Source organism: Cricetulus griseus, chromosome 10, assembly GCF_003668045.3.
Source record: "Cricetulus griseus strain 17A/GY chromosome 10, alternate assembly CriGri-PICRH-1.0, whole genome shotgun sequence".
In the NCBI taxonomy this organism is placed as follows: Eukaryota; Metazoa; Chordata; class Mammalia; order Rodentia; family Cricetidae; genus Cricetulus; species Cricetulus griseus.
This window is the reverse complement of record NC_048603.1, coordinates 19,231,827-19,376,005: the sequence shown is the minus strand read 5'-3', so window position 1 is coordinate 19,376,005 and position 144,179 is coordinate 19,231,827.

The window sequence follows — 144,179 nt, the reverse complement described above, 5'->3', positions numbered from 1 at the left end:
TGGATGGAGGTAGATGTGAAGAGTGGACTAAGTTGGGTGACCTGCTTGCCACCCAGGGCCATGGTGATTTCAGGGCCTAGGCTATTGCCAAGGGCCATGTCTGAGCCCATGGAGCTGCCACAGCCATGGTCTTTTTTGATGTACATGACTCCACTGAAGGCAGAGGATAGGGCTGCACAAATTTGGGTCCACCCCTGACTGGTTGTAACACTAGGGGAACTGGTTCTGCCCCTCACTTCCTGTGGCATTCCAGAAAACATGCCCTGCACCTGGCCTAAACAACATGAGCAACAAGACACTGCTGGCAGGGTTGTGGGCAAGCTGGTCCTGAAGGCGTGAGAGTGGAAGAACTTGTCCTGCCCACCTCATCTGCCATCTAGTTGCATCCCTCCCCCATGCCTTGCCCCTAGTCACCTGCAGCAGCCTGGAGAGCTGACCCAGCCTCTCAACAACTGCAGCACTGAGGAGAGCAGGCCTTGCACCTCACCTGGGCAGCACAATGGAGCTGAACCCATTGACAGGGGCACAGGTGAGCCATCCCAAGAAGGTGAGCATAGGAGATCTGACTCTGCCCCTCATCTGCCTTAAGGTGACATGAGCAAGGGGAAAATGCCCTCCTCCACGGCTCCTCACCACCTGTGGCAGGTGGGAGAGTTAGAACTAAGGTCATGAGAAACTGGTCACATGGCCCTGCCCCTGTCTGGCTGCAGTACTTGGAAGAGCAGACCCTGCACTGCCCCTGGGCAATACAATAGTGCTGACCCTGCTGGTGGAGGCATGGGTGAGCCTTCAATGGGGCTATGAGAGTGGGAGAGCTGGTCCTGCACCCCTTGTCTGCCATCTGATGCCAAGGGCATTTTGTGGCGCCTTACCAACTGCTGCAGGCAAGAGAGCTGGCCCTGCTCCTCACCAGGTGCAGCACTTGGGAGCATGGCACCTGTACTTTACCTGGGCAGCACAATACAGTTGGCCTTAGTGATTTAGGTGTGAGTGAGCTTTCCTGAGGGCATAAGGGCAGATGAACCAGCCCCACCCCTTGCTGCTTCCTTCATAGTGTGAGCTAGCCCCAGTGGTACTAGAGAGCTCACCCTGGTGGTGAGGGTAAGGGAGAGCCGGCAGGCTGACCAACCCAGCAAACACCCAGGCCCAGAAACAGGGCTATGAGTTAGCCAACCTCAATATCCACCCCACCTATGATCTGATGGAGCATGTGAAGGAGTCAGCCCTGAAGACACAAAGTTTCAAGATCTCAGTGACATAGTACAACAGATCCAAGAGGAATTCCAGTGAGGCCCACTGTCAATAGTGTAGCAGAAATCAGAGGTCTCAAACCAAACTGAAGACTCATTGCAAAGAACACTTGGAAGTTAAAATCTATGGAGGAAAGGGTACACTGTGTGACTCACTGTGTCCCACCACAGCTTCCACGATGAGATTTTTCTTTACTCTTTTCTTTTCTTTAATTTTAATTTCTTTTATCTTTAGGAGAAGGCTGTAAGGGAAGAGGGCAGATGAGAGGGGACGGGGAGATGAGTGGGATAGAGATGCATGAAGTGAAATCCACAAAGAATCAATTAAAGGTCACATTAGAGAGAAAAAAAAAAACAAGAAAAAAGTAATACTGCCATAGTTGAAAGAATGTAGTGTTTAGGTGAACACTTTACTCAGTTGGGGAACTTCAGGCCACTTAAGGAGGTAGATATAAGCCCCCAGGCTGATAAAAGACCAAATGCAAGTCTTTTTTCTTCTTCTTTTTTAAAATGATTAATTGATTTTTTTACTTTCCAATCCCAGTTCCCCCTCCCTCCTCTCCTCCAGCTCCCCTAACTCTCCCCCCTCCCATCTCCCATCAGCTACTCAAAGATGGTAAGGCCTCCCCTAGGAAGTCTACTAAGTCTGTCCCATCATCTCATTGAGCCAGGACCAAGGCACCTCTCCCCCCCCACACACACACCCGTGTCTAGGTGGTGCAAGGTAGCTCTCCATATAGAATGGGTTCCACTAAGTCAGTTTGTGCATTAGAGTTAGATCTTGGACGCACTGCCAGTGGCCTCATATATTGTCCCAGTCACACCATTGTCACCTATATTAAGGGAGTCTAGTTGGGTCGTTGCAGGTTCCCCATTTGTCAGACCTGAGTTAGTGATCTCTCACCAGCTCTGGTCAGCTGATTCTGTGGGGAGCCAGTTTTGTCTTGTTGACCGTGTTCTTTGCTTTACCGAAGCTCTTTATATTGTCGAGTATGTTCTTACTGTTGTTATTTTGTAAAAGTTTAAAAAATAGAAAAATAAAGCCGCGGGATTGGGCTAGCGTGATGGAACACGAACTGTAGAGTAAGTACATTAACCATAGCGTTTTATTACGGGGTGGGAGTGTGAGAGGGGACGAGAGAAAAATGGAAGAACAGAGCAGAGCAGAGAGTAAGAGAGACGAATTAGTGGTCTACCACTGGAAACAGAATGGAAGAATGTGGGCTCGGGCTTAAAAGGGGGAGTTTGCGCATGTGCAGAGTTCGCACGCAGCCCTGTAACGAGTGACGTAGCCATGCGTGGCCACGCAAGCCTAAGTATTTGCCTGAACCTTTCACTTACCTTGTTGTCTTAGCATCTCTTCCTCTAATTAGTATAGGTGGAGCTTGTGCTTCAGGGGTTGTCTCTTTCTCCAATTGTTATGGTTGGAGGCTGTGGCTCCCTTGACTGCTCCTTCAGGCACAAAGTAGAGCAGAGCTTCCAGTGTTCCCTCAGGTCTGAGGCGCGGCTATGTTGACTCTGCTCCGCTGCTCTGAGCAAGAAGCAAGAAGCTCCAGCCTCTTTCTGTGATGCTGCTTGGGGCCTGAAGTTTGAGCCTACCTCTGATGCTGCCTCCAGGCTCTGATGCAGCTCCCAGTTCTGAGGCTCCTGGTTCCCCGAAGCTGCTCAGGACCTGAAGCTCCAGCCCTCCTCTGGGCATGCTTCCTTCCAGGCTGGACTCGGGCCTTCTTCTGAAGCGGCTCGGGGTCCGAAGCTCGAATCTACCTCTGAAGCTGCTCCCGGGTCTCCAAATGTAAGTCTTAAAGCGCAAGAACTCCCTTAGAATCTTTATTATTAGGAGTCCAGAAAAATAATGAATAAAAATTAAATTCTTCCCATTGCTAACAAATTATAAATTGAGGGAACCACCTTTGGTCTACTTTGTAGAGTGAGAAGAATTGTCATTCACAAGGGCAATGCATAAAGACGTCACACAAAAGGTTCTTCAACCCAGGAAAAATACCACTCACGTGGAAGACAGAACTATCCAGACTTACGATGTTATACCTGCTGTCGTGACAATAGCATAAATGGCGATTCGTGTACCTACTTAAAAGAAAATGAAAATTTCAGGGGTGAGATCAATCATTTGAGAGAGAGCGTGTGAACATGTGCAAAACCATATGAATGGCATTATTGATCAAAATGCTAAGCTCTTGTGACTTTTTGTCCAGACATTCCACCTCTGAAAATTTATCTGAGAGAGCAAACTGATCATGAATGAGCATATGCATGACTATGCACGCACTTACTATTCACTGAAACAGTCTTTTGGTAACTTGAGTTGAGAAACTACATAAATGCCCATTGATAGGACATAATTTAATGAATTATATGACTTTCCGCAATCATAATACAGACAACATGTAGGGTTATCTCTAAAATGTAAAGTCTTCATAAAACAGGATATATGGCATGATATCATTATATAAGACTGAGAAAAAACAATGCTATGTTTGCAACTGTTTTATTCTCGCTGTGAGGATTCCAAAAGGACACCAAAGAAACTCAGTTAACTAGGATGACTTGTTGAGAGAAAGTTGTGGGAGGAGAGCAAGTCTTTTCTTTCTTTTAAATTTCTCAAAGCACCTGCTATTACTAATGTATGTGGAAATTGAGAAACTTGCAACCATATGCAAAGAATTACTGTACGTTTTTATATATAAAGCATAATTGGGATTGAAGCCCTGCACTCTGCCTTCTTTCTATGATTTTGACTAAAGTTAATCACTTATTAAACCATATTCTTAACTTCAAAGTTCAGAATTCAATTCATATCTGGTATTATAATTATTAATATTAAAATTGATATTAATATTAGATATCCCCAGTTCTGGTCCAGTTAGCTGCTTGAAGTGAAATAAATCTTCCTCACTACAGAAAACATTCCCATTGCATAAAATTTTAATTTTGAGCACACTTCCTCCTTTAGTATCATAGTGACTAAAAACAAATGGACATTTGAGGAGCACAGTGGCTGGAACCAAGACTCCCCAGAAGAGATAACAGTAGCAATGGGGAGCATTTCCTTCTCTGTTTCTGGAATGAGGAGCCAATAATATAGAGAATTTAAGGAATTTCCTCATAGATACAAGCAGTAGAGCCAGGACTAGGATATGCTCTCTTGCTCTTTGGCTCTTTGTAATTTACACAGCCATGACTTAAGGGACATTTCAGATATGCTAATTAAATCCCAAGATAAGTGTCCCATGTTTCTGCCTTTGTCTGGCTCTACTTGGAGCACTGAAAACAAGTCAGCCAGAATCAGAACTATGATAGCTGTTTGCTACACTGCTGCTCAAGCCAATTTATTGATTTTGCCATCCAAGACCGCAGTACTCAAACTTAACATGGATAGTATATTTATTGATCCTCTCATGAATCAGATACCACCCGTTGATCTATGTTTTGGCTGTAGGGAACATCACGAATTCGCCAAATGTTTGTTAGGTTCTTTGAATTGTGTCTATGATGCTGAAGTGGATTAGATAGAACCATGACAACATCTACATAGCATCTTCAAGACTGGAATAGAATGAGTGAGGTATTTTTCAGAAGTCATGGGAGGATGGAAAATGCAGTTGACCTTGGGGAAATGAAACCATAGCTAAAAAAGAAAATCAGCTCTACTAGGTTTGAAGAAGTACACAGAACACAATGGAGGATGGAAACAGAAGTCAGGGTCAGAAAATCTGGAAAGAGAACAGGAATAAAAAATAAGAGAGCCCAGTTATTCCTTCATCTTTCTTGATTTGATCACATGCTTGCCTACTGAACTCGATGCCCTTATTATGATTTTCACTGTTGCCTGCATCTAAATGTGTTTCTGTCCTAGACATGACTATTTCTAATTCACCCTTATTAGCTTAAACCTTCAGTTCTTGCAGTGAAGCTCACATAGGCCATAAGAAGAAAGACAGGAAGGAAAAATCCAAAGGAGTCATGTAAATTTAGTTCTCAGGGTTGAAAGTACTAGAAAGTATTACCACTGTGCATGGAAGAGTCCCACACTGAGTGCCAAGCTCCTGGTCCTTTAACAGCACTGTGAGTCAAGGTTTACAACACAATCAGGCTCAAAGCTGTAATACTAAGGCCAGTTTTCAAACCCAGTAGAGCTGTCTAGTCTGGAAGGACGGAACTTAGTGGATGTGACTATGTGACTACATATGACTCATGGATAGATTTACAGTTGGATGCCAAACTCACCATTAGCAGCAAAAGCTTAAGGGGAGGAAATGATCTTATATTAAGCTAAAGCTCCATATCCTTCCTTCTCCACTGGTAGCCTTATTCCAGGCTCTCCTATCTACCTAGCCATCATATCAGCTAGCTCTGACTTCCTCTTTTGTTGTTTCCAGTGTCTTCTACATGTGTCTTTTCCAGTACATCACCATACCCTCCTGATCTGGACTCATGTAGTACTTTTTATATCGAACACTGTTTCCATTAATCTCTCCAAGGTTCTAGAAACTGTAATGATTGACAGGCCAATTTCTGCTGACTGGTGACCAGGGAGATTATTCAGTGTTTCTCCTAACTTGCTTTATTTCCGATGTTGACAGAATTCACTTGGGGTGTTGATACATGCTCTTTTAAAAATCTTCCACAGACTTTCAGTAACCCAAAATACAGATTTTCACTATTTCTGAGCCTGTGCTTTCTTATAAATTGTATCATGCTTAGAAAGATCTTGAAGCTCATACCACACAGTAAGGACACAAAAGTCTGAGTCACCACTAACATTATGTCTTGTATCTCCATATCAATCATAAAGATTGTATTAGTTTCACTTTTAAAATCTTTATGATAGGGAAACAATAGATATGTGGAATTTGCTTTACAAAGTGGTACTTTGATGGTAGCTCAGTATGAAAATGCCATAGTGAACCCTATTTCTTCTATGCTAACTAAAATTAAAAACATAATTCTAATAAAATATACATTAATATGACACTTTATTTTTTTAATTCTATATTCTGTTAAGATAAAGGACATGCTACATGGGATATGAACAGGAGAGATACATTAACTAGTTTATTAAAAGTGGGGGGTAGCGTGGGGGAGAGAGCAAGAGAGAAGGGAGAGAAGGGGCAACAACGTGGGGGTGCTCACTTAAAAGGGGAAGCCTGCACATGTGTACTGAGTTCTCACGCAGCCCTGTAACGAGTGCATAGCGATGATGTGGCCTCGGCCTCACCACTGTGTGTGCCCTGCCAGTTCTCAGGAGGTGGGGTCAGCACGATGTTGAGTTCCAACATAGTCTACCTATTACTCCATGATCCTTAGCCTTACTCCTTCTGGTGATCTGTCTCCCTAACATTCATGCCAAGCATATAGGCTCTTCTGTAATTCTAACCACATTCCTCTCCAATTTTATACCTAGCCAATCCTTTAGTCCCTGCACAACCATCCACCTTGTATCACTCCTTGGAAACTGCCTGTGATTTTTTTGTTTTCTTTTTTTCTATTTTGCTTGTAAGTTTTAGTTGTGGATTAAGGTACATTAGACATTGTTTTACTACTAGGAAACCACCCTTGATGAAGATTCACTGAGGCTGGACTGAGTGCTCACCTCCAGTGTTCTCTGAAACATTTTCACTCGTTAGCTTTTTTATAACGTATTAGTACTCTTAACTCCAAGACCAGGCCCTTGTGCTGACTTTGAGGGTATTCACAGGGTTGATACCAGTACTAGGTAATCATCACCCCTGGCGTACATCTATGGAGGAAATGCAGAGACTAAGACAGGATGCCCAGGAACCAGACTCTCCAGAGTCTGGGCAGAAGAGTAGGTGCTAAGGATTTGAATGCACAGGCTCCTGTGGTGCTCCAGATGCAGATGGATCCTGCAAGACTCCTCTGGCTTCCATGTCACAGCAGACACAGAATTCTCATCACCAGTACAGAGTCGAAGATTCAGAGGTCCCTTGAGGGAGCTTTTCTGAGATCACACAGCTCTAAGGTGGCTGAGCTGAGACTCAAGCCTAAACATATCTCGTGTCTTTGTTACAGTAAATTTGCTATGCCCCTACAACTCTGGAACATTGATTTTTGTCCTCTTTTCTTTGAATATCCTGGCCTCCTGGCCTCCAAGGCTGTCTCTCCTGATTATATTTTTTTTAAACCTAATTCACATTGTCTTTCAGATACAAGACCCCTGGAGTCCCAAAGCCCAGGAAATCTGGGTAAATCCCCAAATCTCAGGAAACCTGGATGGACTCCTTTGACTTGTTCTATACTTACGATTTATCTAATGGCTGATGTAACTCAGGAGGTACATGTGTGATAGATGGAGAGGTAGATTCAGGTATTTAAGTGTGACTAGAAATGTCCTCTTACTTCTATTACATGTCTTCACAAGACCTATTTTTTTTTTTAAATCAGCTCCCTCTTTCAGAATCAGACAGAGCATTCCTGAAACTTAAATGACACCTTAATTGTGATGGGCAATTTAGCTACACTTAGAAGTGACATCACCTGCGTGCTCAGCCGTGGCTTGGAGGAAAGTGCCGTTTATCAAAATGGCTTCCAAACAGCTCTGTTTTGTGTAAGCACCATCTAAGGTGCTCATCAGAGCCCTGCCTGAGTGCATTGCAGGATGTTTTTGAGAGTGGCTGCCAGGAAAAGTGTTTGCTTTGCTTTCATTTGAAGCCTGGAAATAATTTTTTCCCAGTGGTGAATGGAGGCCCTTATATGCTGTGATCCTTCGGGGGTTGAGACTTTTTAATCTCAGCCTCAAGAATGCTTTGGAAGCCAACGATTAATTTCCTGATTGCTGCAGGGTAACTTAGGATTCTTTTTCCTCCCATTTTAATTTTAGCTTTAAAACCAGGGCACTGCAAGCCTTTGTAAACAAAGTAATCGATCAGTGGCTATCAGCAATTCTTGTGGGAGGGCAGAATAATTTGATGGATTCTGGACAATAGAAAAAAATACAGCAAGCAAGTTTAATAAATTAATGAACATTATTATGAGTGGAAATGGAAGTTCCCTCTGGTGCATTTGCAGGAGCATACTTTTTTTCACTCCCAGGCTATGGCAGGGCATGTACAGGTGGCAACATGTACTGGTTCTTCGGTTACAGCCTCCAGTTACCACTTGAGCCTTCCTGCACTGTAATTAGACTCTTTTCCTGGATTACAAGTGGCAGAGATTTAAAATGGATTCTTGTTATTTTTAATTTTTGCCAATTGCCTAAGTAGTAGAGCTGAAGAAGAATCCCACAACTTCTTCACTCCTCTGTGTGAGGAACCAGGACTCTGGATCTAAGTGAGGAGAAGTGATTGACACCAACTGACAGTTATTGATTGTGGAGTCCAGATACTTATGTTCAGGCTTTAGACCCCAAGGTCAATGCTCTGTCTCCTCCATCATTTCTTTGTATGCAGACTCTACTCACCTGTGACATGAACTCCATATATTTTCTTCTCTCTTTTCTATGTTCGTCTTTTAATTTGGGATCCCTTTTTTGGAGGTTTTTCAGTCAAAAATAATAGTAGCATTTATTTTTAAAATGAGCTGAGTTATTTGTACACTCACAAAGGAAGAAGTAAATAACTAGACTTCAGCCCATAGAATTATAGGGACAACTAACTCCTATTTTAATTCCATCAAGTACTGTATTTGTCCCAGTGGAACCAAAGACACCCTAAACCAACATGAAAGGTTTGTTGTTATTTGTCTATTGTTGACTATTTAAATTATTTCCAGGTTTCTTCAGCATTCTCATATTTTCTAAAGGCATGCCCGAGTGTGCTGATGTCCTAGTATTCTTTTGTTTATCTTCTATATTCTTCTCTAAATGTCTTCCTCCTATTCAGATACAAAGCTGTTTCTCACTCATCACTTATTTCTTCAATATCCCCTACTTACAGCATTTATTAAAATTCTGTCTAGTCTGTAAGGTGCATATTAGACAATGGTATTAGTAAAGATGTGATGCTCTCCATACCTTTAGTCTTGCTAAGTAATTTCTCAAGTTTGTTGGTGTCTGAATGACTTTGGAATCTGCCTAGTAAAGGTGACATGAACCAAAGGATGGAAAAAGGCCACATCACTCACTGAATCACTGATGGAAGGAGTGTTGCCCCTTCTCAGAACAACTACCTTGGGCATCATGTAAGAAATAGAATTATATTTTAGCAGCTTCAAAATTTTAGGGTCTGTCTTAATAAATGTAAAACAATAACCTGTAAGAGACTATTGGGTGTTTCTTTTATGTAAAAGAAGAATCTTCAACTGTGTTACCTGATATACATTTGGTCCATCACCCATTTTTTTGAATAAAGTTTAATTGAACTGTAGTTGCCACTCACTGATACCCAAACCTATGGTTGTTTGCATAGCACAGTAGCAGAGTTAGGAAGCTATGGCAAAAACTGTACAGGCCACACAGATCTGATGCCCCTTGCTATTTGCCCCGGTACAAAAAAAGACAAGTGAACTCCTGGTATGGAATGCTAGGTCTCTACAGATGGAAAATTTTATGACCAATTGTGGTGGGTTGAAATAGAATGACTTCCTTCGGTTTGTGTGATTGAATACTTGGTATCCAGTTGGTGGAAAGTGGTGCATCACATGCTTTAAAAAGTTTTAAAAAGACTCATGTCATATCTAGTGTCTTTCTCTCTCTGCCTCCTACTTTCAGATCAAGATGTGAGCACTCAGTTAATGTCTGCCTGCCTACTGCCATGTCATAGTAGACTCACTTCCTCTGAAACTATAAACACCCAGGAAACCCTTTCTTTTATATTGTTACTATAATTTTATAGTGAATTACCAACACAACAGTACCTAAGACAGAATTTGGTACCAGGATGTGTGGCTATTGCTATGGCAGGCCAGATTGTTCTGATTCTTGGAGGAATGTGGAAGAATTTGAGACTTTGAAGTAGGAAAGTGATTGAATAAGGCAGAGCTTAATGAGTTATCCTATCATGAGTTTTAAAGACAGTGGTGCTGAGAGCAATAGGGTCTTCGGAGACCCATCTCATGGGTCCATAACCAGCAGTGAGAGAACTCATGATATTTTGACAAAGAAAGTGGCTGCTTTTTGGCCTTGTCCTGAGACCCTGCCTGAAGTTAAACTGAAAAGTACTGGACTAATTCCCTTGATGAAAAGATTTCAAGACAGTTTAAAGTAGACTCTGTCATAGGTTGTTAGTAATCATTCCTATGCAAGTCTACAATGGAAAAGAACAGGTGGAACTAAACGAAACACAGGATCTACAGTTTGAGGGGAAAAGGAGCACCAGGCTATGTAACATTGTGACCAAGGCTTGAGCTGAAAGTGGTACAAAGATAAAAAGAAAGGGCTGACACAAAATGGAATAAAGTGAGGAATACCCTTAGGACAAACCCCACCCAGCTAAGCTTTTATCTTGTAAAAAAGGAACAGTTTGAGGACTTTTTATTTTCCTAAACAGCAGCAACAGAGGACAACTTCTGCAAATGTGATGCTTCTCTTGTTGGGTAGTGGGAGTGGGCAAGCAGGAAGGGGTGAGCTGGAGGGGCAGGCTCCACCACAAGCAGGCAGTTCAACTTGGCAATGTTGTCAATGGTTATGGCTTTAGTGTCACGAAGGTTGCACGAGCAAAGGGGTTGTAGAATCCTGCTCCTTGATAAGGAAAGGCAGGAGTGTGGCAGGGGAACCCTTGTACAGAGACCTTGTAAAGCCATTGCAGGAAACTGTGAATGTGAAACCTAGAGATGCCAGAGCCCTGAAACATCTGCCAGGGAGAGCTGCATGTAGGCATTGGAAACAGCCCAGGAGAAAGAAATATGTTGCAGTTGGTAAAGCCTTGGACGAGTGGGGCCATCTAAATCCTTTGACGTCATACATACAGGGCTAAGAATTTGCCCTGATGCGGGAGGTCCTTCTGTTCGCTGTGAATATGTGTTGCTTTGATTGTCTGATGAATGAAGCTGTTTCAGCCAATGGGAAGGCAAAATATAGCTAGGCAGGAATTCCAAACAAAGATGCACAGAGAAAGAAGGCAGGTCAGGGAGAAGCCATATATAGTCCACAAAGGAGTAACACATCAGAGCATAACCGATAAGCCACAGCCTCTTGGCGGTACACAGATGAATAGAAATCAGTTAATTTAATTGTGAGAGCTAGTCAGTATATGCCTGAGCCACTGGCTAAACAATTATATTTAATATATTAGCCTCTGAGTGATTATTTCATAAGTGGCCACAGGGACCCAGCGAGCAGAAAAGAAACCAGTTCAGGGGTACTGGGAAGAATGCATAAAAGCTTCCAACTACATTGCCCTGCTGGAATCCAGTCTTCCTTGAGTCCGGTATATCCATGTTATGCCCCCACTTCTCCCTTTTGTAATGGCAATGCATTATGTGTTACTGTATGTTGGAAGTATGCAATTTGCTTTCTCATTTTATAGAAGGTTATAATGAGGAGATTGCTTAGAGTGTCAGAGGAAACTTTGGAGTTCTAAACTTTTTAAGACTTCAAAAGACTATGGGGACTTTAGAAACCAGACACAATGTGTTTTTCGTTATGATATGGCTATGAAGCAAAGGGGGCAAGGCAGTGGGATGGGAGGGTTTGACTGAGAATGGTCTCCATAGGCTCTTATGTTTGAATACTTGTTTATCAGTTAGAACTGTTTGGGAAGGATTAGGGGTGTGGACTTGTTGGAGGATGTATGACACTGGGTATGGGCCTTGAGGTTTCAAAAGACTTGTGTCACTCTCCACCCGCTTGCAGATCAAAATGTGAGCTCTCAGTAGCTAGTGTTCCAGTGTCCCAATTGCATGTCTGCTGCCATGCTCTCTGCCCTCTCTGCCATGATGGTCATGGATTCTAACCCCTTGAAACCATAAAACCCAAATATCCTCTTTCTTTTATAATAAGTTGTATTGGTCATGGTATCTTTTTACAGAAGTAGAAAAACAAGAAAGGGGCAATATGAAGATAGCAATAGCATTCAGTTCATGCTCTTTTCTCTGTGCAAGTTAACACACAAATGATGGCTTCAATAAAGTATTTGTATGAGTTCTACTTATGTTGAAACAAAAGGTAGAAAAGCATATAATACCCAGCAAACATGCTCTAAAAATGTATTCTCTTCAACTGATCATTTTGACTAGAGTCTGCATAAGGTACACAGGTAGCTGGATGGATGGGGCGGGGAGCAGGGCAGAAGAGGTTGAAGAGAACGTTCTAGTATCACATTTATTTCCAAGATTGTCTCTGGAATGAATTGTTTCCAATCATGCTCTGGGTAAACAAACCCAGCTACTCATAATAAAACATTCTGATACTGTCTGGAATATGTTTGACAGTTCTGAGTGCATAGGTTGTTCTCATTACACCTGCATAGCTCAGCTCCCAAGAGGAGAGTTGATGTTTCCTGCAGAGCACTTAGTTCTCTTTGTGACAGCTCTTCTTGTATTTGTATACTTTTATTAATTTCTATGCAAATGGTAAAGTGTAAATGTGAGGACAAAGAGGTGCATTCCTATGAAAACAAGTGTCGTTGCTTCAAGAAGCCATGATGAAGGTGATGGTTTAAAAGATATGATAATCAGTAAAAAGAGATTATCAGATGAAAAAAAGATACACCCGGAAGGCTATATTCTTACTGCTTTGCAAGTAACTTTACACTTTTACTCTCTTTTCAAGAAGCTCATATAGGAAATCAGAGGCCATACATTATGAGCGTGATTTATGCAAAAAGGACTAGGGGGAACTATAATCAATCTGAGCTCTTCTCCAAACCCGAAGCCTTGCCTGCACATCTCTACCTCGGCAAATGAAGACACATTTAAAAAATTTTTAAGTTAATATAAAATGTTTAAAGTGTAGATGCATCATTTTTATGAACTTCTCTTTAACAGAATCTTTTGATTAATTAACCAACCGCTGCAGCCCTGTTTTTATCGACTACAAGGGCTTGCAATGAATTTCAAGATTCTTTGAAGCTGCTTTTCCCTTATGAGTTCTTCTCTTAGCAGGTGTTCTCTTTTCCATGTCCTGGACTCCCACCTGGGTTCGTATCTAATAGAATCACTTTAACCCCTTTGTGGATAGAATCTAAAGACAGGATGCTACCTTGTAGCTGTGTTTTCCCAATACACAGTCCAATGTCTAGGGCATCTTAATCTCCTCACTGCTGAGGGTCTAAGGGCTGCTCTTCATGCAACCCCTAATTTTGCTAGACGTAAGTGCAGCTTTCTCAGACCAAAGACTTCACTTATCCTCAGCTTTTATATTTCTCCTTGCAGTGGTTCAGGTGACCCCTTAAATGCCCCTCTCTTTGCAGCAAATGCCGATTTGACCAATTCTAGCCACCTACACTGTATCAAAGTGGTCTGAGACACTTTCCTGTCCCAACTGGATCATTTCAATAACGTCCTAACTGGTCCCTCTGCTTTCAGATTTGTCTTTTTATTGCCCCATTCACAGCATAACTATAAGAATCCTAGTTTTGAAATATAAGCTAGATAATAGCACCCCTTTTCTCAAAGTACTTCATAGCTCCCTAGCTTACTAAGAGCACAAGTTGTTCAATAAGTGTGTTTAAATGAATGAATGATAGCTACTATTACAACTGTAGCAGTGATTCCCATAGCAATAAGAATAATAGCCGCTGTTCTAACTGTAGTATAGTTCCTGTAATTGTCAGAGAAGGGGGCAATGAAGATTGTGGTAAAAGGAGATGAGTGGCTTGGGTTTGAAAGATCTGTGTGACAGTCCCATGTTCACTGGCTGATTGGCAGGTTGTTCTGTATTGTCCCTGCTCATGTCAAGCACTGTGCAGAACAAGGCAAGGGAAAGCTGGCAATGTGAGATCATGTCTAAAAGCATTTTATGTCACATGGAGATGTTTGGATCATTTTTAATGGGATGATAGGTGACAAGAGTCAGACCCTCACTCTGCGAAGGCATCTTAGCTATTAACAAAATCAGGACCTAGTAAGTGTTGAATAGATAAATGGATGATTGAATAAATGCATGCAAAAGTTATGTGGGCTTGTGCTAAGAAGAGCCTAGAGTTTATTTACCATATAAAAATTTTTGTCACTGAATCAACCACTGATGGATGAAAGAGTTTATTTTGGCTTAGGATTTCAGAGGGTGAGAATGCATTATGGAGGGGCACATGGCAGCAAGTGTCAGGCATGGTGGCAGGAGCAGGAAGTTGGAAGTGTACAGTCTCAGGAACAAGTAGAAAGCAGATAAAGTGAACTAGAAGCTAGATGAGGCTATGGATACTCAAAGCTGCACCCAAGTGATGTACTTACTCTCTCAAGGCATTACCATCTCCTCAAATAGTACCCCCTCTCTCGTGTGTGTGTGTGTGTGTGTGTGTGTGTGTGTGTGCGCGCGCGCACGCGCGCGCGCGCGCGCGCATGTGTGTATGTGCATGCAAACACTGTTGCATGTGGGGGGCATTCTCATTCACACCACCACCACCATGTTGCTAGCTTACTTTTGCCCACCTACCTTTACTAGATTTTAGCATGCCTCCCATTTTTTATAGATGGGGGAGTTGAACAGAAAAGACTGAAAACAGTCACAGCTTAGTTTCATTTCAAAGTATCAAATTTGGAATAAAGTCTGTCCAGTCTCCTGTTCCAATTTATGCGCTCTTGGAAAGGTAAGGTTCACTGTGTCTGTGTGGAATGGGATGTTATGACAATTGCATGGACTATTATAACATAAATAATTCCTAGCATTAACCATGTGGTAAATGATTAGTATTGTTATTCCTTTCTATGTTCATTAAAATAGTCTAGTAAGATAAAAGACGTAGGCATCCCTAGTTAGGGAGAGTTCTGTATCATTTAGTCATCTGGCTTCCTTTATTCTGTGGTTTTCCCAGGTCTCAAGTTTGATGACCCACACTGCAGATTTTGGACTTTTCAGACTTCATAATAGGGAAGATTATGGATAGCTCTGATCATTAAGGACTTCTTCCTTTGCTTCACAGGTTAAAGTCCCTGGGACTCTTCAAAGCCTACTTGTAACCAATTCTTAGTCTTTTCTCCCACCCACACAAAGTAACCTAAAGTCTCCCAAACTAATCTAATTAAAGGAGAAGGTCCTTTGAGACAGGCTTTTCACTAATGCAAGGAGTCAGTCTTACCCGGGATCATCCTTGTGGATTCCTGAGAATTTCTACCCTAATTGTCATCATAGAACCTGCCGCCAATAACTGATGGAAGCAGATGCAGTGACACACAGCCAAGCACTGGGCTGAGCTCCTGGAGTTCAGTTGAAGAGAGGAGGAGGGGGAGCCAAGATCATGATGGGGAAAACCACAGAGACAGCTGACCTGAGCTAGTGGGAGCTCACAGACTATTGACTGACAGCTGAGGAACCTGCATGCAACCCAACTGGACCCTCTGAATGTGGGTGACAGTTATGTGGCTTGATCTGTTGGTAGAGGGTGGCAGTAGCATCAGAACCTATCCCAGGTGTATGAACTGGCTTTTTTGAGCTCATTCCCTATGGTGCAATACCTTGCTCAGCCTTGATACTGGGGGAGGGGCTTATTCTGCCTCAACTTGGTATGCCAGACTGTTGACTTCCCAAGGAAGGCCTTACTTCCTCTGAGGAATGGATGGGGAGTGGGAAGGGGGGAAAGCCTGGGGGAAGAAGGGGTGGGAGAACTGGGGTTTGTATATAAAATGAAAAATAAATATTTTAAATAAAAAAATCTCCCAAACTATTTCCCCATTCTTGGTTTTGGAATATTCTCTTCCATCTCTTCACATAAACAAATCATCATTCATACTTTTGGATCCAACTTTGTTTTCTCCTTTCTTCTCAATGTCTTAAGACGACCCCTTTGTCTCTTCTTCCTGTGGCTTCCTATGTGGCACAGACACCTCTACTTCTTTAAGACTTCTTCCAGTTATGTTTATCCCATGAGTGACTATCTTTTCTACACTGTGGATTCCTAGAGATCGGGGGTTACTTTCACTGAGCACTTTGTCAGCTGAATATTGTGCTTAATCTCCAAAAGTGCTCACAGGCCCATGAATAACAGAAATAACAGAGGGGGTATCTTGCACAGTGTTCACGGGTCCATGATTAAAAGGGAGGGTATTACACATCTGTGAGGGTTAATTCCAGTTGTGGACTTAATGAGATCTAGAATTACTGGGAGATGGAGGCTTGTGTATGCACACAGGAGATTAGCTTTCTTACATTAACAGAGGTGGGAGGACCACAATGGGCAGAACCACTTGACGGGTTATTATCCTGGCTCATATGAAAAGGATAAAGGAAACTTATCAGCAGAATCCATTACATTGTGACCAGCTGCCTCAAGCCTTTGCTGTCTTGTCTTCCTCACTATGATGGTCTGTAACAGAGGACTGCTGGTCACAATAAACCCTATCTTCCTTATGTGGCTTTTGTCAGACTAGTTTATCACAGCAACAGAAAAAGAAGCTAAGACAGCATCTCAGTGACCACAGGTGATATGGCCCAGTGATTAGTCACCATCTCTATAAGGGCATTCATAGGCTTTCCACACAACCTGCAGATGGTATCTAGAGTTATATGTTCTGCACTCTGAAACTTGCCTCTTCGGTATTCTCTGTATCACAAAATATGGCACCTGATACGTACAACTACTGTGGTGAAAGTATTTCATGCTCTTTTATTCCTATGACCCTCACAATCTGCCTGCTTTCTGTAAAACCTTTGGCTGTGACACAAAATCTAAGTCATTTGAAGTCATAGTACATCTTCCCAGTGTTCTATGACTACCTCAACACAGGCTCTTTCGACTCTGACACGATGGTCAAACATGACAGTCTCAAGCATGATCTCTCAGTGTCAGTTGTTTTTTAGGCTCTTGAGCTGGCCTAATTACTTCAAATTTGAACCGACCAAGCCTATCTCTTTACCACCTTTTAAGGTTCCTTTTAAATTCCCTACTAATTTATTTTTAAAATTGTTAAACATTTGCTAACTAACAGGTTGTGGGAGATGGAGAGACTTAATTTCCAGTTTTATAACCACTGGTAAGCTCCCCTCCCCCCCAGTATCTGATGGTTGGTCCCAAACTCGAGGTAGCACAGATACCTCTAGTTAAACCCTGTAGGACTCTAAAAAAAAAAAAAAAACTAGTAATTATGGGAAATAGATTTGTAAGAAAGAAGAAAAACTGCAGGGGTGAGAGTAGGGAACACTAAACCAGAATTTATCAGATGTGTATGTGGAATTGTCAAGGGAAACATTTTTGAAGAAATGGGATTCAGAGTCTTTATGTTGTTTCAAGAGATGCCATGTGATCTGCCCTCTGAACTTCTCCACTCTTCCCATCTCCATTGCCCCTGTTCCCCCTTCTTCAGAAGTCTCCACCTGGAGTCAGGCAAGTTCTTCCTCAGGACCATCACCTGCTTGGGATGGTTTGCCATTAACATTCCACCTCTGCAGAGAAGACTTCTATGTTCTGCCCCTGTATTAGAAATTTCACCCTTCTTGTTGAGCTCTTTCAAAGAAACCATTAATGGCTTTTAATACCATTTGAAATGGATTACTTACTTGTTGGTTATTTACTAATTTCATCTTCCTAATCCTCATGATTCCTAGACTAGTAGTTTTATGAGAGTAGAGATTAAAAACAAAATAAACAAAACAAAACCTGTTCAGCGCCTAGAGGAAGCCAGGTACAGTGATTATTGGCAGGATGAACAAATTGAAGGGACAAACAATATTTCTTTGGTTTTAATGCTGTGGTTTGAGAGGCTATTTTTTCCTCTGTAAATGTATTCAACATATTCTTGGCAAGAGAACAGGGAGAGTGAGTCAGATGATAGATGGGAAAATGAGAAAATAAAACGGAGAAACTGCTGAGGTTCTGAATAGTGAACCTTAAGGGGAAACTTTCTTATTTTCAATATCTTTATTTCCCCGAACAGAAATAGAACATCTTCGTTTGGAAGGGAAATCCCAGGGGAACTTGAGAAACATGAAAGAGAATTGTTTTGCTGTTTTTGGATTTTTGTTTTGCCTTGCATGGCTTCAGTGTATGAAAAGGGTTTTCTGTGCATTTTTATGAGGTCAGTGTTTGCAATAAGATTATTCTCAGGGCTATAGGGAGAGAAGGAAACATTGGAGAGTGGTGTTGAGGAAAGAAAAAAAGCTCTTGGTTTTCACATCCACTCTACTTAGTGCTTTGTAACAAGAGTGATAGGGGTTGAAGGGAATAGAATGATTGATCAACTTGATCACCACTCTGTTACCTATACTCTCCAATGTACTTGCATTAATTCTTATGGAGTCTAGATATGTGACTACTACCATGTCACCATTCTGTAGATAAGGAGACTGAGACAGGCAAACATTATTCCTCCACCAGCTGCCTGCAGCTCTGCTATTGACTGCCACTGTGCACAGCCCTTCTATCTCTTCTCAGATTTTATAGTAGTTGATCTTGTTCCAGGTTCTCTTACCAGAGTAAACAGTCTTCATGCCATCCTCCTTGCTCTGTGATTCCCTATAGCCATGCAGGTTTGGGACACTCACCACAGATCATAGTTTTGGCCTCCTAGTTAGAGAAGGGAGAATTTTGAGGCACTAAAGGACAGATCTCAAACCAGGCTCATCTCTCTGTTTTCAAAGCTTATCATCAAACCCAAACGTTCTTTAATTACTCTTAAATACCTCCTAATAGTCTTTCCATATTTCTTATGGGTTTTGTCTATGATGCAAAGCAGTTGCCCATGGCAATGAGCTGCTGATGGTCTACTCGGAGGACTGAAGTTGGCTGTTCTTTCAGCAGAGCCCTTTACTGTTCATAGAAACATGATTCCATGTAACTTGAGACTGAGTTCAGTTTTGAAACTTCTAATTTAGTATTTTCATCTAATTGACGTGTTACCTGCATTATTTCTGTTTCCCTCGTCTCCAAGATGGAGCTAAATAATCACACTTGCTTAATAAGGTTTCTGTGACTTTCAGTGAGCTCGTGAACAACATTTAAAAAATACCTAGACTATAATAAACATCCAGTGAATGGCTAAAGTTATTAAAATCTTGTAAAATTCTGTGACTGACTTGCTGTATATATTATGATATAATAATAGATACTGTTGTTGAGACTTGGGGTGATTAAGTGTCTTGTTCAAGGTCTCAGGACCAAAATAGAAAAGTCCTGTGTTTGTCCCTATATCTGTTTGTCTCTGTCTCTATTGTCCTGAGTTGGAAACAGTTTTGGCCCTGAGAAAAACTTTGGTGATACCAAGAGATTTTTAATTTTCATAGTTTGATGTTACTTCTAGCATTCAGTGAGTAGAGATGCAAGATTTTTCACATCACATGTCTTACAAAGGCACAGGACAATCATCATTAATATTTTTTCTATCCAATGTCACTAATATCCAGGTTGAGAAATTATGCTTGGGATAATGATTAATTGGATTGATTAACCTGTGTGCTATAATTACAATATGCCAGCTAATTGGCCAATAAGAAAACACCTATGTGGAATACTTCAAATCCTGGCTACAAGAAAGCTGTGCATACCCAGATCAATGAACTTTGGTACCATAACAAGCAGTGAACCACTCAGACCAGCTAGGTGCAACACAATCATTTCTTGCAATAGAGACATTCCCTGTAGTATATTTGATTCATAACCCATAGGTTACTTATGGATGGTTGATATCACTTGACAATTTTTAAGTTTTTAATTCTCTTTAGATTTATTTATTTCATATATGTGAGCATTTTGACTGAATGTATGTACTTGCCCATGCAGGTTAGAAGAGGTCATTGAATCTCTAGGAACTGGAGTTACAGATGGTACTGAGTCAATATGTGGATTCTGAGAATCAAACATGGGGGCCCTTGATAAGAACAAGTTCTCTAACTGCTTAATCATCCCTCCAGTCCTACAATTTTTGTTTTCAAATGCTATAAACTCTGATTACAAGGACTGTTTGGGCTGACCTACTGCTTATCCTTGGCATCTGAGAAATTGTCTGGACCTTGGTATATCAGAAATAAAATAATGCTATAGATATGCTTGGATGAGGGAACAGATAGAATAAAGGACCCTGCCAACATTCAGAAACATCGAAACAGTCTATATCCCAGAGATATATGTGATACTTAAGTCACACTGAATAATATTGACTGTTTAAGAATAAGATACTTGAAATCTATCATTAATTCAGTCACTCATTGACATCCTTTAATATGCTAGGCAAGTGAGAATGCCCAGGTGGATATGAGCATGCCAGAATGGGCCCGACTGTGAGTTTTGGATTTGCCACTTTGGACCAAAATTATCTAACCACCTTGAAGCTCACATTTTAATATAAAGCTGTGAAAGCAGCTTTTATAGCGTGATTGCTCAGATGATTGTTTATCGGTATTGAAGGAGATCTGGTTCAGTGAGTGAAGCACTTGCTCCAAAACTGTGAGGACTCGAGTTTGAATCTTCCACACTCTCACAAATTCAGGTGGATGTGGTAGGCCACCAGCAGTCCCAGCATTTGGGAAGTGGAGACGATGATCTCTAGAGCTAGCTGGCTAGCTAGACAAGTCAAATTAAAGAGTTCCCGATTCAACAAGACACATTCAAGAGCACCTTCATGCACATCAGACACACACACACACACACACACACACACACACACACACACACACACACACACACACACACACACTTGTGCAAATGAAGAGATGATGATGGAGTGTGAGACAGTATCTAGATCCTGAAAACATTTGAAGGCTAGTGAGATGGTTCAGTGGGTGAAGGTGCTTTCTACTAAGCCGGACAGCGTGAGTTAAAGTGGGCCTCACATAGTGGAAAAATACTGACCCCCATTGTGTTTCCCAAGCCCTGTGAGGGACAGGACATCTCCCAGAGAGCACAGCAGTAGTGTGGCTTCTCCCTTCTGGATAGTCAGAGTTGGGGCTACTCAACCCCATAGAGACCAAGGCCATGTCATGATAAAGTCAGTTAAACTTCTTCCCCTGCCCCCCAAGAAAACTGGCTTCTCAGAAATCAAGTGACCAGCACTCTAATCTGACTAATAGGCTTGGAGGTTCCTATCCTTCAGCCACCCCCAGCACTTCCTCTTTTGGCTTATTTTCTCCCCTCCCCCTGCCCTACCATTTAAATAAACAATCTGTCATTCACATGTTGCTGCTGTACTCCTAGCCTCCCAAGACCCTGCTCCGCAGCTCCTGGGAACCCTGGGATAGATGGCTGACCCATATCCCACAGTTCTTTTCTGGCTCCTGCATGCTTGTCATGACATCTGTGTATCCACACATACACAAACTAGAAAGTCTAATAAAATGCATCTCCGTGTATTCATAGATGATAATTGGTTGAATGTATGTGTTTCTCCAAACTTATGTTGAAGCTTATTACCATATGAAACAGTGTTGTTAGTGGGTGGAGCCTTTAGGTAATGATTAGGTAAGACCTTGAGATGCTCTACTCTTGTGAATTGGTTTCATTCTTTATGAAAGAGTGGGGGTGGCCTGGAGATGCAGCTTAGTGGTACAATGCTTGTCCGGCATGTACCAGCATGATCAACATCATCATAAGAGAATTGCAGAGGAAGGGATGAGGGGGTGAAGCACTTGTTGTTTAAATCTCCCATCATCTCAGAAATATAAGTGCATGTGACAGCCAACCAATAGTCCCAGCAATTAGAAAGTAGATACAAATGATCTCTAGAGCAAGCTAGAGGGAGTAAGTTAGCACCCAGATGTAGAGAGATCTCTAAAAATAAACTAATGTCAATTACACAAGTTTTAAACAACATGATGAATTTTTTGTGAAAAACATACAAAGCAATTATATCACATTGCCCATGTAAAGATATATAAATAGAAAAGGTAAGAAAAACTTTAATTGAATTATTATTTAAATTGGTAGGACAGGGCCAGATGTATTTCCTTCCTTATTTCCTTCCTTCCTTCCTTCCTTCCTTCCTTCCTTCCTTCCTTCCTTCCTTCCTCTTTCTTTCTTTCTTTCCTTCTTTCTTTCTTTCCTTCTTTCTTTCCTTCTTTCTTTCTTTCCTTCTCTTTCCTTCCTTCTTTCCTTCCTTCCTTCTTTCTTTCTTTCTTTCTTTCTTTCTTTCTTTCTTTCTTTCTTTCTTTCTTTCTGTTTTTTCAAGACAACATTTCTTTGTGTATCCCTGGCCATCTTGGAACTTACTCTGTATACTGGGCTGGCATCAAACTCAGAGACCTGCCTGCCTCTGCCTCCAAAGTGCTGGGATTAAATGTGTGTGCCACCCAGCCTGGCCAGCTGTATTTTCAAGGTTTTATTTTTGTAAATAATTATGAAATGAAAAATAAATGCCACAGCACATTTTGTAACAGAGAAAACATTTTGTAAATGGGTCATTCCAGGTGGTAACTTTGAAACATGCTCTAATTTGAGTCCCATATTCTGTACAAGATGGAAGCATGTGTTCTCTTGCCTTGAATCTAGGAAACTTACATGACCTTCATGATGAACAGAATATGACAGAAGTGAATCTATGAAACTTTTAAGAGCCACATCAAGCAAGACTGTGCAACTAATGATGTTTTTCTGCAGTCACTCTTGAAACCATCATGAGACTATTGTGAAGTGAGACAGAGAGAGGCAGGAAGATAGAAGGAGGAGGAAAGAGAAGAAGAGGAGGAGGAAGGGGAGAGAAATAGAGGAGAGACAAATGGAGATTTATGACACAGTGAACCTCAGAAAACAGCTACTGTTGACAGAAATTGGATAAATTACAACTATTCCAGGACGCCGCTAAGATCCAATGCTTAGATGGGTTTTTGGTATCAAGAATGCCCAAGGATGGGAAAGAGATGGCAGACTTATAAGCTGTGTAATATGACAGGCAAGTCACTAAGACTGTCTGTCCCATGGTACCAGAGATCCCACTAGATAGTGTGTTTTGGGCAGTTAACCAAGTAGAAACATTTTATTCTTAGGAAAGGTATCATGGATCATCAGTCTATCTGGCTAAATTGAAGTGAGACTTCTTGGAAGTATATTATGCCATATTCTGTTAAAAATGACCATTGAACTATGTGTCCAGCAAGGTGACAATAAAATAGACACTTGAGAAGGCTAAAGACATCTTGAATAATGAATTCAATACATCATCATAGAAAATCCACAGTCATAATAGTTATGAGATGGGAAGTATCATTCTACAATCTGTGTTGACTGAAGATGCCTGGATGCAGAAAATCCACTGTCCTTTCTTAACTATTCAGGAAATCAAATATGATTGCAACCCCTATCTTGCTCTTCAATTTATCCTCCCAATAAAACATAGGAAATGTAGTCTGATAACATTCAGACATCCACTTTTTATAAATGATAAGACAGCTATTTTTATCAATGCTCAATGATTAGTTTCATAAGAAAATGGAATTGGATACACATCTCTTCTAAACAAACAAAGCATCAACAATAAAATAACAACAACAACAACAACAACAACAAAACAAAGTCAATAGAGGAAGCCAACATTATCTTCTTAAGTCTGTGATCTTCTTCATACAATCAAGTGCTTGGTAGCTTATCAGATATTAGTGCAACATGGTTTTCCACATCAGCAAAACAATCTTTCCTTTGAGCACTTGACATTTGGCTCTACTTTCTGACATTTGTATAATGCTACTGTGTGCTTTGATGTCATCTGCTATTGGGAATGTTTGTTTTTACTTATGTCTTTCAGGAAAGAAAATGTTATTTCTTGTTCAGACTGTCTGCTCCTGCCTGACAAGAGAGCAATTGCCTCTTTGTGATGACAGTGGGTCAAACCACCAATTACAGAACACACAGTGGTTCACAGAACTGCAGATGCTCAACATATACAGATTTGATTATTAATGGTAAATTTGATACATGACTGGTGATGCTTGAGTCTATGTTGGATTTTTGGTGGCCCACGTAGAGAAAGGTACATGTCTAATTGGAGTCATGTCTCCATCTTGCTGAAAAATTTTTGGAGTTAAGAGGGAAGAGTCTTGTCTTATAGAAACCCTTGAGGTATTAGGCTTTATGGTTATGAGCATATGGGCATGATGAGCCAAGACCTCCTGATAAGTCTGCTTTTTCATGTCATTGTTCATTCAGTGTCTTTGCATGAACTGTGCTTCAACCTCAACTGTCATTGTTAGTGTGACTTGATGGAGGATTTTGTACTTCTTTTGTAAAATATGAATTCGTGAATCAACAATAAGTGAATATGAAACTATGCCTGACATATGGAGTGATTATTACTAGCACTGTGATAGAGTCAAAGTGACAAACATGAACTGTTTAACTACACTTTATTGCTTCAAATCTTTAACACTTTTCCTGGATTTCTTAAGGTAGGGTGAAGTACCTGCATTATTTAACACTATCTGCCTCTTCATCTGCCTCTATTACCCCATTCTTTTTCACTATTTCTAGACATCTGACTCTTGTGTGCATTCATCAAAGCAGCCCTCTCCAGTCTTGGTGACATGGTTTGTTGCTACTTGTATCAGGAAGGCTCCTTCTCTGACACTTTCATGCCTAGTTCTTTCTTGGGCTAAGAATGAGTTCAAGGACCAGGTATGCTCTTAGGATTACCTTCCAAGGAGACCGTAACCCATCAGTTACTCCCTATCTTCCTGTCTTCTCATCTTCACAGAGCTTTTCAAAACCTGTAATATTTGTTATCAGTTCATTGATTGTCTCTGCCACTAGGATGTTAACAACACAAAAGTGTGGATTATTTTTGTTCCATTTTTTCTTTAACTGAAACATCATCTGTGGTACTTGAAAAGTATAAACTTTTGACAAAATTATACAGATATGGAAGGAAGGGCCATGATTTCTGGTCCTAAGGTACCCTTAATCAAAGCCCAAATCTACCACCTGTCCCTAATTGAACTGGAAAGTAAGGACTTACTGGAAGGTGGAGAGATGTCCTCTGAAATTTCATTTGGATATGCCCTGGCTGCTGAAATCATGAACACACAGCCGCTGTGTGTGCTACCTACACACATAGAAAAAAGATTATGGAGATAAGAGGGTGGATCAGCTAAGAGTTGGGTGAGGGATAAGAGAGAGCAGTAGGAGTGTGTATGAACAAATTATATTCTATGCGTGTGTCTAATTGTCAAAACTAATTTAAAAGAGCAATTTCTCCACAATCTGAAAGAGCCAAGTGAGAGATGAGTGTGATGAATAGTTAGGATGGTAGCTCACATGTTCTACCATTTAAAAACAAAGAAAACAGTCAAAGTCACCTTGCCAAAGGAAATGAACTAATGTATTGAGAAGCCTCATGACTGCCTTTTGAGTATGGTTTTATAGACTGCCCAATGGCTGAGTATGGGATGTGTTTGCCTTTTCATCTTAGCTGGCAATCGAATTCTTTTCCAGTGTTCTGTAGATATAAGGCTCTTATGTTCAGCCTTTAATCAAGTCAGCCTTCTCCTATGTATCACAATTTGCTGCTTCTTGTGTCTGAAAAGACACTTCCCAGACCCTCTCATGCCTTGCTCCTTCTTATGCTATAGATTTTTGCTAAGGATTTGAAATTAGAGGAGCCATATGTTGGGAACTGCACTGTTAAGATCATTATCAATCATCATGTCCTATAAACTCACATCTAAATTCATTATACTAGAAACAAATACAATAAATAAAAGGAGAGACTTTGATATATAGATACTTTACCTTCTATATGTAAACAAAACATAATTCACTTAGTTTAGGAAACATTTTAGAAGCTCTTTACATGGGAAAATATTGATTATTTAATATAGTCCCTTTTTTTCAAGAAACAGCATTGTATTTATTGCTTAGAAAACATTTCAAGGTGGGCTGTGGTGTAGCTCAGTGTTAAAGAGCTCGCTGGCATGTGTGAGGCCTCGGCTTGATGCCCATTGCCATCTGCCTGGACCCAAATCTAAAATCCTGTTAACAAGAATTTAGTACCTGTTCTTTTTAAAAAGATTTTGTAAAAATTTTATTTACGTGTGTGTGTGTGTGTGTGTGTGTGTGTGTGTGTGTGTGTGTGTGTGTGTGTGTACTCGAAGAGGCCAGAAAAGGGCATCAGATTTTCTGGAGCTACAGTTACAGGTGATTCTGAACCCACCAATGTGGACGCTTGGAACTGGATTTCAGTCTTCTGAAGACCGCCAAGTATTCTTAATGAGTGAGCCATTGCTCCAGACCCCAGCACCTGTCTTGCAAGTCACAGCTCCCTCCGTTTTATGGTATTTTTCACCTACATGTGTGGAGAATTTTAATGTGTCCATTGTTATAATATTTGTAATGCGATGTGGCGAAGGTACCATGCTTGCTGTGCTTCAAGTCTTCAAACTTAACCTCAGATGCCTTCACATTTGCTCTTAGTGTAGCAATTCCGGCATTGTTTCTATCCCTGCACCACATTTGTTTTCCCAATCAGGACTTCTTCTGTAAAGACATAGGGCTCTACCTCTGAGGATTTGCTGCCCAGATTATGATCCACACACAAGTAAGTCAGAGACAGGCAGAATACTGAGAGAAATCTCCCCTGGAGACAGCCCTCAGTTGCAGGTGAGCAGGAGATATTCCCTTGTTTTCTCACTGAGGATAGGGGAACTGATCTCCGTATTGGGTTCTGTTGTCTCTTTAGGGAATCAGCATATGGTTCACCACTTTAACTTATTAATGGCTACCTTGCTCATCTGTGTAGTCTACACTGCCTTCCTATCCCCTCTCTCCAATTCTCCACTCATTCATGGAGCTCCACCTCAATGAAATGCACTCTATCCTTGCTGGGTGCTTCTAGACCATTCATTTGTAGGTATCTGTTTCACTCTAGCATTTCTGATCTTTGCATATTCACTTTGAAGACTGGCATATCTGACTTTTGTGAACTGAGGCAGATGAATGTACAGAGTCTGGTTAGACTTCTCTCTGTATCTGTAAGCACGTCTGTTGAAGTATTGTGTCAGCAATGGCCATGACACCTGGTCTTATTCATATTGTCCCTCTATCCTTTTTCACTATGGCTGATTTTTTTTAACTGAGAGATTGTAAACATAATTGAAGTGTTAGTTTAGATAAACCTGTTAGATCGTGAGAAGAGAGAAAGGAATAAATGTTTCCTGAGTATGCATCATGGACCAGGCACAGTAGTTGGTGTTTGGATTTTTATTGAATTGTGCCCATTTTCACTACTTATGGGGTGGATACTACTTTGGTTTACTAATGAATTAGCTAAGAGTTGGAATGTCTCAGTGTGTTCATCTATAAAATGGAGATGGTATTGTGTTTTCTTTTCATTACCTCATTTGAGGAAGGTTCTTAGAACAATTTTAGAATTTAGCATGTTGTCAGGAAATCTCAGCCATGTAATTTTTTTGAATCTCCAAAAACTATCTTGCTGGTATAGGAGAAGGTCAGGAGTCCCTTGTGGGCCTGCTCAGGCACATGCATACTTTATCATTTATTATAGTTATTTTGAAACAATGACTGTTGGGGGAAGAGTCTAACTATCTAATGAAGACCAAGCCAGGGAGCAAAGGGGCTTTAATTATGTTGTCCTAGAGTTGTTGACTGCAAATGTCCTTTCTGGAAAGTATAGAAACATCAGTCTATATCTTAAAGTAAAGAATGCCCATAGGGAGTAGGGTGTGTGTGTGTGTGTGTGTGTGTGTGTGTGTGTGTGTGTGTATACACAAACATCATAATCAGATAATCACAAGATTATGTGATATGGATTAGTATAAAATAAATTTTATTGTCAGGTTTTTTTTTTAGATTTTAAGATTTTGAAAAGTGAAGTACATAATTTGAATAATAATGTAACTGTCAAAATATAGATATATTATTCTTGTTTGAAATTCTTAAAATTCTTTTCAAGTGCTCACATTCACATTTTTTTGTTTTAGAGGCAAGATGAGACACACAATGGCTTCTATTTGTGCAACATTCTGGCTAGAGACTCTTTCCTTAAGCCTGTCTGCAAACCAGTACTATATAAGGAATGTCCAAACCACTGTGTGGTTTTGTATTTTTATTAGTACCAGGAACCATGCATTCTAAAGAAGTCATTTCCTATAGGCACAGATATAAATAGAATTCAGTAGTTCTTAATAAGGTCCTGACACTGTGTTTGTGTTCTAAGAACCTTCCCTATGAGAGCCATTATGGGGCTATCCAGAAACCTGGCACTAGGGAAATTCCCAGGAATCCACAAGGATGACCCCAGCTAAGACCCTAAGCATCCGTGGAGAGGGTGCCTGAACTGGCCTTTCCTGTAAGCAGATCGATGACTACCTGTCCTCATAGAACCTCCATCCAGAAACTGATGGAAGCAGATTCAGAGATCCAGAGCTAAGCACTGGCCTGAGCTCACAGGGTCCAGTTGAAGAGAGGGAGGAGAGATAATATGAGCAAAAGGGTCAAGACCTTGATGAGGAAACCCACAGAAACAGCTGACCTGAGCTAGCAGGAGCTCACTGACTTTTGACTGATGTCCAGGGAACCTGCATAAGACCAAACTGAGCCCTCTGAATGTGGGTAACAGAAATATGGCTTGGACAGTCTGTGGGGTCACTAGCAAGCAGTGGGACCAGGATTTATCCCTAGTACTGAAACGGGCTTCTTGGAGCCCATTCTCTTTGGAGGGATACGTTGCTCAGCCTAAATATGCGGCGGTCTTGGTCCTGCCTCAAAGTAAGGTGCCAGAGTTCATTGACTGCCCATGGGAAGCCTTACTCTCTCTGGGGAGTGGATGGGGCATGCGGTGGGGGGCTGTATGGGGTAGAAGGAGAAGGAGAGGGGATGGGAACTGGGATTGGTCTGTAAAATGAGAAAAGACAGTTTATAAAATTAAAAAAATGATTAAAAAAGAACCTTCCCTATGAAATCAGGGTTTCAGACCACACAGTCCCACCTGCTTACTCTGGTGTAGCATACCAGCTAGGAGCACACCATGCATGCACACCAGGTTCACATATCTAATTTGCACACAAGGCCAGCACCAGGTTCATCACATATCTACTTCCCATACATGGCTGGATTCCAAGGACATGTGTTAGTGGCCTCTTACAATTTGTCTTTCCAGAGAGGTGATGTGCTATGAACAAGAAGCAGGGAAAATTATAAAGAAAAATATAATTATCGAAATGATCATAAGATGCCTTTTATGGTTTTCACATTATAGGTAAATGTATGGGATAGCTAGTTCTTGCTATATTGGAAAAAATGAAATGATATTAAATAGTATCAACAAGTACCAGTATTGGCTAATGACACCGAGAAAATGCATAGTGTTTTTAATACAGACGGGCAAACACAGATAAACACAGGCATATAGTGACACACACACACACACACCCCACAGACAACATAAGATGCAATGATAAAAAGATACTGTACAACATGCACTGACATATAAAGACATATGTTGATACACATTATAATACATACATATATAGAGATACATAGGTACTCACAGACACACACATCCTATACAACACACTGAGACACATATGGACACCCACTGTATCACATAACACACTTATAGCCCACAACACATATACAGAGACACATATAAAAACATGGAGATACACAGACATGCACTGACACACATATACCCCTAATGATAAACATGAGCATAAACAGACATATCACTACACACCACATACAGACACATAGATACCCAGGCAGGCACATACATGACCAAATTGATATGAACAATATAGGATATTCATTCCTCATGCCTTTCTTTGGTTCTTTATCCAAATTTGATTGCAAAATCTGTCATTATAAGCACTTGCTTAAGTCACTTCCCAGACTAGTGGTGCTAGACACTTGTTTTGTAAGGTTTTATTGGAGAACAGAGCCATCTCCCATCATTTAGACACTACCTCCTGATGAGTTTTTTTGCTGTAATGATACATTTCCTTAGTCACAAAAAGTATTATTTGCCTTAGGAATCCCCCAGATACTTACTGTGTCACCCTCATGAGACCATCTCCTCCTCTTTCAAAATGAAAACCCATGTATCTCTCTGTGCTGGGATTAAAGCTGTGCACCAGCATGCCTGGCAAAGCCTCTGGCATGGGTTGACTTGTCTCACAGAGTCAGACATTTGTGAAGAAAAACACAACCACTAACCTCTCATCTTGCCTCCTTTCCCACTCTTAAGCACTGTGACATCTGCAACTTTCTACCAATAAATAACAGGACTGAATTCTCTTCAGCCTTTTCCTCCCAGGAGCACTTTATATGTTTTTCCCCCATTCTTTTGAAGTCTGGAACCCCCTCTCTGGTCTTCATTGTTAGTCATTGACTTCATTTTCTGGTTCTATAACCTCCCCATTTGGCTTCTATAGCATGTGTGTCAGTTAGAAAATGCTTATAGAACAAATTACTTCAAGCTATGGCATCATTTTAAAGAAATTTTAAATTTAAATTTGAAACAATCTTATTTTACATACCATTCCCAGTTCCTTCTCCCTCCTGTCCTCCCATTTCCCACCCCCCCATCTCCCCATCCCATCCCCCCATCCACTCCTCAAAGAGGGTGAGCTCTCTCATGGGGGAATCATCAAAGTCTGTCACATCATTTGGGTCAGAACCAAGGCCCTTCCCCGCTGTATCTAGGCTGCAAAAATACTCAATAAAATACTGGCAAACAGAATCCTACTGCATCATTTTTGTAGGTACCTATGGCACAGTGGAGCTGCTTTGGTTCTAGGGCTGGCTTGGCTTATCTCACCAGGGGTCCTTCCTGTGTTTTTTCTCCCTAGGAGCTGCCTTGGGTGACTCAGCTCTCTATATCTCCCAAGATCTTCATGCTTGCTAATCCAGGACTGTTGACCTCCTGACAAGAACACAAAACACAAGGCGTGTCTTCCATCTCCTGGCCACTGCCAAAAATGTTAACCACAAAGACTAACATTATTTTTAGTGTGGATGCAGGGAAGAGGCAGTAAGAAGACTTGACCTTACTCATGACTTAACTTGCTAATATCTGTATAATTCCTTCTTACTGCCTTTGTCAAACTAACCGCCATTTCTGAACTTGATTTTCATAGTTTCTCTTAAGCATGATTCTTGACTCAGCCCCTGTTCCTTTATTGGCCAAACTCAACAAGGCGGACACAATGATTCTATTAAGTGTTAATTCACATCCATAATGCCAGTCTTTGATCAAATTTTCCCTGAAACCCTCGTACTACATTTTCTTATGCCATTCCTTATGGTATATATTCTGTATGGTGCCTTTCTTTCTGGCACCATAGCTTAGTTGATATTTCTTGAAAGTTCTAAAGGCATTTGTGTTCAGTTTGGGCTGGTATTTTTCCAGAGCACACCAGATGACAGTGACTAGCCTAATGAAGATTTCCCAGACTGTGCTGTTTAAAATAATTACTCTTGCCCACCCCTGATTTCTACTGTATCCTTGTGTGTTTTCCTCTCTATGTAGTATATGGAAGATAATTAGACTTGTCATTGTTCTGCTTAGGATTTTTGGTTTTCCAGTGGTATTAAAGTGATGTGCACTTATTAGAAACTGCAGATGAAAAGTTTTTTTTTCCTTTTTCTGGACAGAGATGTAGTTTATTATCTGCACTGGCAATGCAGTGCAGTAAGAATGTGCTTAGCTTTCAGTCAGCACACACCCCCTCCCCCAAACCTGGTCATGATTGTGAACTACCTACAAAATGCTGTGATTGCTAAGGGTGATGTTTCATAGGACAAAATTCATTTTCAGCTTACAGTATTTTTTAATGTAGGAGTGATACTAGAAACTGTAATCTTGTCAAGATGCCTCTGCATTTGGACCTATTTCCTTCTTTACTTTGGACTCTAAATCACATGAAGACCCAATAGCATTTGTTTATTGCTTTTTCCTAGTTGACTACCACAGAGTTTGGTAATTGATATGCTTCCAGATCCATTTGTAGACTAAGTGAATGGATAAATGAATGACAAAACAGTAGAACATTGACTTTGGTTCAATTTATGCTGGCATTCCATTGGGTTAATTGTGGCATATCTTCATTTAGAGCCTCCCTGAAGCAAGAGACAATACATCAACACAATAGACATCCACAGAGGTGAATTAGTTGCATATGATAGAATAAAAAACCAAACCGCAAGAGAACTCTGGGAACAGCCAACATAAAGTTCATATTTCACTAACCATACTCAGAAGCTATAGGTGAGCATTTTGCTCTCAGTGTCACCTTTCCTTTCTTGGAAGCATGATATCTCATGGCAGATCCACAATGACCACGCAACCACTCCAGGGACAGAAGTGATAGGAAAAAATCAAGCAACTGAGAAGGTCTGAGTCCTCCCTTTTTGCTCACCACCCTGAGAGGAAGTCACTAAATTATCCTCCAAAGTAAATTTTATTCACACTCCTGTGTAAGTGGCATGTGTTTGAGATGATATTTTGTGGACATGCATACAATTAGCAGATGTGTCATACGGAAAAGACAGTTTCAAACATGTAGATCAATACATGATTCCTTGGCTCTGCAAAGCAGTTAGTCAGGTAATGTCTGTGTTCTCTGAGTAATTCATTGGTCAAAAGGAGCAATATCTAATTATCTATTTGAAAACCACTTTGATAATGACCCACAGAGTGAGACAAAATGAATAGGACAATATGTTCCCTAGACACTGCAGCATTTGTGGTATAAGGACTATTGGGTCAGAGGGACCCAAGTTAAAACTCTTAAGTCTATAATTTATAAGTTGCATATTCTTGGACTAATTGTGTGAGTTTTCTGAACCTTGATTTTCAGTTATGTTTTTCTTCTGAAAAAGAAAATTGTTGGAGATTTAGTATATACTCTTAACTTCTGTACCCTGTCATCTAATAATCAAAGGAAAAAGAAAATCAGTGTAAATGTTTGTTTCTCACCATACTTGGATTACTGCTTGAGATTTCTCAGACTATGTAGGAGAGGGAATAAGAACTTAACTGTACTACTTGTTTGGAGACAGGGATAAAGCAGTTGCAGAAACCAGGTAAATGTAGTCCTTGCTTCTCATCAAGGAAACTTTTCTTTACAATGGCTAGAGACCATTATGAAACTGCACCAATCAAAATGAAGAGATGCAGTGCCCATTCCCAATGGATATATGTGTAATACAATAACACATGTGGCTCAGGGAATGTTACAGTAGAGTCTGTGGAAAGAATTTAGGAGCCAGAGGACCAGGAGTTTGCTGTGAGACTGGGTTTCCTAGTAATTTCAGAACCTACATCCATAAAATCTCACCAGCATGACTGCCTAAACATGAGCTAAACAAGGACAACAATAGCAATGCCCGAGTTGATGTGGTTTTGGAGGTGGAGTGAGGAGGGGTGGTAGGAGACCTTAACTGTAGATATGAAAGTAGAGTCAACCAAAGGATGCCAAGAGCCTGAGAGTAGAAGAAATTATATTCCCAGTGAAGAGAATACCAACTGTTTATCCAATTACAAATGTTTGTTCATAAAACCCAACATAAGAGTAATATACACACCGAGTAGGTTTTATTTATGTATTGAGGAATATGTGTATATATACATATATATGTATTATGTATGTTATAATAATTAATGAAAAAGAGGACATGGGTTTGAAAGAGAGCAAGGAGGGATGTATAGGATGATTTGAGTGGAGGAAAGGGAAGGCAGAAACGATGGAATTTTAAGAATTTTTTTTAAATGAACACTAAAGCTATGGTTAGACATTGTAAAGATTTCTGGATTGTTCTAGGGAACAAGGCAGATTGTGCCAAGTGAACAGAAAAGGAATCAAAGAAGATTATGATGTTTACATGGGGGGTTAAGGGGATGTAGAAGGAAGTATCATGTAAGGGAGAGGTGGAGATAGTGTTTTTATATAGTTAGACACGATGTCTGAGCTAAAGCCTCCATAGCTCTGAAAATTATATGGGAGGCTATACTGCACCATTGGCATAGAAATTCAGATTCATAATCATATACTGAACATTTTTGGCAGCCACATTTGTTTTTAATTTTTCTCTCTTTATGCATGTTTTTAATTTAAAGTTTTAGTATTTTGTTGACCAGTAAGTGCTTAGATACTGTAGCAAACCATGGAAACTTTCACTCTAATGGGTTAACTAGAGACTCGACTTGGCAGTTTAAACATTTCATCCTTCAAAAGTGCTCGAGAAAAAGTTCACTTTTCAAAGAGATTTTGGTTTCACAATATAGAGACAGCTTAGAAAAGCCACAAGGAAGAAACTTGACCACACAAAACAACACTTGGCCAGTGTGAGATAAACATCTTACAAATCTACTAAGGGCAGAGGTACAACAGAAGAAATGTTTGACCCGTATCTCACTTACTGCTTGGTAGACATGTTCCTCCTTGCTTTAAATAAGCCATGAAAATTAGGGGGCTCTCTGGAGAAATCTGGGTTGCCACATAGTAATTAACACAAATAGCAATCTGCACTTGAATGGATTATGTCTGAAAAATCATTTTTGACAGAGCACATCTCGGAATCCTAGGGAAGTCATGACAAATAAGTGTTTTCTCCCTCTAATGGCTTGAATTGCAAGATATTTCAGAAACAGGATCAGCAGAATACCAATTTGTCTGACAAGGGAAAGAGAATGTGAGGCATGTTTTTCTGACGTTTTTCCCCCTTGAGATGCCAGAGATTTAACTTGGATCTGCCATTCTTGGTCTTATTAGCAGTGAGTTCCAGAAGCAGGGGTTAGTGCCCTGGGCTCTGATGTGGCTCACATTATGCAAACACAAAGCACCCTATCAACATACTCATCTTGAGAAAGTCTCTTAGTCTCTATTAAAAAAAATCATTGTAAAGGAATTTTTGAGCAGAGACCTGGAGTATAAGGAATGGGCACACACCTTAGTTTTCTCTGGGCTTTAAATGTTTTATGTTAAAATGAAGACAGCAGGGAGGGGGTGGAAAAGGGAAAACAGAAATACCAGCTAAGGAGGCCATTGCTAAAATCCAGAAAAAAGGAGACTTCCCTGGGTCCTTGGCCATGGAGAAATATGAACTGTTGAAACTGGGGTATAGGGCGATGGGGACAAACATTCCTTGAATCTTGAGGTCCATGCCTGAATTTCAAATCCTGTTTACTAAAGACAACAGCGATCACCCAGGGATGATGAGAGCCCTCTTTGAGTGAGTTTAATACCCTCAGTTTACCAATCTGGGTTTACATCCTCACATTTCCCCAGTTGGGAAGAGACCTGAGGTGAGCTGTCCTTTTGTTTAGGATCTTTTAATGACAGGTTTATTGAATCTGTTCAAATTGACCAAGGTCAGATGATTCAAAAGTCAATATCAGGCTAAGATTGTTGCCAGAAAAAGACATAGAATGAACTGTTTTTTTTTTTTTTTTTTTTTTTTTTTTTAAGAGTCCAACAGATGGCTTGAATTGGAATCTTAGGGACATAGACAATGTTCGTGAGTCATGAGGATTTGGAATAGAATGGGAGAGGCAGGTTTGCCCAGGAAAAGCATTTCAAATCAAGCAATTCCAGGCCAGAAACGTATTCCTTCACATAGTAGATGTGTGATTTTCTTTTAGCAAGCCATTTAAATTTTCTGAGTGCCGAGGCATCATTTCTCTATCTCAAATGCAAAGAAAATACTGTCAACTTGGGCTTACTCTGAGGCTTCAATAAGAAAACAGAAGCATGTCAGCCATGGGTGATGTATAGGAAGGAGATGACTGTTCTCATGGGATGGTATCATGGATATATCAATAAAGACTGACGGAGATGTCGAGGTGATGATAGGCTAAAGAAATTCAGACCCCCCCCCCCAAAGTGACTAGAAGTTTGAGTAAATGTAGCTTCAATGGGAAATAATTTGGCACATGGGAATTTCATTGGGATGGACTGATACTTTGGCTGAATAAAACCAAAGGAAGAAATTCTCCCTTAGCTGGCTAACAAACATTCTTCTCTTCCAAGTATCATATCTTCCTTCATTTGCTTAGGGAACAAAGGTGAGTATAGCAGACAGAATTCTGCTGCTGGTGGAATGTGTCTTCTAGGGAGGGAGACAATAACCATTAAAGTGTCAAATCAATACAGGAGATGTGTTTAGGGTGTGACAAAACATTTTAAAATTATTCTGTGTATGGAGAGCTGTGCTGTTTGTTCTGTTTATATCTGAAGATGCCAGAAAGTCTGGAAAGTAGAATTTTTGAACTGAGTCAGAATGATTAAGATAGAATAATCTAGTTATATAAGGTTGCATACATCAAAATTTGGCTTGTTTTTAAGTGAAAAGGAAACTGCTTAGAGCCTTAAGCAGCAGATAACATAATCTGATTACGATTTAGAGAGATTACTCAGGTCTCTGAGTGTGGGATATTAAACTCTTGGGAGGGGGTGGAAAAGGGAAAACAGAAATACCAGCTAAGGAGGCCATTGCTAAAATCCAGAAAAGAGGAGACTTCCCTGGGCCCTTGGCCATGGAGAAATATGAACTGTTGAAACTGGGGTATAGGGCGATGGGGACAGACATTCTTTGAATCTTGAGGTCCATACCTGAACTTCAAATCCTGTTTACATTCTTTCATCCATTGCATACATGTAGTCTAGTCTTATGTGTATGTGTGTATGTATGTGTGTGTCTGTGCATTTTTCTCTCTGTGCGCTATTTTAGTTCTCATTCTACTATATGAATGCTATTGTGTATGTGCCACAGAAAATGTATGGTGCTCACTAGGCAACCACAACCCTTGTTTGAGATAGGGTCTTTTTGTGTTTTTGTTGTTATATGTGCCAGGCTACATAATTCAAAAGCTTCAGGGTTTTCTTCTGTCTCCACCTCCCATTTCACTGTAGAAACACTGGAATTACAGGTTCTCAGCCTTACATGAGTAGGCTCCAAAGCAGGTTATTGTGTAGCAAAAATTTTACTAAGTAAATTATTTTCCAGGCAACCTCAATACGTATTTATTTTCATCAACATTTTTTAGTGTGACCTTTACTCAGGCTGGTCTTCTTTCATGGCTGCTGTGAAAGCACCCCAGTCTCTTTTCCCTCTACCCTAATCCATCTTCTAATAGTTTAGTGTCACTGCTTTAGAAATATTTTGGCTACACAGACTAACTACCCTTCCCATCCCATGTACACTGGTTAGGACCTTGAACTACTTGGTAAAAACAATGCAATTAATAGGTGTTGTTTTCCAGGGGGTTGCTGTGGAATAATCACTTGCAGGCAGTTTATGTGAGTTCTATGGCTTCTCATCATGGCAACATCATGGTTTTAGATAGCTACACTGTCTCCATATTACACACAAGTTGTCTGGATAAGACAACTCCTCAGAGATGGGCCTGGCTTTTGATCAAGGATGGCTGACTCAAAGCCTTCATTTTAAACCCTTAACCTCTCCAATAGCCTGACTATGACCTTCATGTTGTTTAGATTATGTTGTTTATATCTGTTTTCTCTTGGGTTTACAGCTTCATTAGATTTATAAGTATGCCTGTATTGTTTTGAAGTGTTGTGATGGTAACTAAGGGCCTAATATATACTCTAGGTGACAGATATTTGTTAATTGTTCATTATTATTTCCAACCAAAGGCAAGTTGGAATGAAATCTCAGGGGCTCTGGGGAGCTATTCCTATAATGTTGGACCTGGTCCATACTGTTGATAGTGATTTGGGTTCATGAGACACCTAAAGGTTATACTAAGGTCATGCCAAATGGATTTTTATCCTCTGTTCATATCCTCTGAGTGACATAGTCACAACTCTCTACAGCAGATACTTCCTTTGGAGCAAGTTGGAGAATTGTTGTTTAAGTTTAATATCTATGACTAGGAGGGTGGGTTCTTGGGCATAGGAAGACATCAAGCATTCATAGGAGAAACAGAGGTTCATTCTTCTTGTCCAGTGGTCAAAGCATGTTAATCTGGAAGCTTTCATCCTGACTAAGGGGGTCATTCCTGAGATATGCAGGAAGATGTAGATACCAAAGATGGTTCTGAACAACTACTGTCTTACAGAGCCTCCTCTTGCACACAAACAAGTAAGATATCAGTGTGGATCTTTTCACAAAGGACAGCTGAGAATCTGGATTCTATCGTTCAGAAAGTTGCATGTGTATGGATGTGAATTAGCATCTTCTTTTTTTGGGAAACTCAGACCCCTCTACTACATGTGGAAAAGACATCACCTAGAATCCCATGAGTTGAGGGTCAAGCATCTAAAAAATGCTATCTCTCGTAAAACAAGCTTCCTTTGTGCCTAGCCCTAAAATGCTATCTCTCGTAAAACAAGCTTCCTTTGTGCCTAGCCCTTTTCAGAGTACAAAACTTATCAGATCACACTCAGTTGTCCTTAAGTCCATTGACATTCTAATTTTAAACTTCAGGCAGTCACTTATAAGTCAATTATTTTGGCCTGGTATGTTAATAACAATAACATTGGACAGGGAGTACCATGAACAGTAACAGCATCAAGAAATGTGACAACAATAAGAAGAAATCTAGGGCCCGAGAGATTACTCAGTGGGTAAGGATACTTGTGGGCAAGGTTGATGATCTGAATTTGACCTGAGGTATCCATGATACTTTCTGTTTCCATAAGAGTTCTATACTGGCTGTCTAAGTGGAAGCAGAAATCTCATCTTCTGATTGCTTATAATTCTCTCACTTTCAGGCCTGCTTTTCCAGTCACTCGAACAGGAGACAAGAAAAGCTTATAACTGCCACCCACTAGGAGTGATTCATTTAGACTTCTTTCCCTTGGAGAAGATAGAACATTTTGAGTTTCCTGGGGCCTGGAAAAAAAAGGAGATGCCCATGGGGATTTGTTGAGTGTGAATGTCCTCTAGTATTCCTGCTCATGTCAAGGGGTTAAGAATAGAATGCAGTAAACATATTTTCTTTGTGGAAAAATTCATTAGCTCATTTGTGTGTGTGTGTGTGTGTGTGTGTGTGTGTGTGTGTGTGTGTGTGTGTGTGTGTGTGTGTGTTTGAGAAAGAGATCATGGGAGGAAGCCCTGGCTATCCTGAATTCACTCTGTATACCAGGTTGACGTCAAATTCAGAGATCTGCTTGTCTCTGCTCCCCAAGTACTGGGATTAAAGGCATGTGCCAACACTGCCAGGCTTTCATGTTATCTCTTAAAGCCATAAAAGTGGAATGCTATTTCATTTTACATACTATACTTTTTTTGTAAAGTAGAATAAGAAGTCCTCATTGAACTGGTGTGGTGTATTGCCATCAAAGATATTAAAACCAAGCTATGCCTCTAGCAAGCAACTTACATCTTCTTGACAGAAATAGAAATAAGAAAAAAATTAGAATTGCATTAATTTATCAATAGGCACAATTACAGGGTTATCAGGGTTCATTGTAAGAGCAACTGATCTAGCCCTGGAGAGTTCAGAAAGGGCTCCATGGAAGAGGTGATCTTTGGCATTTAAATGGCCATTATCTATGGGAGTGATGGTCACATTCATTACCAAAGAGATGGGAAAGAGCATGACTCATTTATAGAAATGCGAAATGTGGCTAGAAAGTGCAGTCAGAAGACAGAGGATGAGACAAGGTATGAAAGAAGTGGGGGAACAACACAGAATCATCCTGTTCTGTGTTCAAAATGAAGAAACAAAGGCCCAGGTGGTCTTAGACCCAATTCTTATCATTGATATTGTCTTGTGAAAAGATTTGAAGTCAGAGTCAAACATGGCAAGCACCTTCACAGAGCAGGTGGCAGAGTAGATACTTGTGTGATTTCAGTATTCTCTGTACAGGATGGACTTGGGAATGCTGATGAGCAGGTTAGGTATGTATTTGGGGGGTGTCATCATGGCAGGGACAAAAGAAGGAGAGATTCTTTTGCAGAAAGAATCAGAATGCAGAAAACCAAACAATTCTAATTTAGAGACACTGAGCTTCTGGACCAGAGCCCCACTGATTCTGTCTGGGGAATTCTTGGTCAGTGCAAAGAATAAGCACCTGGGTCTTGATTTATTGTGATGTCTATGCCAATAACCTTGTGCAATATGGCCTGCACTGCAAGGTGTGAACTAGCCCCACAGACAAGTGAGAGTCTAGACAACGACCTTGCTCTCTCATCTCCATTCCACTGTGCCCTGTCCCTGTTGAGCTGCCTACATAAAACCATTTTTTTTAATGGTCTGGATTTTCCAGGAACTCCATGAAGCAGAATAAATCATCTCCAGATAGCATACTAAACCAGAACTTAGAAAGGCAAGTAGTACTCAAATGGTTTCCTTACATGCTTCACACTCATGCACAGATGTCACAGGAGGTTCTCCTGGTGTGAGCTAAGCTGTCACACCAGACTCACAGCACATCCATGCCAGTTCATTAACTCCCATTTGCAGGTAGATGTCACTACCTAAGCCAGTGTACCTGGGTTGCCCATCATTCAATGCTGAAGAAAGAATTTTGATACTGGAGATGAGAGTTTTTGTGGTGTTTCCTGCACAGACTTCCTTTTCCATAAAAGTAATTCGGTAGCTGGTTTAGGGATCTGTAAGCAAGGGCTCAGCAAAAAATAAGAGAAAAGTTAATATTCAATAAGATTGAATGGAAATTTACTCTTAAGAAAAAAGTCTAGAAGTCTAGAGAGTTATTTTTAATTCTACCATATGTATAACTTTTCTATTCTGTGTACTAATACTAAATTTTGAATTATATTTAACTGCATAGGGACATAGCATTGTCTTTTAGGGTACAGGGACTCTTAGGACTCTCAACCATCCTCACACTCGCCTTACCTGTACCCAGTTGATTTTTACAGTCACACCCGTGACCTTTCTCCCACCACATGCCTGTGTCTTCCTTGCTCATGAACCCATGGACTCATAACTCACCCACAAGCTCTTTTTTTTTTATGTACAAGGCTACCTGTTCGCCCTTCACTTGTCTTTGCCCTTCTGATTCCTCCTCACTTGATACTGTGTCTTCATGCTCCACAATGAACACCATTCTAGTATCCAACTATGAGCCTGAAGCCTCACCCTTCTGAGCTTTCATATATCTTGTTTGAAAATGTACTATTCAGCCTACACTGAACTATCATTTTGATGGTATTGTCCTTCTCAACTGGCTAACAAGAACTTAAAGGTAAGGGGGTAGGGGCAGGTCAGCCTAGTCTACAAGAGCTAGTTCTAAGACAGCCTCCAAAGCCACAGAGAAACCCTGTCTCGAAAAAAACTAAGAAAACAAAACAAAACAAAACAACAACAACAACAAAAAAGAAAAGCTAAGGGGAATGCATATTCCTTATCTTCATGTTACAGAACATGACAGGATATATGGAAGAGTCATATTCACTATAAACATACATAAACACACACACACAGAGAGAGAGAGAGAGAGAGAGAGAGAGAGAGAGAGAGAGAGAGAGAGAGAGAGAGAGAGAGCAGGAAGAAAAAGGAGGAAGAATGGAACCTAACATTACATATCACCAGCATTTGGCAAACTTACCCCAGTATCAGCCCTCTACCCAGAACCCAGGAGACCACATTTTGGTTAAAAGTCTTTCAAAGAACATGTGTCAAGATACAAGAGAGCTACTTATATGCCAGTGACATAAGTGCTCCTGGTCTAGGGTGAGATTTCAAACACCAACTAGAAGCAAGCCAAATGCAAAGTTGAAGTAAGTTAGTAAAGCATGAGGAGGCAGGGTTTTTTGTTTTTTTGTTTTTTTGTTTTTTCTGTCTGTGTGATGAACAGCATCACCTCTTCAAGGGCACAGGCTGAGTCACACCCAGCATGTAAGAGACGCATGGCTGGGTTCTGGAAAGGTGCCTGATTGCTCATGTCTAGATTAGTGCTGTTGGCCATATCCTGTTCTGTTGTCTACACAGACCTTGGTCCTATGCCTAAGCAGCTGACTGTACAAAGTACACAAAGGAAGATTCATGGTACCCTGTAAGTAAACCTTACAGTTTGAGTTGTAGGAATCCTCCATGCTCTCTCTCAAGTAGCCTTTTGTTTGCAACTTTCCTGGATACCTAAATAATAAAATTGCAGATTGTATTTGACTTGAATGGAATGACTTTTTGGCTGGAAATGATGGGATTGAAAACAACAATTTAAATTCTGGTTTTGCTACCTTTTAATACCATGACCTTGGGAAATGCCCTTTAGCTCTTTGGGTCCCCAAGAATAACAATTTTATTCTCTATTCTGTAGATTTAATCACATTGTAAGGAGGATCAAATTACCAATTTCAGGACAGTTTGGTGAAGCATGGGGACTACTCAAAGCTGAGTTGTTATTAGTTTATCTCTACTTCTTTATTTTCTTTTGACATTTGTATCCAGACTTTAAAAGCAACTGACTTTCAAGAATCCTAAACGGGAGAGGAAACTTTAAGCTTTATCCTGTTACAGGAGATTGTCTTCCTTGCTATCACTTTCTGACCACTAAGTTTAGTCTTCCCATGTGTATATTATTGCTGATAATCCAAGACAATATGAAGAACAAGCTTTTGTTGCTGTTCTTATTTCACTGAACAGATGAAAGCAAAATCAAGAAATATAATCTAACTCTTTCAACATGACGTATCTGTAGGATGCATCATTAGAAATGAGACACAAACTCTGTCACAGTTGGTCTCCAAAGCATTTGTTGTTGGCAAGGATCACACAAGGATGCTGCCTGGACCACATGGAAGGTTTGTCAAAAATGATGACAGTGTTCAGAAAATGTTGGAAAAGGTAATAGAGACAGTCACACCCTGGAAAAGACCATCATGGTTCTGTATAGGATAAAAAAGACATTTCTTGATGTTGATTTGCCTCATAGGATGATTTAATAAGATGGGAGTTGAAAATTTCATCCTTCATCTTTCTTACATGCCCTTCTCACTAATATCTTTCCTCATATTCAAGAGTCGTATTCCATTGGACACTTTTGATAAAGTCTATGAGAATTGATCTTTTCAACTCAGAGAAGTATACAGGCCAGGGGATATTTAGACATTTGAAGAGCAGTTGTGGGCACTGTGTGTGCAGGAAACCCCTGTTACTTTGTAAACATTGAATAGAAGAACAAAGGAGGTGACAGAGACTTTTAATTCACCTTTCTACCTTAGATTGCCTTCCCCATTCCCAAGCCAGGATACAGAGTGTATATTATAGATGCACAGAAATATTTGTCTGATTTTACTGGCTAACCTAACTCTTACAGGCTGAAACAGAGTTGTAGAGAGGGAATGAAGGGGAAAGTTCTGGCGAAGGCAGGTTCTGAGTCCACCCCATGTGGACTCAGGCAAGGGGGAACACTGTCATCTCATCCCCTCACAAGGCAAAGCTGAATGAGAATTAGAGTTGGCTACTTTTTTTCATTGATTGGGTAATATATCTAACAGAAGTAACTCAAGCAAGGATTTACTGTGGCTCACAGTTTGAGGGTGCAGTCTATCATGGTGGAGATGTCATGACAGAATGCGCATGAGGAGGCTTCTCACATTGTATCTGCAGCCAGGAATCAGAGAGCAATGAATTATGGTGCATATCTCAATTTCTGCATGGAATCAATCTAAGACTCCAGCCTATGACAGAACACTGCCCACATATGGGTGGATCATTCCTGCTCAGTTAAAGGTTTCTGGAAATATCTTCAATGATATACTTAGAGGTGTGTTTTCATGGCAATTGTAAATCTAGTCAAGTTCAACCTCAATATTAACCATAACAATACCTAAATGGAAGACTGAATTCTATTTTTGAAGTAATCCATTATATCAGATCAATGATTAGATCTCCTAGTCCTGTGGACTGCTAAATAGAAAATGGAATTACTCTATTTAACCCCAGGACTTCAGCCTTCTCCCTAAGGGACAGTCGCCTTTCCCCCAGGATTTCATCATTGTCTTCCATATGTTAGTACTCTTACTAGACCTCCAACACCCTGTTTCACACATTATCACCTTCCCTGGCACCTCTACACCCCTTATTACAGCAGTAGTTTTTCTTTCAATAGTTCCCCTATGGTTCCTCAAAATCTTTCTTAGTCTTTGCAGCATCTGTCCCAGTTCTTCAGCTCATTGCTTCAGCATCTTTCCCACGCTTTTCACTCTTCCCAGTGTTTCAGCATCCTTCTTTCTGTGTCATCATCACTCCCATTGCTTCAGCTTCCTTCCCAGTGTTTTCATCCATTACTTCAGCATCTTTCCCATTGCTTCCACAGCTTTTCACCAGTGTAATTTCTCTACTGTTCTACCATCCTTCCCTGTGTTTTATAATCACTCCAAGTGCTTACTGTACTCTTCCCAGTGCTATACCAAACCCCCACGATTGTCACATCTCAGTTAAAAGATCTCCAGGTTCCTCAGCGTCCTGCCCAGGACTTCGGCACTCATGCTTGGTAGTTCAGAAATTCTTTCCAGTGTCTCAGAATTCTCTTCGATGAAATTTATTTTGTTTTGTTATCTTTATTTTTAAAGAAAAAAACCAAACCTTTATTATTTAATATACAGACTATAATGGAGACAAATTGATGGAGAAAAAATAGCTTTTATGGATCTGGGGGTATGGATCCCTTGGTAGGGATTGTTTAGCATGTGCAAAGCCCTGGCTCCGATTACTTCTGAGAGTACATGAGAATTGGGGAAGATTTCTATTTTATTAGCCAATGTAGGAATATAGGGAGAGAACAGTGTTGCTTACAACAAATAAAATTTGACTTCTGAAATCAAAATACTAAACAAAACATTCCCAAATGGGCAGATTCCTCAATAAATTGTATCTGTGTTATTATTTACTTCTTTATTTTATTTCCCAGTGAGTTTTTGCCTTTTATTTCCAATACGTGACTTTCAGTTCATGGCAACCGGATGACTTGTCTGATTTATATTTTTATTGGCTGTATACTTTGCAGATAAAAGAAGCTAAATAAATGTTAATGTAATATGTGGCATCATTCTATGTCTACACATGTAATCATAGCAGACTAGTGAGGGGTTAGCAACTCTTCGGTAAATTGAACTGAAGTTTAATTCTTCTGTACTGAACACTGACAAGAAAACAAAAACCCAGGGTGGAGTGCTATTGTGCGACTTTTGTTTGAGAGTTAGAAAAATGTCCATTCACTGTAGATAAGGCACTGGTAACAGTACAGGAACATTATTCCATCCAAGGTTAGCTAGATTGGTGGTTAACGAATTGATTGGGATTGCTTACAGGAGATCATGTGTTTCTTTTTTTTCTCTCCATTTTTTTATTTAAATTAGAAGCAAGATTATTTTACATGTCAATCTCAGTTCCCCCTGCCTCACCTCCTCCACTGCCTCCCCCATCCCAGCTAACACCCTACCTATCCCATATCCTTTTTGCTCTCCAGGGAGGATGAGGTCTTCCATGAGGGTGGTCTTCAGAGTCTGTCATGTCCTTTGGGATAGGGCCTAGGCCCACCTCCTTGTGTCAAAGCTCAGGGAGTATCCCTCTAGGTGGAATGGGCTCCCAAAATCTATTCCTATGCTAGGGATAAGTACTGTTCTACTATAAAAGGCCACATAGATTTCAGAGGTCTCCTGACTGACACCCACTTTCATGGGGTCTGGATCAGTCCCATGCTGATTTCCCAGCTATCAGTCTGGGATCCAAGAGTTCCTACTTGTTCAGGTGAGCTGTTTCTGTGGGTTTCACCAGCCTGGTCTTGACCTCTTTGCTCATCACTCCTCCTTCTCTGCAACTAGATTCCAGTTCAGTTAAGTGTTTAGCTGTGGGTGTCTGCTTCCACTTCCACCAGCTTCTGGATGAAGGCTATAGGATGGCAAATAGTCAGGCATCAATCTTATTACCAGGGGAGGGCATTTAAGGTAGACTATCCTCTATGTCTTAGATTGTTACTTGGTGTCATCTTTGTAGATCTACAGACATTTCCCTAGCTCCTGATTCCTCCTTAAACCTATAATGGCTCCCTGTATTATGGTATCTCTTATCTTGCTCTCTTCTATTCTTCCCCCAACTCAACCTTCTTGTTCCTGCATGTCCTCCTCATCCCTCCGCTTCCCCCCTTCTCATTCTCCTAGATCCCCCCTCCCCCATGCTCCCAATTTGCTCAGGAGATCATGACCCTTTCCCCTTCTCCAGGGGAACATGTATGTCTCTCTTAGGGTCCTCCTTGTTTACTAGTTTCTCTGGCAGTGTGGAATGTAGGCTGGCAATCCTTTACTCTATGTCTAAAATCCACATATGAGTAAGTACATACCATGTTTGACTTTTTGTGACCTCGATCAGAATGGTTTCTTCTAGTTCCATTCATTTGCCTGCAAATTTCAAGATTCCATTTTTTTTTGTTGTTGTTTTGTTTTGTTTTTTTTCTGCTGAGTAGTACTCCATTATGTAAATGTACCACATTTTCTCTATCCATTTTTCAGTTGAGGGGCACCTAGGATGCTTCCAGGTTCTGGCTATTACAAATAGTGCTGCTATGAACATCACTGAACAGATGTCATTGTTGTAGGAATGTGCTTCTTTTGGGTATATGCCTAAGAGTGGAATTGCTGGATCTTGTGGTAGACTGATTCCCATTTTCCTGAGGAGTCGCCATACTGATTTTCAAAGTGCCCGTACAATTTGGCACTCCCACCAGCAGTGGAGCAGTGTTCCCCTTTCTCCACATCCTCTCCAGCATGAGCTGTCATTGGTGTTTTTGATTGTAGCCATTCTGACAAGAGTAAGATGGTATCTCAGAGTTGTTTTGATATGCATTCCCTTGATAGCTAAGGATATTGAACACTTTCTTATGTGTCTTTCAGGCATTTTAGATTCCTCTATGGGGAATTGTCTATTTAGTTCTGTACCCCACTTTTTAATTGGATTGGTTGGTGTTTTGGATACTAGCTTCATGAGTTCTTTGTATATTTTGGAAATCAGCTGTCTGTCAGATGTGGGGTTGGGAATATCTTTTCCCAGTCTGTGGGCTGCTGTTTTGTCTTGCTGACTATGTCTTTTGCCTTACAAAAGCTTCTCAGTTTCAGGAAGTCGCATTTACTAATTGTTGATCTCAGTGTCTGTGCTACTGGTGTAATGTTCAGGAAGAAGTCTCCTGTAACAATTAATTCCAGGGAATTTCTCACTTTGTCTTCTAATAGGTTCAGTGTGGCTGGATTTATGTTGAGATCTTTGATCTATTTGAATTTAAGTTTTGTGCATGACAATAGACATGGATCTATCTTCAGTCTTCTACATGCCATCATCCAGTTATGCCAGCACCATTTGTTGATGATGCTTTCTTTATTCCATTGTATAAATTTTGCTTCTTTGTCAAAAATGAGGTGTTCCTATGTGTGTGGGTTAATATCAGGGTTTTCAACTTGATTCCATTGGTCTACCTGTCTATTTTTGTGCCAATATCAAGCTGTTTTTAGGACTATAGCTCTGTAATAGAGCTTGAAGTCAGGGATGATGATGCCTCCAGAAGTTCCTTTATTGTACAGGGTTGTTTTGGCTGTCCTGGGTCTTTTGTTTTTCCATATAAATTTGAGACTTGTTCTTTCAAGTTTTGTGCCGTGATTTTGATGGGGATTGCATTGAATCTGTAGATTGCTTTTGGCAAGATAGCTATGTTGATCCTACCTATCCAAAAGCATGTGAGATCCTTCCATTTTGTGGTATCTTCTTTAATTTGTTTCTTTAGAGACTCAAAATTCTTACTGTATAGGTCTTTCACTTTTTTGGTTAGAATTACCCCAAGGTATTTTATGTTGTTTGTGGCAATTGTAAAAGGTGATGTTTCTCCGATTTCTTTCTCCATGAATGTGTATCATTTGTATATAGTAGGGCTACAGATTGTTTTGAGTTAATCTTATATCCTGCCACTTTGCTGAAGGTGTTTATCAACTGTAGGAGTTCCCTGGTAGAGTTTTTCGGGTCACTTATGTAGACGCTCATATCATCTGCAAATAGTGAAAGTTTGACTTCTTTCTTTCCAATTTGTATCCCCTTGATCTCCATTTGTTGTCTTATTGCTCTAGCCAGAACTTCAAGGACAATATTGAAGAGGTATGGAGAGAGTAGACAACCTTGCTTTGTCCCTGATTTTAGAGGAATTGTGTTTAGTTTCTCTCCATTTAATTTGATGTTGGCTGTCAGCTTGCTGTATATTGCTTTTGTTATATTAAGGTAGGTTCTTGTTATCCCTGATCTCTCCCAGACCTTTGTCATGAAGGGGTGTTGGATTTTTTCAAAGTCTTTTTCCGCATCTAGTGAGATGATCATGTGGTCTCACACTGTGGCACCTGTACCATGACTAAATCTAATGGAACCTCCACTTGTGGCCTCTGCACCATGACTAAGTCCGAGTATGGGGCGAAAGCCTGGAGCTTTAATTAAAAACCGAGCCATCGGGTCGCTTGCGCTAAGAGAAAGTGTTTTTTGCAGGGAGGGAGCGGCCTTATAAACAGACTTATGGCACAGTGGAAAAACCCCAGGTGTAAGAGCTCGTGTTTTTGATGCTAGTGGGGCAAGGCCTGGGCTTGTAATCCAGGTGTAGAAAACAGGATGCATCTGTGGTTATCAACTCACAGAGACCCTGTGGGAGCTGGGGCCCAACATCACTCCCAACAACACATAGCTAAGGAATATAATCAGTAAACTAGGACATGTTAATGTTGAATAGGTATTTACACATAGCTAGGGAGTATAATCAGTAAATTCCAAATGCATGGGAGAAATTTGTTCCCAGGAAATGATCAGATAGTGCTAAACTGTGGGAAGGAAATCCCAAGTACATTGAAGAAAGGAATAAGCTACAGGAAGACTCTATAGCAAGAAACAGCCAATTCATTCACGAGATTATAGCGCCAAGTACAGACTGTGTACTGGTTTCATCCATCAGGAGAATCCTTAATTTCTCTGAGTTATCTCATGATAGATGACTATATACTGTGTGGTCTCGCGGCTTGTAGCACCTTTGTTAAGGGATAATATTAAAAGGAGGCATTCAGGTCGGTTCCTCCTGGATCTGCGTCTGAAATGCATGGTGTTTATAGTAATATGAACTTTACCCTCCACCTCCAGGGAGCAACTAAAAGCCATAGCAATAGTCTGTAAAGTTTGGGGATCCTCTTGGACATTCCTGACCAACAATTCAAAAGAGAGCTTCCCAAACCTGGTGTTGGGTCTTTGTTAGGTGGTCGTTGATGTTGTGCCAGGTTCTCAGAGCCCAGAGACTAACCCAAGGAGTCGACACTCTGATGCAAAAGCAAAAGGTTTCTTTTTGTTTCAAGCTGGCCAGCTAGGATCTCACTGCATGGCAGGAAAATGAGATGCCAACCAGCCAAAAAGAGAAGCTTTTAAAGGGGCAGACCATAAGGTTGAAGGCCGAAAATTACAGAGTTTGTATGGTTACTTAAGGTCACACAAAGCACAGAGTTAGTCGGTAACTATATATTTTAAGGGAGATACATTTGACTGAGATAAACAGGGCATAGGCTTGCAGGGTTACAGAGTCACAGGGTCTGTCAGTTATCCCCTGGGCTGGGAGATCTTTATGACCAGCAATTGGCAAAGGAATGTTAACAGGAGTGGTGGACAGTTAGTTACCTCTCCTTCTCTGAGAGCAGGACATCAGGTGCCAGTCATGGCACTCCCCATTTAAGGAGTTGAATTTTCCTTTATCATTAGACATTCCCTTTTCAGGGCCTAAGTTTTTAAACTTTTATAAATTTGAATTTTGGTCCCTCAATTGACTCTTGGAGGGGGTAGGCATTGGCAGCCCAACTGCCAAAATTGTATTTAAACCATATACAGACTTATTTGCATTGCTTTTTTATAAAAAAAAGTAAATAGTATGAGTCCTTATAACTTTTTCAGACATCTTTGCTGCTATTTTACCCTCCTCTTCCATTCTGTGCCTGTCTTCCCTCCTCCTCACTAATTACCTTCATTTCCCATGTCAGACCACTCGTGCCTTGCTATGCTCCCCTCTGCTGCTTCCCTAACCCCCTACGTTGGCAATGCTCAATGCTCTCATTTTATTTTCCTCTTTTTCCAATGAGGCTCTTTTTTATTGGGTTTGATTGGGAGTATTAGTTACTTTTCTTACCGCTGAAACAAAAATAACTAACGAAAGCAGCTTAAGTGAGGAGCAAGTAACTTGGGCTCCAGGTTTCAGAGGTTTGTCAATCTATCATATGGCAGAGAATCTGTGGCCTCAGGAGGTTGTGCCACTTTGGAGGATCAGGAAGCAGACAGCTTGTGTCAGAACTGAGAGCACACTGGACTATTAAAGGCCATCCTTCACCAGTCTACATTGCAAAGGCAACACAACTTCCAAAATAGTGCCAACATCTAGAAACTAAGGTAATTGAACATGTGAACCTGTGGGGGATATTCCCCACTTAACTATCGACAGATGGCTTAAATTGATGTTTCCTTAATGTTACAGAAAAGCAAGCCCCAGCCCTTGTCCTTATATGCCATAACGACCTCTTAATGAATATTTGCTACATTGAACTAAAGTTCAAAAGTCAGAGAGAGAGAAATAATAACTTGATACAGAGAAAGTGTGTTGTAGTTGAAGCAACTCTTTTCTAGTGAAATAAATGAGTTACATGAAACAGAATATTAACTGAAATCTGTCCATGAGTCTTTCTGCATGGCAGTAACCTACTTGCTTCTTATTCTGAAACCTAGGCCTGCTTTACTATACCACTCTTTATTTGGAGACTCAGAAGGAAAAGAACATCAAAAAGGCACTATGTATAAAATGCTGGATGGAACTGAAGGTTTTAACATTCAGGGGACTAAGTAGAGGTGTTGGAGACAACACTAATAATCAGGATAGCCAAAATTCAGAATCTGGGATTTGAGATCAGACAAATTTGATCTCCAGGCTTCTTTGTCAATGTTGCTATTTTAGAAGTATTAGACATATCTAAATAGTCCACGAGTCTTGGTTGCAAAATAAATAAATAGAAATGATTTCTTCATTAAGGAAATACTATGAGAAGTCTGTAGATGATGCCTACCAGTGTGTAAAGCCAGGTGCACTGAGGGTTCTGCATATATTCATTTCCTCATCTGCCTAGTGAGTTGATATGAACTTCAGCATCCTTCATGCTACATGTATGTACCTCTCCCAGAACCAAATACAGCACTCAGAGGACACGTAGCCACATTTTTTGCATATGGAGTTGGCAGAAATCTCATTTTGTTCCAGATCTTGAAAAGCAGGTGAGCAGAAAGGGGCTGATTTATGGTGGCAGTTTCTCTGAGTAGCTTTTCATTTGAAATCATCGGTTCTAACCAATTCATTAACCAAACCATTGACGAATTTCCTATCAGGCTCTTTCTAAACCTACATAAAACTGAAAATACAGGTAGGCCAGCTTTTATTATTAGTTCTGTATAACTCAATTTGGGTTACTAGCTTAAACAATGATTGCTGTCACACCATCTTTTTTTGTTCTTGTCTATTGCTGTGGCAACAGTGACTTTGGGCTGTTAAACATTTAAACATTCCTCTCAAAGTTAAGAAAATTGTATTGAGAGATGGGCAGAGCCTCTCAGGTGCCTTTATAATAACAGTACCAGAGGATGGCGTCTTTACATTTAGCTAATGAATTTCCTCCCTGTGTGTATCTTCTACATTTCCTGTCCTGGGCTTGAGAAGTCCTTGAGAATTTGCTTTATCATTGATTGACAATGTTTTAGATACACCAGGCTTCTGAAAGGAGCATGGGTTTTCTTATTTCAAGTGCAAGCTTCAACATATTTCTTGCTTCTCTCACAAATAGACACCAGATAATGTCAGTAATAATGTCTTGAACATGTGGACACAAGGTTATCTTAGAAGGAATAACCTGTTTCTGGTGCTATTATTGTCCCCTATGTACCATTTATATTGTTCCTGGCATCTGCTTATCAACACCCCTTGTACCTTTGTTGGGAAGCATATGAGATTATATCTATTTGAGACAATGATTATGTGAATAAATGGATGCTTGTGTTTTTAATGGTAGTGTAACGAATACTGACTCATTATTGAGGAAAATAAGAATCCTTCATAGCAATTTACAACCATTCTGAGTCTTCTAACCTGAAGCCTCAAAATTACTAACTTGTAGAAATCTGAGTATGCCTGGAGATATATTTCCATATATAATTTTGTAAAACAATTAGAATAATGGCTAATGTTCATGAACTATCATAGGGAGTTAAGTAAGTATAAATACAAAGGACAAAATTAATGATGAGGTCTGAGTCATAAAGGTTTCAGAGATGCTACATAAAAATAGTCTTTAGAAGTTTTGTATTCAATGACCTTGAGAAATTCATGACAGCTCCCCTTCACTCATTTACTCATTAGACAATTAAGTGCCATTTTTATTTTGTTTTGATGGTTGCACATCAATTTTTCATGGGCCTATATCAAACTTGTTGGTTCCATATGAAATTAATGTCCCACCATGTGTCTGTCATTCTGGGGCTTACTTAGCCAGGTTATTCTGTCCTCTTTGATGAGTCTGTTGCTCAGGAAGGCTGTGGATATCAATGTTGCTCCTGAGCTGATCATCATGCACTCAAGTTAGCTGGGTGATTGACATGTTGTCTAAATAAAATGTTGGAAATACAGTAAGAGAATAGGGAGAGCCAACCGTCAGGGGGAAAAATGCTCTGAAAATAACCATCCAAATGTATGCAAATTGCCTAATTAATTGATCTCATTTTTGCTTGCAGATATCCTCTGCCTTTCCCTTTGTGAGTTGGGTACTTTTTATTGTGCTCCAAAACAATATTCCAAGCCTAATTAAACCTTTCAAGCTATAGGTTAATATTCAATTCATATGTAAACACATTTATAAACATTAATCAAATCTAAATTGCTCATTTTATAAATACTGTTTTATTCATTTTCAGTTAATGGATGTGTTCTCTGCATTTATGCAGCGTTGGTCTGTGGAGTTCATGTTTGGGGAGAGGATAGTTATTTAAATGGCAACCTAGTGTTTACTTTCAAGTCAATTACCATGTTGCCCTGTTCCCAGTTGTTTGTTTCTGTACAGATTTAATACAAAGGCTTCATTTGGTGTGTCGGTGGGGCGTATAAAATATAATGATGATGATCAGAGAAGTATTTCATTCTAGAGCACTTGTGTTTAGAGAGATGTCAGAAGTAAGACACACTGTTTCTCCAGGCTGGATACATGCAAGAACAGAATCCCAGTGGATTCAATAGACTCTCAAATCTAGCCTCTGTTAGGCATGCATTTATTTATCTATGAAATGACTAATTTATGTATTTGCTTATTATTAGACATCTGTCTTTTTATCCTTCCAAACATTCAATCACTGTCTGCTAAATATCTGCTTATGTCAAAACTTGAAAAAAATTGTTATTTGTTTTCTTCACAGTAATGTCCTACACTCCCTCACTGGCCCACTGAATCTGACAATATATACATCTTTGACAAACTCCCAGAGTAATTTTATGTGCACCAAATTTGATAACAAGACACATTCTAAAACACTAAAGTGGATACAGGGCAATGGGTATGCAACAATGAATGAGGCAGATGTTTCAAATACTATATTTGAGGCTGGGCATTGGTGGCACATGCCTTTAATCCTAGCACTGTGTGAGTTCAAAGCCAGGTCCACAGATCGAGTGCCAGGATAGGCTCCAAAGCTATACAGAGAAACCCTGTCTTGAAAAACCACCACCAACAACAAAAAAACTATATTTGTAGTGAACACCTAAAAGGAGACATAGGTGGTCTTATGGGATTTAAATATGAGATCCCAAAACAAATCAAAGGACAGGAAATGCCATCCTAAGAAATGTCATTCAAGTAAAGCCTGAAGAATGAATGGGATCTTGCCACACAGAAAATAGTTAGCCAGATTATATATTATATAATATATATGTTATATTATATATTACATATTTTATATATCATTCTTAGAGAAAGCTACTTGTCTTGGGAAAGCCTCACAGAGAGGCTCTGGTGTACACAAGGGTAGCAGCCTTGCAAAGAGGCTACTAAGAATAGCTAGGATCTAAAATTTCGGAATTCTGCTCTTCTCTCAGATTCTTCAGAGAAATTAAGGGTGTGTGTGTGTGCACATGCGCGAGATTTCGAGTGTGCATATGTGCATACCTGTGTATATGTGTATGTGTTCTGTCTTGTGACAAGGAAATGTGAGAACAACCCCATCTCCCATGGGTAAACTGGTGAACCACGAGGCAGTTGCATGATTCAGAAGATTTGAATACAATTCTGAAGATCTGAGAACTGGAAGCCAATCCCAGTCTGGGGGCAAGGTAGGCATGAAGAGACAAACTGCAGCCATAGTGAGGACAAAGGAGTGAGTTCCTCCTCCTCTTGCCATCTGTTCTGGTCAAGTTCTCAGCAGATATCTAAAATTGAAAGTATATGTGTAGAATCTTCCAGGATCTCCAGCGATGGATGAGAGGTGTGAAAATTTTGGGAAAAAAATCTTTCCCTAATTATCCCTTTGTGCCTTGAGTTTATTCCTAATCTGATCATTTCTCGTGACATCAATACGGGTCTCTTGTGCCATAACACTGGACATGATGGGGTTGTTGTTGGGTCAGAGGATTATATTACATTATTTTGTGCTTTGAGCTTAAAAGATCACCAAAGAGCCAGCATGATTTATCACTGAATACAAAATCTTCCAAATGTAGGCTTGGCCATGATTTCATCCCTAGATGATTTATGAGCTGAAATAAAATGTGGTCTCCAGCAATGCTCCTCAGAGTCCCTGATTATTGTTCGTTCTACATTGAATTTGTAAATAACTCTTAGTTGCTTTCTTCCCCTTTGCAAACCTCTTTATTCATCTATTTTCTCTTCATCTTATAGCATACTGTCACCTTCTTCAATGAGGGCATCCTTGTTGAATCCTTCCATCAATCCACTGGGACACAAATGGACTTCCTGGGAGATATTCGTGAAAGGTATGGAGGAAAGATATCTGCTGCTAAGATACAACAGCTTTCTTTCTGCAACCTGGAGTGGTTCCACTTTTATATTTTTTTTAAATGATGGAAAGGTAATAACTTAGTTTTTTATGCTTCTTGGATGAACCATGTAGTCTAATTTCTAGTGCTGAGATTGCTAAAAGCCACAGTTTTAAGCCAAAAGAAGTTTCAGCTTGTGAGTGGTAAATATTTAACGGTGTGTGTGTGTGTGTGTGTGAGAGAGAGAGAGAGAGAGAGAGAGAGAGGAGGGAGAGAGAGAGAGAGAGAGAGAGAGAGAGAGAGAGAGAGAGAGAGGAGGGAGAGAGAGAGAGAGAGAGAGAGAGAGAGAGAGAGAGAGAGAGAGAGAGAGAGAGAGAGAGAGAGAGAGAGGGGCCCAGTAGGGAGTAAAGAGAAAATGGACACAGAATTTCTAAGTAGGAAATAGGAAATTTTGGTAGCTGAGTGTGAGGACACAATAAAGGCTAGAATAAGAGATAGCTCCTAACACAGCAGAAAAACTCAGATGAGTTTGTGAATGAATGTAAGTGTATGTGTACTGATGTGGCTACATGACAGCATATGTTTCTGTGTTTACTTATTTGGACACACAAGTGTTCATGTTTGAGAAGGTATGTGTAGAACACCTCCAGGGTGTGCTGAACTAGAGAAAATTTGGGGCTATAAATTATATTTTAAAGTATGTCGAGATACATCTACATCACTATTCCTGCATGCAAGACTCAGGAATCATTGAGAAGAGACGTTGGGAAGATTGTAACAGAGTTTACTGTAAGGTTGTGTCTCCTAGGAATGTCAGAAGCCACACCCATTCAGTCTTTGCCAGCATAACAGCCTAAACATGAGGACACAAACAATAGATGTGCTAACCTGTATGGGGGAGCACACATGAGTCTTTAACCCTATGCAAAGAACTATAGGCAACTAAGGAATGCTGAAAATTGGATAAAATATTCCCAAGGGAAGAGAAAAATCAATTGGGTATCCAATACCATATGGACAACACAGCATACCAGTAAAAGATACAGGCTGAGAAGTTTATGTGTATGTAGTTGTGTGTGTGTGTGTGTGTGTGTGTGTGTGTGTGTGTGTGTGTGTGTGTGTGTGTATAACAACAAAGAAAAGACATGACATTTAAAGAAAGCAGATTGGGTGGTGAATGTGCATGGGAGGGTTTGAAGGGAGAAAGGGGAAGGAAAAAAAACGATGCCATTGCATTACAAAGTCAAAAAATATTTAAAACTCTCACATTGGTGATTGTTAGCTAATTGACAAATGCATGTTTACTTCTTTTTACTTTGCTAACTAGTTATTAAGCTATCAGGAAACAAAACAGACTTGAAAGACCTGGCTAGTTGTTTTTACTCATTGTTTGTGCTTTGAGAAAAGACCTAAGACTGATATAGATGATGCTTTATTTCTTTGTGGAAAATACAGATTTATAAAAGACCTTTATGCTTTTAAAAATACTCTTTTAAACATTGCATTTTGAAATGTTACTTAAGTATAGGAAATATGAAATTATACAAAAATTAAGATGGATTTTTTGTGGGAACCAATAACCAAATCAAGGCACACAGATTTCCAGATATGCAGAATCCCTTTCTGTACTCTTCCAACTAGCCTTTTCAGCTGTATTGTATAAAGTGTACCTTAGGATCTGGCAACTCTCACTCACCTCTTCTGTGACATTTAATGACATGAAGGAATTTTCAGTTTTTAATTCAGGTTACTTAGTAGTATTCTACAGTGTGAAGATATGAAAATTGACACTCACCTTCAGTAAATATGGGAAATTTTCAGGAAATGTGTTTAAGTCATGTCCGTATGTTTGTGTTTGATAAACAGAACTCTATATTCCTTAGGTGGACACTCAGTAGAATTGATAGGTCATAGTGTGTGTGTGTGTGTCTTTCTCCTTTGTTATATTCTGAGTTCCCTAATTGATTGAGTCAGTCTTTAGATCAAGAACATACAAGAGACACAGATCTGTGATGGACTCATTGACATTTCAAGGTCTACATTCAGCATTCTTGCTGCAGACAAGCACATCTTAAGCCTTTATCTGAAACCCTGTTTCTTGCACTAATTCATGCTGTTCACTAAGAGACTAACCATTTATCATCTCAGTGCTTCAGTCTCTTTATGTGAAATGTAGCTAATATCTACTTCAAGATGCAGAAGGACTTAGAAACTATAAATGCATGTGAGCCACATAGGAAAGTACTTGAACAACAATATGCAGTCAGTAAAAATCCATGATCATCAGTAATTATTATTAAGTGTTATTTTATTTTGTTGGCTAGCCTGGAACTTGATATGTACACCAAGCCAGCCTCAGACTTAACAGTGATCTGATTGCCTCTTCCTCCCAAGTGCTGGCTTTAAAAGGTGTATGTCACCCTGCTGGGCCTATATTTGTTTTGTAGATAAGGAAAAGGGGGTCTAAAATGGTTAAGAAACTGAGTAATGCTGTGGGACAGAAAATCCAGTTAAGAAGGAGGAATTCCAAATGGGATTGTGTTTTCTTTATGCATAGTTAGGATCATTATCTTAAGGGGATTCAGCTACTCTTTCTCTTAACCAGACTACTGCTTGCAAATGATTCATGAATGGCAAATAGTTCGTTTCTTGTTTTCAAGTCCTTACTTCATTTCAGTTTTGAATATGCTCATTTCTATGACAGCTGCTTTTTGAACATATATATTATAAAAATTCAAATCTCCCTACATACAATTTAACAGGATTTTGCAATGTTGTAAGGTATATGTGTTATGATAAAACTTGAGGGGGAACTTGTGTCGGGGAACTTGGTGGATTCCATGGCTGGTGAGGTTGACTGAGGTGCGGGACAAACATGCCAGGCAGACAGAGCTCAAGTGAGAAGTTTTATTAGAAAGTGGAGGGAAGGGGGGGGGGATAAAAGAGGTAAAGAGACAGAGAAAGGATAGAACAGAGGAGGGAGACAGGAAAAGTCCTGTCTGTCCCAGTGTAACAGTGGGAAAGAGAAGGGGGGAGTGGAAGTGGGCAGAGGTCTTCCTTTTAAAGGGTCCTTTGCATCTGCATGCAGAGTAGTGGAACCCTGGGCTGACCAGAGTGCTGTCAGAGTACATTCTGCCAGGTGATGGGAAAGTCAGCATAATGCCTGAATCCTTACGATATGCCAATAAATGATGGTGTGTATATACTTACAGATGTGCTTGTTTGTCCTCTAGAGAAGTTCATGCCATATTTACCCAATTTAAATACAGTATGTACTTACAACCTAGAAAGATACTACTCATGACTTCTACTATCAAGGATTACCTACCAGGTATTACTGTTACTATTAGGATGGTCACAAATGTTGAAAACTCATGATCTTAGTGAAGCTCAGAGCTAAAAGGTGGCCTCAAAAATACCCACTCAGTAGCACTGGCCTGGAAGGAATGTGTCAGGCAGATCAGGCATTAACAATTTTTTATATTTGTATCATTTTATACACATGCATAATATTCTTTGATCAAAGTCCACTCATTCTCTCCTTTTCCTTTCCCCCTCCTACCCAATTTCTTTCCAAATTTCTCTGATATTCTCATGCCTTATTTACCCTACAGATCCATCATATTATACCAGATTTCTTGTGTGAGCATGGATGGGAATAATTGCTTGAGTGGGACAATGTGCAAGTGGCTACACCACGGAGGAAAGTGGCTTCTCCTCCCGCAACTGTTAACTGTGTAGTTCCTCTGAGAGAGATGAGACCTTGTGAGTTCCCATTGTGGTATTGCAGCACAAGCCAGGACTGTTGGAAAGGGCACTTCTCATGGAACAGTGTCCTCAGCTGGATAGAGGAGGGCACTGAAGTCATAGGTATGCATTTATTAGGTGCTCAACTCTCTCTTATGGATTTGTACTGGGAAGACACTTGCACAGTTTTGAGCACCCTCTGTGTCAAGTGGCACCCCAATAGCCCAGGTCTTCTTGATAGTTATTTGATCATAAGTTAGAGTGTGCACCCAGTGGCTCTTCCTATGGAACCCCCAAATGTGAATGCATGTGCAGGTGTGTTCACGTGTGCGACTGAGAATCTCGCTTGTGGTGGCTTTACTGAGATCTTTAATTAGCAAAGGTGTTTCACCCTCCTCAGTGACTGAGCTCATTTGAATTTATCCTGGGAAGACTTGAATCTGAGAACTCAAACCAGAGGCAAGATTAAAACAGAGCCGCAGAGAATCCAGGAAGAAAGACACAGTGTGGGAAACTGGATATAGACCCACGTTTGGCAAGCAGGCAGCCATTTGAAATCCCTGTAAGAAATAAATATCCATGCTCCCTTTTCAATGTGAGGTCCACTTAGAGGTCACTGGGGAATAGAAGGCAAGCAGAAGGCACCAGGACCCTGTAATCTCTAGATAATAGTTGCCATTTGCTTGCCTGGGTGTTTTTTCCTTTATCTTAGGGTTGCAAAGTTAGAGACAGCCTGCCATGTAACTGAGCCCACTGAGTCCACTTAAGTCGAGTAGAAAAGAATGTATCTTCCTGAAGAACTCAGCCAATCAGAAATTCAGGAAGTAGGGAAATGCTAACAATAATGGGAAAATAACTGTTTTGCATAAAATCGGGGGAAAAATATAGATAATTTTTCATTTCTCTGGACTGACACCTGATTTTGCAAGGTTGTAAAATAAACTGCTTTGAGTCTCCAGGACTCTTATTATGAAGCAATAATCACCCCCTAACTGGATGCAGATCCAGGATCAGCAGCAAATAGACAACCGTTTCAAAATTCAGTTCAAATCCAGAACTTGCAGGGTAATATTGGGAAAGATATTTAATGCTTCTGAGAACCTATTGCTTGCCATGCGTTCATCTTCAAATACTCTATGAGGATCCACTGCTTTAGCTGCTCCCAGCAAATTGTGTAACTCACCGCCAAGACACCTTGTATGTACCATTGTTCACCATCCTACCTGAAGACATCTTTAATTGTGTCCCCTCTCCTGGAGGTTCTCATGCATTCCCACCCCAACACTGAATTTATTATGCCATTTTCTGTGTTCCCAGAATGCCTGTCATGCGTCTCTCTTTCCTGTAAGCCTTTCTCCTGATCTCCACGTTATGAGTTCCTCAAGGGCACAGATTGGATTCTTTTCATTACTGTATCTCAGGAAGAGCATTCAACAATGGAAGGAAATCTGAATGCCTTTTTGTATTACCAATAGCATGCATTCAACAGCAACACACCATATTATTTTAGAAAATCCACTATTAATGAGAGTAAAACAAGCATAGTTTCTGAAAGTGCAGAACAGCTTCACTCTTCCATTCCAATCATTTATTCTCACCTGGATTTTTTTTAAGTTGTTGCTTTCCCTTTAATTTTCTATGTATTTTCTATATGTAGGAAATTAGCAAACTAGGTTTGTTCTGTGGATTCCTGTTTTATGTTGAAGGGGTTAAATGATTGTATATTTTCAGTACTGATTTACGGCTGTTTCCATAGATACCCGACCATAATAGCTAATTAGATGAGCGTGTTTGTGAAGTCCTTTGAGTGGCATTTTGCAATAATAAATGCCCAGCTTTTATTCAATTAGTGCGTTTTTCTTATTTCTCTCAGGCAATACTCATAAATGCTACATGATGTCTTGCTTCAATAGATAAAATGTAATAGGACTCAGGTAATCTTTTGATCCCTGTGTGGAAGCCTCATTTTGCTCATTGCTCAGATTCAATGTTGTAGTTTCCCATTTAATGAACTCCCTGAGCAGGAGACTCCACAACAATACACACTTGAAAAGCACATTTTAGTTTAGAAAAATGTTTCCTGTATTTCCAGCTCATTAAAACTTCACAAGGAGACGAGCAATATCAGTAAAACCATCATCTTCATTTCACAGCCAAGCATGGATACCTTCCCCCCATAGAAGCCTGGTGTTTTTCCCTGACTTCACTGGTGCCTGGTGTATCCTTGGGCCCACACTCACACTGCCGCCCTGAGATATTCACCTGAAAGCATGTATATATTTTGTGGACTTTCTAAATTCATTGCAATCCATCCCATTTTGGGTACTAATTTGTTACTCCACACTGAAGTATTACTGTTTATGCTTCTCTGACTCATATTGAGGTCCTCTTTTGGTACATTCATTCAAAACCCATTACTGATCATCAAGAACCCGAAGTTCTAGAGATACATGAATAGATAAATACAAAAGTCTTTACTCTCAAGGAACCAGTTTTTCTGGTTCCTTAAAGATCCCTGTTAATGACAGGGCCCAGTAACAATGTCTTGAAATAATACTGGATTTGAAAGATTTAACTCAAAAAAGCATTAGGTTAAAAAAGAAATTCTTCACCTCTTGCTTTCCATTATTTGTAGTATCATGAGATTTAGCAATTTTTTGTGGTTCTATTGTCTGCCCTAGTTATTCAAGAGCAGAATTTTAGAAGTAAAAATTGTCTTCTGCTTGGGTGTCCAGTTGAGTTTTCCAAGGCAGTTTTGTTTCTTTGCTTCAGGTAAGGGTTAATTCCATAGCCAAGGCTAGCTTCTAACTCATCACAATGCTTATGCTATGTCCTTCCTCTCAGTTCTGAGATTACAGGCATGAAATCATGCTTAGTTTGCTGAGGGATCCTTGTATTCAGACAAGCACCAGCTGCACCCTCTGCCTAAATGTTTTCCCTCAGACTTCTCAGGAAGCAGGCTGAATGCTGCCTATAATGCCTCCCAGCTCAAATGCACACTGCTCAGCAATCCTTTTCCTAAGCAAAGCTTTCACTGTGACCACCTTGTACCTCTTTGTCTATTTTAAATTTGTTCATCAAACTTGCCAAGAGCCGAATCTTTTTGTTCCTACCCAGCTCCTCTCCACTAATGTATTATGATAATCCCAAAAGCTTCTTTCCTTCCTTCCTTCCTTCCTTCCTTCCTTTCTTCCTCCCTTCCTCCCTTCCTCCCTTCCTTCCTTCCTCCCTCCCTCCCTCCCTTCTTTTATTTGGAGTCTGTCTATATCCTTAAACCATATATGACTCTTAGCGAAGAATTAATGAACAGCTGCCTTATATTGGAAGAACCAAATATAACATATTGCACATCAGGAGTCAATGGACCAGGATTCCTTCTCAAGAGTTACCATACTCTTCTGAGATACAGATGTTCAATATGAGTGGTTGTCCTTCCTTATTCTGATTGCCTGGGGAAACACAGACATGGGCAGCGTGCATGTATGATCTGGTGTCCATCTTCCATGCTGGGTCCTTCTACTTCTTCTGTTTCCTTACTCACTGTTTTAGAGTTATGAAGCAACACAGTGACCATAGCAACTCTAATAAGAGAAAACATTTAATTGAAGGCCTGCTTGCAGTTTCAGGATTTAGGTGATTATCATCATGGTGGGGAGTATGACAGCATTCAGGCACGTGCTGGAATAGTAACTAAGAGCTACATTGTCATTTCTAGGCAGAGAGAGAGAGAGAGAGAGAGAGAGAGAGAGAGAGAGAGAGAGAGAGAGAGAGAGAGAGACAGAGAGCACTTTAGGTCTAGTATGGGCATGTGAAACCTGAAATCCCATCTCAAGTAACACACTTCCTCCAACAAGTCTGTACCTCCTATAACAACATTCCCTGATGACTAAGCATTCAAATATATGAACCTATGGGGGCCATTTTTATTCTTATTCAAATCAGCATGTCCCAATTTAAGTCCTGATTCTGTGTGTACATTTTCTATATCTTCTGTCAGAAAAATGGGTCTTTATTCCAAAAGAGAGGGTCAGGGGATGGGAAAGTGTAGACAAAGTCAGTACTGGACACTGTCTATTTCACTGTTTTTCATTGCTATTCAAATCCTTTCCATTGATACAGGCCACTTTGAAATCATGCAGGGGGTGGATCATTAGTTGACTTTTATTAATTTATTTAGTTGAAATTGATGGTATTCAAGGAGCCTGCATTCCAGCATTTTGTAGGGCTATAGTAGGAAAAATGTTTGTCCTGGCATGCAAGGTGATGATATGCTGCCATGATTGACAAAGGCTTGCTTTGAAAAAACGTATCTTGAAATGGGGAGTCTGCCAGTGTCTGTGGCTGTTGATTGCATTGCTGTATGAGACTATTGTGCCTGTGCAGAGTGGAAACATGTCATTGTCACTAATAGATGTCCTTAGATCTCATACTAGAGTCCTTCGGCTGAGCCTGGGAGAGCAGGAAGGCTCTCAGGGGCAGTTTTCACTTGGCATGGCAGCTTGGCAAAAAGAAATACTGTCATTGATTTGTTTATTTCCATGGCCCAAATTAATATTTACCTCTGAGCTTAATACAAGAAATGACTACCATAGAGAACTACTCAATGCCTTGTAGTTCTTCTCCTTCTTGTCTTTGTGACCTTGGCTGAATCATATCCTCTCCTTTATACATTAAAACGATTAATCCCTGTCCTGTGTTCTTTGCAGGCATTTGTGAAGATTAAATGTGATAATGGTTGGAAAGTGCTTGGAGAACTGTAAATTGATGTACAAATGGAGGGGATTAAGGGATTAGCTCCAATCCAGTAAAGATTTTCTCTTTATAGAACAACCCTCTATAAGCTGCTGACAAGCACATGACATCTCCCAGACAAGCGCCTTGATTTGCTTCCATTTCTCCCAATTTTTCATGTTTTCTGCCCTTCCTCCAACACATTAAGATCTTTATCTAATATAACATGAAACTGCATTCTGCTAAAGGCTTCCTACGTCTGTGTCCATGTATGAAGTGAAAATAGTGCCTGTATGTTTGTAAGTATGAAAGAAGAAACTCTAAAACAAAAAAATTGAGGAAAAACAATAAATATTTGTCTCTTCTTATTTGCCCAAACTGTTTATAAACAGAAAGCAGGTTTCAAAACATTGCCCTATCCCCCTTCTGAGCTAGAGTGCCATAGTTCTTTATCTGTCATTTAAAGAGTGGCTATAATCTGATTCTTTTACTTTCAGAATATTCTCTCAAGCATCTTGTAAATTAATTCTCTTAAGATTAAAAGGACTTTTCTTTTGACCTTCCTTTCTGCAATTGTTTTGGCTATAGTTGCAGAAGATTGAGGTCAAAATCATAAATACACCTCCAAGAAACCAGAATGGAAACCCCTTCCACTTTGGAATTTCTCACATAAGAGAGCAAGCTCAAAGACAAGCAAACTATATGCAGAAATTATGCAGCCTTTGATGCCTTTCCATCTCTGGTTACTTCTACCTCCAGAAGGGTGCTTCTACCTGAATATTCCTACCAGAATATTCTACCCAGTCTTCTGTTATTATCATGTTGCTATCAAAATACATGTTTAGAATCACAAAAGAACTTTGAGATACCAGAGTGTCCCCTGCCCTCCAGTGTCTGCCTATAATATGATGTGTCCACCAGTAAAGTTGTGAATTGCAGTTCCCAGGAAAAAGCCACACAGGTGAGGGTGATTGACTGCGTAAAATTTGTGATTATGTGGAGTTGGAAAGCTATGGAACCATAGTATCTCTGGCTACCCTTACCCTTAATAGCCATCAATTGCCTACCCTTGTCTGTCTGCCCTAACATTCTGGTGACAGTCAGATAAAGCCTGTTGGGATGTGCTAACAGACCTCTAGCTTCCAGCAACAGAAAAGCTAAGAGTGTCATCAGATGACATCTAAAATTTGCTGCAGAGATTTCCTCACTTTTTGTAATCTCTCAACTGGTATTTCCACAAATATATTTGGAAAGCATCTTGATCTTTCTTTTATTCTATGACTGTAAAAACTTCATGAGATGGTTTGCACATTGTAACATGTTATTGGAGCCACCCAAATCTCTCTTTAGGAGCCAGACCTATGATGCCACTCATACTTAGCACAAGAATAAACCCATGAGGAGAGACAACTTGGTAATATGCTTAAACTAACTTAGAAAATGTGGGGCCTGGGTGAGGGAACAGGAGGAGAAGAGGGAGGGGAAACTGTGGTTGGTATGTAAAGTAAATGGAAAAAAAAAGAGTTAGTGAAATACAATTTAAAAAAAGAAAGAAAATGTTGGGCCTGAACAAAGAGAAGTCCAAAAGAAGTCCAAAGCAGTGTCTGGATGCGGGTTAATTTTTTTTTTTTTGAGTTAGGAGATAACTTTTGAAGTGGTATCTACATTCTTTGCTTTCTTTGCTTTTCAATTTCCCTTCCTGCAGTGAGTTCCCTAAGAGTAAGGCTGTGTAATTCACCCCTGCCTCCCAGTGCTTAGCTCCTGCCTATGACAGAAGCAATCTCCTTATTGAATGAAATAATGTGTGTATCTGTATATGCATGTATATATCACGATTCTATTCTCTTATTTTCAAGGCACATTTTCAGAGTTATCCATGAAAGGCATTCCTCTCTGTAATAAACAATTCCATCAGTATTTTATACATAAACCTGTATTTAGTGTTCAATTTAGAGATCACCCCTATTCACTACACGCTCACGTCTGAATATTTATAAAGGATGTACACTTAATTTAAAAAAATAAAGGAAAATTGTACAGTGTAATTTCAATTTCCTATGTTTTCAGTTTAACTCCCTTGGAGAAGGCATGGGTTGAATGAAAAGCAGAAGCCAAGGAAGAACTCATTTTATGATTCTATGTGACTTTATATTCTATCTGCGGTAGTTGGGCTGGGCAGGACGGGAAGGCTGGAGGAAGAAGATGAGGTAGGAGGAGGAAAAATATTTGAAGGCAGCAGATAGGAAATCAACCAAATGAAAAGGTGCATTAGTTATGGGGTGAACCTCTCGGCAATAGCCAGCCAGGAAAATGACATTTTTCCTTGAAAACCCAGCAAGGGAAATTAAACTCCTCCCACTACCACCAGACAGCACTTCACAGAGGTCACTGCAATGTTCCTGCAGGCAAGGAGAGTCATGCTTGCTGGATGCCTGCCATTTCCTATGGGTTTGTAAAAAACAATTACCAGTGAAAATCATAATTAAAATATTAGGTGAACCATTTCCAAATACTAGGTCATTTATGCATACATAGTACCTCTTTTTTTTTTTTTTTTTTGCTGTTAAGGTGGAGAAAATTCAGCATGGATGCTAGTGTTTTATTTAAAGCCATGAACAACCAATATGCAACACAAATGGATATAATAATAGTGTTGGAATTGTGCAGATTTGCCTCCAGCACTCAAAGAGTGCAATGATGGTCACAGTGAGGAGGAATGGAGGAGTAGGTGAGAGTCACTGTTTCCTTTCTTCTATACGTTATCCTCTGTAATGGATTTGTGCTTAAAATCTAATGAAGCCTCTACAGCTAAACAGGACCTGAAAATGTTCTGTGAAACTGTAAAGATGAGACTTCTATTTAATGCTTGCTTAAGTGGCATGTGGAAATGATTTAATAAATACTGGTTGAATATACCAATAAATCACAAGTTTGTGGGTATTTTATTGAACAGAGTGGAGTTCATTATTGACTAAGCTCGGCTTTTACATTTATAAGTTTTTGTTGTTAAGCCCAAGACTTTATGAACGCTGCATAAATATTCCATATTGAGCTACTTGTTCAGTCCCCTCATCTTGATTTTTTACATTTTAAATTGTCTGACTGTACTTCAGGCATGTATAAACATACATGTGTTTGTGCATGTGGTTTTGTAGGCATGTGGATGTGTGTGTGTACATGTGGGAGCCAGATAGTCTCAGATATTTGTTTTTCAGTTACCCTGTGCCTTTATTGCTTTATTCATTAATTTTTTGGCAGGGTCTCTCATTGGCCTGCAGTTTGACTAGTTAGGCTAAGCTGGACAGTAAGCCCCAGGGATCTGCCTCTCTCTGCCTTCGCAGCACTGGAATTACAAATGTGATCTACTTTCTTTGATTTTCATTTTTAGTGTGTGTTTGGGGGAATTGAACACAGGCTCTTCTGTTTGTGCAGCAAGCACCATAGTAACTGTACTGTCTCCCCAAACTCAGTTAAAAAATTTAAATGAAAAATAACCAAAGGAAGGTGCACCTGGCTGCTGGCATCCCTGGGCTGTTCATTAGGTTATAGAAGAGAGTAATCCAGCCTTGCTGCAGGCTGTTCTTAAAGGAGGAACATAGTACAATTTCTAGACTTGACTAAGAAGGCAAGTACAAGTTTCAGTCACTTTCCTCTTCCATAATACTGAGCAAGTCACAAGATTTCTCTACCCTTTAAATTATGCATTCAATAAGTAGGAAATGCTTTTAAGGGCTTTATCTGGTTCTAAATGCACGACAGAACTTATTAATTTAAAACTCTCCATAATATCAATACGAAAAATGTCATATACACAAGAAGCTTCTATAACTTGTCATGTAACCATCACTGATACTCTGAAAGACACGTGTTTTTTTCAACACTTGAAGGAAAGCTAATTATTATTTATTCAAATCTATGTGATTATCAATGGGTTTCTTCAATAGTTTCAGACCATGCGGTATTTAGAAACCTCATAGTCTGACTATTTTATTTCTCTCCAAAATTTGTCTCATAAAATCCCGCCTCCCAAAATGATGGTGTGAGAAGGTGTGTCATTTCTAAACTGATTATGTCATGATGTTAGTGGCCCCATGAAAAGGCTTGAGAGAGAGACATTACCTCTTCCACCATCTGAGGATGCACAGCAAGGTGACCTCTGTGAGATACAAAGCAGACACTCATTAGATTTACAAGTTGAAAGCACATTAACATTAAACTTCTAACCTTCAGGATTGTGAAAATATAAGTTTGTTTCACAACCCACCAGACTGTGACTCATTATAGCAGCATGGAGGATCCAGGATAAACACTGCCATAAGGTTGGCCATAATTTCAACCTTTACAATCTCCCCAGGTAGGGCCTCTACCTTTTCAATCTCTCTCAGAGACTGTCACAGGCTGGTCAGGTTTCAAAAGAAGTGTGCTTTCCTACTAATTTACTGTCCTATTGAAAGAAGCTGTCTGTACTCCTTGAAGATGGCCAGAGAATCAGTCATGCCATATTCAAGGTCACTGACATGACATAGTATTTGTGTGTTTGGGGTCAGAGATGCAAAGGCAATCATGAATAGTAATGCAAGAATGAAAAGTCACATATTACACTTTTGAAAAATGATATCCTTAACAGTTATTCATTGATAATGTGCAAAATGTCATTCTAGATGTTAAAATCCTTGATACTCTTAAAAAATTGCAGTTTTATGTTAGAAATACATTGTCATTCTTCTTCCATTATAGTTTGGCACTTATTGCAGACAGTTAGAAACCAGTGTAATTTATATCAATCATAAATTAGAAGCAGAATTAGAAAAATTTTATTATTTTATATGCCATGCAGTTGTTCCCATGCTCAATAATTAAGACAGGGAAACTGGCCATCCAAGATTGGATCTGCAAAGGTTCCATGTTTTCTTATCAGTCTGAACTGGAGAGAGGGTCTCTCTTGAGGTTAAAAAACTGTAGACTCAAGAGTATCAGGTGATACTTAATTTACTAGTTATGGATTTTCTGAATGCTATTAACTATAATAAATTTATTCTATTAACTATCTCTAAATTTTATTAATTGCCAATTATTTTGATGATCATGGAATTTACAAAAAGTGGCTTCTCAGACTGCATTCTGGGAATTCTGCATTCTGTCTTATTGAGACAACTCTAACCTACTCCACATAGAAAATAAAATGAACATGAAAATTTGGGACATATATTGTACTATTATCATATAATGGTGTTACATTCTAGAATTTAATACAGCTACAATTATATTGTAGAATATTTAATCACTTCTGGAAATGAATATACTATCTTGTGAAATAAAATGCTATTAAACAAGTTAATCATGTAGAAATTATATAGATTACATTGGAACAATAAGTATGCATTTTTGCATACTGAGGTATTTATTTGCATATTATGGTCCCCACAGATGAACAGAAAGCTTTATTTTGAAAATATTCAGTTATCACATGTCCATTCCACACAGTTACACTTCTTATCTGTTCACATATACTTTGTCACATGTATTTGCAGGTTAGGACAATTGACTCTGCAAAGTCCATAGTTGCAGAGTTTGGAAGCACAAACTTTCTCTCTGAGTCACTGTGAATGTTATGTTGACTTCTCTAACATTGAAGCATGTGTTCTTTCCACTGGGGGAATGGTGTCACAGACATTTTATTCACAGCACAGTTTAGGTCCTGAAAGATGGCACTAGTGCTCCAAAAGGACTGAACCTGAGTCATTGACTTCAGCATGCAAGTTGTAGCTTGTTGGTCATTGTATTAATTACTTTCTGTGTCTAGACAAATTATAGAAAAGTTTATATTGGCTTATTGTTCCAGAGCAGTAAGAATACTGTGGCAGAGAAGCCACAGGCATGGCAGTAGGTCTGGCGGCTGGAGTAGCAGTCTGAGAGTTCACACCTTGAGCAGCATGCGCAAACCACAGAAATAAAGCTGTGGCATACAAATGGTAGACAAATACTCCTGTACACTGGGGTCCTAGAAGTTTTGGATGTAGAAAGAAGATCCATAACTCACATTTTTAGCCTGTGAATTCCAACAGCATCTTCAGTGTGTACACAGGTTTTTCCTTACCATTTTCAGTGAACATAAGAATATTATTATAATAGGACAAAGCAATGTTTTATAAGCCTTTTCTATGGGTCATGTCTTTTTGAACTTATTTTTCACATGGTACAGGATTATTAACCTAGATCTTGAGTAAATTTTGTTAACATATTCAGTTGTATATACCTTATGAATACAAAGTAGGTATTTTACCCTCTGATTGGTAGTAAAAATAACACATTTGTTAGAGCAATGTGCCTATATCATTTATTAACCAAGAGTCATAAGCAAAGCATGCTTGCTGGTGACTACTATCAGGACTTTTACATGGCTAATCTCTCCTTGGCTTATAATCACCTCCAGGAGATATCTTATTTCCTCAGGGGCTATACTGCTGTGCTAAGTATGAGATCTGAAGGGTGCAATACTCCTGTATCCTTTATCTCCCTATGGATGACATTGCTTTCTGACATTTTCATTTCATGTAATTCAATAGTACACTTGTGTTACCATTTTTGAAGTCATTTACCCTCACAATTGCATCCTGGTCTGGGGCCATAACATTTTCTAAATTTCTTCTAGGCAATGTGAGAGATTCTGTTTACTAACTTGAAGGCCTCTAGCTTTAACATCTGGCTCTCTGCTGCATGAGACTTACAGTTAATGCTTCATTATCTTTGTGTATCATTGGTGTTAATTGATAATAATGGCATTATCCTGAATGCTACTGTATTCTCTGTATACTTCAAAGGTTTGACAGGTCATGTGGACTGAAGACTTCCCTCTAGTATTAGTTACTTTTCTGTTATTGTGATAAAACAAATAACACTTTTCTGTTGTTGTCATGTAAGTTGACCAAGTCCGTTTATAGAAGAAAGAATCTTATGCAGAGGGATGTGTCCACCATGGTTGGGGGAAGGGGCATGGCAGAAAAAGGCAGGCATTGTGGTTGGATCAGAAGCACTGACGTCCTCAAGAGCAAGCAGAAAGCAGAGAGCAAAGTGGCAGTAGGTAACACTTACACTGTCAATGCCCACCACCCAGTGACTTACTTCCTCCAGCCAGGCGCACTACCTCAATCTCCCCAAACTGTGCCACCAACTGGGCAACTGATGCTCAAATTCCTGAGACTATAGGGGACATTCCTCATTAAAAATAACCATACTTCTCATCACTATTTTTTGTGAATATTTGAATAACTCAATAGCCACTTGTATCAGGGCCTTTCTATGTGTAACTTGCCATTGACACAGAGGCCACTGTTGCTGCTTATACCATCATGATCCAGGTCAAAGAGGTTTTTCTTTCCTGGTCTACTTTATGTGCCAACAATCTCTATTTGCCTGAGAGAGATGACACAAGACCTCATACAATGATTAGACCTTGTTGAGGGGACAGGATTGGTCTTTGGAAGAAAATAAGGTTCAATGCTGATATAAAAAGTATTAGTTAAATCCCACTGGCTTTTCTAATCAGGCATCACCTATCTTTGTCTGGCATAGATCCCTTCCTTTTTTACACCTTCACTATTCTCCTTCCAATTCTTTGCTGACATTGACCTTCATGGACTCCAGGGAAGACCTTAATTCTTTACAATGAGCAGGTAACATTTGAGCCTCAGGGGCTCATTTAGCGCTGGATGTCATTGCTCATCCTGCTTTTGTTACGTTACAAAGTCTCTGCTGCTGTTCAAGCTCGGGTTAAGTTCTCTCTTCTGCCATCACCATGGCATAGTACAGCAATCTTCAGATGGTCTCTTGTGTCAGGGCAAATCAATAGGACATAGGATGTATATTCTCATAGCTTGTTCAAATGTTCTTTTTTGTTTGTTTTCTTGAGGCAGGGTTTCTCTGTGGCTTTGGAGGCTGTCCTAGAACTAGCTCTTGTAGACAAGGCTGGTCTCGAACTGCCCAGCCCAAATGTTCTTAAGTCTACAAAATCATTATCAAAATCCTCTAGATAAGTTTTTAGATTACAAACGGAGAGAGGAGTATTTCTAAGCCCAGAAGAAGAGTTAGTTGCACACTTCAGTTCAACATTCAGCATCACCCATCTTGGTGACCTTAGATTGGTGGTTTGAATTCTTAGTGTCAGTTGTTTCTCTGCAGATGAGAAATGTCATTTTTCCTCTGGGTTTCACCAAGTCTCTGAGATAATTGGAAACGCCATTTTTAGATTCTAAACTGTGGTTCAGTTCTTCTTACCTGCTGATAGTGCCTCTTGGAACTCTCTAACCAGGAATGAAGGATAACAGTGAGTGAACAAACCTGCCATATTGCATAAATCTTAAGGAAGTAGAAACACCAACTACTTAAGCTCTCTACATCTCGTTCAAAATAATAATAGTAGTAGTAGTAGTAATAACAGTACATTTACAATGTTGTTATAATAATTGAATATATGTTTAATGTTTGTTATGGACATGGGTTAAGTACCATAGAAGGCTGCATTTGGTGCTTGCTACAAACCTGCTATGAACCACATCTTATTAGACAGCATTATAATCACTTTGACTAGAACATTATGTTGGAAAGCTAAAAATATATTTATTATAATCACTTTAATTATGCAGAAACAGATAGACCAAGTGCTACTATTACTATATTTAGCAAAATACTCACATTGTGTTTTCAACATTACATGCATATATGAATGCATACCACCCTATTTATTTCTTTTGTAGCCACAAATGAGTACCTTTTCAGCACAGTACCATACTGATTTTATGACTGAATGGTTATGTGAATGTTACTTTTTATATCTGTGATATTCTAACCAGTTCTAGGAGTTGGTTAAATGCATCCAAGTTTACTGGTAAACATTTGCTGTCTTTTACTTGATGCTTATGTGTATCAGTTTGGGGCTATTTCCAAGTTTTGATAGTTTATTTTTAAGTTTATTTCCTTTCTAGTCTACTTTCTTAAAATATACTGGTATTTGTAGAATATTCAGTTATGTGACACAGTGCTCAAAGTTGTCTCACCAGTTTGCTCTGGCGTTTGTGTAATATCAGAAAGCCAATACTTGGAATTTGTATATTCTGAAAGGTGTTCCATTAAGAGAAAAGAGATCTATGCAACTTGTTTTAATTGAATCCTAACTGTTGAAGAGGCTCAGTATCACCAGAATTGTAGCTAAGAATCTCTCTCTCTCTCTCTCTCTCTCTCTCTCTCTCTCTCTCTCTCTCTCTCTCTCTCTTGTTCAAGAAGTTACACTTCCTGTCAAGGAAGGAGTATCAGAACAGGCTTGGTCCACTATTTTCCAGAGTTTACAGAAAAAACTCTCTTAACATCCTCAATGGTTTGTTATATTAGCATGATTAATTATTTTCTTCATTTTAATCTTCAATTGCAATGCATGCCTTTGAAGCTCACATTTACATTTTAAAGCAATATTTACATATCAATTCAATTAGAAATATTGCCAAATTTCTATTTTGACTTCTTTTCAACACCTAAGTTTCAGAGTGTGGTTCTTCTGTATTTCTGCGTGTTTGAATGATTGGGTTTTTATGTTTTATATGACTCTCTAATTTTATTGCTTTATAGAACTGAGTAAGTAGTTTCGTGTGTATGTATACATGTGTGCATTTGTGTGGGTACACATGAATACCTTGGTATACAATGTACATATGTGCACATGTGTAGAGGGCAGACATTAGCTTTAGGCATTGTTCTTACAATACAGTTGGGTCTCTCAGAAGTCTGGAATTCACCAGGTAGATTAGGCTAGCAGGCAAGTGTGCCCTAGGGATCTGCTTATTTTGCTTCCTACCCCCTCAGCGCTGGGTTGCATGTGCATTCTACCACGACCTGCTATTTTGAACTTCTTATGTGGATCTGGAGATCAGACCTCAGGCCTCAGGCCTCATGACTGTTCAGCAAACAGTTTACTGACTGATCCATCTCCACAAGTTCTAGTATGGTCAGAGTCTCCGTTAATCATATAACAACATAATAATAGGTCATGTCATCTATTTTTGTATAGTTTTCAGATTAGCAAAAAAACATTGTGTATATTTTACACTTGTCCAGTTTAGGATTGAATGAATATTGATGAGATAAATCTTGTCATTTGTGTTCTGTTTTACTATACCAGTCCATTAAACCTCAATCCACTCAAAAAAACAGTATCTAGCCTGGTCCACTTTTTATTTGTGTGGACTGTGAGTTAACAATGGCAGGACTGATTCACTTATGTACTCACAGAGATTGTGACAGTATGCACAATGTCTGCACAGGTTCAAGACAGATTGGGTTCCAGCACCTAGACAGGGAGGATAGAGCTACCACCTCTAACCTAGAAGCTATCTGCAACTGATGCACACTGAAAGGGGAGAATTCTCTGCTGGGGTCTCACTGGGTATATCAAACCATTCTCCAGGGCAGGCCCCATGCCAAGGGATAGTTGGCCAACACAAAGCACACTCAATGTAGATTTTTCTGTTTGGGTATTTTGTCTTATTGGTTGTTTGCTTGTTTATTTTAAATGCTGTTTTTTGTTCTGTGGGGTGTGTGTGTGTGTGTGGAGAGGATCTAAGATACTGGGGGAGGAGAAATCATGTTCAAAATATATTGTATGGAAATACTGCTTTTCAACTCAAATCAAGAGTGGCTTTGAGAGTCAGTGACTACCAGGCATCATTTAGTTCACTGGTACAGCCCCTGGGTAGCCTTCCAAGCTCCAGAAATAATATCACTCTCTCAACCCTTGGAACAACCCTGGTTGAACTCACTGAGTCACCAAACAACAACAGCAACAGCAAAACAAACAAAAAACATAGGCATAAAACCAGGAGGAGTTTGCATTCCTGAAAAGAGGAGTTTCAGCAGGGACCACAGGGTGATAAGAGAGGGTAACGTGATATATATTTGTTCAAAACATAGACAAAGTTTAAACTATCAGTGAATATATGAAATAACAGCTTTTACATATTCAAGGGACTTTGTATATTAGCTTTAACTATCACCAGTATCCATATAATTATATGAAAATGGTACAGTATATTATCTACAATGGATAGTGAGGTTGAATATGATAGACTGCATACAATCTACAAATCTTAAAACGTCTGCTGTCCAACACCTTACAGAAAAATACATCAATCTATATTTTATATCTGGTTTATTTCTGCTTAATTTATAATCGTTTGTAAATGTGTGTTGACATCTCCTATAGTATCCATTAGTTTAACAATTGCCACTTTTGCTTTGACTTGTCGAAGTTGCTTTTTAAAATAAACATCAGTCCATGATTATATTATCATTTGGTGAATTATTCATTTTATTAATGTTTAAGGGTCAACCATATCCATATTAATGTTCTCCTCATTCTTCTAATTAACATCTGTCTTGCCTATATTAAAAGGCTACCAGGGTACAAATATTAATACCCGAGTAAATATTTTTATAGGGTTTGTTTTTATTGTAGGAATTGGTTGGATTATCTTCTCGTTTTGAAATGTTATCTCAGAAAACATTTTGGTTTTCTTCCCATGTGCTCCAGAGATGTTTCATCACTGAAGGAAATTAATTTGTTAATATCACTATGGAGATTGTTAAGGAACCAAACAGAATAACTTGAATTCCATGCAAACATACCATGTTTCTTTGGGTGTTTGGTTGTTCTGAAGAATGGCTCCTCTTCCCCTAGTGTATTTTCCCAGAATAACATTTCACCCACTTGTTTCTTGTCTGCCAAACACTTGCTCTCGTTCATTCTTCCCTTGGGCATTGTTTTTCTTAGGCCACAGTTTCATGGAGGGGACACATGGACACCCTGGCCAATCAGAAAGCCTTCTCTCCTATGAGGTTAGTTTGCATCCCAATTGTCAGGGATTTTTACCTGAGTTTTTAAGATCAAAGCCTTGGGATAAGTAGGTTTTAGCAAGCCAAACTTGGCCACCCCCTCCCAATATGTCAATTAGAGTTAAGTGATGACACAAAATATGGAAAATTATTTAATGTTGTAATATTACTTGGAATAGGCACCAATAAAGAGACCTTAGTCCATTTGTGAGGTACTGACATGAGGTTTAGGTTTAAATAGAGGTCAAGGGTTATGCATAACTATGGATTCTTGGTCAAGATGTGCTATGGCTCATATCCCACCCATCATGTCATTTGTTTTGGATCCAGTGTCACCTTTATGGTGGCTAGACAAGTTGTTAGAACTGTGAAATCTCTTTCTGGGGGAAAAAAGTACCTTTTCCAGGTGACATGAGGCCTTCAGCTTTTCTATTCTCCCAATATGATGTTTCTCTTCCCCAACATGATATCAAATAACCTGAGGCCTTTTTGTTTTTTAAAGTTTCATAGCCAAAGGAAGGGTTACAAGTGTCACTCTTTTTCTTTCATTAATATTTTTTTAGTTTTTATTTTTTCATACAGTGTATTGTGATCATATTATTTTCCTGTCTTAAGAGTATATTTGATAGGTACAGGATGGGTGTGTAAGTAATTGCAAGCTGTAGATCTATCAGCTTAGTACTTCCAAAGTCCTTTATTAAAATGCCAGTTCCCAGCACCAGGGTCTTTCTTTTTCAACTGGATTTTGTGCTCACTTACATGTTTAAAGTGTATTTTATGCATTAATTCTTAGAGTGATATCTGTGTTATGACAGCATCAGCCATATTCAGTAACTTGTCCATGAACCCATGACTATTAAATGATAAAAAAAAAACAACTAATAATACCTGGTCTTTACTATGCCGTAACTCTCATATAATTGAAAGGAAATATGTTGCATTTTAAGGATGGGTAAATAAACATAATGCATAAGACTATATTCCTGAGGATTCCCTATGTTGCATGTGACAGCATACTTCTCTAATGGAAAAAATGTTTTTCATCCTTGAAGGTTCCATCTAGCAAAGGATTGAAAATTCTGTGTCTTCATCTCAGCTCTGGTTCCTTCTTGGACAAACAAGCTGGCTGGATATATGAGAAAGATACAAATAAGCTGATCTCAGACTATATACTACAGTTGAATAACCTTAAAACAATGAAAAGCTTTATGTCCTAACTTCCTCAGCAAAGCCCAAGGGATATGTTATTGTTTCAGCTTCCATTATCTACTGGATGAAGGCTCTAGGATGGCATATAAGGTAGTCATCAATCTCATTATAGGAGAAGGATATTTAAATAGCCTCTCCACAATTGCTTAGATTCTTAGTTGGGGTCATCCCTGTGGATCTCTGGACATTTCCCTAGTGCCAAATTTCTCTTTAAACCTATAATGGCTCCCTCTATTAAGGTATCTCTTTTCTTGCTCTCCTCTATTCTGGTATGAAGGGATCCTATAATGGCTCTTTGGACTAGCACATCTTTTTGTAGTAAGGGAATAACCTTATAGTTTGTTTACATTTTTGATGAAAAGGAAAGAGACAGGAAGTAAATTGGCATTCTTAAAATTGAGTAATTACAGTTTGTCTGTCCTCTTGTAGTTGCATTATATAGGCTGCCTTGTTTGTGTATTTAACTCAGTAACTAAGGATCATGCATTTCAAGTTACATGAAAAAAATAAGGCAGAGTGCTTAAGAAATACTAAGAGTTATCATTTAAGCAGTTCTTATCATATCCACTGTTTAAAATAGATATTCTTCTTTAATAATCTGCATAAGTTCATGAATGTGGTGGAGTCTCTTTGGAGTTCAGGAGTAAGAAGAATTAGAGGACATGTAAGAACCTGGACAAGTCTTGCAGCTAGTTAAAAAGCAGGCTTGGGATTTAGCCAAGTTCTTGCCCTTTCAAGCAGGCTGGCATCTTTGTTCTTTAATAGTCACTGTTGTTACTTGCATGCCCCCAAGTGGAGGAAAACCAAAGGTCACATGGTGTCTGAGTAGAATTCATTAGCAGTATCAAAGAGGAACAAAGCCCTAGAAGAGGTAGGGACAAGGTAGTGTACTGCTGTCAGGAAGAATCCTGAGAGCTGATGGCGAGGCAGGGGCTGCCAAGCGTGAGATACAAGGACAAAGCCCTTTTACTCTGGGTGCATTGTGCAATGTGTGTACTTGCTATTGGGTGACATATGTCTTTGTTTGCCTATAATTCCACAACGTCTGTTAGAACCTGTTGGTGCCCTGCTTCCAGGGTGATAAATGCATGTAGACAGCTCACTGGGAGGGAGGCTTCTGTGTGCTTAAAGGGAAAAGAACGCAGGCTTAGGCAGTGCAACCCTTTTTTCTCTGGATAAGAAGGAAGGGAGGTATGTGTTTTTGTATAATAACAATGAGAACATGTTGATAATGTGAGTATTTGTACACACACACACAAGGATGTAGAAGACATTTCTTCTGTGCATCTCTCCATCTGAAAAGGAAGTCCCCTCTCATAGAAACATTCTGAGAAGGTATGAATTTCTGCATGGCCATTTTCACTTTTAAAAACAACCTGATTTTTCTAATTGTGCTATTCTTGATCTAAAAGAGAGAAAACAAAGTCCAGCTCTTTGTATTTCTTTAAGGATAAAACTAAGTTCATATCCCTCCAGGCTTCTTGTTCTGGCTACATATTAACATAGCTTGTACTTTGGGAGGGGGGCAAACTCAGCCAGTCAGGGGAAGAAGGGATTTGACATTCTGTGTACCTGCTCCTTCACTTCGTTTTCTCAAGCAGATTTCCAGTAATTTGAGAGTTTGGTAGAATCCCATGTTCCCCCATTTCCAGTTACTCATTTGGTGAACCAGACTCATGCAACTTCAGAGTAGGATTTCCTCATACATCCAATGAAGCTTCCCTTGAGCCTGGCTTACAGCATCTCTGTTCACCCAACAGATTTCAAGCTTTCCCACAAAACCACTGAACAACAACAACAACAACAAAACAGACAAACATGGTATGTACTCACTCATATATGGATTTTAGAGTAGAGCAAAAGATTACCAGCCTACAATCCACACTGCCAGAGAAGCTAGCAAACAAGGAGGACTCAAAGAAAGACATACATGGTCCCCCAGAGAAGGGGAAAGGGACAAGATCTCCTGAGCAAATTGGAAGCACGGGAGAAGAGGGAAGGGAGCTAGGAGAATGAGAAGGGGAGAAGAGGAGGGGTGAGGAGGACAGGAGGGAGCAGGAAGGTTGAGTTGGAGGAAGAATAGAGGAGAGCAAGATAAGAGATACCATAATAGAGGGAGCCATTATAGGTTTAAAGAGAAATCAGGCACTAGGGAAATGTCTGGAGATCTACAAAGATGTCACCAACTAACAATCTAAGCAGTGGAGGAGAGGCTACCCTAAATGCCATCCCCTGATAAGGAGATTGATGATTAACTTACATGCCATCCTAGAGCCTTCATCCAGTAGGTGATGGAAGCAGAAGCAATCATCCACAGCTAAACACTGAGCGGAACTCCTGGAATCCAGTTGCAGAGAGGGAGGGGTTGTGAGCAAAGGGGTCAAGACCAGGCTGGAGAAACCCACAGCAACAGCTGACCTGATCAAGGGGGAGTTCATGGACCCTAGACTGAGAGCTGGGAAACCAGCATGGGATTGATCCAGACCCCATGACCATGGGTGTCATTGAGGAGACCTCGGAAATCTATAGGGCATCTTGTAGTAGATCAGTACTTAACCCTAGCATAGGAATGGACTTTGGGAGCCCATTTCACAGAGAGTGATCCTCCCTGAGCCTAGACACAAAGGGGTGGGCCTAGGCCCTATCCCAAAGGATATGACAGACTCTGATGACACCCTATGGAAGTCCTCACCCTCCCTGGGGAGCAGAAAGGGTATGGGATAGGTAGATTGTTGGTTGGGGGGCAGGGGAGGAGGGGAGGAAGAGGGAACTGGTATTGACATGTAAAACCATCTTGTTTCTAATTCAAATAAAAAATGGGGGAAAGAAAAAAATAAAAATAATTCCAGCATTTACTACATTCCTGAAAACTTATGTTAGTTATCTAACAGTGTGTAACAAGTTGTTCTAAAACAGTTCAGCTTCAAACAAGAAACATTTATTTTCTCACATTAAGCGTGAGTAAAAGCTGTGGTCATGGGTTAATTGCTTGTGGTTCAAAGTCTCTCTTGAGGCTTATTCAACCTGCCAAGCCAGAGAGCAGTTTCATTGAAATCCTGTGCTGGAAGAGAACATGTGCTTCTTACTTGTAAAATTTGGCTCATGACCACATGGACTGTTTCTTTGGATTCTCACATCTTGGCCTCTGAGTTCTCCCCAACTTTCCCTAGACACAGAGGTAGGTGTGTAGGATGGAAGGTGACGCCATTGCAGAGCATAATCAAATAAGTCACTCATCCCTAGTGTACAGGCAAGCAGGTATATTAAGCAGGTCATAAACAAAAGATCACTGTGGGGCCTCCGCAAGCCCACTAGAGCATTTTCCCAATACACACACTTGCCAGGCAAGGGAAGAAAATATGAGAGCAAAGAGTTTCTTTAGCCTCCTCTAAAGATTGTTGTGTGAAGCAACAAATATTTGGAGAAAAAAATGACAGCGAGTGTGGTGATATATTATTTATGATTTATTAAAGCTTGCCTCAGGGTACAGAAAGCAAAGCTAGCTACAAACCACTGGATCAGGCAGTGGTGATATACACCTTTAAACCCAGCAGCCATACTAGGTAGCCATAGAGTCAGGCAGTGGTGACACACACACACTTTTAATCCCATGACTCAGGAGACAAGCAGATGGATCTCTCTGAATTAAGGCCACCCTGGTCTACACAAGTGCAAAGAGTAACTGAGCTCATGCCTTTCATCTCAGTACTTGGGATCACACACATTTAATCCCAACATTAGGGAGTTTAAAAGGAAGAACCAAATGGTCTCATGAGAGATTTATTCTCCAGCCATGTTGAGGAGAGGCAGCAGTCAAGGATTGCAGTCTGAGGATTCATGGAGCTAGCCTGATCACCCTTTCAGTCTGAGGTAGAGGTAAGAGCTAGTTTCCAGCTGCTTTGCTTATCTGACCCTCAGCTTGAATCCCAATATCAGTCTCTGGGTCTTTTATTAATCATGTTATAGGTGAATTTACATTATTTCCTGAGAAAATTGCAGTAAGTCCCAAGCTTTTATCCTGGTTCTAAATAAAAAAGTTACAACGAGAAAGACACTATTAAGCATTCAGACCCTGACTTCTAGATTCTTTAACTAAACATCACCAGCGTTAAGTCATGTAATCCACTTCTCTTGTGACCTTCTCTTCATTATTGTCAGACATTGCTGCTTTATAAGAGAGTAGAAAGTATCAGATTTTGGAAAACTTTCAGTTTTGGCCTTGCCATTTTGACTCACTGGCCTAAACTTCAACTTCTTTCTTGTCAATGGGATAAAACCTCCTTATGTGTGTATTTCGTTGGCTTTGAAGAGAATAATATGAGATAAATTCACTGAAAGTATTTTATGATTTGTGAGCCAGAGATACTTGGGCTTTTGAAGTGAATGAGTCAAATGTGGTGCTCAGAGGAAATAGATTCCAGTGGTAGAAGAACATTTGCCTGGCACTTGGCCTTTTCTCGTCCCCCCTCCCTACCCCCCCTGCCTTAGCACCCTTTTTCAAATACATGACATAGAAATACACTGCCTCCTGAATTATTTAAACAGGTCTGCTCAGTAGTTTTGTGATGATTCCTTTCCACAGAGGTAAATCCATTTTGCTTCCTGTGAAATGTTGGACTTCACAGAGTGGTCAGTCCACGAATGAAGTGATCCACTGACTACTCACTACACTGAGGTTAGAACTGAGCTTTTTCTAGTCTTGACCTTGTACAGACATTTCATGCTACTTGTTCCTAATGGGTTTTATCTCCTACATAATTGTGTACAGTTATACACGACTGAGAGACAGTTTCTACCCTGTAGTGTAGTCAAAATCTCTTATCATTCAGTTACCCCTGATTTATTTTAGTTATCTTGGAGCTTGTGAGCATTAATCTCCATTGTCAACTTGACTGGATTTAGAATCACCATAGAAACAGGTGTGTCTTCGAAGGCTTCCTAAAAGGTTTACCTGTGAAGGTACTATCTACCCTCAACATAAGTACCTTCCAATGGGCTGGAGTACTGGATTGAATCTGAGGAAGTAACTGAGCAGAAAACCTCATTCATTACTCCCTGCTTTTTGGCTGAGAATACAATATGACCTCAGCTTCATCCCCTTCCCACCAGGCTTTGCCTGCCCTGGATATTCAACTCAAATTGTATTAAGTCACACTTGGAGTCAAAATAAACCTGTCTTCCATTCAGTTGCTTCTTGTCAGGTATTTAGCTAAAGAAATGAGAAAGAAATTAATATAGTGGTAGAGAACAGAACCTCATTCAATGTTGTGGATTAAACCAACACTTCTGACTCACTGGCTAAGGTCTAACAAAATAGTACCTACTATAAGCTCTGAATCCATTTTTGTTGCTGTTGAATGTTGTAGACAAGATAACAGCCAAGATGGTTTCTACTCTGTGGAATATCCCTATAGATACTCTTCATTAATGTTCAGTTCTTCACATTGCCTAGTGCCCTATTTCTCTTTGATTAATCTTACTATATACCTCTGTACATGGTACCTAGGAATGAGTGAATTGTTCTATCTGCTGTCCTCCAGGAAAGGCCCTCACATTTGCATCATCATTTCAGTTTTAATTAGGCTTGTGAACATAACTGTGAATGCTTTAATATTGTCTTTGGGAATACAACTATTTGTTGATTTGTTGGTTTTTAAAAATTAGTTTCAGAGGTTTTGAAGCTTCTACACATGATCACTGCAGCTACATCACTCTCTCCTCTTCCTTCCTCCCTCAAACTCCTCCCAAATTTGTGATATCTTCTTTAATTATCGTTGCATGAATATGTATGAACATGTGCAACCTTCTGAATCCATTTAGCTTTGTTCATCTGCTCATATGCATGTGTCCAAGGCTGACTGCATGGTGATAGGGGAAGTCCTTCTGTGTATATATGTCTCTTATTGGTTAACAAATTAAATACTGTGGTTAATAGAGGCAGGGAGATAGGTGGGATTAGGAGATGAGGAGAATTCTGGGAAAGGTAGGCAAAGAAAGCCTGCCAGGACAGTTGCCATGTAAGCACGGAAGAAAGGACACATCAGTTGTTCTCTGGTAAGATAAGACCACATGAAAATACATAGATAATCGAAATGCATTAATAATTAAGACAGATCTATCCAATAAGAAGCCCTAGCCATGCTGGCTAACAGATTTATAACTAATATAAATCTGTGTGCTTATTTGGGACTAAAGCGGCAGCAAGACCAGGTTGGGAAAAAATCAGCAACATCATGGGATTAGACAACCTATGTGGAACTCACTGATTTTTATGTTTCAATTTTTAGACTCATCCTCACCTTCCATTTCAAGGAAGAAACTGTTGTCCATCAAGGAAAGAAGAACTTTCCTATTCCTAGAAGAAGTCTTCTCTATTCAGTCCCTGGGGTGGACAAAACCATTAGACTGTGAATGTTTTGAATTAACTCAGTTGATTATAAAGAATCCCTTAAACTTTCCCTTTAAATCGAATTCAAGCTTCTTTTTCCAGACTGATTCAATTAAGATTCATTTTAACTGCAGAACCCTGTCTTCATAATTGTTCTTTTAAAGTCCTTTAAAAGACATGTATCACATTCCCAAGTGCTGTCTGGCTTCTGGTTTTACCTCCAATTCTCTACTTAATGAAGCTGAAAAGACTGGGTGATTATATTGTTCCTTTGTTTTTATTGGACAGGCCCAAGAGAATTGGTCCAATTCTGCTGAAATACTACTAATTTGACATTTTCACAAGGCTTTAGAACATGTTGAGCGTGTGCACAGAATGTAAGGTAGCTATTTCTTTTCCTTCCCCACTTTCTTTTCCTTCCTTTTCTCCTTCGTCTTTCTTTCTTCTTTTCTTGTGCGCTCTCTCTCTCTCTCTTTCTCTCTCTCTCTCTCTCTCTCTCTCTCTCTCTCTCTCTCTCTCTCTCTCTGTGTGTGTGTGTGTGTGTGTGTGTGTGTGTGTGTGTGTGTGTGTGTGTGTGTTTTGAAGCAGGAACTCCCACTGCAGCAGAAGCTTATTTTTTGCAGCTAGAATGGATTGGCATTGAGTCTCCATGATCCACATGATCAGTGCAGTGATACCCAGTACCACAAATAGATACTGGAGATCCATATTCTTGTCCTCTTGTTGTCATAGTAAGCCCCTTACCCACTTCACTGTCCCTCCACACTCCACACCTGAGGGAGCAATTTTTGATATATTTTTTATCAGAATGCTATGTCTTCATATTAGAGACTTGTAGCATCCTGCTATTTCAGTCTTTCTTCTTCCTGTGGACATTGGCTTATTGCTCAATGGGAAGGTACCAAGGGAAAGCTGTGTGACAGTGTGGTGGAGTCTGGGTGTGGTAAGTGCCCTTCCAGAGAAACTCACATAATGCTATCTAGAATCTGAGACATTTATCTTTGCTTCGATAAGTTATGCCATGAACGTTTGTTCAGAGAAAGTGACTTGAACTTAAGTGATAGGGAATGTTCTTCTGTGTATATGTTTGTCACTTATTGGTTGATAAATAAAACACTGATTGGCCAGGTAGGATTATGGGTAGGACTAGGAGACAAGGAGGATTCTGGGAAGTATAGGCAGAGAGAAGTCATCATGTGATCACAGGAAGTGGCGAACGTAGCTGGACAGAAACTGCCACTAGCTAACCATAGAGGTCTGGAGGTCTGTACAGACAGACAGGCAGGAAGTGACATAGCTGGGCAGAATCAGAATATAAACAGGGACAAACAGGAAATTGCTCTCTTCTCTGTGGAGATGCTGGACAGTGGAGATGTTGGATGCAAAGGGAGTAAGAGGTCCCTGGACCTTTCCCTGGTAAGATAAGACCATGTGGAAATACATGGAATAGTATCTATGGGTTAAAAATTGAGACAGAGCTAGCCAATAAGAAACCTTACCAAACGGCGGATAGCTTTATAACTAATATAGCATCCATGTGCTTCTTTGGGGCAAAAAAGAGCTTTAGGAGCTGCTGGGTCAGAAAACTCATGTTACACATAAGTGCTATCCAACAATGAATAAATGGGACCTCCTGAAACTGGGAAGCTTTTGTAAGGCAAAGGACACAGTCAACAAGATAGCCCATGGATTGGGAAAAGATATTCATCAACCCCACATCTGACAGAGGGCTGATCTCCAAAATTTACAAAGAACTCAAGAAGCTAGTCTCTAAAACACCAAATATTCCAATTAAAAAGTGGGGTACAGAACTAAATAGACAATTCTCAATAGAGGAATCTAAAATGGCTGAAAGACACATAAGAAAGTGTTCAGCATCCTTAGCCATCAGGGAAATGCAAGTCAAAACAGCTCTAAGATACCATCTTACACCTGTCAGAATGGCTAAAATCAAAAACACCAATGACTGTTTATGCTGGAGAGGATATGGAGAAAGGGGAACACTCCTCCACTGCTGGTGGGAGTGCCAACTCATACAGCCACTTTGGAAATCTGTATGGTGACTTCTCAGGAAAATACGAATCAGTCTACCACAAGATCCAGCAATTCCACTCTTAGTCATATACCCAAATGAAGCACATTGCTACAACAAGGACATTTGTTCAACAATATTCATTGCAGCATTATTTGTAATAGCCAGAACCTGGAAACAACCTAGATGCCCCTCAACTGAAGAATGGGTAGAGAAAATGTGGTACATTTACACAATGGAGTACTACTCTGTGGGGGGGGGGGCGGCAATGGAATCTTGAAATTTGCAGGCAAATGGATGGAACTAGAAGAAACCATTCTGAGCAAGGTAATGCAGTCACTAAAGGACAAACATGGTATGTACTCACTCATATGTGGATTTTAGACATAGAGTAAAGGGTTACCTGCCTACAACCCACACTGCCAGAGAAGCTAGTAAACAAGGAGGACCCTAAGAGAGATATACATGGTCCCCTGGAGAAGGGGAAAGGGACAAGATCTCCTAAGCAAATTGGAAGCATGGGGGGGTAGAGGGATCTAGGAGAATGAGAAGGGAAGAAGAGGAGGGATGAGGAGGACATGGTGGGGCAGGGAGGTTGAGTTGGGGGAAGAACAGAAGAGAGCAAGATAAGAGATAATATAATAGAGGGAGACATTATAGATTTAAAGAGAAATCAGGCACTAGGGAAATGTCTGGAGAGCTACAAAGATGTCACCAATTAACAATCTAATCAACAAAGAAGAGGCTACCTTAAATGCCCTTCCTGATAATGAGATTGATGACTAATTCATATGCCATCGTATAGCCTTCATCCAGCAGCTGGTGGAAATAGAATCAGACACCCACAGCTAAACCTTGAACTGAACTGAAATCCATTTGCAGAGAAAGAGGACTGATGAACAAAGGGGTCCATGCCAGGCTGGTGAAATGCACAGAAACAACTGACCTGAACAAGGGAAAGCTGTTGGTCCCCAGACTGACAGCTGGGAAACCAGCATGGGATTGATCCAGAACCCCTGAATGTGGGTGTCAGTGAGGAGACCTTGGAATTCTATGGGGCCTCTTGTAGTGGATCAGTACTTATCCCTAGCATAGGAATGTACTTTGGGAGCCCATCAAACATGTAGAGCTACTCCCTGAGCCTAGACACAAGGGGGTTGGCCTAGGCCCTATCCCCCAAAATATGACAGACTGTGAAGATCCCGCTATGGAAGGCCTCACCCTCCCTATAGAGCAGAAAGTATATGGGATAGGAAGGTTGTTATTTGGGGGTAGAGCAGGGGAGGAGGGGAGAGAGTGGGACCTGGGACTGATGTGTAAAATAATTTTCTTTCTAATTAAAATAAAAAAATTAAAAAAAGAATTAGCTAGTAACAAGCCTGAGCTATTGGCCACCTATTTCAAATTAATATAAGCCTCTGTGTGATAATTTGGAAGTAGCTACCAGGATAGGGGAAAACTCTGCCTACAAGGATGGCCAAATTGGACATGAGGTAATGATCACATAGAAAAATGTACATTAAAAAATATGGATTAATACAAGTTATAAGAGCTATTTAGAAACGAGCCTAAGCTAAAGTGAGCTTTTGTAATTAATAGTAAATCTCCGTGTCATATTTTGTGAACTGGTGGCCCAAGAAGAAAAGTCCATGTATAATTATATATAATGGATTTTGAATGTGTCTTCCATGAACAGTAAGATCACTGTTCAAGGTATCTGTATACCTGATTTAAAGAGATACTACAGAGCCATAGTAAAACACAATGGTATTGGCAAAAAAAAAAAACAGAAAAAAAAACAGAAAAAAAGAGATCGAAAGAACAGGAACAGAATAGAGAACCTAGATAAGAACCTATACTATAATAACCACCTGATTTTGAGCAAAGATGTCATAAAACACATTGAAGAAAAAGATAGCCATTCTATAAATTTTGATAAGAAAATTGTATATCTACATGTATAAGCTGGAAAACAGGTCCATATCTGTCACCCTGCACAAAACTGAACTTACTCTAAATTGATAAATGACCTCAATGATGTGAAAATCTGAAGATGTAGAGTGTGCCTTCAGGACATAGGCATCAGTAAGAATTTTTAAGTAAGGAAATTAGACCATAATCAAGAAATAGGATCCTGTTAAACTCTGTAGACTAGGACAAGCAATTACTTTCTCTTTTAGAGGCCTGCTTAGAGGAAGAAAACTCATACCTTGTATTGTAAAGCTGGTCAAAAGCCTATGATGTGGGAGGTCATATAGGCTCCAGGGTGGAACCTATTTCTGTTGTTTTGATAAGTGGAAATGTTATTAAACTACCTTCTCAATATTTGTACTTCTAGCCATTTATCATTTTTGTTCTTGGCCTTGCTCAGAGAAGTGTCTTCCTGGAATGGGCAGCAGTCAATGCAGACATTCATAACTGCTCAAAATGTCAAGAGTAAGTTGCTGTGAGTGAGTGCTCAGTCATTCATTGGACATCCATTCATCTTGTCCCCACAAGGTGTAGAGAACACTCTGGATTAGAGTAAGAAAATCTAAGAACCAGAGGATAGGGAGAAATATTCTGAAATGTTGTCATCTGGATACAACATGTGGCCATTGGTCACAGGGATGCATGGAAGCTTTGGTTACATGCACAAGAATGACACAAAATCAGGCTATTCTACATTTTTGACTCAACATTCCACTATGAATTTAAAGGAGTTCAAACTACTTTACCTCTAGCTGATGATGATCTATCTATCGACAGCACTTGAGTGTTGAGAGAGGGGCTCTCATTTTCCTTTGGGAGTGTAGTTCATGGTAGTTCACTCATTTCTTGTGAAGGCAGACAGCACTAATTAGACTCAGGTGTTTCCAAAAATTTTAGAAGAAAATGATGGTTGTGTGAAGGGAAGTATAAGGAAGTCTGGGAAAAATAGGGAGGGGAGATTTGGATTGATATGATCAAAGACACCTTATATACATGAATGAAATTATCAAAGAATAAAAAAATGCTAGGACAAAGAAAACATGACAAGCATTATAAAATTGTAGATGGTTCCAGAGAAATGACAACTAATACAGTATTCGAGTTCCACACAGGTACAACCGTGAACATAAGCTGTACATGCACATCCCATACACAAATAGGTGAAATGTGAGATTACTTTATCCCATAACATGTTGTTGGCCTATTTCAAATCTCTCTTACATTCAAAGACTCTGCTTTGTCTGAGAGCATTTAGATGGGAGGAGGGCACATTATTTCTTCCCCTTGGTATCTTTCCACATAGTGAGGAAAGATTTAGATTTGTTTCTGTAAAACACACAGCAGCAATGGGGAGAGACAGCTGGCTAAGCAACTGGGAACTACAATCCAGGTGTGTTTTCTAGACTTAGATGTCACTGTCAAATGTCCAAATAAATGGCTAATACAACTGGGAACCTGGGATATTTTTCTCTTAATATTGTTTAAAATTTTTTTATTTTTGAGATCATAATACAGTTACATCAGTTCTCTCGTTCCATTTCCTACGTCTAAACCCTCTCATGTACCCCCAACCCCACTCTCATTTAAGTATACCACCTCTTTTTCTTCAATTGTTCTTAAATACATGTGTGTATCTAAATAGTTAAATATAATTTGCTCAGTCCATATACTATTACTTGTATGTGTCTGTTTAAGGGCTGACCATCTGATACCAGATAACTAATTCATTTGTTCCTCCCTGGGGAAGACTATTTGTCTCCTATTCTCAGCATTCCCGAGATTTCTGTAGTTCTTTGTCAGAGTTGAAGCCTTATGAACTTTTCTTTACTCACATACTCAAGTCTATTGGTGTCATACTTGTACAGCTAGTGTTTAGGTAGTCATGTTGGTGAGACTTCATCGATGTAAGTCCTGATATTTCTAGTAAACACAGTCTCACAGCAAACTCCCTGTTCCTCTGGCTGCTAAAATCTTTCTCCCCAGTACTGTGCAATGATCCCTGGGCCTTAGGTGCAAGAGTTGTAGTGAAGGTGTATCAGTTGGAACTGGATTCCACAACTCTTCATTTTGATTGCTGGAGAGATAAAAAAACATCTCCAGAAAGTGATGCTGAGAAAACAGCATGCTTACATGCAGAAGAATGAATGAAATTAGATCCATATGTATCTATCACCTTCAAATGGAGCAAAGACCCAAATCACTGAAACCTGAATCACTAAAATATCTGGAAGAAAACACAGGAAGTACCTGTCATGCTATAGGTGTGGGAAAGGCCTTTCTGATTCATACTTAAGGCCAACAGTTGTCAAGTGGAGTTCACAAAACTATAAGACTTTTTCAAAGCTAAAAAAAGAGGAATCACATAGAATGGGGGTGAATATTTGTCAGCTATACATCTGACAGAAGTAATATCCAGACTATATAAAGAACTCTAAAGAGTCAAAACAATCAAATAACAAACAGGCAAACAAACCAAGGACAGCTCATTCAAATAATGGACCTTGAAAATGACAGAATCTTCCAAAGAAAAGTGACTAGGATATATCTCAAAAAAATGTTCATCATCCATAGTAACTAGGGAAGTGCAAATCAAAACTTTTAAGATTTTATCATACCCCATTCAGAATCAATAAAACAAAGGACAACAAAAGCTGAAGGAAATAAGGAGAAAAGGGGTCTCTCATTCACTGTTGATGGGATTGCAAACTGGTCCAGCTATTCAAAATATGAGTTTTTATTCTGTGACAGATTAATTTACGAAGAGCTCAAAATATAGGGGCCAAAAGGTTAATGTGCTCTTTCTACATGACCCATTAAGTTCATAGTTTCTTCCCTGAGCCTGGGAGGGATGTTATTACTGATGGAAAGGTAACCAATCACTGGCTATACCACCTAAGACCTTCCCATTTTTCAACATAAGCAGAATGACATGGGGAGAATCTATTTTCAATTTTCTTTTCTGTGGAAGCTGCAGTGGGTTCCACAATAAAACTATAAATTGCAGGTCCTAGGAGAAATGCTGTTTTTTACAATTATTAGTTGTTAACTGAACTATACAAGTCTTCATTTCTCACATTGCAAAATATAGGCAATGTCAATTACATTTAAAATATTTAATAGATAAATTTAGAGCATGCACATCCATTAGTTAAGGCACCCCCATGCCCAGGAATGGAAATAGACACTTCCCTTGTCAGTAGAATAACTTGGTGATCCCACTATAAGAAGGGATGGTGTCTTTGTCTCTGTGAGACAGGCATGTGAGCTTGCCTGCCTCTGATGACTTCGCTGCCAGTGGTAACACATCTTAGCATATCAGATTCTACTGACATCAAACAGCCCCAGGAAAGATTAACCGCCCTGAATGCCACACTCTGTCATTTTCAGCATGACTTCACCCACAGATATCACAGGGGATTTCTCATAAAACCCAGCTTAGTGAGTTAATCAACCTTCGGTAGGTATTAGAGGACAGAATGGATGTGCATTTCAAAGGCGCTTTATCCCTAAATCATTCCAAATCGGGTGTCTGAACAATTTTCTTCCCTCCTGTAGCTAACTTGTTGGTCAGAATTTATTGAATGATTTTTACTTACTCTGGTTTGAGTATAATCCTTTCTAGTCCTTCTAAGTTTAAAGAATGCATCCTTGGCTTTGTAGGCTGGCTATGAAGGGGAGAGGCTCCTTCTTACTAGAGTGGAAAAGATTTAGATTTTGAAAAGTGGCAACCAATACTTAAATTTGCAAAAGTCTCATCCTTTGCAGTGCAGTGCAAGGAACATCTGAGCTTTAATGGATGAATTTTAACTTTAACATAGATTGATATTAATGTTTATTAGTTACTAATCTCTACTTAACATATGACAAGCATCTTATGTAGGTTAAATCACTATACCACACAGCATATCATAGGAGCCCCAAGAAGTAGCATCCTAGTGACTCCTCATTTTAAACTGTGAGACTAATACACTGATTTAAGCAACAAATCAAAATCTAAATCTGAGTTACCTTTCTCTGTAGTTTGTACTTAATTCCTGTGTACGTTTTTGCCCCACAATAAGAGATGATTGTTTAGAGAAGCAGAGAAACTAAATCAGTGTGGATGGGCTACCTAATCAGAATGGAATCTCAACTGAGTGATGCATGTTATTATTCTAAATATTTTTCACCTTCAGAATGGAATAAAAATGCTGAAGAATTGTTACATCTGAAGATTTTCAGTCCAAGGCAAATGGGTGTTTTGGAAGGGGAATATAACTTAATTCATTAGCTCTAAGTTTACATGTGAGTGAGATTCTTCTGGGATATTTCAGATGATGTCAATATAAGTTGTACAAAACAGGGATTTTTTTTTGTCTGCTGAGTATACTGATATTCTGCATGAATTAAGTAGTATTTGATGGGTAGTTGATTTGTAGGGGCATATATAGTTGATATAAGTTTGTTAATTTGTTTACTATGCCATCTATAACATTTGGGTGCATACAGTCCCATCTGCAGCCCAAGTTAACAGTTCTTCTTGGTACTTATCAATTTTTTGGTGGTGAGCCTAACTTCAAGGATGGGCGGCCTTTTGGAGAATGGTCTAAGTCTCCCCTGTGTGGCACTTGTTTAGGAAAATCAGTACTTGTCCATACTTTGGTGACATCAGGAAAGTGTGGATTTCACTAATCCCTAGAGTAGAGTGTTTAAATATTAACTTCTTGGCACACAGATTCTTTAACATATGGCAGTGTGGATTTATGTGTCACATACTGCCATAGGACAGGCCTGGGTTTCTGTCACATCAGGCATGAATGTCAACTTCCTTGTTATTCTCTTAGGTCAGTGGATAGAGCTTTGGTCCCTTCATTCACATAAAGCTTAGACATTTATGCTTTTGGTCTTTAGTAGACAGCTCTCCTGTCCAAAAGTGCCATGACCTGCACTCTCCAACCTTTCTTAATATTGAAGATCCATCCCTTAGGCACAGAATTTCATATTTGGCTACAATTCCCCCATAATTCTTTAGTTTTTATCAATTTGTTTCCATTGTGCTTGCTTTTTATCTCTTATTGGATTAAGTTTATCTATGGAAAAATAATATGCTTTGGTGGAGTCTTGCCTTATATGTGTTTTGTTAGCATTCTATTTTTTTTTATCTTGGAGAGGGAATATTCATACATGGGTTTAGCCTGTTAAGCTAAGTGGAATGCTTAAGCATTATCACACTGAACAAAATTTGATATGGATGTAGATATTGAAATTCTAAGTTTGTGATGAATTGATGCCTTGACTCCACTTGATCTCATGATTGCTAATGTCTTATTATGTCACAGGAGCCCAGCTTGCTCCTCCACATAGCATAGGTCACGAGAAACATGTGTAGTTCAGCTAACGGACATTCACCCATTTAGTTTCAATCATGTTAATCAACTTTTGTCATTTCTCCTCAAAGATAACTCTAAAAAAGCCCTCATGTGTTGCATTGCCATCTTTGAAAGTTTCTTGATTTTTTCTTCTTTTTTTTTATGTTTCACAACTTTTGTTGTTTTCTAGCATGGCCTAAGGTTTAAGAGATTTGCAATGCTGCATTTTGTGGTGTTGTGATCTCACACCTGGTACTTTGTAAAAACCAAGGCAAACTAGATTCTAAAATTAGCAGGTTGTGAATTCTATGCCAAAAAGTATAGTCAAGGTGAATAGCAAAAGCTGAGTCCAGATAGTGGTTATTGGTAATGACATCTTCTATGATATAAATTCCAAGAGTGAGGCATTATTTACATTTTGGAGGCAGGGACAATGTGAGGGCATGACTTCAGACAAGGAGACTACAGTCTAGTTATTACAATTAAGACTCACAATAAAGACTCCTGTAACAGAAAATTATTTGAGAGCCTAGGGACAAGACATACTTTGTTTTTAAAAGATTTTGTTTCTACTTATTGCTGGTGTTTCTATGTATAAGTTTGTGCATTTGAGTGTAGCACCCCCATAGTTTAGGTTCAGACATCATGCCCTTTGAAGCTAAAGCTACAGGAGGTTTTGAGCTGCCCTATACGAGAGTCTGGAAGTGAACTCCAGTCCTCTGAAAGAAGAGTCCACACTCTCATTTGCCAAGCTACCTCCTCAGCTCCCAACAAAAAGTTTTAAAATTTATTTGATTTTTTCTTTTTTTTTGTTTTTGTTTTTGTTTTCTTTTACCAAGATAGGGTTTCTTCGAGTAGCCCTGACTGTCCTTGAGCTTGCTCTGTAGACCTACTGTGTTTGAACTTGGATCTGCCTGCCTCTGTTTCCCAAGTGCTGGGTTACAGGCATGTGTTCTTCCTTTCTAAAGTAGGGGGCGTGTGTGTGTGTGTGTGTGTGTGTGTGTGTGTGTGTGTGTGTGTGTGTGTGTGGGCGCGCGCGCACGCGCGTGCTCTCGCGCGCACATTCACAATTTTGTTTTATTTTTAAGGTTTTGGTGATTGAGTATCCAGATGTTGGTCTTCCAAATATTATATTTGCCTCAATAGACGAAAGACAGGTTAAAAAGTCTGGGGACTCCATAGACCTGGTGACATTGTGGAATGCACAACTGAGCAATGTAACAAAATGGCTTTTCCCTGCCACCTCCAGTCAAACAATTGACTCAGTGAGGTGTGACTAGAGAAGCCTTAGCTAGAAACAAAGAGAAATTGCCTTTCTTTGTGAATGAAAGAGAAGAAATTGAGAGTATTTTTTATCCCTGCCATGTTTTTTTCTGTGGAAACCTTATTAGGTTGTTACAGTCTTAGCAGATAAATCTGAGAATTCACTTTTATTTATATGTGTTTGCTCGGCATTTCCTGTGATAGACTTCAGTTGTAAAGAGAGTTATAAACGCTGTTTCTGCAGGCTGTTTTTACTGTACTGTGTCTGTGTTATTTCCAAAAGGCCCACTGAGACCTGATTCCAAAAGGTCTTGTTGTTGGATAGAGGTCCACTTCTTGTTAGCTGCAGTCCAGAGAATTCTTGATTGGCATTCTGGAGCTGTTCCAACTACCCAGACTGGTCAGGGAAGGCAGCCATGGGATATAGCTCCAATGTGCACCTATACATGCTGTTTATGGAGTTAATCCTCAGCCAAATTATTAAATTAATATGAATATGACTCCTTAATTTAAATAAATACCTACCTATCATCTATCTATCTGTCACCTATCTATATGTAAATCAATCTATGTAATTTATACACTTAGCCCAAAATGTTATAAAAATGAAGGTATAATAATATAGAATAAAATCTAACAAAGCAAGAAACTCTGCATTCTTGGAGCATATATTATTGTGTAGATTGGCAATAAAGAACAGTCATGAAGTATTATACTAGTTGATCAATAAAAAATAATATCCACACTGGATAGGCCATGCCTGTAATTCCAGCATCTCAGGAAATTGAGTCCAGAAAATTTTGTTAAAGGCCTGCCTTGACAATGGCTGATGTGGAATTCCAGCCTGGAGAACTTAATGAACTTTAATGACATATAACAGTTATCTAGCATGTGTGAAAACCTGGGTCAGTCCTCAAAACCAATCAATAAATCCATAGATAAACAAATCAGCAATTTCAGATAGCAAAATAAAAATGAGTCTAAGAAAAGCCAAACATTGGCCTGAAGGAAGGTCACATGAAGAAGCAGGAAAATCAGAATAAGAAGCAAATATCATGTCAAGGGTGTGTACCACCAAGAGAAATGTGTTTCCTAGAAATCTCTGAATGGAAAGAGCTAGCCCTACAAAAGAATGTGATGAGAAAGGTCAACAAGTAGAAAACACTGCCGAAAACACACTTTGCATGGTTTTAGCAGATGAATGTGGCTACTGTGACTGTAGCCACTTCAAGGTGGGGACCGTAGGAGTGAACAGGAAGAGGAGAATTGAGCATGACAAGGTAGAGTGACAGAAGCCATGTAACACCTGCCAATAATTTTTATTTCTATATGATAAATATTTTGAGTAGAAAACAACAATGATAGATTAACCACATCAAAGAAATTCTTGAAATTGGTGGGGAGATGGGAATGCCAGAAAGGAGTGAGTTCAGTAATTAGCATTTGTGCAGGTGATGATGGCAACAGGTTGAGCTATAGAAAGTGATAAAGAACATTTTCGGTTTTTTTCTTTTGTTGTTGTTGTTGTTTATTTTTGTTTTAGTTTTGCTGGGCGTTTCAAGGCATAGCATGAAAGATTGTATAGAGGACATTAATAAGTAGAACAAAGGATAATTCTTAAGTTTTTTTTCTTTACCCTTAAATGCCTGGGTGAAAGATTACCCCATGCAGAGATGGGAATATGGGAGAGTAGTAAATTAGAGAGGGGAGCTGACCTTCAGCTGGTGTATACTTCAGGGCACATGATTCAGATGGTCATGCAGAGAGTGAATGCCAAGAGAGATAATAGGTCTAAAGATATGCTCTGGAGAACTGCAATATTTGGAGGTCAGGAAGAGGAAAATGATACTTTAAAAAAAAATGAGTGCACATAGAAGTCAGCAGTCAGCCAGAGATTCTGTAGTACTGAAAATCAGGGCTGAAGATATTCCAAAGAACAGAGGAATCAGTCATGTCTAGACCTGCTGGTCTGCTGTATCAAAAGAAATAAGGCACAGCCACTGGATCTTACAGGCAGAAGTTATTATTGTTATTGAAAAGGATTTGCTAATGAGTTGTTGGCCCTGAGGACCTGATTGGAAATGCACAGGTGTGATCAGGACTTAAGGAGTAAGAAAGTGAGGGCAGCAGATCTTTCAAACAGTTTACAAAGAACTCAAAATAGAGGGAAGCTAAGTGTCTGAGGACCACTGGGTAAGGCAGTTTCACTTAGCAGTTAAGTCTGTTCTCCTGTTTGCAATCCCCTCCACCACTTCCCCTTCTTCCTCAGCTCCCTCCTCCTCCACCTCTCCTCTCCTCTACCTCTTCCTCCTTCTCCACTTCCTCCCCCTTCTTCACCTCCTCCTCCACCTCCACTGTGAGCAAAGTCAAGCTTAAATTTTCAGCTCAATGTCTAAGGTGAGTAATTGGTTGGACAACATATCTTGTTTCTAATACGGTGCCCAAATTTTAGCTTAGAGAAATATGCTTTCAGGGGCCAAGATCTTGGATGATATATTCTCCATGTGTCAATTTATATCTTATCCATTTTCACATCTGTTCTAACATCTCGTTATCTCATTAACCTCAGAGGCTCAGTGACCCTCTAGGGAGTGGTTGAGATGGCCTGATACTGGACAAAATTGGTGAAGGTGGCTGCTTTGGGTCATTTTATTTCATGTAATTCAGGTTCTCACATCTCCTTTCTTCTATTCATATTCTCTCTCTCTCTCTCTCTCTCTCTCTCTCTCTCTCTCTCTCTCTCTCTTTGTGTGTGTGTGTGTGTGTGTGTGTGTGTGTGTGTGTATGTGTGTGTGTGTCTGTCTGTCTGTCTGTCTGTCTGTCTGTTTTTCTATGTTTCTCATGAAAACCATGTAGTGATTTGTCTGAAAAATCTTTTCCATTTCTCTTTGCCCCGAGTCTTGGGGATGAAGCCCTCAGAGCCAGGAGACAAAGCTGATCATTTTGGTACCTGTGACTCTCCAATATTGTGAACACAGGCAAGCTGTACCTTAATGGTTGTTCACAGTGCACCATGCCAACAGCTCATGGATCAGGGACTCCCTAAGCAGTAGTATTCCCTGACATGATGGATCATTACAGTTTTGTTATAGTCTTTAGAGTCAATGAAGTGGGAAGAATGGGCTATCATTTTTAGCCCCTTGGGAAAAGAGCTATTTTCCTTCCCAGTGGCACCACCTACCATTTTATCCATGTCCAGCATTTTAGACTTTCTCCCTCAGGCTTTAGCATCTATATTGTGCTGTAACATCCAAGAAAGCATGTTTGAAAAATATTATTATTGGCATCATGGTGGCCTCAGCTTTTTCTGGTCTATTCAAAAAAGGGAAGTAAGCAGGAGAATCAGAAAGACAATGAAAGATACCATGTATATGTCTTTAGTACCAGTTTATTGATAAGTAGCTATAAGCCAAAATACAAAACATAGACATATATTCAGTGCATAGACAGAAATATTTACATTTGTGTGGATACATATCTAGGTGTTTGAATGTCCATAATTCAGGTCCTCAGAGCCTTACATTTGACTGCTTGCAGGCCTCATTCAGTCACAATCTACCTATCTGGAAGTGTGTGTCATCTTCTAGTCCCTGTCTATTCGATAGTGTTGAAGTGAGACCTGCCAAATTTACCAGTATGAAAGTATAATAGAAATGCTAAGAATAAAAGGTACACAAGAAACAAAAGAGCAGACATTTACTGAAACTAAAATAGAAATTTCATTGACAGAGATTTTAGAGCATTTATTATTTGTCTGGAAATGTTTAGGGTACTTCAGAAGGAAAGACCTGTATTTAGGATTCTGAAAGTCTCGGTGAGAGGCAGAAGACTCCATACATTGGACATGGAATGAAAGTTGGTTGCCAGACCAGGGTAGAAATAACCAAAGAATCCTGAAATTCTGATGACTGAGATGAGACACTTATTTGTCAAATTCAGTTTTTTGACAGTTTAGGGCAGCTTTGAAGCCTACCTGGTGTTACACTTGTATTGAAATAAATACATTTCATTGTCCGAAATTCCTTTGAGTTTCTTCTTTGTTATTAAAAGCAGCTTGCCAGGCATGCTGTAAAATTGCTGTAACATCAACATTTGGAATGTTGAAGAAAAGGAATTTGAGTTTGTGTCCAGCTTGAACTACACAGGAAGACCCTGTCTCAAAAAAGAAAAACAAACAAAGATAATAACCAACCCCAGACCTTTGGTGCAACAAATTGTGCTGAACTTTTCTCTTGGGCTTTAGTGCAATTGGGTGTACAGTGCTCATAATGGTTCTGAATCCCTATCACCATCATTTCACAAACATAAAAAGTTAGCCTGTGATAAGGAAAGAGCTTGTCAATGTTGGTTGTCATAATAATAGGGGTGAAATTGGGCCTAGAGGTGCCATGCTACCATGGGTGTTTACCAGCTTTCTATCTTTTAATCCTATACAGAACTCAGAAAATTTAGTGTTTTGGGTGGCTGGATCAGGAGGCTTAGAACCTGGCTCTTTACTGCACAATATGGAGGTACTTCACTATCTCTCCAGCATCTTAACACATGCTGTACCTGTAACAGTGGGATCTGAATTGACCATATTTCTTCCCAGGTTTCATTTTAAACAAACCCATTTTAGTACCCTTCTCTGATGGTTTTGCATGGGTAGGTATCGACTCAAACTGGATAATGAAAGTGTCTCTACATTTATTTTTATAATAATTCTAGCAGTTTCCAGAGATCAAACATGTTTTAGAGATATCAGCCTTGTGTTCGGCGTAGGCTCTGCATCTGTAAATCCAGGATTTAACCTGAAGAAAATTGCTTAACCTATTTAAGTATCATTTTCTTTATCTGTGAATTTGGAATAATTAAAGTGAGTGTCTTACAGGGTTGTTCAAAAGATCAAGGTTACCCAATATGCGTAAAGTGCTGAGTATAATTGCTACCAGATTCCTTTGAGCAGCCAATAAATGTTGGCTGTGACACTGAATGCCTGCTCTATCAGTGCCAATCTAGCAGCCTTAATCCTCACTTATGCAGTATCTCTGAGGCCCAGTGACTTCTGGGAAGATGACTCTCTGTCCTGGAATAGATTATTTAAATTGTTCATGGTGGTGAAAATGAACTTGAAGCAGTGATTGTTTAAGTGCACTGGAGAATACATACCAGCAGCTGGAATTATTTGTGCAATTTGGGACAGCCTTGAATCTTTGATTTAGTGGGTAGGTGAAGGATATCTTAGAAATCAGTTAATCACCCACATAATATTTATTGCAGGGGAAAATCAGAAGCTATAACTCTGGGAGATATAACCAGTTTGGGTCATTAGCCAGCAGAACTCAGCTTCCAATTATGTTCCCATCCATGAACTTGGATCCTTTGTTTTACTTTATGTGACAAAAGGGACTTTGCAGACATGAGTGGGTTAGAGACATTCAAATGGGGTATTATTTGGAGTACTCATAGTAAGTTCACAATCTTGCCTTAAAATCCATTTTGAGGCTGGAATAAGTGGTTGTAGGGAATGCCTATAAAACCCAGCAGAGAGAGGCAATGTTATTGTAGTGGTGAAATGGATCCAGGAAATGTATATTTCTTTTGAAAGTCAAGGACATGATTTCTCAATGGGAACCTCCTAAAGGAAACACAGCTCAGTCTGATCCCTTGATCTCAGCCCACCAAGACCCATGTAAGGCCTCTCATCTTTCAACCTGCAGGCAACACACTTAAGTCCCTCAGCATAGAGTAATTTATTATTATATTACTATTTATTAGCAAATGAATATAATTGTCTGTGAAAGTGCAAAGACTTAAGTGCTAAATAATAATTAAGCAGCTTGTGAAAGGATAGGATGAAAGATTTGACAGGAAAAAGTGAAACAAATCAAACAGCCATTTCAATTATTTGCTAAGTCTCAGTCCATACAATAAGGAGTTTGGAGCAGGTGCTGCTCACCAAGTATGTGTCACTTTTAGGTTAAGTGACAGCTTTATACTCTTGTCTGTCTCCATCACCCAGACCTAGTCTCCCATAAAAGGGAATGGCCTGACCTGAAACATCTCTTCAGGCAAGAAAGAGAATGAAAAAGTTGACTTTAGACTGTGCTCATCTAAAGCTCTGTTGTATACCCATCTTATATAAAATACTCTTCTCAAAGGCAATATTCAAGTCGGTGGGAATGCATATCCATGACAACTGTACCCACCCCTTGTGATAGTCTAATCCAACCTTCTCACCTCAATTAGGAACTACTACTCTAGGTACCAGGGTCCCCTCCTTCTGAGGAAAAACTTGAATGAATGAATGGGATGAGTGACCCACCCTTTAGTTGCAAGCATCAAAAGGTATTTATTGTCATACTCCTATCATTCCTGGCTTCTTTTCTCATCCACAACCAACTGATGTTGCTAACAATATAATCAAAACTCCCATACCCCAGACTCTAAACCTCTGCTCACCATGTCATTAAAGATGAGATTTCTGTGCCGACATCACACAGGAGCACTCAGTGTGTGACTATGGTTCCACCAGTTTTCCCTAACTTGCCGTGGAAACATCAGCTATAATTTCTGGTAACCCACTCAGTTTCCGTTACTGGGATGGCGGTGCCTGTGCTTCCCTGAACATTCTTAGCTGAAGGAGATGACTAAACAGGTTACTAGTCTAGTTAGTGACTCATCGAGACTCATATTGGATCCCAGTGGAGATGACATTTCTTTTCAGATTTAAGACCTGCAGTTCAAAAGCCCATAATTTCTCCCAATGGTCATTGGTTGGCATGCTAAGAGAGGGTCCACTTGGCTTCCATCACTTGATTCCTGGATTAGTGTCTCTTTCCTATTAAAAATAAACAACCACTGATATAATGCTAATGACTTGTATAGGCTGTATGCCATCCTTGATACTCTTTATCTGGAGAAGAGGCTCTCTGTCTTCTCAGTAGGAAGACTAGGTCATCAGCTGCTGGGTAGGAAGTCGTAAGAGTCCTAGATCCCTTGATCTCAGTTCTTTTCAATGTGTATGCTGTTCTCACTGGCAGAACATACCCTTTGCTCTGAATTTTGGAGAAATTCTAAATGGATTGAGCTCTATTGGGAGAACATGTAAGTCCACTCCCATCACCGAATACATGGTTTGTCTTTTGAGAATGAACCACTGGACTGCCCTTTTTATAATGATCAAGTAGCATATACTTAACCCCCAAGGTTTTGAGGACTATTGCCACATTGGGGGCTTAGTTGTTTTGTTAGCTCGGAGGGTTTTATATTTGACAGTCGCTATGACAGTTGGAACTGGAAGGAAAATGTATGTTAGTAGTCTAGTACTTTCAGTTTTTCTACTGTAGATTCCCTGTATAGCATTACTGAATGACTACTGATAGAGGATGGATGCTGTCAACTAGTCAAATTATTTGTGCTTTTTCTCTGTATATGGCAGATGCTCTTTGATGCACATAACATGTTATGTGCATAACATAACATGCACATAACATGTGCATCAAAGCCTTTGAATAATACCTACCCTCTGGCATATGTTCCCATGTACCTTGTCCTCTAACTACTCATCCTCAAATTGTGATAATTTCCAGTCCAACCCTTGATTTGATCATTCAACAGTGCAATGAAGCCTCAGATAGCCAAACCACTGCCATTTCCTCTACCACCCAAAGTGGATGTCATAGTTCAGTGCCTAAAGCTTTTCCCATTGGAAAGACTTTTTCATTACCACTGTTTTACAAGACTACCTCTGGGAATGGCTGTGATGTAGCCAGTTTCCAATGTTGGCTTGTGGCCACACACTGAGCTGTACATCTGTCAACCAAGCTCAGGATTTGTCTTGCTCCATTAGCAGGTCACTTATGTATACACTAATGCCTTGCTCTATGATTTAATCTGAACCAGCTGTATCGCTATATATCAATGTTATTAACATTTACAAATAACCAAATTTAAGAATCTAATTTAATTTTTAGTTCATTAATATTTACTCCTTTTGAATTGATTTGTTTGTTCTATTTGCTTAATTTTCTTCCATGTGTATGCTTCTTGAATTATAATCTTAGATTGTTGACTTTTGACTTTTATGTTTCCTGTTGTGGATGCCTAAAATTATAAATATGCTGTCTAAATAATAATTTTTGTAAGATATTGTGTTGTCCCTAATATTTATTTATTTTTGTATTTTTTATTTAGAAACAATCTTATTTTACTTATCAATCCCCCCTGTTCCCTCTCCTTCCCATTCTCCCATGCCTCCTCCCACCCCCCAACCCACCCACCCCCACTCCCCAAGGATAGTGAAGCCTTCCATGGGGGAATCATCAAATCACATCACTAGGGGTAGTATTTGGCCCTACTCCCTATATCTGGGGTGAAGTAGTATCCTTCCATAGGGAATGGGCTCCCAAAGTCCATTTGAGCCCTAGGGATAAATACTGGTTCTACTATTTGAGGTCCCATAGATTGCCAAGACCTGCTAACTCGCACCCACATTCAGAGGGCTTGGTTCAGTCTAATGCTGGTTCCTCAGCTTTACAACTGGGGTCCTTGTGCTCTCACTAAGTCAGGTCAGCTGGTTCTGTAGGTTTCTCCAGCAAGGTCTTGACTGCTTTGCTCATCCCCCTTCCCTCTTTACAACTGGATTCCAGGAGTTTGGCTCATTGCTTAGCTGTTGGTGTCTGCTTCTGCTTCCATCAGCTACTGGATGAAGGCTCTAGGATGGCAATTAAGGTAGTAAGTCATCCATCTCATTATAGGGGAATGGCATCAAAGGTGGCCTCTACACTACTGCCTAGATTCTTAGTTGGAGTCATATTTGTGAATTTCTGGACATTTCCCTAGTACCAGATTTCTATTTAAACCTATACTGGTTTCTCTTTACTATTTTTTCCATTTTTTAATTTAAATTAGAAACAAGCTTGTTTTACATATCAATCCAAGTTCCCTTTCCCTTCCCCCTCCTCCCCTGCCCCACATTAACACCATATCCCATCCCTTTTTGCTCCCCAGGGAGGTGAGGCCTTCCATGGGGAAATCTTCAAAGTGTGTCACATCATTTAGAGCAGGGCCTAGGCCCTCACCTGTGTGTCTGGGCTCCCAAAGTCCATTCCTATGCTAGGGATAAATACTGTTCTACATCATCACTGACACTCACATTCAGGAGGTCTGGATCAGTCCTATGCTGGAGTACATGAGCTCCCCCTTGTTTGGGTCAGCTGTTACTGTGGGTTTCACCAGCCTGATCTTGACCCCTTTGCTCATCACTCCTCCCTCTCTGCAACTGGATTCCAGGAGTTCAGTTCAGTGACTAGCTGTGGGTGACTACTTCTGCTTCCATCAGGCACTGTATGAAGGCTCTAGGATGGCAATTAAGGTAGTCATCAATCTCATTATCAGGGGAGGGCATTTAAGGTAGCCTCTCCTCTATTGCTTAGATTGTTGGTTGCGGTCATCCATGAAGATCTCTGACATTTCCCTGGTGCCAGATTTCTCTTTAAACCTATAAAAGCTCCCTCTATTGTGGTATCTTTTATCTTGCTCTCCTCTATTCTTCCCCCAACTCAACCTGCTCCCTCATGTCCTCCTCTCCCCTCCTCTTCTCCCATTCTCTTTATCCTAGATGCCTCTCCTGCCCCCATGCTCCCAATTTGATCAGGAGGTCTTGACCCTTTCTCCTTCTCCAGGGGACCATGTATGTCTCTCTTGGGTCCTCCTTGTTTCCTAGTTTCTCTGGTGATTTGGATTATAGGCTGGTAATCCTTTGCTCTATGTCTAAAATCCATATATGAGTAAGTACATACCATGTTTATCTTTTTGTGACTGGGCTACCTTCCTCAGGATGGTTTCTTCTAGTTCCATCCATTTGCCTGCTAATTTCAAGATTCCATTTTCTTTCCCGCTGAGTAGTACTCCATTGTGTAAATGTATCACATTTTCTCCATCCATTATTCAGTTGAGGGTCCACGAAGAGTGGAATTGCTGGACCTTGTGGTAGACTGATTCCCTTTTTCCTGAGGAATCTTCATACTAATTTTCAAAGTTGGCACTCCCACCAGCAGTGGAGGAGTGTTCCCCTTTCTCCACATCCCCTCTAGCGTAAACTATCATTGGTGTTTTTGATTTTAGCAATTCTGACAGGATTAAGATGGTATCTCAGAATTGTTTTGAATTGCATTTACCTGATGGCTAAGGATGTTGAACACTTTCTCATGTGTCTTTCAGCCATTTTAGATTCTTCTATTGAGAATTGTCTATTTAGTTCTGTACTGCACTTTTTAATTGGATTATTTGGTGGTTTGGAGACTAGCTTCTTGAGTTCTTTTTAAATTTTGGAGATCAGCCCTCTGTCAGATCTGGGGTTGGTGATTATCTTTTCCCATTCTATGGGCTTCTGTTTTGTCTTATTGACTGTGTCCTTTGCCTTACAGAAGCTTCCCCGTTTCAGGAGGTCCCATTAATTGTCAATGTCTGTGCTACTGTTATTATGTTCAGGAAGTGATCTCCTGTACCAGTTCTTTCAAAGGTACTTCCCTCTTTCTCTTCTAAGACATTCAGTGTGGCTGGATTTATGTTGGGGACTTTGATCCATTTGGACTTAATTTTTGTGCATGGTGATAGATATGGATCTATCTGCAGTCTTCTACATGCCAGCATCCAGTTTTGTCAGCACCATTTGTTGAAGATGCTTTCTTTTTTCTACTGTATAATTGTAGCTTCTTTGTCAAATATCAGGTGTTTGTAGGTATGTGAGTTAATATCAGGATTTTCAATTCCATTGGTGTACCTGTCTAATTTTATACCAATACCAAGCCATTTTCAGGACTGTGGCTCTACAGTAGAGCTTGAAGTCATGGATGCTGATGCCTCTGAAAGTTCCTTTATTATACTGGGTTGTTTTTTTCTATCCTGGGTCTTTTTTCATATAAAATTGATTTTATTTCAAGATATGTGAAGAAGTTTCTCTTCAGATTTTATAAATCTTTCACCTTTTAACTGGTCAATTTCTGTGAAGAATTGTGCTGGTATTATGATGGGGATTGCATGCTTGCTTTTGGGAAGATTGCCATTTTTACTATGTTGATCCAGCTATCCAAGAGCATGGGAGATCTTTCCATGTTCTGATAACTTCTTTAATTTCTTTCTTTAAAGACTAAAATTTCTTGCTATACAGGTCTTTCATTTGTTTGGTTAGCATTACCCCAAGATATTTTATGTAGTTTGTGGCTATTATAAAGGGTAATGTTTCTCTGATTTCTTTCTCAGCCCATTTATCGCCTGTATATAGTAGGGCTACTGATTTTTTTGAGTTAATCTTGCATCCTGCCACTTTGCTGAAGATGTTCATCAGCTGTAGGAGTTCCCTGGTAGAATTTTTCATGTCACTTATGTAAACTATCATATCATCTACAAATAATGTTTTACTGACTATTTTTGCATCAGTGTTCACGAGGGATATTGTTCTGTAGTTCTCTTTCTTAGTTGTGTCTTTGTGTGGCTTGGGTACCAAGGTAATTGTAGGCTTGCAAAAGGAGTTTGGTAATGACCCTTCTGCTTCTGTTGTGGGAAACACTTTGAGGAGTATTGGTATTAGCTCTTCTTTGAATTTCTGGCAGAATTCTGCACTGAAGCCCTTTCTTTTTTAGTAGGGAAACTTTTGATGACTGCTTCTATTTCATTAGGGATTATAGGTTTATTTAAATTGATTATCTCTTCTTGATTTAATTTTGGTGATACCTATCCAGAAAATTTCCTTTAAATTTTCGAATTTTGTGGAGTACAGGTTTTCAAAATATGGCCTGAAGATTCTCTGGATTTCCTCAGTGTCCATCATTATTATGTCTCCTTTTCGTTTTTTATTTTGTTAATTTGCATATTTTCTTTCTGCCTTTTGGTTAGTTTGGATAAAGCTTTGTCTATCTTGTCGATTTTCTCAAAGACCCAACTCTTTGTTACATTGATTCTTTGTTTCTACTTTATTGATGTCAGCTCTTAATTTGATTGTTTCCTGGCATCTACTCCCCTGGGGTGAGTTTGCTTCTTTTTTGTTCTAAAGCTTTCAGTTGTGCTGATAATTCTCTAGTGTGACTGACTATTCTCCAGTTTCTTCATGTGGGCACTTAGTGCTATGAACTTTCCTCTTAGCCCTGCTTTCAAAGTGTGCCATAAGTATATGTAAGTTTTGTCTTCATTCTCATTGAATTCTAGGAAGTCTTTAATTTCTTTTTTTTTTTTATTTCTTCCTTGACTCAGGAATGGTGCAATTGCACATTGTTCAATTTCCAAGAGTTTGTAGGGTTTCTGCAATTTATGTTGTTGTTGAATTCTAACTTTAAACTATGGTAACCCGATAAGATACAGGGGGTTATTCCAATTTTTCTGTATCTGTTGATGTTTTCTATGTTGCAGAGTATGTGGCACTGAGAAGAATGTATACTATTTTGTGTTTGGATGGAATGTCTGTTAAATCCAGTTGGGTCAAAACTTTTGTTAGTTCCTTTTTTCTTTTTTAAGTTTCCTTCTTGTATTCCTGTCTAGTGGTGACAGTAAGGTGTCTCCCACTGTAAGTTTATGGAGCTTTTATGTGTGATTTGAGCTTTAGTAAAGTTTCTTTTGCATGTGGGCATAGATGTTCCAAATTGAGACTTCTTCTTGATGGATTTATCTTGTGATGAATATGAAATGACTGCCTTCATTTCTTTTAATTGTTTTTAGATTGTAATCTAATTTGTTAGCTATTAGGATTGTTATGCCAGCTTGTTTCTTGGGTCCATTTGATTGGAAAATCTTTTTTTTCCCTAACCCTTTACTCTGAGGTAATGTCTGTCTTTCAAGTTGGGGTGTGTTTCTTGTATGCAACAGAAGCTTGGATTCTGTCTTTGTATCTGTTCTGTTAGCCTGTGTCTTTTTATAGGCAAGTTAAGACCATTAATATTGAGGGAAATTAAGGACCATTGAGTGTTAATTCTTGTTTGTTTTTTGATTTGTTGTTGTTGTTGGTATTGTGTATGGATTTACCCTGCCTTTTCTTTTTGGCTTTTGTTAAAGTGGGATTATCTGATTATCAATTGCCTATGTTTTTGTGAATGTAATTAACTTTATTGGGTTGGAGTTTTTCTTCCAAAACTTTTTATAGGGCTGGATTTTTGGATATGTATTGTTTAAATCTGGTTTTCTCATAGAATGTCTTATTTTCTTCATCTATAGTGATTGAAAGTTTTGCTGGGTATAGTAGTCTGGTTTGGCATCCAATGTCCCTTAGCATTTGTGGAACATCTATCCAGGACCTTCTGGCTTTTAGAGTTTCCATTGGACTTTCAGAGTTTCCATTGAGAAGCTGGGGGTAATTCAGACAGGTCTGCCTTTATGTGTTACTTGGTCTTTTTTCTTTGCTGTTCTTAATGCTTTTTCTTTATTCTATAAGTTCAGTGTTTTGAATATTATGTAGTGAGGGGTTTTTTTGTTTTGTTTTTTGGTCAAGTCTGTTTGGTGTTCTTGTACTTTTATAGGCATGTTATTCTTTAGGTTAGGAAAGTTTTGTTTTACAATTTTGTTGAATATGTTTTTTACTCTTGAGCTTTTTACCTTTGCCTTCTTCTATACCTATTATTCTTAGTTTTGGCTTTTCCACAGTGTCCTGTATTTCCTGGATATTTTGTGTTAGGGATTTGTTAGAGTCAAGATCTTCTTTGGTGGATGACTCTATTTCCTCTAGTGAGTCTTCAACACCTGAGATTCTCTCTTCCATCTCTTGTATTCTATTGGTTATACTTACTTTTGTAGTTCCTGATCATTTACCCAGATTTTCTATTTTCAGCATCCCCTCATTCTGTGTTTTCTTTATTGTTTGTATTTAAGCTTTCAAGCCTTGTACTGTTTGAATTGTTGCCCTCACTTGTTTGGTTGTTTCTTCTTTGCTTTTCTTGATGCCTTTAAGAGATTTGTTTATTCCTTCAACTTTTTGGTTTGTCTTTTCCTCCACTGTAGGGAGCCGTTCCTGCATTCTCCATTACAATGATGGTGCCTGCAGGCACCAAATGTAAATTATTTCGCAGGCGCTGGGTAATTTCCATTCCTTTGATCTCTGCCTATCCCGTGGCTCATTTGGCCTGAGGAGCTAAAGCCATTCATAGGGTAACACGTCCCAGCCAGCCTTTATTAAGGGATGGGATTCTTGGCTCAGAGTCTCCGCTCTGGTAAGCTTATGCTCTCCTCTCTCAAGATGCATTAAAGCTTTTCTGCAGAAGGATCCAAATGTCCTGTGTGTGTATTTCTTGCCGGCGAGAACATATAGCGCGCGGGACACTCCACCTCCTGTATTTTTTGTTTGTTTTTTTCTTCCATTTCTTTAATGGATTTTTTCATTTTCTCTTTGGGGGCCTCTATCATCTTCATAAAGTTGTTTTTAAGGTTCTTCTCTTCTGCTTCATGTGCATTGGGATGTTCAGTTGTTGCTGGTGTAAAGTCCCTAGATTCTGGTGGTGTCATATTGGTTTTTCTATTGTTGAATATATTTTTCAACTGTCTTCTTCCCATCCCTTCTTCCAGTGGGTGCAGTGGGGGTCTCTCTCTCTTCTCTAGTCTCCTGGTGGGTGGAAGTGGGTCAAGATTTCAATATCAGCAACTCTGGATGGTCCAAGCTCTCTTGAAGTTTCAAGCAGAGGGTGTAGTGGGTCAAGACTCAAGCAGAGATTAGGGGGACCAAGACAGAGAGGAGACAAATGTATGGGCTATAGTAACAATTGATAGTAATATCAAGTGCCATCATCTTAAACATGAATTATTACTTTTTTGATATTAATTTTCTCTTTTAGAGAAATACATGCATGAGTACTGTATTTACATCATTTCTGCCCACTCCTTCTTACCCTCATCATCTCCTATTTCCCAACTCGTTCCCTCTCAAACTTTTGTATTCTTTAGTTCTTCAATAATTGTTGAATATGTAAATATATATGTATACACATACATTTATACATACATATATACATGTACACACACATATACCTGTTGAATCCATTTAATGTTGCATGTTTTTTGTGTGTGCTTGTGTGTGTATATGTGTGTGTGTGTGTGTGTGTGTGTGTGTGTGTGTGTGTGTGTGTGTGTATTTAGGGCTGATTACTTAGTATTAATAACCTATTCAGGTTCAACCCTAGAGAAAACTATTTCTCCCTCTCTCAGTAGATATTGTTTGTCTATAGCTCTTCACATAGGGGTAGGGTCTTGGGAGCGGTTCTTAGTTTCTGTTGACATGTCATTGGTGTTGTCATTATGCTGGTATTGTGTATGCTGAACTAGATTTGATATGGCATTATTTTCCTTTACACAGAATAAGTTCCTGTTATTATTCTTATTGATGAATTCCTTTTTTATCCACCTGTCAATGTCTTCAGTTTGTACTTACTTATTAGCAATAATTGCATTTATCAATATTGTTGGCTGATTTTTAAATTCATGTCTAGAAAATGGGTGTGGGGTGCTTATTGGAAGTTCCTTAACATGTGATTACATTTACTTCTAGACAAATGCTGACTTCAGATGCATGCGATAAAGCTTTTAAATTCTTCCATAGATTGTTGGTTCTGGACTTGGTTCTTTTTCCAGGTCCCTTCTCTGTCTTTGAATCTTATATCATGGGATGTCTATTGATTTGTCCCCAAGCCATAGCCCTTTGCTACAATATGCTCATAATTCTTTGAAATCTATGATACTAATATTATGTTTTGTTTTCAATGTTAATTTAATGATTTTTTATTAATATCTCTTTTTTTCTGTTCTCTGAAATTCTCCATCCTATCATACATGCCAACTTTTGCCATTTAATTTTTTTTTTTTAGAGATATCATCTTATGTACCCTGGGCTGGCCTCAAAATCATTATATAGCCAAATATGACCTTGAACTTCTTATCATACTACCAGTACTTTTTATGCCTTTGGCTTGTAGGCTTATACCATTCTAATGGTAGGCAAATACTTTATTGACTTAACCATATCCCTAGTCCTTAAATATATTTGGTAGCTACTTTAAAGTCAGTGAATGGTAATTTTAGCTTCCTGGTCAACCTCAGCCTTGCTTCATTTAAATAAGTTTTCTCTTGACCCTAAAATATTACATCCTACCTTTTTATTGGGTGTTTTAATTTTATTTAACTCCAGTTACTCTGTGGGAAATACAATAGAAAGCTAGTGGGGGATTGTCTTACTATCCAAAGTGGTGTGTTGTTTCTTTCAATAGGCCATGGCTACTATGTGGAGGATGAACTGATTGCATGCTCATGGAGTGGCATCTGACATCATATGTGTAGTACTTTGTTATTCTAAAGAAGAACAAATATAGCAGCATAAACTAAGGGTATTCGCAAGAGGGAGGGAAAGGAGTCAAATTTGTGATCAATTTTAATACTGAGCAAGCATTATGTAGAAATGAGGAAATGTAATGAATGCAAACTCTCATAGCTTTGGAGACAATGGGTGTGTGAAGCACAAAATGAAGGTTTAGGAAGGATAGCCACATAATTCATCAGTTGGTTCTGCCTCTTCAGGGCAGATCATACATCAAATATAACACATCTCTTGCAGGCCACATCCAGGAATTGGCATGAGGTGCCTGCATGGTGGTCAAAGAGAACAAACATAGCCTGATTTTAAATGATAGTTAAAGCCTATTGTAGCATTCTCTGGACTCTCCTTGACTGGATATGTTTACTTGCAGGCTGCTGGAAAGAAGAGATGTAAAATATTTCAGGAGCAGCAGAGACAATACAGCTGCTGATTTTAATATCCTGTCAATGAAGCTGCTTGCTGGTGAAACTCTGCAACTTTGCTTCATCCAATTCTGTGAGAACAAAAGCAATGCTGACCTGGATGAACACCCTGATGTAGTTCTACAACATTTCAATATTTCAAATCCTTTGGGCACACCATAAGACTGCCCAGTAAGCAGCAATAGGCCTCAGAACATTGTTTGCACAAACTGTATTATAGTTTTCTGAACTTACAAAGCATAGCTCCATGGTGGCTTGTTTCTTATGCGTGACATGCAGGGAGATTAGCTTTAAAAAAATGAACCAAATATAATATGCTTCCAGAAGGACAAACTCATTCCTAGCCAGGCAGAGGACACTTAGTCTGTGATTTTCAGTATAGAGAGATCAGGACAGGAAGTAAAAACTTAATTGTCTATCACAACTTCTCCCTTAAGACAATATTCTCAGTGATATTCACTCCCTCTTAGGCTACCACTGTGTGAATTCCTTCAATCTCAAACTTTTCCATGGTCTCTCTTTCCAGGTGTTACCAGAGTGACTTACGGATGGGAATGCAGTGTTTTCAGGCATAAAGTCTCTATAGCAACAGAGAAACACTAAAGGAATTGCTATCTACCTTGCAATTAAAACCAGAATCCTTAAGGTTCCTCTTGAATGACTCCACACACTCTGCTTTACTTCATCTAGTTTTTCACTGCCATGGGTGTATGGTTGCTTGTCTTTCAGTTTAAGTACTCATGCATTTGATACTAGCCCAAACCATTAAATTAGTAGTTACTAAAAGCACAGGGTTAAAATCCCCACCCCTAAAAAAAAATATAGAGTTACAGGAAGAAACCTACCTGGATTTTAATGTCTGTGTAATTTTCTCAGGCTTATCTACTAGATTCCTCATTATTCACAACCTCTATTTTAACTATTAGGTGAACTTTTTACTCTCTCTCTCCAGAGCAAAAGTGTTTAAATCCTGATGGTCAAGAGTTCAGTATCAGACCTGGTGGTGGTGGTGTACATCTTTAATGCTAGCTCTTGGGAGGCTTGAGTTCCAGACCATCTAGGGATACACAGAGAAACCCTGTCTCCAAAAATCGAAACTAACCAACCAACCAAAAAAAAAAAAAAAAAGAAAAAAGAAAAAGAGTTCAGTATTAGTAAATCTTGTGTAGCTGTGACTATGTCTTGACAGAAACAACTTAATGGAAGAAAGGTTTATTGGGCTTGTGATCACTTTGCCACCATTGATCCTGGGCCTACAGTGAGATACAACATCACGGTAGTAGAAGAGCTGTTCACCTCAGGACAGAAAGAAGAAAATGGAGAGAGGTTGAAAGTGCTGGGAACAAGATGGCCCTAGGGAAAACACATTGTTCCTGTGATCTACTTTATCTTGTGAGGCTCTAACTTCTAAAGCTTCCAGAACTCCCTAACATAGCACGGCCAACTAGACATTAATCAATTACTCTGTAGTGGATGTTTCACAATCAGACCCTCAAGGAGTCCCAGAGAAAATGAGTCCCCTGCTCCCTCACTCCTGCTTAATAATTCCTACCCAGGTCTATAGTTCTGTGCTACATTTTTTTTTCTCGCTGGAAAGACTAAATATACATCTATGAAAATTAGGGTCTGTCCACTTACATATTTGAAGAATTTCTGGTATACATCCTTGTTATTAATTATGTAACAGATGGATATTGATAAATATGCATATCCCTGACAAGAGAATCCATAATTCTAAGTTGTTCCAATGATGTAATTCATCAATATATGCATAATTACTTATGTGAATTCTGTAGAAGTGTCTATATCCACTAGCTGAAAAAAATAAAAATAACATGTTTTATCCTGATAGTGTTAATAAGTTGGGAACAACATGTTTGATGGCAACTCACCATCTCTGTCTCCAAAAGGTTATGAGGATATTTCCTCAGGACTTGAGCTTGTGTTAAGTGGTGTGGTTGAAAATTCATATAGGATAGAGTTTGTTCTGTCTTGGTTGTTGTCAGTAATATTGTGATTCAATAGCAATCATTTTTACTCACAAAGTTGGCTACCATTAGTTCCTTTTGTTTCTTAGTTGCAGGCTGCATTGTTGAAAATTTTGGTGTAAGAAAATGGCTCTGCTCTGGGACTTAAGACTCTGAACATATCTGAGCAAATAATAACCAAGTGATTGCCAAAAACAACGTGATGATATATTTATAACATGTACTCATGGTAATATTCAGTTTTGTGATAGATGATAATAAGGGAAATTAGTCAGCCTAATCCAGGCAAGGAATACATGACTCAACATCTAGATAATTGTGTTCTCCAGAGTCAGATGACATTTTCCTTTATTTTAGCCACAAATTAACCTACTTGGCTGTTCATATTTATATAACAAGTTTTTTTCTAGTACATACCTTCTCCACATTAACTGGCAGAAGAAACATTAGTGACTGAGCCTTTGAAGACACTGTTGTATCATTTAAACCTTTGGACAATATCAGAAGTGAACTTTGAAGTCATTTTCATCCATTAGTACTATTATGGCCATACAAATTGGGGCTCAGGCTCAATCTTTCTTCTTGGACCCTGATGTATTTCATAAGAGGACACTGTGATGGCTATTTCTCTATCTGCTCTGAATTCTTCCACATGCTTCTGGTTGATCTCTCTCCTATATCTACAATAATAATCTTCCTCCTAGCCATGTCATGGAGTGGTCATGTCTCCAGTTTACACAGTAGCATTATCTCTTCTGTCAGTGCCTAGTCAGTAAACTATGTTTCCATCAATGGGAAGGAACAATCCAAATGCTCTCTGAGAAACCACCATGCCTCATATATGTGGGTTTCTTTAAGAGATAATCTTAGTTTGTCTTTCTAGGGGTTGTTGTGAGAGTCAAATCAATCAAAATGGTTTGTAAGTTATATTCATACTTATAGAAGCCATTTAAAAATTTTACTTTAAAAATATTTCTAGGCAATGGAGATGGCATCAATGTTGAGACACCAGAAACCTTTATCTAAGAAGCTGTGCTGATAATAAAGAAAACAATGAAACTCATCATGAGGGATAAAGTGTGGTACTCAGTCTTGAGAAGATTGCAAATAACTACACATCTCTGAAGCCATTTACCAGTTGCATTCTCACCTAAAGAAACACAGCTAGACATTAATTTATTTTCCTTGGAAAGGTAAATTGAATTCTCTTTATATGTGTTTAGGAAGGGGACTCTTGTCAAGGCGAAATCCTTTGCCTGTGTTCAAAATTAGTGGTAGGCCAACTAGAGTTTAACTGAGTAAATTTTATTGATAAATTTACACATTCTACTGGATAGTCTCTTTTTTTTCCTTTTACTACCAAACATAAGACACCTGTGGTCTTGTGTGGTATGTCCACTTCCCTAACTGCCCAGATTTTCATTGCACTCACAAGGGTTAGAGTAGATTGCTCCTAAAAGACTGTGTATAATAGTATGCTGTCCTTTCATCAGGCACACAGGGCAGCAGACTTAAAATATAAATAATGACCTGAAAGCAAGGTAATTTGGAGCCATTTCCTAGTCGATGAACCATTATTCCTCCCTCTCATCAATGAATCTAAAACAGGCTCTCCTATCACCTTGCTCAACCTCCATCATAAAATTAATTACCTCTGGATAGACCCCATTTAATTGCTCATAAAATTGATCTTACTTTTCAGATTTTATGGCAACTAGTAAGTCATCAACAAAAGTGCTGAGAATAAATGGGGTGCTCATTAGCTACCAGGAAATAAAATAAAATAAACTCATGATGAATGTAGTGACTTTGGCATCTGAGATGATGGTGTGTCATGGACATGTGTAAACAGCACAGAACCATTGAAGAGATCACCAAGGAGAATTCAAAAACCGCTGAAGTCATTCAACAGTAGAAAAGGTGTTTTGACATGGTTGGAAAATCAAATGCATTTCATTTCAAATCAGCACAACAGAACAGTTACTCCACTCCATACACTAACATTGAATCACTTACGTTACAAAATAAACCATGGACTAGTGTTAACAAAACCACATCCCCAGCCTTGTTTTCTCTATGTGATTACCCTTTACCTCAAGAAAAACAAATCTCTCTTCTTTGCATTAAAATATAGGTTTTTTCATCAGTGTGTTAATCACAGTAATAATTATTTCATAGGTTGTTGTTAGGGTTTGAATAAGACAATAAATACAGAACACCTCATGAAGAATACTGTTGAAAGATGACATTTGTGAGTGTTAAGTGTTACTGTATTCTTAGTGCTGCCCCTGTTGGTGAACCAACAAGTAAACAAAAACAAATGGAAGTGATGCAGAAAGATGATGTGTTTGTCAGATCAGTGTTTAGAATCCAAGTCCAGACTTCAGTCTTGAAAAACCTGCTTGATCATTCTACCCCTCCATAGACTCATTCTATAAAGGAACTCTAAATTGGTTGGATCTGAAGACAGTGGATGAGATTTAACTCAGAAGAATATTTGCTGAAGACTGCCCACGTGTACATTCAACCCTTCTGCCTTCTGACCACATTGTCAAATTTTGTTTCCATTTTGAATGGAGGGACTAAGGTTACTCACATTCATCTTGTATTTACTCAGGTTGGCTGAAGAACAGGATATAGGGTCAGGGAAACACTCCTTGATGCCTGCAACTGAAAGGTGCTCTGAAATAGAATGGTTCTACTCTGTCAAATTTATGAGTATTTCCAGGGCATACTCTAGCTATTGTTTTCTCTAAAGTTTCATACCTCTTTCTTTGCTTCTCAGTTCATGTGTCTCTGAAACTTATTTCTATTCTTCTAAAGAGAGGAGTAGGATCAAACTACTGGCACCAAATTTGACCTATATGGTTCCATTTGCTGTTATCACTTATATCCTGCTGTCACATCAACATTAGTTTAAGTACACATTCCTGACTACTCTAGTTTAGAAGAGGGCATTTTTCTCCTTAACCACTCCAGATAATCAGCACATGCTAGTTACTCTTCATTATCAAAACTGCAGTTCCACTACGCTAATGCGTTTTGTGTAGCTGTGATATACAAATACAAGCATAGGAATATAGTAGTCTGCCTTAACCTCTAATTTAAATGCAGGCTTCCCTAAAGGTGTGCCAAACTATTTGAAGGAAAATAAGTCAATATGGGGAGCTCATGGGCTAGATACCCTGTGATACGTCTTTGAAGAGTAGAAACCTGGAAGCTGAGAACCCAAACCTCAAGCCACATAGCCCAAGTATCTAGATCAAAGAAAACAGAAAGGCAAGATGCCGGAGTTGATATACTAGCAAAACACTTTCAAGCTGAGTATCTGCTTCTGAAGTTCCATGAGTGATAAAGGTAGATGTATCAGTTCTTAGAACACTTACATAATGAACTCTTAGTTATCTTTTGGGGAAGCAGAAGGACTTGGATTCTTATTAGCATCATCTGTGAGTCAGCATTGGGAATACATACTAGAGTGTATTTTATCAGGGACATTCATTATATAGAAAGTGTGGCCTGGGATGAAATGAGTCTAAAGAATGTTGGTTAAGCCAAGCATTCTGCAGAATTATGAGACTTCACTTTAGCATGAGTTTTATTAATAAAATAATAAAAATCCAGAGTCAGATATTGGGTTTGATGCTGAAGGATCAGAGAAGCAGAGAAGCCAACCACTAGTTCTTACCTCTACTGAATCCTCAGACCAAAGAGGCTATCTTGTACCTACAAATCCTCAGATGGAATACCTGATCCTGTCTCTAGGAATCCTTAGACTAAATGCAGTGAACTCCTGTCTATTCCTGCCTTATATTCCTCTTTCTCCTCCAGCCATATCACTCCCGTCTCCACCTCCATAGTGCTGGGATTAAAGGCACATGACTCCCAATTACTAGAATTAAAGGTGTGAGCCACCACCTCCTGGCTCTCTTATCTTTTAGACTGGATCAATTTTGTATAGCCCTGGGTGGCTTTGAACTCACAGAGATCATCCTGCCTCTGCCTCCTGAGTGCTGGGATTAAAGGTCTGTGGCTGGCTTCTATAGCTAACTCCCCACTTTGATCTCCAGGCAAACTTTATTTGTTAAAGCACAAACAAAATATCACAATACATCTCTGCATCCTTGTAATGATAATATCAATTTCTAAGCTCTGACCATTTACCAACAGGATGAGCAGATAATACTTTTTTTAAAAAAATTGATAATTACATTGAGCTGGTAGCCCATGAAGCACCACTATAGAGAGCACTCAATAGTATTCTTAGATATTTGTATCATTTTTCATGGCTAAAATCATTCTATTTTATTTATTTATAGTGTGCTTTGTTGTAGCAAAAAATAAAGCAGTCAGTACATGATCAATCCATACAGACTAGCTTAACTTTGGTCTTTAAGGCTAAATGCATTGCTTGACCTGGAATTATAATAGTCTTTCATGAGTGCTCTTGAAAGAATGAGAAGCTATCCCTTCTCAATGGCAAAGAAAAAAATCTCAGATGTATTAGCAAACAATCTCATAAAGGTAGGGGGTGACTGGAACTGTTTAGAGTTGAGTCTTAGTTACACAGTCCACGTGCATAGACTGTGGAACTTATTAATCATGCTGGAGCTAGGAGAGCTTGCATTTAGTTCTATTCACAAAGAGCTGCCTAGCATTTGGAAAACTTTCCTAACCTTTTGTGATCTTAATTTTACTATATACAAAGTTGAAAACAAGTACTCATGTTCATGGTGAATAGGTTGGTGACATTAGGGGAAAACATATATAAACTCCCTATTTCATAATACAAGGTTCAAGTTTGCTTCCTGGGAAGATGCAGTTGTTTATGTCGCACGCCAATGAATCAGAAAGTGCCCAAAGATGCTATAAAATACACACAAATGTCCTTCCAGTGGAGAAGAGCTGAGTCAGCATCTTGAATGTTGGGATTGGCTAGTCATGGATTCTTAGCATGTGTTAGTGTGTATGGGGGAAATCAGTAAGGGGAAATTTCAGTCAGGGGACATTCATAATCCAATGGGGATAACAGGTGCACTGCTGCCAATAGGTGGCAGGAGCTGGCACTCCTGAGTGTTCTGTGCAAACATGCTTGACTGCTCCAGTGATGGCAAACTGAATATAAGTAGGTTACTTTCCTTGTGTCATTTTAGTTACATACAATACCCTTATGCAAGTCACCTGTGGCTCCCAGAGGCCTTCTCTAAGCAGATTTTAGACATGTGTCCTATGCAGTTGCTATGCTTTTCTTGACTTAGTAGTCCAGAGATTCCCCACTTATGGAACTCCAGAATCTGTCTTGCTTTGAATCTTAAATTGTGAACCATCTGATTGCAGCCCTACCTGGAGTTATAACTGAACTGTAGCTATGAAAAGACCTAGTTTATTCCTTAGTGCCCCACACTGCCTCCCAGACTTCTTCCCCCTGCTCCCCAGTAAGGCAGATGCAGTCCTCCCCAGACAACCACATAGTTTTCCGATAATTCCCCTACCAGGGTAGAAAATTAAAAATTCACGAACACTTGGTCTTCTTACATGCAAGTATAGTAAGATTTTATATGAAGTTTTTTTTTTTTTCAAATGATGTTACCTTTTTGATATTATTAGCCAAGAACATTAGGACTTGCAAATGTCACTGCCATCAAACCAGCGCCACAGTAGAGGCCTGCAGCTGCCCACTAGATATTAGGGAGACATTAGCAAGGCATGTGGCCCAAAGTGAGTGCTAAAGACACCGAAAGCCACAAAAATGAGACGGGAGTGCCAGAGATGATTTCCTATACATCTGGGATCAGGGAGATATTGAAACCACTACAATAATAATAAAAACCGCATTGATTTGCTTCTTGACATTACTTTTTAAACCCATTTAGCGTTGTGTCTTTCCTCTGCTTGTGGATGGATACTCACAGTTTTCCTGATTTGCTTGGCTCCTTTAAATGAAAACTTGAAGCACACTGAGTGGTTAGGAGATAAAGATGTCCAGACCTCATATATTAGTATGTGGAAATCTGAACCCTTACTGGGGTTCGCTCAGATCTCACTGCCTACTCTCTGGAGACACGAAGATGACTTTTTTGTCCAACTTTTTACTTATGGCAATGAAAAAAGTGAAGAGTGAAAACAGTGGTTTGTTTGTTTGTTTGTTTGCTTGTTTGTTTTCTAGCACCATCATTGCTGAGTACATGTGCTCACCCTCACACAGCAGGCATACTGAATGAGAAGATGTAGAGTTCTGGAGTACAGTCCTGCACTGGCTGTGAGAAATGCTTCCTACTTGTCATTTCTTGATCCAAACTCATAAAATACTGTGATCCCCAACAAGCAAGAGCCATGGAACAGGGGTTAGACAAACAAGCAAGCACTCCTCTGGTGTTGTCCTGAGGTTTTCATATCTGGTAGAGAAATTGCCTTGTCCTTTCTATATAAATTTTATTTCAATTCAAAACAATCTTATTTTACATATCAATCCCAATTTCCTTTCCCTCCCATCCTCCCATGCTCTCCTGATCCCCCCATCCCATCCCCCATCCACTTCCCAGGGAGGGTGAGGCCTCCCATGAGGGATCATCAAGGTCTGTCAAGTCATTTAAGGTAGGGCCTAGTCCCCCCACCTCCTGCATGTATCTAGGCTAAGAGAGTATCCCTCAGTAGGGAATGGGCTACCGAAGTCCATTGTGCAGAAAGGATAAATACTGGTTCCACTGCCAGAGGCCTCATAGACTGCCCAATGCTCCTAGCTGACACCCACATTCAGGGGGCCTGGTTTGGACTTATGCTGGTTCCCCAGGTGTCAGACTGGGTGCATGAGTTCCTACTTGCTCACGTCAGCTGTTTCTGTGGGTTTCTCCAGCCTGATCTCGACCCCTTTGCTCATCACTCCTCCCTCTCTACAACTGGATTCCTGGAGTTCCGCTCAGTACTTAGTTGTGGATCTCTGCTTCTGCTTCCATCAGCCACTGGATGAAGGCTCTAGGATGGCATATAAGGTGGTCATCACTCTCATTATAGGGGAGGGCATTTAAAGTAGCCTTTCCACTATTGCTTAGATTGTTAGTTGGGGTCATCCTTGTAGATCCCTGGACATTGCCCTAGTGCCAGATTTGTCGTTAAATCTATAATTGCTCCCTCTATTATGGTATCTCTATTCTTGCTCTCCTCTATTCATCTCCCAACTCAATCTTCCTGATCCCTCACGTTCTCCTGTGTAGATGTTTTGCTAAGTCCCCCAGAAGCTCTAGGCTGAAATGTGTTATTGGCATCCATGTGGGGAAACTTCCTTGTTTCTATCTTCCTGAATATCTTAGTGCTTCTGTCCTAACAGAACACCCCACAGCCCATGAATGCTGGTCTTTATTTCCATAGATGGCTGTCCTTCAGTGAAATTCTCTTAGAAAAATGGCACAGGTTCCCTCCCCACTTTATCTTGTCATGAGCCCCTCTGCATTTGCCAGAGCATTGTGACTCTGTGATCCCACAATCTGTAGTTACACTAATCTTCCCAGGCATGTGACAGCTTGCATGTTATGTTTGCTTCAACTGTAAAGACACATATCAACCCAGCCATGCCAGGCAAGGGAGCATAGCTCAGAAGGTAAAAACACTTTAAGATGCAAACGTAAAGACCTGAGTTCAGTTCTCCAGAACTCACAGAAAGCTGGGGGCAGCAGTGCAGGTCTGTAATCCTTGTTTCTCCTATGGGTAGAAGGGACTGGGAGACAGAAAAATTCCTCAAAACTTATAGGCCAACCAGCCTGCAGTACACAGTACTGGAGTGAAGCAACCAGGAGAGGGCCCTGCTCAAACAATGTCAAAAGTCAGGACTGTCACTTGAGAATGTCTTCTGACCTGCACATGGGTATTTCTCTCTCTCTCTCTCTCTCTCTCTCTCTCTCTCTCTCTCTCTCTCTCTCTCTCTCTCTCTCTCTCTCTCTCTCTCCACACACACACACACACACACACACACACACACACACACACACACATACACACACACACGTACACATAGACAACTTTCTTTCTGGACAAATACCTTCTAAACTCAGAGCATCCCCAAAAACCTTTCCAAAATCCAAAATGCAGAATCAGTCTGGGTGATACTCTGGGTGACACTCCCTACCTTTTTCATCCCCATGTGTGACACCAATGTCCCCAGTTATTTGCCTATGGTATTCTGTTTCCAACTCAATTTGGAATATAGCATCTGTTGAGTTCATGCTTCATGAAGCATGAAGAGTACCATTTTAACATCCCATTACAATCCCATTTAAACGCCATGGATGCCTGTGAGCTGTCCTAACTCTTGCTCAGAGGGGAAAAGTCTAATTTCCAGGGAGGTTAACAAGGTCACACATAGTATAGTCATTGTGAGAGCTGACTCTATGCATCACTTTGAAATCATTGACCATGCAACAGGATGAGCCACTGCTGTTTACTTTATGTGAACACATGACCCCATGGACCAATCATTATTTGCCGCACATTGGAAATGCTCAGTTTTCTCACTGCTTGTAGGTAATCCAGGGACTCCTCACTTGCTAAAGCAACCCTACCTTGCTTCCATGAGATATTAGCCATACTTTCCCAATTCAGGAAAACCAAAAATGTCTCCAATCATTGTCAACTGACATCCAGACCAGAAAATATAACTCTGCACTGGTGTTTTACCATAGTTGTATAGGCCACATTTTGTAAGACAGGGATTTAAAGAGAATAACTGGCATAATTTACTTTAGAGATGCAATTTACTGTGTAAAGCATAATATATAACTTTTCAATATGTTAAATACATAGGACACATGGGGGAAAATCCAGGCATCTAACATCTAGAAGAGCAGAAATAAAAGATGTGTGTTTATTTTTGTGTATTTGTGTGAGAGTAGCACACTTGTGATGGTGTACATGTGGAAATCAAAGGACAACTTGCAGGACTCAGTTCTTTCTCATACATACACACACACTTAAATTCATACCATCAGGGTGACACAGGGCCTCAGGACATCAGATAACATCTATTCTTTTGTTTGTTTGTTTGTTTGTTTAACTTTAATGTCCTTGTGTAGAATAAACAGTTTTCTGTTTGTTTCAGGAACCATCCATTTTGAGGCAGAGAATATTATTTGAGCACTCTGCTCACTCTCACCATCCCTCTTGCTTGGATTTAATTATATTTCTCAGGTTCTTTGCAGGTAAGCATATTCCCGGTACTAAACAGAGTGAATTTATACCTAAAATCCCATACAGCCGAGAAACAGGACAATAATCGCCAATTTTCCCTCCCTTTCTGAAGTGTCATTTCAAAGTATTATGTACACAGAATAACATAGAATAAAGCCTTTTGGAACTGCCTCTTCACACATAGAATAGCTCCTCAGAGAATTTTCCAAACTGTTGTTTGTACCTTTTTATTGCTGAGTAGTACTCCGTGGTGTGCATGTAGCAGATTGTTAACGACTTATCTGTTGAAGGTCATCCAGGATGTTTCTAGTCTGGAGCTATTACACATATAGATCTTGTGAATAGCTGTGTTGCTGTTTTATCTTTGTCCCACCACCCTTCTCAGCCCCAAATAAACACACAGACGCTATATTAATTATTAAACTATTGGCCAATGGCTAGGGCTTCTTATTGCTAGCTCTCTTTTAGTTATTAACCCATAACTACTATTAACCCATAACTACTAATCAATGTATTTCTACATGGTGTTATCTTACCGGAGAATGCCCAGACCTGTTACTACTTTGTGGTCTACATGGTGACTTTTTTTTTTTTTTTTGGCAGGCTCTCTCTGCCTACCTTTTCTGGAATTCTCCTCATCTCCTAGCCCAACATATTTTCCTGCCTTTCTGGCCAAACAGTGTTTTATTCATCAACCAATAAGAGAAACATATATACAGGAGAACCACCCCCATCAAATGGTTGGGAACAGATTTTTTTTAGTGAAAATGAGTTTTCCCCTCTTCTGTTTGATAAATAACCAAATAAGAAGTTGCCTGAATGTAGGATCATTCTGATTCATTTTACAGTAAGTTGTGAAACTCACTCTACATTTCCAACAACTTTGTATGAATTGTTTATTTTCTTTTCTTCACCGTCAGTATTTGGGCTGTCATAATTTTTCTTAATTTCATGTAATGTAACACAGTTGTTTTAATGTGCCTCTGAATACTTCCTTTCATATGCTGTTTAATATCTGTGTATTCTCATCACTGTAATTTCTACCTGTTATTATTTTTTAACCTTTGAATTTATCCTTTGGTGATTTCATACTTGTGTTATGTGAATTCTGATTATTGCACCCCCATAATGTCCTTTCCACCTCTATCAACCCACCAACATCTCTTCAAGTGACAACCTCACATTCATGACTTTACAGATACACTACCCTAAATGTGCCCAATCTCATCTGTTATTTTTAAGTATTGAGCTTGGTGAATTGTTTTTATTTCCTAAAAAAATATCCTATTACTATATATAAGCTATGTGGTATTTTTTGTCTTCATTGAAATTGTGTTTTTTCTTCCTCTTCACATTATTTTAGAGGTATATAAGTATATACACACACATACATGCATACACACACACACTCTCTCATAATTTCTTTCCTTATTTTAGATCAAGCTTCTGATGCTTAATTCCAAGATAGGAAAATTTCATTTGATGTATATTTTTGCACAGACTTACATGTGTTACGGATATTTTTAGGTACATAGTTAATACTATGGTTCCTTATACTGAAAGTTCCCCTTCTTTCTTCTATCCACTGTGCCAAGAATAAAGCATGTTTAAGGATTTATTTTCTTTTTAACTATGCATGTGTTTGTGTGTGTGTGTGTGTATGTGAGTATGTACACAAGAATTTAGGAGGCCTGAGGCATGAAAAACCCTTGAGCTGGAGTTAAGGTAGTTGTGAGCTACTTGGTATCAGGACTGGGAACAGAACTTGAATCTTTTGTGAGGAGCAGTGTATGCTCTTAACCACTGAACCACCTCTCTGGTCCTGAGAAGTTATCACTGACCTCTAAAGTATTTTTATTGCTGCTTCTTTATAGCCCTCGTCACATTATTTGACATCTGATTCATATTGAGGTGCATTAGCTGGCTGTCTTTTTTAGTTCAGGTTATCCATTAAGTCTCTATTGTCTTTGTGCTAGATGTCTGAAATGTTTCTGTGGGAAAAGACAGTTTTGTGCACAATACGGAGGAGGACTTTACTGTCCTTTATTATTTTAGAGACTATCAGTCCACTGTTTTGCAAGTGATATTAGAATATCCCAGTGTCAGGGTGATTGTGTGAGACCTGGGGTAAGAATGAGTCACTTGGGGCTGTCTCTAGTTGGTGAGTCAGTGACTGCTCAGCTCTATATCAGGAGGTTTCCTATGTTGGGTTATGGGGACACAATGTGCCCCACTCCTCTTCTGCTTCTCCAATCTAGATTCCAAGCCAGCCCATCTTACGTCTTGGAGTCCTCAGGTGGTTGACTTGTCCATACCAATTGGGACATCATGATGGTGTTTATTGTGGAGAAATAAGGAGAGTAATTTCATCTTGTGTTGTTTGGTGTCTAAGCAACATTTTAAACAACTGTTTTCCATTGAGATAAGGCAAACCTACTTTTCTGACATTGTGGTTTGAGGTACTTTTATCTGTTCCAAATAGAACCAGTGGTTTGTTAAGGATATTCCAGTTGACCTCTATAACCCATAGACAACATGCCATCCTCCCCATTGCATGGGAGGTCTTCACAGGTTAGCAGGGTTTCCTTCTCTATTATTAGTTCCTTTTAAATGTATGATGAGCGTTCCCTATTGATTGACCTTAAACAGCTCTCGACTGTTATTGGTGCTTGCCCTTTCTGCTAGTCCTCTGTCCTCTATTTCACTTAGAAAACAATCCTAGTTGGTGGGTTTTCTTCCAGTGATTTCGGATTGGAAAAGTCAGGGTCAGTGTTTAAGAGACTGTAGATGCCAAGCCTGGAGTCTGAAGCAGTTCCCTGGCTGGTGTCAAAGCTGTAAGAATGCATATTAGTGAGAACCAAGGCTGACCTCTTCAGTGTGCCTTCATTTGTAAATGAAGAGACATGCCCCAATGCTTTGTTTGGAAGTCAGTTGACATTCTGTTATTAAACCAATCCCAACTGTATTCTCCAATGAATGTCTCCAGGGAAGATTTCCAATTCACTTTGGCTACTTAAAAGAGGTTGTCAGACTAAATTAAGGACTACTATCTTGTCCAGGCAGATGTCTCTGTGTAACTCCTGGTGGCCTTTCTTGATGAACAGTATACCTGTATTTGTAGTCTGACTGGAACACAAGGCAAAGGATAAAATGATATCCTAGAGAACAATAACCACCTATCCAAAGATATAACTGCCATGTCATGCATGTGCATGCCTGCTACTCTTATTATGATAGATACTGACAAACTTGGAGAATACAACTCCTGTGTTAAGGATAATCTGCATTTACTGTTTAATCACCTCCTCAAGTCTCAAACAGTATTTACTCAGTGCCAGGTGTTTAGCTAAGCTATGGTGCTGTCACCAACAAGACCACAAGTCCTTTGGGAGGTTCATCATCAAATGAGAAGAATGACTTTACAAAGGAATGTGTTCAAGGTTGTCTTGCTATCTCACAGTCATGACAGGCACACATAGAAAGAAAGCATGTGACTCACAGTTTGGCTAAGTGGGGCACTGTGGAAAAGTAGTAGAGAAAGATAAGAGGGTTAGCATGGTTGAGGCTGAAGGAATAGAGGGCAGGTGTTGGCAGCAGAGGCGAGGACTAGGGTTAGGAGGTGAGGCACAAGCAGTATGATTTGAGCATAGTGGAAGGTATCCTTGGCGAGGTAGGCAATGAAGGGCTATTAGCATGCCTTCATTACTGCCATCTTCAGAGAATTTATTGTATCTGACTTGCTAATCACATGGAAATCCCAGTGGCTTTATTCAATTCTTGTGGCTCAATATATAAAGGAAAGGTGAGTATTATAAATTTCAAGGCTCACTTAACTACTACTTTTCCTACATTTCCCCCTTTTTTTCTTCCATTAATCCTAATTTGTGCTCATTCACTTCCTTGCATCCATGACATCTTTCTCTTCTTTAAATAAGAATCTCTGTAACATGAATGTTTTCTAGCCTGGCTAGGCCCCACTGCTGCTTCAGCCCCAAATGATCACATGGACGCTATATTAATTATAAAAGTATTGGCTGCTGGCTATGGCTTCTTACTGGTCTAAATTATTAACTCATTTCTAATAATCTATTTCCATGTGGTCTTATCTTACCTGTTACATGTGGTCTGGACCTGTTAATCCTCTTGAGTCCTACATGGTGACTGCTCAGCATGTCCATAGAAAAGAGAAGAGAGTGATTTCCTGTTTGTCCCTGCTTATATTCTGATTCTGCCCAGCTATGTCACTTCCTGCCTATCTGTACAGACCTCAAGATCTCTATGGCTAGCTTGTGGTAGTTTCTGCCCTGCCACGTCACTTCCTGGGATGGCACGGACTCCTCACTACCTACATTTCCCAGAATCCTCTTTGTCTCCTATTCCTACCTATCATCCTGCCTGGCCAATCAGTGTTTTATTCATCAACCAATAAGATAAACATATATACAGAACATTCCCCCATCAAATCTCCCAAGTTCCATGAACTATGTTAGCCAGTGATGGGTAAAACTGAATAATAACAGTGACAAAAATTCCATCATCTGCTTTTGTAAATTTTTGCCTTTGGACCTATAAAAATTTTTTTCACTCAAGAGACAAATATTTAAATAATTGAAATTGTCAGTTAAAAGGCATGTTAAGTAAAATCTTTGCTGAAAGAAAGAATGAAAGATGAAGTCTACTTAATAAATTCCAAATGAGGAAACCTGTCAGCAAAGTGGTTCTTCAATTTCTTGAATTGAGACTTGAAGAACTGAACCCCATGTAGCTCCCCTCACAGATTTAGCTGCAAAGGAAGCAGAAATTGCAGTGATAAAGTGCAGAGTGAGGAGGGAAATCTACTTTTTAAAAAAATGGTGCCCATGAAGGGGGAGGTGGGGTGCAATGCCTGCTAATGACAACCACGAGGTACTCACTAACCCTGCTTAAAGTCCCCACCTTTATCACAAAAGCCTTCGCGGGACTGTGCAGGAGGCTCGGGTTGTATCTGACTTGTAATGTGAAGAATCTGGCAGTTTTAGCTCAAGACTGCCATCATTGGGTCTATATTTTTAAAAAAAAGCACACCTGACTACTATGTATAAAATACAATGCCGCACATGGTGAGACACAAGATGGGAGACTAGTCAAGAGGCTAGCTACTGTGACAAACCAGTCACCTCTGAGTGACGTCAGAGGTCATCCTGTTATTGAGTGGTGGGGGATGGGGGAGAATGGAAGTGGAAAGAGAAACGCAGAAACGCAAAATGGAAATCAGGAGACCTTGCAAATGAATCTAAGTGGTGGAGGATGCTAAGAGCTAGAATATCTGGGTAATACACAGGTTCCTGGCGTGATAGGATAGATAGGGCACTCTTTGCTGACACAGGACAGGAGAGTGAAGAGCAGTGATCTGGCTGCATTCTTGAAAGGCTGCTCATATAAGAATTGATTTTATTCTTCTGCTGCCCAGTGAAAGTTGTGTGCTCTGTAAGACTCTGGGTCACATCATTCAAATGTCTAGGCTGGGGGAACAACTTCACAATCAGGAAATGGTGTTCAATCCCATTCTTTTCAAACAGGATGTAGAGGCATGTAGCTTGGCTTCTGCCATTGGGTGACCTTGTGGGAGATATCAGTTTAGCCATGATGTCTGAAGCAGTGGAAAAACACAAAAGTTAATCATCATACACTTGTGTAGGTCACGCCAAAGGGCCCATTCTAGTTAAGATCAGTTCTTCGTTAGTATGTTTTCTTTTTTTTCTGATACTTCTTGAAAGATCCAAGTATCTGTTTAGATCACATTCATGTTATAAAATATTAAAGAAGCCGAATTGGGCAGCTGGTTCTGTAGGTAAGGGCTGAAATCTGGGCCAGAAATATCTATTTGCAAATTACTCACATGGACATGGATGAAAACACAAGGTAGAGACTGAAAAGAGACAGCAGTTTAGAGACCAGAATCCAAGTTGCCAGGTAGTTTGAAAAATACAAACCAAAAGACGGACAGCATAATACCGGCTACTGATTTTGTTTCAGTATAATCATCTATTTCTAGACACAGATCTCTTTGCCAAGGACATGAGCCAGCAATTCAGCCTATTACCAAATAAACTACAATAAGTGAAATATGCATTCCCATGAAGAGGGGATAAACTAGAGTAACTGAATTAGTTTTTATTTTTTTTAATCAATATTACTTGGATGAACAGCTGTGACTAGTAGGGAGGGCAAAGAGGTATGTACAAAAAAAAAAAAAAAAAAAAAAAAAAAAAACCTCTGCCTCCTCAAGCACACAGCATGAACCTGTATGGAGAGAAGAGAACATCTTAACTCGTCCAGTCTAGAGCTCGAACTATGTCTCCTTCATGGAAGAAGTTGGCATCAGGTGACAGGCTTGAAGCCAGGCAGTTTTTTTGTAACTCCTTTGTATGTCCGTGTCATTTTTTTATCTTCCATTTTCTTATAGAACTGAAGCTGAAACTACTTCCTTCCTATCTCAGTAGAGTGTCCTGAAGTCAGATTGTGTTATCAGTGAGAAAGAAAAACCCAGAGTAAAATAAAATCTCAGGCCTGGTTGGGGAACAGATGATAGGATGCAGAGAGTGAGTGAGTAGGTCCCCAGGAATTCAGAGTGTGCATGCTAACTCTACAGACCCATTTGTGGGTGTAGGGCACAAAAAAAGCACTAGACAGTTGGAAAAAAATCAGAACATAAACTTGGATTCTGTTTTTTCCTCTATTCTAGAATCTACTTCTGAACATGTGAATCTGTTTGAGTGTGTGTGTGTTTATCTGTCTCTGTGTGTGTATTACCTCAAGGATGGTGATCTGGAATTGACCTATGTACTCAGAGCATAGTGAAATGATTTCAGGATGTGTGTGTGTGTGTGTGTGTGTGTGTGTGTGTGTGTGTGTGTGTGTGTGTCAGAGAGAGAGAAAGAGAGAAAAGAGAGAGAGAGAGACAGGGAGAGAGAGACAGAGAGAGAGAGAATTAATGTGTGTGAGAGAAATAATTAACCTATATAATTTACTGCTTGACACAAGTTTCTTGTTAAATAAAATTTTAAACCAGTTTCATCTGCCCCAGTTAAGATTTTTTTGTTTGTGGTTTTGCCAGAAGGAGGGCTTGGGAAGTAAAAAATTTCCCCCATGCTTCTTAAAATCTCGTTTTTGACAATTCTGAGGAGCCTAACATATGATAGGCAATTGGTCATATGAGCAAAATCCTTACACTTAACTTTTAAAAATGAGGCTACCCAAAACTTCAAACTATAGTGGATGGCCCAGGGTCTTTTCCTGTCATGTGATGTGACTTTGGAACCCTCATATCAAATTTACACTTATTCTGTGATCCTGAGCCCTATACTACTCTTGGCAGAAATGCTTTGCACTGTAAGACTCAGAGAAAAATGAACAGTTATTAAGAGTCACAGACTGGATTTGTTGCCCAGCTTTTCAGTTTCCCATTTTTTTAAAAAAAGTCAAGTTATATTGGTAATTAAACACAAATTTAGCAGAATCACTTAGTTCCTGGAGTGACCTAGCTACAGAGCCTCAAGTAAATACAGTGAGGTTATTGGCGTTGCACTGTGATGAGGAGTGGGCATCATTAGGCATGTAGCTCTGTTAGTCTACCTCCATGGCTGGAGTGCAGTGTGGCTGGGCATATTCTGATTCAAGGAGCCTACAGTTTGTGTGGAACTTGGAATGTTTCTTTGGTTTGGACCTCCCTATCTCAGTAAGAGAGTGATAGGATCACAGAGCATCATAACCACAAAAGCATGTCCTGCATGCGAAGAGTTTATCCCAGTTTTCAGCTCATAATCACCACTGAGCTCATGTTTTAGAAGCCGGTGATGACTGGATCCAAAATAATTTCAAAAGCACAGATTCCATTTGTTCCCATTACTTCTTGATGACGAAAGTGATACGGTGCTGTCTCACAGGTGCAATTGTGAAGCCCAAGCTCCTCATCAGCTTCCAGGAAAAGCAGATGACTTCCTGCCAAGTGCAGAGATACTGGAGTAGTTGTCAATGAAGTCAGGGAGGGGCATTTGCAAATGAGGTCAACATCTGCTGGCAAGTCAATGCTTCTCCTCCTCCTCCTGCTCCTCCTCCTCCTCCTGTTCCTCCTCCTCCTGCTCCTCCTCCTCCTCCACCCTCAATACTGCCACCTTGTGGCAGTGTGTGTATGAGTACAGCATCAACTGGATCAGCAGTGTGAGCTGAGAAATCAGGAGGTATTTCAGGGCAAGGGCAATGCGACACTTCTGCACCTGGACGTTCCTTCAGCCTGGCCGCTGGGACACCTCACTGCCCAGCTGACTTTCTTCTTGAGTCCATGATCTTCCAGCTCACCATATCTGCTCATATGCTGTCCTGACCCTGTCCCTTTTATCTCTTTCGAAGCTAGTCTTTGTCAACAGCTTCCGATGGTTCAGGAACAATGACGAAACTGGGAAGCTCAAATTCAGTGATGAACTGAAAGAATATTAAGCGCCATGTTACCCAAAGTTCTTTAAATCCCTATAGGATCTACTTTCCTCTATCCACTATTTCTAATCTTCTAGATGCATCTAGTCCCTTCTTTCTTGATACATAATCTAGGCACACTCACTTCCTTATTTCCTCAGCAAAACCAAGTATATTCTTGCTTTAGGCAGTTATATTTGTTCTTTTGATGTAATCAAGATATCATTACATCACCCTCCCCATGTACCTTCCTACCTCTCTCATGTCCTAATTACCTCTCTGACCCCTCTCAAATTCACAGCCTCCTCTACTTTAAAATGTTGTTATGTGTGCATATAAATAAGCTGAATCCGGTCGGTGTTGGGTGTATTTTTATATTTCTAGGGATGAGCATTTGGTATAAATTATCCAATCATGGTGCTCATCCTGAGGAAGACTAATTCTTCCTCTTTCAGCAATTGTAATCGCCTGTTGCTTTCCATCTAAGTGTGGAATCCTGTGGGATTTCCCTCATCTATGCTGGGATGTCAACCAGCATTGGAATTGTTCATGTCCTTTTTTGGGAGCCATGTTTGTTAAGATTTTATGGGTGTAGCTTCCCTGTTGTAGCCTAATGGTACAATCTCATAGTCGAATTACTGGTCCTCTGGCTCTTACAATCTTTTTGCCTTCTCTTTTCAGATGTTTCCATAGTCTTGGGTGCTTAGTTGTGTGGTAAAAGTATCAACTGGGGGCTGAGCACCCCACTGTCAGTTGTGTTTTGCATTTTGAGGTGTTGTGGCTTTCTGTAATCATCTCCTTCAGCTGCAAAAAGCTTCTTTGATTAGGGGTAAGAACTACACTGATTTGTAGGTATGAGGATGCATAATAAGGATACAGCTAGGAATGATACTTTACTGGTTTAGGAAAGTGGCAATAGTAAGCTCTCCTCTAAGATCTATGATCTCACTAGCTATGTGTGCCGGGCAAAATTTCCCTCCTGTTTGGCAGGACTCAAATCCAATTTGACAGCTATTGGTTACTGCCAAGATAAAAGTGCCACTATTGCACATTCAGGGATATCTTTCCCAGCTGATCACTGTTATGATTCATAAACATTGTGGAAGAATGGGACTATTTATTGCTTTTTTTCCTCTAGCAGTTTGCACAAACATTCTGGTACTGAAAGCCAGTCTTTAGGGAGAAGGCTTTCAGGCCATTTCCTGCTCAAATTCTCCTAGTCCTTGGTTCAAAGTGCATGGTGCCTTTAGCAATGGGAGCCTATTTCAATTTCTGGGAGGCAGTCAAGGGTGGTAAAATAGTCTAGATTGGTTTTGGACTTTCTTGGTGTTCCCTGACCAACAACTCAAATTGGGTTTCTTTTACCTGATAGTGGCATTTTTGTTTAATAATCTATGGCTCTTGGGGAGAAAATCATTTTTCCAAGTTCCCAAGTGGTATAAATGCATTTAATCTTTAATCTCTCTCTCTCTCTCTACATATATATATATATATATATATATATATATATATGCATTTATTGCATGTAATTTAGACAGAGTTTTCCATGTGTCTTTTCTTTCCACCTTCATTATTTATCTTTCATTTCACCTTCTTCTTTTGCATTGTTCTCAATCCATAGTGCCTAAAATACTCCTTCAGGTTTCTTGTAGGTCTTTCCTGTTTCTGTTTTATCTTTGTTGAATATTATGTTATCTATGAGGACTTACATAATAGTGGCTCTATATGAGCTGCTTTCTCCTGTTATTGATGTGACATACACATGCACACAGTCACATTTTTCCTTGTCTTCATCTTTTATCACAGTAGGTGTGAATGGTAACTTTGGTCTTCCTCCCTCTCACTTACTAATTCATTATACCACCACAAATCAGTCATTGCCAACACCTACCTCCTCCTTCCACCTCCTTCTGTTTCTTTCTTTCTTTGAGAGGCAGTCTCACTTTGCTGCCCATGTTGGCTTTGAACTCAGTCAGTAATTCAGGACAGCTTCAAACTTGTGGCAACCCTCCTGCCTCAGCCCCCTAAGTTCTGGAATTACAGGAATGAGTTATCATAATGCTATTGGCTCTAATTTTTTTCAATCGGCATATTTTCAGAGTGGAAACCAATAATACAAAATAAGCAGTTGATCAATATTTACAAAAAAAAGTGCAAGCATTTTTAATGGAATCATAAAATGTGACCTCAGTGGATTTCATGTCTCCAGTGACTGCTATAATCAGGCCTGCCCACCTTATGTTATTTTAATTGCAAATCTTACCATGTCATACCTTGATTAAATACCTTCAATGGTTTCCTGTTTCTCAGGGATGATGGCAAGACTGGGAAGGTCAAAGAAACAGAACTAAAATAGCACATATTTTGACATAATTTGATGTTATTTTGACAGAGTGATCTGGCAGTAATCATATCTTTCCTTAACCCATCACTCCCCTTTGAGGTCCTGAGGTAGGGATGTACACAAACACTTGGAGTATATGCAAATTGCCCAAGACAAATATGGCCTCAAATTTCAGTGTAAACATTTATCACAGACTAATAAATGGGATAAAACTCATGGAAAGTTCCAGTACACTAAAAATAAGCATTTTATTGAGATTGATTATACCCAAGTCACCATTTCCCTGTTACCACTCCAAATCTGTTATTGCTATCACCAAAAATAATGTCTTTGATCTTCTATGGTGCAATAAAATAGCATTCCGTTGGGCTCCCATCAATATATCAAGGGAACATAGGATCTAGAGCAATAACATGATGACTACAGGAAACTGATTCTGGGCTTGTCACTGTCCCAGCTCTAACACTTGCTCAGCATAGCCCAAATATGTCATCCTACTGTGATTTAGAGTACCAAGTCCTTCCAAAATACACAGTGAAGACGGCCTTGAGAAAATGGCCATGGTCCGGAATTCTGTCTTCATCAGAATGGCATGGTAAAGAGCAATCATCTTTACTTTCCTTTGTTCCCCTTGGGTAGTGAGTGAGGACTGGTTATATTATCTATACAATTATTTTAAAATAAGGCTGGGTGTTGTATCTTTAGCCCATCATTAAAAAATTAGGGAGGCTGAAGTAAAAGAGTTGTGTGTTAGACACTAGTATGAGCTACACCATGAGGTTCTGCCTCAAATGTAAAAAACCCAGAAGCTGTGATATTTTTACATAACTTTCTCCAAATCTTCTCCTTCTGTATGCACCTTGCTGTGATCAGTGAGGTGGGTCATTTTCATAATGAAACACAAAATGCCTTAATGCAAATGGCCCCAGGATAAATATTTAAAAATTTACTACCCATTCAACTTAGCAACTAAATATATCCAGACTAAGCTTTCCAACAATGTGATACAATGTGTATGTTTTTTTGTTTGTTTTGTTTTGTTTTGTTTTGTTTTGTTTTTGTTTTTGGTTTTTTTTTTTTTTTTTTGGCGGGGGACTTCTGTAGTATAAATGGATTAATGGTTTGAGTAACAGAAATTTATATTTTTGCCAAGATAGAAGGCAGAGGGAAGAGATCAAAGCATCAATAAGATCCTTGATTCCTCTCTCTGACACACATCGGCTTTCTTCTTTTAATGACTACACATGGCCTTTTCTTCATATCTGTTTTCTCATTCATTTTATAAAGACATGAACCATATTGGATTAGGGTCCAGCCCAAGGAGATTGTATAACATAAATTAAAATTTTAAGATGCATTTGCAAATTTAGTAACACTTTGAGTTACAAGTACAACACATGGCTTTTAGCGGGGTGGGTGTGTAATTTTTCTCTAACACCAAAGAATTTCATGTATCAGACTCATGATGTAATTGATGTCTATTAGCAAGACATAAAAAATACTACAAAATTGCTTCCTATTGATTTTCCACACTATCTTGAAACTCCTGAAACAAATATATCATAACTTTGGAAAATCTTTTCTTTCTTCACATCTTTTCAACTTTAGGTAGTGAGACTTTACCAGATGCTCACATGAAAATTGGGTTCTAAATCCCATGACTTGCCACATAATAGTGCTGTTTCCCTTTACTAAAGTCTAGGATGCCTCAAGCCTCTGTGCTTCTTTAAGCAGAAGTTACTTATGATATCATGTGTATTACTTACTGTCCTCATTGCTAAAGCAGCATACCTGGTGAAACAACGAGTAAGGGTTTACTTTGGCTTATAGTTATAGGTGCCATCATCATGGCAAAAGCATAATGGCAGGAGCTAGAAGAAGCTGGTCACAGGACATTGATAGTTAAGAAGTGTCAGTAGGACCATGCTACAAACCTGGTACATGAGCTAGCTTGGAACCCATTCCCTATGGTAGGATGCCATGCTCAGACAAAATGCACGGGAGAGGGACATGCCTCTGCCCCAACCTATTTTGTCAGACTTTGTTGACTCCTCATGGGAGCCCTTACCCATGAGGAGGAACAGAATGGTGGTGGGCTAGATAGGAGGCTGGGAGTGAGGGGGAGGGATCACTGTGGTAGGAATGTAAAACTAAATGTAAAATAATAAACAATAAAAGTGGGGTGTGTGCAGGTAGTACTCAGCTTGCTTTCTTCTGTTTATGCAACCTAGGACTTTAGCCTGTGGAGTAATGCCACCCACATTTACAGTGTGTCTTCCATCTTCTATTAACATAGTCTGGGCAATCCCTTAAAAGACACACCTTTAGGCTTATGTAGGTGATTCTAGATCCTGCCATGTTGACAATATTATCCATCACTGAAGATAAGCCCCTTTATTATCCATTTATCCAGTTTTCCAGTCTCTTGCCATTCCTTAATGCATCCTATTTCCAGAAGCTCATTGATCTTAAATGAGCCTTTGCAGAAATCTCTTAATTGATTTCTCTAGTCACCTTTTTCCTAAGCTACAAAGTCAGACTTTTAAGTAAAGTAACTCAGTAAAGCATTCCTGTTTTAAAGATGTTCTGTGATTACAAGATTTTTGTCTTGAGACTAAGGCAGAACATCTTAAAATGGGCTAGACACTCTATTCTCAAATTCTCGCCCACACTTCCGCATCTTTGTCTCTTGCCTCCTTATAATGTGTTCCAGCATTTTGAGCTGCCTGTGTGATCCTGTTTGCAATGCATTGCCTCTCCCACTCTGTGTTACTTAATGTGCTGACAGCATCCCATGATGCTCCCCAAGAAAACACTGACAGATATATTCTTTTTACTTTCTTTCTCAATCCTCTACATGTATAAGAACTTCCAAAAAATTTTTTGAAATATTTTTTAGAAGTGTTTTAATGAAATCTTAGAATTCTTTCTTTTTGAATTTTCTTCCCTTGCTTTGGTAGGCAGATCATTATTTTTTCCTTAATTCATTGAAATAGAAACACAATCAGACTCTGTTTTTAATCATTGGCAACTCCAGGAGAAGCACTAGTTTACACACACACACACAAACACAGGTACATACACACATATGCACAAACACACACATACACTCTCTTTCTTACTCTCTAACCATATATGTCAATATATATATATATATATATATATTCATATTCATTACTTTTGGTTAAGCACATATTGTTCTTAAAGTTGGATGTTTGATATGCTTAGACAGTGTGTATATCTGCACACATAAGAGAATTCATGGGATTAGCTTATTCATGGTCCTTCCACATGACTGTAGGGTTTTGCTCCGGAAAGTATTCCTGCTAAAGAAAAGCACAAAATGAAATTTATCTAGTAAGACGCCTCAGCTACCAGAAAGGGCAATTCTGAGTTCAGGAAGGTGAATATCTTTAAGTAGAGTGCACCTTCCCATCATTGGCTTTTAACACTCACCACCTTCCACAGCACATTTTGCATCCACTGCACATGAGGCATCATTCTTTCTTCCAATGTGCTTCTCACTCAAATGTGAGATATGACCTCTATGTTAACTGCTTATATCATCATTATGAGCAAATAACTAGCAAAACCATACAAGCAAGGGCAGATTTGTTTTTTTTTTTTTCTCACAGTCTTTCTGCCTTTGGTTCTCAACATTGGCTCACATGACTGTTGCCTGGTGATGAGGCAGAGAATCCCAATAATAGGAGAGTGTAGCAAGAATAGTTGGCAGAAAGTAAAGGGAGACAAATGGAGCCAGGGCAATCTATGCCCTCAAAGACATACCTCAATGACCTACATAGTCCCAGCATCTCCTGATAGCCTATTTGTCCCTTTATTTCAGAAGCAAATGAAAACATCCTTTCTGTCGATGTCCATGTGATCTAATTGTTTCTGGAAATGCCTTGCAGGCACCCATAGAGTGGTACTTTACTAATCTTGGTGACTGTCGATCCTATCAAGTTTCTGATTAAGATTAACTGACCTCTCCCTATTATACTCTCCTCAACTCCTAGTTTTCAAAGCCATTTTTTGGCATTGATTCCTAGGTAGATTGATTATGAGTCAATATAGGAATTGACTTTTCCCATTTCCAAGGACAGAATAGAGGAAGGTTCAGGTAAGGAAGAAGGGATAGGCCTGGATTACATGTTATATCTCAATGTTATTTTCTACACCAAAGTCTCGATCTGCATTATGATAACTTATTCTCAGCAAGTATTTGATTATGTTTTCTCATTTAAAATATGCTCAAGCTGACAGTGAGGTTTTAGGCTGTTGCATAGCTGGCTATAGCCAGTAAGATGGAAAACAGAAATGGAATCTAGGTCTTTCTAAGACCTGAGCTGTTGTGCTTTACCTAAATCACTGTCTATGCCACACATCCTGGTCATTCCAGTCCCCAGAACTGTCTTCTATTCCTGTTTGCTATATGGTAGATTTGTATTCTGAAGTATGAATCATGGCCAGGACAAAACTTTCTGTCTACAGAATTATGTGCAATTGTTTGGATTCAGTGACTTCATTGACCCCAGAAGACTGAGGGATCAGTGCAATGATCCATGTCTGAGAGAGAACTTTGTGATCTGACCTGTTGAACACAAATATACAGCAAAGAAACTACACCACGTCTAGTGAGCTTCCTACATTGCCAAGTGTTGAGAGATGAAGATTTGGGAACAGGCTAAGTCAGGCTTCTGAGAGAAAGAAAGATTTCATTGATGTTCACACTTGATTGAATTTTTCCATGATTTCCAATTTTTACTTATGAAAGCATAATGATGAGCAGTGGTCAGTAAGAGTCTTTTCTATTCTCTTCCTCTGGATACACAGTCATCAGCACTATGCTGGAGAATGTAGAGATTTCTTAGTTCAGAGCCTGCTTTTTTTGCCTGCTTCTTCCAGCTCATTTTCAGGTATTGTATTTATATCATTCCTCAGGGAAGAATTAGCTGACATTCCCGTGAATGTCCCTCATGGCACAATATTTCCAGTTTCTATACTTTTGAACTAATTACAATCCTGTCTGATTATTTGAATGGTTAAGCGGTCAGAAATCAGCTAGCATATCCCTGAGGGTGATGCGCAGCTGGTTTATCTTCATTCTGTTTCCACAGTGCCAAGCTTAGTTCTGAACACACAAAAGAAACACTTGCACAAATAAGTGACGAAAACACACGTATAGCAAGAGTCAGTGTTTTAGAAGTGTGTGCTGAATTGGAATTGGTCTTCAGCACATCTGTATGAGATGCACACACAAAGATTGACATTGCTCATCATTACGCACTGAGCCCCTTGCTCCATCTATGAACCTCGTGCGTTGGTCTGATTCTGGTGTCTTTGAAGCCAGTTGCTGGAGTTCATTGGGAATGTTGTATTTGCCAATTCCACTTTATTTCCTCAGTCTAGATTTCAGACACAGGCAGTATGGCTTTCGTTTATCCAACTTATCCAGAGTGTATTCAATAGAATAATCAACTCCCAGCATGTTCCATACTTGTTGCTTGTCAAAGCCTCTTACAGTCAAGAGATGTAAGTAATTGGTATGGTCTACTGGGCAACACGTGCGCTGAGAGTTTCAGGATTTCAATTTTGCTCTTCTTTCAAGAACACTCTATTCAGGCCAGCTGGAGTGACCTTTCTGCTTTCATCTCTATACTGACAAGAAATACTGTGACTGGCAGACTGTCTGTGAAGTGTAGCTTCCATCTGTCCCTCATAGTCTCTCTGTTTTCTTCCCATAGAGTGCTGTAGCATACTTTTAATTGTCTATTTTTACTTATCCAGCATTCGAAATTTTAGCATAACTCATTCAGAAATGTTGGCCTACTTATCCGGAGTCCCTGTCTTTCACAAGAGGACTTCCATATAATATTTCCTGACATGTGCCCTATAGCAAGGGGGGTTGGGTCAAACAAGCTTCTTGAAGGAAATGATAGCAGAGAGAGTGAGAAGGAGAGGGGGTAATGTGCAACAAATTAAAGAGTGCCTACGAAGTATTTATGATATGAATTATCAAATGAATTTCATGAATGAAGCACAGAGGATTGATAAATATTGAATCACTTTGTCAAAGACAAAGTGATCTTTTGCCTATGAGCATGTTGTGCTTAAAAGAAACACCAGTCTTGTTTTTAAAGGAAAGTAATTAAAACCCTGACACTTCCTTTAGAGACTAGAAATGGAAGGTTTGTCATGCTCCTGAACATAGTCTACACATACATCAATATGTTTATTTTCCCCTTTCAATATTTTCACCTCCAACCCACCAAATGTTTGCTTTGGTTTCTCTGATGCCCTGGGAATCTGTTTGGAATTGCCTTATCTGTAGCTTTTACATGTACTCTCCTCTTTCCTTTACTCTGGACTAATATGGTCTCTCTAGTAGAGGTATGATGAGGATTTTTTGTTGAATACATTTCCTAGTTTCTATGGACTTCTGAAACATTGATCCTTAGTCTATTCCTCTTCTACGAGAGCAGAAAATCTGTGTATCTAAGAGACAAACACAGGATATTCTTTAGGGAGATAAAGGATAGAGGACTGTTAAATAGACACTGTGTAGGTGATAATAGGAGGATATTAAGCTGTGGTCTCAGGAAGTTGGTTTCTCTTAATTCTTTGGTGTATTGAACATTTGGGGAATTTGTTTTATCTTTTGGATCTTTCTGTTCTCATCTAAAATGTGGAACCATGAAATATGGGTTGGAAGTACTAGTCTTTTCTTTAACTCCTTTAACCTTTATTGAATTGGAAAAAATCCTGGGGCTTTTTTTGGGGGGGGGGTCTTCTTGTGATATGTTTTCAAAACCAGAAGTCATGAAAAGGCACCCATTCATGAAGAAAGTAAAGTCCTAAAAATGAATTGTAATTTACATCTTTATTTATGTCTTTTATATATATAGCAGTTAGAATTAAGTTGTTGTTTATTTAATTCTTGCATGTTCCTGCATGCATCACACTTCCCGAGGACAGGAAATGAAGCATCAGTAATGAGAGGAGAGCTTTGAGACATAGCTTCTAGTTCCCGGAAAATATAGAATGGAGTCATAGAAAAGAACGACCGTCTTCCTTAAACCTAGTGGGTCACAAAACAAAACAAGAGATGGATATGAGAAAGGCTCTTGTTGGTGGAGATATGATAGGGCAGATGGGAAGAAAGAAGTTGAAGTAACAGTAACCACAATGCACTGTGCAAGTATGAAACTGTCAAAAAATGAATTTAATAAAAGAAAGGGGAAAATCAAAGACAGTCACCTCTGAACTCAACAGATCTGAACCAATTCCCACAACAGCAGGCTACCTCCACGTCTTCTCAAGTTACAAACCTTCCCTGAGGCTGCTCTCTCATGGCCTTCCTAAAGAAACAGCAGGAGAGCACCACCACACCATCAAAATGTTCCTGACCACAGTCCTGTCTTTATGACACACACTTAGCATGCCAAGATGTACCCCTGCCTGCTTTTAAAGCTATAAACCATGCGGTCTTCAACCTTGAAATACGGCATGCCACAAATGGATCTACCACTTTTCTTTCTTGAAGTATGACCTGAAGCAGAGCATGAGCAATGGTGTGATCCTAAATTGAGTGTTCTTAGAGATTCACCCACTCATTTCTAAATGCTTTTTTATGTGAACATGTGTAAGCTCCCCAAGTAAAACTTTATGCATCTATGTTCAGGAAGGACATTGCTTGTGTTATAAACCCTTACCCCTTGCCATAGGTAAACTCTTTCACCACCTTTTTATTTGTATGTACTTCCTTTGGCTTTGCATTCACCAACATGCAAAACCATCACATTTAGTCATAGATAACAGAATAAAACATTTGCTCTTTCTAAGATAGATCTATCTTCCCTCTTAACAATTAATTTACATGAATATACCTATTTTTTTCTTTTTTACTTAGCTTCTATCCCTAATCTCTAATCCCAGAGGAATATGAAATCATGCTGAAAGAATTGTGATAGGAGAGGAAAAGAATTTCCTGGAAAAACCTAAAGGGAGACAGTCATGAATCTGTTAAGCAGAGACAAAGGATCCTTAAAACAAGCTGGCTACCAGCATTAGCATTACCAGCATTAAGATGCCTTGACCCATATATAAGTTTAAGGAAAACACAGAAAGCTATCCAGGATCAATCTCTGTCCATGTGCACCTGAACACAAATGTGTGTTTAGCAATTACACTACTAGCTGGAGAGCTATTGTCATTTGATGACTAATAGGAATAGAGTCACTTTTCTCCCATGATGCTATCCCTTGTAAGTACAACACTCTCCAGGGAAGGCCATCCTCCCAAGAGTAGTTGGGCAACACGTAATGGACTCATTGAGGAAAAAATAAAGAAAGAAAACTCAGTGCTCAGTGTGTGGGAAGGGGAATGAGGGTAGAGAGGTAGACCAGGCAGGAGGTGAGGAGGAGGGGTCAATGAAATCAAAATTCTCTCATGATGGTTTCCATGATAATGGTCCTCATAGGACCATATATATGAATAATTGGTCCTCAGTTGGTAGAACTGTTTGGGAAAGATTGAGAGATGTGATTCTGTTCAAAGATGTGTGTTGTTAGGAGCAGGCTTTGACATTTCAAAAGACTCCTATGATTCCCAGTGAGCTTTTTTCTCTTTCTCTAAACTGTATTATGATTGTGGCTTAAGAAGTAAGCTCTCTCATCTATTTCCTTGCTCTATTGTCATTGAATTTAAACCTCTGAATCTCTAAACCAAAATATACTCTTACTCTTGTAAGTTTTCTTGGTCATGGAGTTTTGACACAGCAACAGAAAAGTACCTAAGACAATACTGTATGAAATTTTCAAAAATGAACGAATGTGTGCCCACATACATGCAAAACACACATACATTCAAAAGAATGTCCCGGAGTGAAACTTAGTTATCTCTACAGAACAGACTTGATAAAACTTGAGATAAAAAAGGAATTAGCTGCAAAGATGTTTTTGGAAATGAGACACATGAGAATGCTAATGTTCTCTTTTTATCTGTTTATTTTGAGGTCCAGTCTTGTTATATAGTTCTTGATCACCCTGACCTTATAGGAAAGCCATTCACACACCTCTGCCTCCCAAGGCTTAGGATTGCAGGTATATTCCACCTCTTCTTGCTTCTTGTCTTAGTTAAATCTGGGCCAGCATGATTGTAGCCACTGAGTTTAATTTGTTTAAAGAAGCATTTCATTGCTTATTCCCAGTCTCCAAACACTGTTCTAGATAATAAAATCATCCATTAGTCATCTTAGGAATTTAAAGCTCATGACACAGACTCTTGTGAGGTCAATAGTTTTATGTTGACTTGACACAAGCTAGAGTCATCAGAGAGGAAGGATCCTCAGTTGAGAATATGCCTTCATAAGATCTAACTGTAAGGCATTATCTTAATTAGTGATCAAGGGGACAGGATCAAGTTCATTGTGGATGGTATCATCCCTGAGCTGATGGTCCTTGGGTTCTAAAAGAAAGTAGGTTGAGCAAGCCATGAAGACTAAGCCAGTAAGTAGCACCCCTCCATGGTCTATGCATCATCTCCTGCCTCCAGGTTCATGCCTGGCTTGCATTCCTGTGCAATATGGAAGTACAAACCAAATAAATCCTTCCACCTCAACTTGCTTTTTGTTTTTTCATGGCAATAGAAACCCTAAGACATCATCTCAGTGCAATTTTCTGCTCTGAATATATGTCCTTGAAAATGCATCCTTCCATGTTAGTATCTTAGCATTGCTGAATCCCATTCTCTTAGACTCATACAGTGCTTATTCAAACCACAAATACAATATGTCTTAGAATGTGTGATTAGAGCCTCTTAGAACTTATAGCCATGAAAGCTCACAAAAGTAGTCTTAGATTTCAAGCATTTTGGGATAGTAAATAAAATCCCAAATTTAGAATTGTAGTTTCTTTAAAGAATTATTTCAAGCCCTTTTTTTGTATCTCATAACATTAGAATGTATTAAGACCATAGAATTATTAAATGTCAGATTCCTACCCTGTTAGTAAATGGGAATACTACAATTTTGAGTCACACTATTGATATTTTCTTCAACTTCTCTTCAAGGCAGAAATGCTTTTGTCAATATGATTGGCATTTTGAGTTGGATAATTCTTTGTTGGTTGGAGCAGGAACACATCTCTGGGTAGCAGGGTATTTATCAAAATCACCTATAACAAATTGCCTGTAACATAACTCCAGACTCTAGGAGGAGGTGATGTCTATCACACCCATGAGGACACACACACACACACAAACACACACACACACACACACACACACACACACACACACACACACTCACACACACACCTTAAAATTATTATTTCAAATGAAAATGTTTTGCATGAGATTTCTGGATCCCATTGGAATCTCATAGGACTGTGTCCATTCTATAAAGAAAGACAAGGTTTGGGTCAAGGTTATACAGTACTATGGGGTTGTTAATGGATTGTTATGAAATTAGTTTATCTGTCCCATTTCTCTGAAAACTGAAGCTCTATTTCCTTTAGTGTTGGTAGTTTTAACTGTTAAAAACCCATTTTATTCATTAATTCAATTTCCTCTCTTGGCCATATTAATTATATAATTATAATAATTTATGTATTTTGAACTAAATCTATATACTTAAAAGGTTGCTTTCTGGAATTACACTTTCTAGGTCCAAATTCAAGACCTATAACGGAATACTTTGACTTTAAACAGTAACTTCATCAACAGTTCCTCCTTTTCTTCTTAACCTTTTTTGGCCTTAATTCCTTCAAAAGGAATTTGCATTGTTTACTGCTATGTATAGACTTTTACCAAACATTAGTATTTTAAACCATAGTCAATTTAATATATATCTCATAGATCTGAAAGTTGAGTAGTATTTGTCTAGATATTTTTCTACATGAATTTGACAGATGCCTGTTTGTGGTATTCAGTTAACATGTGGATCAGTCTATCTGATCCAAGAAGGCTTTGCTCACACATCTGGATCCTTATTAGGAAAGACGGGGAGGCCAGATTCACATGGATCTTCTAATAAGGAAGTATATGATGTACATTATGGTTATTTCAGAGGAATATAAGAATGCTCATATATGCTTTGAATCACTAAGAGTGGCATTTACAGCAGTAAAAATAGAAGAGGCAGATAGTCTTGTCTGTCTATATTTGTTAGCTTGATATGTGACAAAATATCTGCCACAAAAAATTAGGGGGCAATTTATTTTGCCTCAAGATTTTAGAGCTATTATTTCATCTTTGTAGAGAAGGTGATACAGATATGGACTGCATGCTGGACAAATAGCAAAGAAGGGGCATGGAGGAGGCAGAGACAGGTTACCTCTAAGGTCCATCCTTGGTGGCCTTTTTCCTTCAGCTTCCTCCAACTCCTTCCAGATTCCAAACTTTCTAAAGTAGTATCATGAGCATACAAGGAATATTTCATATTTAAATTATACCACAGACAAAATCTTTGCAGGCACCGAGTGACATTTCCTGATGCTCTCTAAAGACAAAAGGATGATAAAGTCCAGGGTATGTGGGTCCCACATTAACAAGCAGTATGTAAGAATTCATTTAAAACTGTTCAATCTATGAAATGAGATAATATCTACCTTATCAGGCTGTTTAGTCTGTAAAATGCTAGATTATAAAATACTTATAACATAGCTTAGCACATGGTTAGATACGAGCTGTTTTAATTACATGTGAACCTTGTTTCATA